Source organism: Chrysemys picta, chromosome 6 (genome assembly GCF_011386835.1).
Source record: "Chrysemys picta bellii isolate R12L10 chromosome 6, ASM1138683v2, whole genome shotgun sequence".
Taxonomy (NCBI): Eukaryota; Metazoa; Chordata; order Testudines; family Emydidae; genus Chrysemys; species Chrysemys picta.
In genome coordinates, this window is record NC_088796.1 from 2,824,809 (window position 1) to 2,948,898 (window position 124,090).

The 124,090-nt window shown below is 59.2% G+C and overlaps 1 protein-coding gene across 5 annotated transcripts; it reads right to left on the bottom strand.

Moving 5' to 3' along the window:
• Positions 1-41,021: 41,021 nt before the first annotated feature.
• PHF24 (PHD finger protein 24) lies at positions 41,022-82,697 on the bottom strand. Of its 5 annotated transcripts, none has more exons than XM_065598625.1 (8): positions 82,543-82,697; positions 62,719-63,115; positions 55,686-55,871; positions 53,783-53,861; positions 53,024-53,226; positions 49,625-49,791; positions 49,118-49,219; positions 41,022-46,092 (listed from the first exon to the last, which is right to left on the bottom strand). In XM_065598625.1, exons 2-8 carry the CDS (start codon positions 63,106-63,108, stop codon positions 45,993-45,995), a joined length of 1,227 nt encoding a protein of 408 aa, XP_065454697.1. In that variant the 5' UTR covers positions 63,109-63,115; positions 82,543-82,697; the 3' UTR covers positions 41,022-45,992. The 5 variants fall into 5 exon arrangements, with proteins under 5 accessions (XP_065454697.1, XP_023968089.2, XP_008174029.2 ...); XM_024112321.3 differs by lacking the exon at positions 82,543-82,697 and adding an exon at positions 80,352-80,489 and having other exon boundaries at positions 41,022-46,089; XM_008175807.4 differs by lacking the exon at positions 82,543-82,697 and adding an exon at positions 80,352-80,489.
• Positions 82,698-124,090: the final 41,393 nt, after the last annotated feature.

The following is a 124,090-nucleotide window of genomic DNA, read 5'->3' on the forward strand; positions in this document are numbered from 1 at the left end:
GCTAGGCTGGAGCTCCCCAGCACTGCTCCACCTCAGGTACCCGTCTCAGCTCCCAGGCAGCCAGGTCCTTCTCTCTCAGAAGCGAGAGAGACAGTGTGTGTTTTAGCTTCTGGCCCACAGCCCTCTTATAAGGGTCAGCTGGGCCCGGATTAAGCTGGCCACAGCTTCCCCCAATCAGCCCAGCCTTTCACAGCTGCAGCCCTCTCCATGACGCTTTTACCCCTGTTCTGCAGGAGTGGGGCAGCCGCTACACAGCTCCCGTACATTAGCCCCACAAATGTGTCACAGCTGCAGACCCCTTCCATGGACAAGGGTTGTGTTCATTCTTCACGGCCCATCCAGACCAGGCCCCTCTGAGAGCACAAACTCTAGACTGGGTGCTTGGACTGCAGATGGGGAGTCCCTGTAGGGGGTATATGGGGGTCTCATCCATGCAAGAGCCAGGTGCTGTCTGGCCTAGAGCTCAAGGGTGGTTCTCAGAGGTGGTTGCCCTCCCTGGGGAGAGCATCTGTCCCCCACAAGTGTGCAGCTTCTCCCCGTGTGGAGGTGGCTGTGTCTCGGTAGTGCTGTGCAGACGCTCTGTAGAGTCCACCGGGTCCTTTCGGGTGACCGGCGCGGTGGGCTGGAAGCTGTTATTTGCACTAATGATGGTGATTAGTTTGTACCGAGAAAGCCGGACAATCAGCATGGCTGGCTGAGGCGAGGACAGCACCCTGCGGCTCCGCTCCGGCTTGGTACAGTGCACCTGCGGGGGCGGAATTAATGAGCCGGATCCTCATTTCAACCCGAACGCTTCCTTCCCTGGCAGTGTCTGGGCTGCCAGCTGGTCTGTTTTTTTCTTTCTGCCTCTATTATACAACAGCTCCCAGACACTGGCAGCCGCACAAGCCTTTCTGCACTCCTCCCCAACTGGCCTTTCCCGCTCACTTTGATGAGCCGGTCGTGGCCTTTTCTTCTTTATCCTCATCTCACCAGGTGGGCGGAGAGGATGCAGCCTGCTCTGGGTGGCAGCAAGTGAAGTGTGTGTGTGTTCTGCTTCAGTACCAGTGCTGTAGATTTCTATAGACCCTTCAGCCAGTCATGCCTTGACACAGCTTAATCTGGACTGGACAAATCACTAGGGATTAAGCTACGGGAGAGAGTCCTGCCCTGGGGCGGGAGGTTAAATGGGCCCTAACAGGGCTTCACCAGCTCTCACTTGTAGGCTTGGTCACGCGCCCCGGGAGATGGGTGGATGAGGAATGAGAAGACTGTATTATTGTTTAGCTACTAAGATGCAAGACCGAGATGGCTTCAAATGAAAATCCTGGTTCTGAGCCCCGTCCCCTGATTTGGGGAAAGCTCTGATCCAGATCTGGATTTCTTATTCTTTGCATTCCAGTAGCACTTAGAAGCCCCAGCTTGGCTCGGGGTCCCATAGGCACTCGTAGTGAGAGATGGGGCCTGCAAATCTGCACTCTCAGCAGACAAGACAGACAAAGCGGGGGAGCCCAGGAAGTGTCAGTATCCCTATTTACAGATGTTAACACGTGGAGATTAAGAGACATGGGGAATTGGCAGCAGAGGCAGAATTAAACCCAAAGCTCCGAGATTTTAGTCCAGAGCCTGAACCATACGACTATGCCCCCTTGGCCCCATTTCCACCCATGGCGAGAGGGGATGGATTCCAGTCAGTTTTGGGGGTTGGCAGTAGGGTGACCAGACAGCAAGTGTGAAAAACCAGAACAGGGGATGTGGGGAGGGTGGGGGGTAATAGGAGCCTATATAAGACAAAGCCCCAGATATCGGGACTGTCCCTATAAAATCGGGACATCTGGTCACCCTAGGGTCAGAGGTGGTTACCATGGAGGCAGCACACCATGGACCATCCCACACGTGAGGGTGAAGTTCACCTTGGGCTGCGGAGGCCAGCACAGGGTTCTTAGAGCCATTCTCTCGCGTCACGAGCGTCTCTAGCCCGTGAAGAACACAGAGTTCTCCCAGGGATCAGAAGAGCATCAGGAGGTAGGTTTGAGTGGGCTGGGCTGCCTGGGACTGCAGGCCACGGCTAGGAACGAGCGCTCGGAGCTGAGTCACTGATGCATTATTTATAGGCCTTTCTAAGGCTCCTCATCGGAGTGTTTCGATGCTCTACAAAATCCAGCTGCCCAGCCAGGTTTGAGCCGCAAATATGGAGCGTGGCATTAACCAGCCGCAGCTTGGCCGAGCTTCCGGGGCCTTCTCAGAGCCCAGCGCTGCTTGCAAGGCTGCCGAAGTGAGAGCGAGGCGAATAGTTTGCCCTGCGCTAGCTGACTGCGGTGCAGGTGCCAGTGCATGGGAAGGAAGGGCCTCACCAGGAGACGGAGGGCCATGAGCATCTTGGGCTGCACATCCATCGCCTGGGTTCATTTCACTTTGAATACTGGTGCTTGAGCTCTTGGGTTTGGCCCCGAGGCCCCGTGCCAGTCTGGGATCAGTGGCACGTTCCCTGCGTCTCGGTGGCTGCTCTGGGTCCATCCCAGGCTGCTTTCTCAGGAGCCGATGCCAACACCCATCTCCCCGGGACTGGCACAGCCTGAAGGCGACGTCACAGCTCAGGGAAGCACCAGCCGGCAGCGAGAGCAATTATCCCAAGGGATACACAGCGAGGTTTCCAGCTCCCCCCCACCCCCGCTGCGGGGGAGAACGGATGAGTTCGGCTCCCCGCTAGTGGAAGTGAGTCACCCACCCACGCAGGATCCTTTCTGCGCCTGTTGCCTGAGGGGCCCCGTGGCGCTGGGGTTTTGTTGCCTCCCTTGTCACACAGCCTCAGCGGCTCGGAAGGGGTATAATTAAGGAGGATCTTATTTAGTTCTAGCACAAACTCCCCTGAACCTTCTTTGGGCCCCTGCCTGTCAGCAGGGCCATGGCCAGAGAGAGCAGCTGGGTGTCTCTCTGTGCTGCTCTATTCAGAGACCCATTTGTCCAGAGGCAGTGGCCAACTGCTCGGCATGCGCTTTGAGGGCTGTCATCCAGCGTCAGGCTCAAACCACAGAGTCAACCTGTGGAGGAAGCAGAAGGAGGAGATGCAACAAGAAAACGGATACTGACTCGGCGCTAGATCTTGGGAGCCTCTGGGATACAGGAGGCTTTAATTAATCAAGAATTAAAAAGGGGTAATATAATCCTAACGAAGCAGGGGGTTTTCTTGTTGTTTTCAATGGTTTGCATGCAGCAGGCATGGGACTCAGTTTCCCTGGGTGTTACTGGTTTAACGAGGTGGTGGGACAGGGAGTTTGTTGTTAGAGGGCCAGCGAATGGCCGGGAGAATGGATAGCCCAGTGACTGGTGACCTGGTAACTGGGAGGCCCAGCTCGGGAGTCACAACCGGTTCTGGCCAGTGGGAGGACAATGGGCTGTGGAGAGAGGGCCCTAGTGACCTGACCAGCCCATTCCAGCCAAACAAAGGATGGATGAGAGGTGAGGCTGGGAGGAGAGGAGGCCCAGGTGACTTGTTTACCTGGGACAGAAGACAAAGGACAGAGGTGGGACTTGGGGGAGGTGACATTAGATGCCTAGCTGGAAGGGGGAGGTTCTGGGCTGGCAGGGGTGGGCAGCTGGAGCCCACCTGGAGGCTGGAGAGACCTAGCTGAACTGTGCCGAGGGAGGCCAGGCCTGAGGCCCAGAGAGTTTCCTGTGCTGGGTTCAGTCGCTCAATAAACCTCCTGTTTTACGCTGGCTGAGAGTCACTCCGGTCTAGAGATCAGGGGGCCCACGGCAGAGACAGATGTGCTCAGGCTCAGAGAGGTGCGGCTCCAGCAGGTGGAGGGGCTTAAACCCCAAGAAAGAGTGGACCCCTGAGAAGGGCTGTTGCACTGAAGGGGGTTCCCCCCAGGGACCATACAGAGCCAAGAGAGAGCACGAGTCCTGTGAGTCCGTGACAATAATTAATGCCAATCAACATGAGTTTATGGAAAATAGATCCTGTCAAACTAATGTGATACATTTTTTTGATGCAATTACAAGTTTTGGTTGACAAAGGTAATAGTGCTGACATAATGTACTTCAATTTCTGTAAGTCCTTTGACTTCATACCACAGGGCGTTTTGATTAAAAAACTAGAATGATACAAAGTTAATATGACACTCATTACATGGATTAAAAACTGGCTAAGTGATAGGTCTCAAAATATAACTCTCCCTGGGGAATCATTACTGAGCAGGGGTGGTTCTAATAAGGTCTCACAGGGAACAGTTCTTGGCCCTTTGCTATTTAACATTTTTATCAATGACCCGGAAAAAAACATAAAATCATCACTGATCAAGTTTGCAGACATCACAGAAATTGCGGGGGAGGGGAAATCATTAAGAGGACAGGTCTCTGATACAGAGCGGAGAGGATTATTTCAGAAAAGCAGACTGTGACTCCCGCAGGGAACTGATGGGCAGGATCCCCTGGGAGGTTAATAAAAGGGGGAAAGGAGTCCAGGAGAGTTGGCTGCATTTTAAAGAAGCCTTATTGAGAGCGCAGGAACAAACCATCTCGATGTGCAGAAAGAATAGCAAATATGGCAGGCGACCAGCTTGGCTCAACAGTGAAATCTTCGGTGAGCTTAAACACAAAAAGGAAGCTTACAAGAAGTGGAAACTTGGACACATGACGAGGGAGGAGTATAAAAATATTGCTAGAGCATGCAGGGGTGTAATCAGGAAGGCCAAATCACCACTGGAGCTGCAGCTAGCAAGGGATGTGAACGGTAACAAGAAAGGTTTCTACAGCAATGTTAGCAACAAGAAACAGGTCAGGGAAAGTGTGGGACCCTTACTGAAGGGAGGCAACCTAGTGACAGATGATGTGGAAAAAGGTGAAGTACTCAATGCTTTTTTTGCCTCGGTCATCACAGACAAAGTCAACTCCCAGACTGGGCAACACAGTATGGGGAGGAGGTGAGCAGCCCTCAGTGGTGAAAGAACAGGTTAAGGACTATTTAGAAAAGCTGGACGTGCACAAGTCCATGGGTCCAGATCTAATGCATCCAAGAGTGCTGAGGGAATTAGCTGGTGTGATTGCAGAGCCATTGGCCATAATCTATGAAAACTCATGGCAATCGGGGGAGGCCCTGGATGATTGGATAAAGAGGTCCTGGACGATTGCCCGTCTTTAAAAAAGAGAAGAAGGAGAATCCGGGGAATTACAGACCGGTCAGCCTCACCTCAGTCCCTGGAAAAATCATGGAGCAGGTCCTCAAGGAATCAATTCTGAAGCACTTAGAGGAGAGGAAAGTGATCAGGAACACTCAGCATGGATTCACCAAGGGCAAGTCATGCCTGACTAACCTGATTGCCTTCTATGAGGAGATAACTGGCTCTGTGGATGAGGGGAAAGCAGTGGATGTGTTATTCCTTGACTTGAGCAAAGTTTTTGATACAATCTTCCACAGTATTCTTGCCGCCAAGTTAAAGAAGTATGGGCTGGATGAATGGACTGTAAGATGGATACAAAGCTGGTTAGATCATCGGGCTCAACAGGTAGTGATCAATGGCTTGATGTCTAGTTGGCAGCCGGTATCAAGTCGAGTGCCCCACGGGTCAGTCCTGGGGCAGGTTTTGTTCAACATCTTTATTAATGATCTGGATGATGGGATGAATTGCACCCTCAGCAAGTTCGCAGATGACACTAAGCTGGGGGGAGAGGTAGATACGCTGGAGGGCAGGGATTGGGTCCAGAGTGACTAGAGAAATTGGAGGATTGGGCCAAAAGAAATCTGATGAGGTTCAACAGGGACAAGTGCCGAGTCCTGCACTTAGGACAGAAGAATCCCATGCACTGCTACAGACTGGGGATTGACTGGCTAAGCGGCAGTTCTGCAGAAAAGGACCTGGGGTTACAGTGGACGAGAAGCTGGATATGAGTCGGCAGTGTGCCCTTGTTGCCAAGAAGGCCAACGGCATATTGTACTGCATTAGTAGGAGCATTGCCAGCAGATCGAGGGAAGTGATTATTCCCCTCTATTCGGCACTGGTGAGGCCACATCTGGAGTACTGTGTCCAGTTTTGGGGCCCCCCACTACAGAGGGGATGTGGACAAATTGGAGAGAGTCCAGCAGAGGGCAATGAAAATGATTAGGTGGCTGGGGCACATGACTTATGAGGAGAGGCTGAGGGAACTGGGATTGTTTAGTCTGCAGAAGAGAAGAATGAGGGGGGATTTGATAGCTGCTTTCAACTACCTGAAGGGGGGTTCCAAAGAGGATGGAGCTCGGCTGTTCTCAGTGGTACCAGATGACAGAACAAGGAGCAATGGTCTCAAGTTGCAGTGAGGGAGGTCTAGGTTGGATATTAGGAAACACTATTTCACTAGGAGGGTGGTGAAGCACTGGAAGGGGTTACCTAGGGAGGTGGTGGAGTCTCCTTCCTTAGAGGTTTTTAAGGCCCGGCTTGACAAAGCCCTGGCTGGGATGATTTAGTTGGGGATTGGTCCTGCTTTGAGCAGGGGGTTGGACTAGATACCTCCTGAGTCTCTTCCAACCCTAATCTTCCATGATTCTATGATTTGGTCGGCCGGGTGCTAGCAAACAATATACGTTGTAATACAGCTACATGTAAACGTAGACCTCTAGGAAGCTGGGGGACTCTCTCCAGGGAAGCAGTGATTCTGAAAAATAGTTGGGACTCTTGGCAGATAATCAGCTGAACATAAGCTCCCCGTGTGACACTGGCCAACAGGACTGATGCAGTTCTTCGATGCACGAACGAGCGGGACTGGAGCTAGCGCGCTAAACGAAGCAGTGTGGAGGTTGTGGCTTGGGCGCAGACTCGGTCTAGCCACCAGAGCCCAGACCCAGGGGTGGGGTGAGCTTGGGAACCTGAGTCGCCACGTCGACGCTACTATTCTTACCGTGCCAGCAGGAGCCCCGCTAGCCTGGGCTTGCAGGCAAGCTCCCTGCTGCAGTGTAGACGTGGCTGAAGGGCCAGCTCTGATTTGTAATTGGTGAGGGCGGGATCCAACTCCTGTTCAGTCACTTTTGTCAAATGGCTTTTATCCAAAACAGAGCGGGACTCAGGCTGCACAACCGGGATCCCGATCTGGATCAACCCAAAGCTCTGCTGCAATGTTTGCACCTGGTGTTTGGTTGGGGCCCCTTCTCGCTCAGCCCCTGGGTCCCAAAGCACCTTGCAAACTTAACAGGATAAGAGCACTTAGCAGGTCTCACCTTCTGTGACGACGTGGGGGATTTTCTTGTTTTTTCCTTGTTTTTCCAATGGTTTGCATGCGGGCGGGGTGGGACTCAGTGTCCCTGGGTGTTACTGGTTTAACGAGGTGAGGGGAGAGGGCGTTTGTTGTTGCAGAGGACCAACAACACAACTTGGGACCCCAGCCAATGGCCTAGAGGATGGACAGCCCAGCGACTGGTGACCGGGAGGCCCAGCTCAGGAGTTGCAGCCGGTTCTGGCCAGTGGGAGGACAATGGGCAGTAAAGAGAGGACCCTGGTGACCTGACCAGCTGGTTCCAGCCAGAGGGGCCAGAGGACAGAAGCGAGGAGAGGAGGTCCAGGCGACCGGGTTTACGACCCTGTTTACCTGGAGAGAAGCCAATGGACAGAGGTGGGGCTTGGGGCCGGTGATCTCAGATGCCGAGCTGGGAAGCAGGGGGGCTCTGGGCTGGAGAGAGGGAGCAGGATGCAGGGAGACTGGGATGTGCTGTGCTGAGGGAGGCCAGGCCTGAGAATTCCTGTGCTGTGTTCAACACTCAATAACCCTCCTGTTTTATGCTGGCTGAGAGTCGCTCCGATCTAGAGAACAGGGTTGCATCCACCCCTTCAGGGGTGGAGGCCCGGGGGGTCCAGAGCAAGTGGACTCCCTGAGGGGGCCCATGGCAGAGACAGACGTGCTAAGGCTCAGAGAGGTGCGGCTCCAGGAGGTGGAGGGGCCTGACCCCGGGAGAGAGTGGACCCCCGAGAAGGGCTGTCTCACTGAAAGGGGCACCCCCCACAGACTGCACGGGGCCAAGAGTGGGCACGATCTGTGAGTCCGTGACACCTTCAAAGCACTTACTGGGAAACTGAGGCACGGAGAGAGCAAGTGGCTAGGTCAGGGCCGCAAAGCATGTCACTGGCAGAGCCAGAAATCGCTCAGGAGTTCCTAGACCCTGTCCCATACTAGTCCACTAGGCCAAACTGCCTCCTGTATAACTGTAGAGGATTTGGGGGAGGCAGTTAGCAAGTGAGAAGGCTCTGGAGACACAGGAGGAGAGGTGAATGACCTAGACTGGCACAGAAAGGTTGCTGAGGACAGAGAAGCCTATTAGCATGAACAAAAGGCTAATGGCTGGGTTTGGAACAGTAGCTGCTGCTGCTATGAACTGAATAGCGAATTCTGCCTGAATTATTCTTGAACAAAAGGCCAACCCCATTCCTCAACTCAATCATGCTCATTACAGAAGCATTCACTTGCTTTGGGGGTGAAAATGCAGCTATCAGCCCCGTTCTGTTTGCCAGCTGCGGGGTCACATCTGCAGGGGCTCCGGGAGCTAATCACCATAATCAGGCTCCATCACATGGGGAATCTAACTGGGAATGTTCAGAGCTGAACTCTTCCCAGGCCAGCAGAAAGGGAGGGTTGAGCCATTGTCACTCCGAAGCTAGTTTTCCTAAGAAGTGAAATAAGGTCTCAGGTTTGACCTCGGATGATATCAAAGTGCAGAGTTATTGCTGGTCTCCGTCCAGATAAGACACCCGCAAGGTGGCGTCAGCTGGCGGATGGTCCAGTCCCTTCCTAGCATAGTTGGACAGCAGCAGGCTGGCCACGGTGTCTGAGCAGGACTTTGTTTAATAGCTGAGTCTGCCTTGGTGTCTGCTGCGCAGTTGGGAGATGCAAGCACAGGGCTAAAGAGGGCCATTGAGTAGTGAGGACACAGATAGCCAAGGGCCGTGAGAGCGGTTAGTGACAACTACGGATGGAGACAATTCTGAGGGCTTTCAGCGAGAGAAGCTCAAGCCGCTTCCCCCGAACAGGACAATCTCTCAGTGGATGTGCCCTGGCCCAGCCAGACCCCCAGCTCCGGGATGCTGTCAACACCTGGGCTGAGATTGGGCAGGAGTGGGACACAAAGGGTTTGCCTGCACGCCGATGTCTCTCCTACGGAGCCCATGGAGTTCTACAGCGTGGTGTGTGGAAGAGAGCAGTTCACGGCGGCTGCACAGACCTACAGGCCCCTGGTGCTCCAGAGGAAGATGGAAAACCTCCCTAAGGCAGCTGGCCAATTGTGCAGTGCTGCCCATGGGGGAAGAGGGATCCCTTCCTAACCCCTGCGCTGCGCCCACTAGCGGAGCCCTTAAAACCACTTCAGAACTTTTCTCCTACTGCAGCACTAGAGACCACAGAAGTGTGTCCCCACCCGCCACATGCCTGCGGGGGAGACCATCTACGATAGTAAAGAGCAGTTTCTGCAGCATGGCAGGATAACAATCCACAGCCATCTTCCCCCATCACCCACCCATCCAGGGAGCAGGCAGGAAGTAGACTCCGCCCGTTTAGTATGTGTGATCCCGCCTCCCTCCAGCGGCTGGCTTCAGAGGGGATAAAAGCCTGCTACTTAGCGTGGAAGAAGTTACTCTTGTAGCTCAAGTGGTAGAGGCCTGTGCTTTGGTGCGGAAGAGCTCAAGTGTTGGCAACGCCGGTGTTTGTGTGTCTGCAGCCATAGGGCGGTGGGCACGCTGGTACTCACTGCCGGGGGCGGGGCTGAGGCTGGATAAAGTAGTGGCTGCAGAGTGAGCTCTGCTCCTCTGCTTTGCTTGGCTCTCGCCCAGGCGGGAGGGCTGAGTGCCAACTGCAAAAGCTCCCATTGGGGCCGGACAGCAGCAGTTGCAACAGTGAGATGAAAGTGCACTTTGTCTGCAGAGTAGCTTGGTCAGGTGACCCCACGTTTGTCCCTGTCTTTCTGGACGAGGGAGGGTGCCCTCCGGAGGAGCTATCCTGGCTCAGGGTACTGCTAACGGAGGGGCACCTTCCGCTGCCTGTCTGCTCAGCCAGGGGAAGGGGAAACGAGCGGCCAGTATCCCTCGGATGCGTGTGCGCGAGAATGCTTTGCACATGGCCTGCCAGCTGTCATGCCTGTAAGGGGGGGAGGCTGCCAGCTGAGGGGGCGGTGGGAGGAGATGGGATGTTTTCACAGGCACCTCATGGCGGCTTAAAAAAAGAAATTGTTCTAGGAAAAGAAATTAGCTGAATGTGCTTGTTCCCCAGCCTCTGCTGAACCCAAACAGAGTTATTTAAGGGCACTCTAACACGGCCTCGATGCTTCAAAGAGCGTGAAAGGGGAAGGGGATTGTGTGTAGGGCTTTTCTTTCCTGCTTTCTTTCGTCCATTCCTTCATTCACTTGTTCGTTTGAGCTTTGCTTCAGTGTTACGTGTGGGCTATGATTGTGTGTTGTGTATATGTGTGTCGGCCTAGAGTCGATGTGTGTGCCCTGTATGCATGTGTGTCTCAAGGCCGTGTGTGTTCAGTTCTCGTGTATCACTTGTGGGTGTGTTTTTGGGCTCTGTCTCGCGAGTGGGTGGGAAGGGAGAAGAAGGGAGCAGCAGGCCAGGTCTTACTCATACGAAATGCAGGTGTCTCTTTTCAGGCCACAATCTCCTGAGCAGCTGCACTAGGTGGAACCAATATCTACATGAGCCGATCTAATTCTAGCCAGTAGCGGGCAGCAGTGCACACACGTAGTCACCCCCTCGACATACACACCTGCAGGAACTTCCCCCGCACACCTGTACTATACATATACATACATACATGTGCGCACACATGCCAGAGAGGGAAAGGAACTGATGCACGTGAGATTGTGACTGATCCATTCTGGCTTGTGAAGGGCAGTGGGCCACATACTTACAATTCCAAGGGCATCCTCCTCTTTTAACTGCAAGACCAGGGAAGGGGCCAGTCTTTTCCCAGTCCAGATCTCCCTTCCAGTAGCTGGACCAGCGAGGGAGGCAGCCTGTAGCCCATTTCATCCTTCTCTGGCTTGAGGTCCTAAACTAATGTAACCCACACACTTCCTGGGTGTGGTGCTCTGTCCTATCTAGTGGTGCCCCCCCCCTCGAGGGGAGGGGGGGAGAAACATACACTCTATAGCCTTAGGTAAGGGCCAGTTGGCTTTTGGCTCATGCACTAGGCTCCCGAGAGCCCAGGTTCAATCCCACCCCCCGATGACCAGGATCTGTTGGTGTTACACTAATAAAGCCAGTCCCAGGAGGCTGTCAGCGAAGGGTGTAAGAGTCCAACCCTCCGCAGCATCTTCATGAGGGCTATGGGTTTAGGAGGGAGCCAGAGCCGGTGCCTTTGAATCTGTGGCCTGCTGTCTGGCCCCAGGCTGCCCCGTTTTTGCCCAGCCAGGACAGACACCACCACATCACCCTGTAGGGTCTGCAAACACCTCAACTCGTCGCTGAAGGCTGCTCTAAGCGGGCATCCAGCCAGCAACCTACCCCGGCTAGATTCCTGCAGCCAGTTCTGACCCCAGCTCCAGGACCCCGATCACCACCTCAGACACCACTGGGGGGAGGTGGAGGTATGCCGGGGGGGGGGGATTCACTGAAGGGGGTGGAGGGATACCTGGGGGGGGATTCACTGAGGGGGGTGGAGGGATACCTGGGAGGGGGATTCACTGAGGGGGGTGGAGGGATACCTGGGAGGGGGATTCACTGAGGGGGGCGGAGGGATACCTGGGGGGGGATTCACTGAGGGGGGTGAAGGGATACCTGGGAGGGGGATTCACTGAGGGGGGTGGAGGGATACCTGGGGGGATTCGCTGAGGGGAGGTGGAGGGACACCTGGGAGCCGTGTCATGGACTCACAGGTCGTGCCCACTCTTGGCCCCGTACAGGCCTGGGGGGAACCCCCTTCAGTGTGACAGCCCTTTGGTGGGCATCCACCCAGTTGACACCCCGCAGGTTCTGCTTGGCTGCCATTTCCTTCATCTTCAGGCACTGGGCCACCTTGTGCCCCTTTTGGCCACAGTAATTACATTTCAGGTCCCTCAAGTCCCACGATGGGGGTCGGCCCGCCCCGGCATTCCTGGGAACCCCTGAGTTGGGCTTCCTGGAATCCCACCTTGGAGAGGTCTCGGGGTGATTCCCCTTCTGAGTCCCCGATGTGGGTCTCCCTCCTGCCCCCAATCTGCTGTCCACGAACTCATCTGCCAGTGCCCCTGCACTGCGGAGATCCTTGGGCTTCCGATCTACTAGCCACATCTTAAGGTCAGGAGGGCAGATGTCATACAGCTGTTCCAACCCCACCAGGTTATACACGTCCTCTGCGGTAGTGGCCCCTGCGCCCTTCCCCCATTTGCAGAGATATTCCCCCAGCAAGTTGGTGACCTCCTTGTAAGAGACACCTGAGGCCTTGCGTACACCCCGGAATTGTTTCCTGTACGCCTCGGGGGTCAGTTCAAACTTCAGCAGCAAAGTCCTCCATCTCAATACCATCCATTTGACTGAACGCCTGTATGGCTTTGGGACCCAGCAGGGGGGTCAGACAGTGAAGCCTGTCTGCGGGGTCAATCTGGTTCAGTTCACAGGTCTTCTCAAAGGCTGTGAGATAGGCATCAATATCCCCCCCCTCCTTGAACTGGGGCAGCAGTTTGGTGTCTAGATTCCCCACAACACTGGTGTCTCAGGGCCCTTCCCCACTTACCCCCCGGCAGGCCCTTTTGGCCCGCCACTCCTCCAACTCATGCTTCTGCTGTTCTGCACAGTCCACCAGCCTCTACTTCTCCAGCTCCTTCGCTTTCAGCTCCTGCTCCAGTCTCTGCAGCTCCTCCAGGGAGAAACCTGACTGGGGTCCCCCTGTGCCGACTGGGGAGTTGGGTCTGATGGACTCCCAGACGCTACACGGATTGCCCCCATGGCTACACCCCGGCTCTCCGCCGGGCACCCCGGGAGCCCCCCTGGGGTCTGGAGCCTGTTCCTCAGACTGGTCATTCTCTACAAGCTGAGAAATCAGCCGCTCCTTAGTGAGCGTCCCCACGCTCAGCCCCCTCCCCCTGCAGAGACGTGCCAGGTCGCTCTGACGGAGCTGGTTCTAGGCCTTCTCCAGGCTGGTTCCGTTCAATACCCTCGTTCTATCGCTGGCAGCCACTCACTGCAAAGCGCTGGCGCTCGCAGCCCACGTCTACAGGGTGCATCCGCCAACCATCCTCTGCTACCACGTTGTCACGGACTCACAGATCGTGCCCACTCTTGGCCCCGTGCAGTCCCTGGGGGGAACCCCCTTCAGTGAGACAACCCTTCTCGGGGATCCACTCTTTCTCGGGGTCAGGCCCCTCCACCTCCTGGAGCTGCACCTCTCTGAGCCTTAGCACATCTGTTTCTTGCCGTGGGCCCCTTCAGGGAGTCCCCTCGCTCTGGACCCCCAGGCCCTCCACTCCCAGAAGGAATAATGCCCCCTGTTCTCTAGCCTAGAGTGACTCTCAGCCAGCGTAAAACAGGAGGGTTTATTGAGCGTCTGAACACAGCACAGGAAACTCTCAGGGCCCTCAGGCCTGGCCTCCCACAGCACAACACACCCCAGTCTTCCTGCGTCCAGGTGGGCTCTGCCTGCTCCCCCTCTTCAGCCCAGAGCCCCCCTGCTTCCAGCTGGGCATCTGAGATCACCGGCCCCAAGCCCCACCTCTGTCCATTGGCTTCTCTCCAGGTAAACAGGGTCGCCTGGGCCTCCTCTCCCCTTTTCTGTCCTCTGGCACCTCTGGCTGGAACCAGCTGGTCAGGACACCGGGGTCCTCTCCCCGCAGCCCATTGTCCTCCCACTGGCCAGAACCGGCTGCGACTCCTGAGCTGGGCTTCTCGGTCCCCAGGTCACCAGTCGCTGGGGTCTCCATTCTCCAGGCCATTGGCTGGGGTCCCACGTTCCCTCGCTGGTCCTCTGCAACAACTCCCTCTCCCATCCCCTCGTGAAACCATGAAACCAGTAACACTCAGGGAAACTGAGGCCCACCCCCTCTGCATGCAAACCATTGGAAAAACCAAGAGAACCCCCCACTTCGTCACCAGCGGATTCACAGAGAGGAGGCAGAGGGATACCTTGGGGGAGTCGCTGAGGGGAGGTGGGGGGATACCTGGGGCGGGGATTCGCTGAGGGGAGGTGGAGGGACACCTGGGGGGTGGGAGTCGCTGAGGGGAGATGGAGGGACACCTGGGGGGGGAGTTGCTGAGGGGAGGTGGAGGGACACCGGGGGGGGGGAGTCACTGAGGGGAGATGGAGGGACACCTGGAGGGGGGGAGTCACTGAGGGGAGGTGGAGGGACACCGGGGGCGGGGAGTCACTGAGGGGAGATGGGGGGATACCTGGGGAGATTCACTGAGGGGAGGTGGAGGGACACCGCGGGGGAGGAGTCACTGAGGGAAGATGGGGGATACCTGGGGAGATTCACTGAGGGGAGGTGGAGGGACACTTGGCAGAAATCGCTGAGGGGAAGGAGACGTGGGATTCCCCGAGGGCCTAGCTGTGCTGAGGGCATGTTGATGGTGCAGAGGCTGTGGTGGGCCCGTGACCCCTGCTGGAGATGCTAGACTCGGCCTCAGGGCTGCCAGTCCCTCCTGCCCAGGCACGCTGCCGTGCGGCTACACTAATTTTAGCTCGGTACGTGCTCGTGTGGGGATGTCACAGCCACACCCCACTTATACAGCCGACATCCGCACAGGCAGAGTGATGCCCCGGCTGGGCCAGCCCCGTGGATTGTGCTCCCCAGGAGAGCTGGTGCCAGTTCTTGTGCTCAGTTCCCTCCCTCCTACTAGGGCTGATGGGGCCTGGGAGCGCTGGGGAGGCGGCTGCACTAAGGAGTAGCACTGTAGAATTCACGCCGCACCCCTCCATTTTTTAGGTGAGGAAGCACAGTGTGACACAGGAGCGTGGGGCAGGACACTCGTTGGTGAGCTGGGGAGACACAAGCCACTGAGCAGGGACATGGAAATATCAGGCCGGGGCTAGTGCTTTTCAGGCCAGCTTCCACCTTGTACTTCAGGGCAACTCGCTTATGGGTCTGATGGCCCCAGCCCCAAACAACCCCCTCAGCAAGCAAAGGAGCAGAAAGACAGGTCCCTGGACAGCCACGGCCCTTCTCTTCCAGGCACCCCTGGGTGAAGGGAAAACAATCCCTTTCTTGACACGTTTTCAGGACATGACGTGTTTTCTTGCCTCCTTTTGTGCCGTAAGCTCCCGTGGAGCCCGCTCCCGCACCGTGGGCTGCGGTTTGGATATTATACAAGGCACCCCCGCGTTGGAACCGGGTCTCCGCTCTGCGTCTGCACTGGATTCCCAGCTCAGTCTGCTTTTGTGGGCAGGAGGAGGTGGCTGAACAGATGGTGGGAGAATCCGTGAAAAGCATCGTGGCTGTTGAGAGAACTCGGAGGGCTGGAGGTGGGGGTCCTGTAGCTAACAACAGGAGTGGGTTTCATGGATGGGTGCGTGTCTGTATGTGTGTGTATGTGTATGTGCATGTTTGCATGTGCACATCCATGGAGAGGTGTTTCTGCGTGAACGCGTGCAGAGGGGTGGCCAAAGGAATTTTGCTGTGTCCAGCGATTTGTTACAGGGATGTTCTCTATGGCAGCGTTTTCCCCACTGGCGGAACGGGGGTATGTGTGGGAGTGTGAACATGTCTGATGGTGTGTGCCTGGTTAGAGAGGGCCTTTCTGAACAGGTCACTGCACGAGGGAATTAACTGCAGAGGCACTGGCCTGAACACAGTTTTTCTCACTAGAAGAATGAGTGTGCAGGCGTGAGTGCATGGACATGTGATGAAGTGGGAATTTTACATAATATGTTGTGTTAATAGTGTCCATGCCTCAGTTTCCCCTATGTGCTGCCTGGGTAACTAGGGCTCTGGGATCTGGGCCTGACCCAAATGGACCATGCTGTAACTTTCTGTTTTCTAGCTTAACTAAGGACTTTCTACTGTGTGTCCCAGACAGCTAATACCCCTCCTGCTGTTACCCCACTGGCTGGGAGTCACTGCAGAGTCAGGAGGTGTGTGTGTGGGGGCACTGCTCCCTTTGGGGGTGCAAGTCTCCCTCCAGTGTCCAGCTCAGGTGGACGTGCAGCCTGGAGCTCACGGCGTGAAGCAGGGGGGCTGGAGGCCCCAAGGTTTGGTTCCAGGAGGCCGTGAAGGCGGGTGGCTTATACTAGTGAGAGTGTGACCCTATGGATGCTGAAGGGGTCCTTCCAGGGACTGTTACATGTGATACTTGTGTGTGAGGGTGTGGGTTTCTGTGAGTGTATGCGGGGAGAGGGGATTTTGCATTTGGGGCATCAGGAGAAGGTCACAAAGTCAGAGAATTCACCACAATGAAATGGTGTTTTTCTATCAGAGGAATGGGTGAGTGTGTGTGTGTCAACACGTGTGTACATGCATCTGAGGGAATGTGTGTGTGTGTGTGTGTGTGTGCCTGTGTCGAGGGGCTTCCGGAGAAGATTAGTGAATGAGGAGATTCAGCAATAGCTGTATCCCAGTTGCTCCATTGGAGGAAGGTGTTTTTCTGAGCGCGTGGGTGCTCGTGTGCGTATGTGAGTGGGCGCGTGTTTGCGTGTGCATGTGGGTGGGGAGGGGGCTTCGGGAGATATCTGCCACGTCAGGGAATTCACTGCAGAGTCTGCCTCGCCTCCACAACGCTCGCTCCCTCGTCTAGTTGGTGCATTGTACAGAGCTGTGTTCTGTAATTTCCGGCTCCCCCGCCCGGATCTCCTCCCCCGGGGAGAAAAGCTGGACAGCAGCAAACCCTGCCGGATGGATGAAGGACATTCCATCTGCAAGGTGGGGAGCAGGGCAGACTGAAAACGCTCCCCCTCCCCAGGAATAGTCGTGGCTTGCTTCTTCCCCATCAGAAACGCACCCTGCCAGGCGCTGTCAGTGGTGAAGGGTACAGTATGTCCCAGCATCCCTGCCTCTCACAGACTGTACAGTCAACAGCTCAGTGAATTATTATAGGCACCGCTGTGAGATCGTGACTGCCGGATGCATAGCCAGGCTTGGGCACTTAAATTGAATAAAAATTAAATTAATGGAGATATCCTATCTCCTAGAACTGGAAGGGACCTTGAAAGGTCATCAAGTCCAGCCTCCTGCCTTCACTAGCAGGACCAAGTACTGATTTTGCCCCAGATCCCTAAGTGGCCCCCTCCAGGATTGAACTCCCAACTCTGGGTTTAGCAGGCCAATGCTCAAACCACTGAGCTATCCCTCCACACTTCAACCAGGCCCCACGAGACCTGGGGAAGTGGCTGAACAGGCAGCGGCCGCAGAATAAAGTGCAGTTTGCAGGCAGAAGAGTGCCCCCGTGATTGACATTTTGGGGCTTTCTAACAGATTCTTCGCATCAGCAAAGAGCTGGTTGGGAATTTCCCTTGGGGATGATTTCACAACAGAAAACGCCCGTTTCACACAATCACATTTTTCTGGGAGACAAAGTCGATTTTGCTGAAAATATTTGTCTGTTGGGGAAACCAAATGCTGGTGTCCTGGAAGGCGCTTGCCAAGCTCATGCTGCGTCCACAAGCGGGCAGGTCGAAACGTCCTGTTTCGCGTCTCCTGAGAGAGCGTTTTGCTGGCAACCCCTTCCTGGGAAAAAGTCACATTTTTGACTTTTCGTCCTAATTCAAGAGGCACATCCCCTCCCCCAAGCCACAAAATTTTCCCAGGATGGGATTTCCATTTTCTGGCCAGCTCTAGTGGCTTGATGAGGCCAGCGTACCCCGGCAACCAGGCCGTGTTATTCCTGCCTCGTGCGCTCACCCCCCTCACAAAGCTCTGGCCTGCAATCAGAAGTGGCAATCGTGGAGGGGACGGACAAGGCAGAGGAGACGCTGGCTCTCGTGTCCGACGGTACAGGAGCAGGACGTGCCTTAGAATCATAGAATATCAGGGTTGGAAGGGACCTCAAGAGGTATCTAGTCCAACCCCCTGCTCAAAGCAGGACCAATTCCCAGCTAAATCAGCCCAGCCAGGGCTTTGTCAAGCCGGGCCTTCAAAACCTCCAAGGAAGGAGACTCCACCACCTCCCTAGGGAACCCATTCCAGTGCTTCACCACCCTTCTAGTGAAATAGTGTTTCCTAATATCCAACCTAGACCTCCCCCACTGCAACTTGAGACCATTGCTCCTTGTTCTGTCATCTGCCACCACTGAGAACAGCCGAGCTCCATCCTCTTTGGAACCCCCCTTCAGGTAGTTGAAAGCAGCTATCAAATCCCCCCCTCACTCTTCTCTTCTGGAGACTAAACAATCCCAGTTCCCTCAGCCTCTCCTCATAAGTCATGTGCTCCAGACCCCTCATCATTTTTGTTGCCCTCCGCTGGACTCTTTCCAATTTTCCCACATCCTTCTTGTAGTGTGGGGCCCAGAACTGGACACAGTACTCCAGATGAGGCCTCACCAATGTCGAATAAAGGGGAACGATCACGTTCCTCGATCTTGATTACTGAACTCAGCTGAGCTGACTCTGAAGACACTCCCAGGGGAGCTGGGGAGAAGGGTCCCAGGCTGGCCAGGAGTCTTGATCAGAGGAGATTTTCTACCCTCTTACGTGACATTTGGCATCTGTAGGCGCAATGGTCTCAAGTTGCAGTGGGGGAGGTCTAGGTTGGATATTAGGAAACACTATTTCACTAGGAGGGTGGTGAAGCACTGGAATGGGTTCCCTAGGGAGGTGGTGGAATCTCCATCCTTGGAGGTTTTTAAGGCCCGGCTTGACAAAGCCCTGGCTGGGATGATTTAGTTGGGGATTGGTCCTGCTTTGAGCAGGGGGTTGGACTAGATACCTCCTGAGGTCCCGTCCAACCCTGATATTCTATGATACGGTAGGCTGATTCTATGACCTGCTCATTTTCTGAATGGGTAGGTTTGAATCTCGGAGTTGGAAGGGTTGTAGGTGTGTGAGCTTTAGGAGATGAGGCTGAGCTGGCAGTTTTAAAGCGATGGGGTCCAGCACAAGCCACCTGCTGGGCCTGAAATTCACAGAGGCCCCCGCCATGCTGGGCCCAGCACTTGTTCCGGCCAGGGTGGTCCCCGACAATGCAACACCTGCTGCATTAGTCGTGTCCTGCACAGCACCCGCACATCTCAACATTCCCAGCGTGCCAACCCACCCGGCACGTGCATTTCTTCCACCACTGTAAGGTACAACACTTACACTACCCATGTCCTGGGCCAAACCAACCCCGTCACCACCAGCTACCTGTACCCACCCCTGCTGACACGGACTGCATGGCCATCTCTTCTCTAGATCCCCTTCCAGAGGGGCAAGCGGGAGGGGTGAAAGGAACTCCGATGGAGTGTAGGCCCGAGGCGGGTGGTATACAGGGAAAGCCTGATTGCAAGCTGCCTGGACTTCCCTGAGGATATATAGGGTAAGAAAAGGGACCAGGCCCTAGGGCTATTCTGAGGGGGCAGGTGCCAGGAGGGAGTTGGGGAGGCTGCATCCCCAGCTGTGTGGGCAACCTCAGCACCGGGTCACCAGACTTTTGGGAGCCTGGGCTGAGGGTTTGCAGATCCGCATGGGTAGTTTGCACAGCTCTTGTGCTGGGCTCCGAGCGCGGCGTGTGGCTGAGATGCTGGAGAACAGTGCCTGTCACATGCATTCTCCTGGGGACATGGACTCCTACCCAGTAAGAGGTGACCCCGTAAGAGCTGGTTACACTGGGTGACCCCGGGTAGGTGGGGCCCCCCAGCTTGGCTACACGGTGCCCTGCCGCATCGAAAGGAGTTTTCACTAGTGAATTCAGTGCCAGGACGGAGACCCACCAACTCATCCGTGGATGCTTCACACAGCCTGTCCCTCCCAACCCAGGGCTGATTCCAGCCAACGAGGCTGAGGTGGATGTGTCTGCGTCCCATTCCCCATTCCATGAGCCGGGCCATCCACCCGCTTGCGGCAGCTCATGGATAGCCATGACTCTGCCACGCAGCAGCTGTAGAACGGGCCCAGGGCAAGGCAGTCAATAGGGATCCACCATAAAGGGCAATGGAAAAACCAGCGGTAGCCGGTGCCCAGAGGTGAGATAGGAGGGACCCAAGCTGGGGTATATGGGGAATCGTACTGGGAACTGCAACCATCTAGACTTGGAGCAACAGATGCCTGCAGGCGCATCTTAAAGTTTGAAGAGAATGTCTGGCATTTTCTCTCTCCATTAGCAGTAGCCGTTGCCATGCGATCGCAGCCGTTGCCATGGCACCGCAGCCGTTGCCATGGCATTGCAGCCGTTGCCATGCTACGCTGAGTGTGTCAGAACAGGATGTTAGGTTAATGTACTTTCTACTGGTTGAGACCTTCCTACATGTCACCTCATTGATCTGGACGGGTGGTCGCAGGCCGGGGGTGCTGCCTGGCAGTTGCTCCGAATGCTAGGCCTTGTGGCTCCCGGAGCCATGTGCTGATGACACCCAGGAAGGGAGAACTGAGCTGTTGGCAAAAGCATCCCAGGCAAGCCTGCTTGGAGGAGACAGCAGCTCCCCTGCTGCTGGTGATGCCCGGCCGGAGGTGCTGTCCTTGGCTGGCAAGATCAAAGGATCAAGGCCAGCTGTCGCCCCAGCTCCCTTCTTTTCAGACACATTTAACCTCACCTCCTTTGGCCTTTGATCCGCTTCACGTCCCTCGGGATTTCAGAGCTGCTCTCCTAAGCGGGGAGCACTTCATTCATACTGCAGAGGTGGGAGGCTGGGCAGTTATGAAGCTCTGGAGTGGGCTAGCCGCCTTCCCTTCAGGCTAGCGGAGGGAACCATTTAATGCCCCTTTGTTTAACTATAGCCGAAACAACGAAAAAACACCTCCAAGGAGGAGACCATGTGCAAGCCCAGGTAGGGTGACCAGATGTCCCGATTTTATAGGGACAGTCCTGATATTTGGGGCTTTGTCTTATATAGGCGCCTATGTAGATAAATTTCTGATAATTTTTATATAACTTTACATTGTGCCTTTTTATATAACATTGTGGTGGGTTTACCCACGTGTGACCTCTGTTTTCATGAAACTTTGTATTAAAGCCTCATTTAAAAACTTTGCATTGCCCTTGGTATAATATTATAGCCCCTAAGGATAGAATAAGATAGAAGAAAAATTTTTTTTTGCTAGCAGTAGAACAAGAGCTCTCTCCCCCCCCCCCCACTCTTAATCAATTGCCCTATTAAATTAATGAGGTGTAAATGAGCAAGGCATGGAAGGCAGCACCTCCAGACAGCCTCAACTGTTGGAGAGGGGCTGGGAGCCAGACCCAAGGACAATAAAACGTGTCAAGTGGGCTCATTAAAGACAAGCAGACATACTGACGGCCTCGGGGGTTAGAAGCAAGCACCTTCTTTTGGAAACACCCTCTTTGCAGCATTGGGACAACACTCAAAAAAAAGCAGCACAAAGAACCAATGAACACAAAAAATTTGCATAAGAGAAAAGCTGCTATAAAAGTGAGGTGTCTTGCAGAGGACCCCGGGTCTCGTCTTGTCAACATGGGAGCATCGATCCGGATCGGCAGAAGCCCGGCTCCACCCCCTCCTCCATCTAACTCACCTGGCCAGTGAAGTTAAGGGGAGCAACTAATTGGTAACAACAAGACGGAATGGGTTTGTGTGTGTGTGTGAGTGTAAGTGTAATATATTATATGCATATAATACAGTGTTAATGAATACATGTATTACTAATAAATGTGGCGTTTTGCCTTATTCCCCCTGAAAAGATCCTGTGCAGTACTTTAAGTACAACACCTATTACCCCCCACCCCCTGTCCCGATTTTTCATACCTACTGTCTGGTCATCCTAAGCCCAGGAAGTGGCTGGGCCATGCCGTCCAAGGGGTTCCCTGGAGGACTGAGAACAAATGCAAGGGCAGGGGATTGGTTAGATTGCGTGGGAGAAGTGGGCGAGAAGCAGCAGGAAGGCAGGCAGACGAGACGGGCAGAACAAGCTCTGGGCATGAAGCCCTGAGAAGAAGCCCAGAGAGAGTTTTTGGGCTGAGTGCTGGCTTAAAAGGGCTTGGAACTGCGAGTGAAGAAACTCTCTCTGGCTGTTTGGTTCCTGCTGTGTTCAGGGAAGGGGACTCTGCACAAAAAACCACCCCACTCCTGCAACAATGGTGCCCCCTAATGAAAACTGCCTCAGGACCCCCAAGACTGGCTAACCACTGGAGTCCAAAGGCGGTAACCATACCACCGGACAGCAGCTTGGCCTCCAGATTCCAAATCAGACAAAGCAACCACCTCTTTCTCTAGCCGTCTGAGATTTCAGACAGACACGGCCCCGGACGAGAGAACGAGAGGGGTCGAAAAGAGCCAAACCAGCTCCACAGATATCGTGTCTGTCGATGCGGCAGCCGGCTCCCAAGAAGGACGGACTCTCGGCGACTCGTCTCCAGGCCCAGGGCGGGGAAGGGGCCGAGTTAAATCAAACCTGTCGCTGGCAGTGATGTCCAGCAGCTCCCTCGCTGCACTGAGTCCTCCAGAGAAGTCACAGAAATCGGGGGCTGGGAGGCCAGACGGAGCACGAAGGGGAGGGTCTGGCCTTGCCCGCCCACAGATGGACTAGATGGAGCATCCGCGCATGGCTGGCTGGCTGCTAGCAGCTGCTGGAACCCTGAAGGTTGGAGTCAATTCACAGAAGTACCTGGAGATTTCCAAAGAAATCTCAGTGACCCCTGACACCCTGGTGCCCCGGCCACTGTCCGTGGGGTGCTGTGAGCACGACGAGGGGCTGTGCCGCCACACGGCAGGGCGCAGGCATCTGCTGTGATCCCCTCCTGGCGCCATTGTCTGCTCTGTGCACCAGGAAGGCAGGTGACAGCAAAGTCCGGCTCGTCAGCAGAGTCCGGAAATGGGGAGGGACTGGCAGGAAAGTGGATTCCAGTCGCTCTGGAATGATGATAATAGATCCCAGAGCCACAGGAGTGAAGTGGGCAGGGCTGTTTGCTCAGCCCGGGCCCGGGGCAGGGCCGAACCCTGGCCTATTGGTGCGATTCCCAATGTTCTGTCCAGCCCAGGCGCGAGGTCCCAGGCAGGGGGCTCCCAACAGCTCCCTTGCAGGGGACGGGAGTCCAGTCTCATGCACCTGCAGACGGGGAGGTTCGGGGCCCGATTCTCTCTTGCCTGGTACCTGGTGTCGTCATTTCACACCTGTGCCAAGGGAGTGCCAAGTGGGAGTGAAGTGCTGCCAAACGAGGCGTCTGGAGCTTCCAGTTTCCCTTTATCTGTTCCACCCCCACCCCACGCTCCAGCCTGCCGAATTCCTCCCCTGCCTCTCTGTTTACACACTCCATGGCTGCAGCCTGCTAGCATGTCCCCTTCCCCTTAGTCATCGCTTCGCCAGGCTAGACCGATATAGCTCTTTGCATCTGCTCACAGCTGCTGCTCATCTCGGAATCTCTTGGTGCAGGTGCCCGGAGCTGAACACAAAGGGCCTGATTCTGTTACACAAACGCCCCTTTACACTGCTCTGGCAACATAAAGGGTCTTCAAGGGCGGTGGAAACAGCCCCCTGCTCCCCACCCCTAGCTGGAGTGGGGTTGGCAGAAGGGGTGTTGCCAGAGCACACTAGGCTATAGCTGTTCTCCACTTTGCAGGGCCCACGGGGGGGCACAGTTAGCAGAATGTAAGTTAGAGCAGTCCGAAGGCTGCTCTAAGTTATGGGGGGGGGCCAGGCTGGCCCCTTCATTGCCCCAAATTATCGGGAGCATGAAGATGGCTTAAAGCCACCCCATCCCTGCCTCAAAGCCAGGGTGAGGATGAACTGACAATCAGGCTCCAGGTGCAGCTAGATCAGAGCCCTGTCCCCTGCCGGCTCTGGTCTGGGAGGCTTCTGTGTGCACAGGCCCAGCAGTGCACCGGCTTTTCCTGATGGCTACGATCAGACTCTCGAGCCAGCTTGTATGGTCACACGTGCTGGTCTCAGCTGTCCGGCAGAGGACACTGCCTGCTCACACCCGCTCCAGAGTTGGGGTCAGCAGCTGACACTGACAACATAATGCCCAGCTCTCCTGCCCAGCTCTCCACAGTCCTCGGGGGACGCTGTACTCCGATACTCTCCAGGAACGCTCGGGGTCAGTGACTGCAGGCGCAGCGGGCTAGGGACCCCGTTCTGCAGCAAGGGATGAGAAGGGCATCCTGCTAAAAGCGGCATTATCCGGGCACCGGGACTGGCAGGCTACGGAGACGTCTCTGCTGACGACACGACAGGCTGTAGCGTTTTGGGGTAGACGCTTGCGACGGCGCTGGAGGGGTTCTCCGGTCGGCATAGTTCATCCTGAGAAGGGGAGCTAGGCCGTCTCTTGGGATTTGTCACACCCTGAGCGATGTAGCCGTGCCCAGCTGGGACCCGCTCTCAGCAGTGCCACGTGCTGGGCACATGCCTGGGCACTCCCTCCTGGCCGCGGGGAGAAGGAGCGTCTCTGCCGCCTCCGCGCCAAGCAATAGTCAATGGAACAAGGGGAAAGCCCTTGGGCCCTGGCCTGGTGCAACCCAGCATGCAAAGGCGCTGCCTTGACAGCGCCGGCCCTGCGGCTGCCTGGCCACCAGCCCTGCCCTCAGCCTCAGGAATGATCTATGTTATGCCCCGTGCCCTCTTCCCTAATCTCCCCATCCCATTGGGCACCTTCCCCTCGCAATGCAGCCTGGCCCGGTCCCAGTCAAGGGGGCCGAGGAGATGGAGAGGGGGACAGCGAAGTCATGGACAGCGGAGATTCTGGAAAGCCCTGCCGGGATCACCCCCCTGGCTACATTGGCTGGGGGACGCAGTGGGGCTCCCCGCTGCGGAGAAGCTGGTGGGTGATTCCTAGGGCCTGTCCCTGCTGCAGGGTGAATGGCTGCGGTGTCCCGCTCTGCCCTGGGAGGTGAACACAGCACCAGGGAGTCTTTTATCTCCTCCTGGCGTCCCCACTGCCCTGTCTGGTAGCAGAGCGGCACAGCACAGCTCTCGGGGTCCCAGCACGCGGCGCGGGAGACAAGGAGACGAGCAGGAGCGGGCGCCGGGTACGGAACAGAAGGTGTCTGGCAGCGCAGCTCCATGTCAAGGCTGCGAGGACTGAAAGCGCGTGGGTGGGGGAAGCTGGCGACACACATAATACAGTGGGGAAGGGATACAGGACGCCCTGCGTGCCAGCTCCCACGGGGAGTCAAGGCACGGATTGCTCCTGCCTGCCCAGCGGGCACTGAATGGCCTTGCAGCGGCTAGGAGAACAGGGCGAAAGCTGAGGCCGGGGACCAGGAAAACTGGAATCGTGTCCCGAAGGAAGGGCTGGGAGCCCCATTGCATGGGACACGGGGGAACAATCCTGCACTGGCCATGGGGCTTTGCTCCACGTCAGCTCCAGCCCCAGGGCCCCCCCGCATGGCCCCAAGGAGAGGTCTGCGGAGCGCCTGGTGCCCAGAGCCCCGTTCCCTCCGCCTTTCTTCCCTTCCCAGCCCAGCTCTGTGGTCTCTGCTGCCAGCAGGGAGCCCCATTCCCCTCAGCTGGGCCCCTCGTCCCAGGGAAGAGTCTGTGAGGGGGCTAGAGGTGCCCGCGCCCCCCACCGCAGGGTCCTGCATGACAGCGCCCTGTGCTGCTGCTCCCGGGGAGGCCCCTGGCTCGCCCCGGTGCGGTTTGTGCTACTGATGGCTCCTCCGGGGCCTGCTGCGCCCACATGCCCGGGCCTCCCCGTCACCAGCAGCTGGGGTGGAGGAACGGCTCCCAGCCCATGCATGCCTGGGGCCAGGGCTTGGGTCCGCAGCAGACGGCTGTGACAGCACAGTCACCAGCTGGGTACTGTCCAGTACTAGGACCCCCCCGCTGTGGGGGTCCCGCCGGCCCCTCCTCTTCTCCCCCAGGCCTTTCGCTGGCTCCTTATTTGCACTGCTGTGGTGGTGAGGTGTCTCCCAGCCCAGTCCAGCTCCGCTTGCCCGGGGGTGGGGTCTGGGAGACCTGCTGCCTGCAGACCCTGAGGCTGGTGTCTGATCAGTACCATGTGGGACAGGAACCGGCCCAGGCTGGGGGCTCTGCAGGCTGGGGGAGCCCTGGCATCTGGCTGGCAGGAGGTTCTCTGACATGGCCACACTGCATCTAACCCTGCGGCTCACGGCTTTCCAGCTCTCATTGCCACGTGCCCTTAGCACAGCCTGGCCCACTCCCCAGCCCTGCAGGTGGGGCTCAGGGTGGGCAGGCCCCGTAGCTGCTGCCAGGGTGAGCACCGGGCATTAGCCGGCGGGGGGTGACTCAGAGAGGGGATCCTGCCCGCAGGGACCCAGGGAGAAAGCTCCCCCCTCGCCAGGCTGTTCCAGAATTGCCCACTCAGGGGCTCTTGCGCCCTCCCGGGAAGCAGCTGGTGCTGGGCACTGTCAGGGACGGGATACTGGGCAGGCCAGAGCCTGGGCCGAGCTGCAGGGGCAATGCCCGTGTTCCCACCTAGCATCGAGGGGCTGCATGCCAACGCGGCCCGAGCCTCCTTGCAACAGTGCGGACTCACCCCCGCGGCGCCTCCTGCTGGTCGGCTCAGGAATTAGCTCCTCCAGCCTCTGGAGCGCCCTCTGCAGGCCGGTGTCCCGCTACCCCCTGTGTCCCTCCCAGGACCCGGTGCCCCTTGTCTGGGGTGTTGCCCTGGCAGTAACCCCTGACAGCTCTAGGTCTCCCCATCCCAGGGGAACCCCCACCCACTATCCCCACTTCGCCTCAGTGTTGGCTACTGTCCAGTCTCCATCTAGCCCCCGTTCACTGGGGCAGACGGCAGTATCAGCCACTCCTCACAGGCAAAGGGGTTCGGACCTACTGCCTCTGCCTACCCATGGCCTGCCTCCTGCAATCCCAGTACCCAGCTGGCCTTACCCTAGGCCGCAGCCTGGAGGTTTCCAGGCCAGAGCTCCCCAGCTCCTCTGGCCTTCCCCCAGCCCTGCTCACCCAGGTGCACTCCCTAGCAGCCAGGCCCTTCTCCCTCTAAAGGCAGAGAGGGTCGGTCTGCTCGAGCCGCTGGCTCAAGTCTTTATAGGGCCAGCTGGGCGCTGATTGGGGCGTGGCCCCGCTCAGCCTGCTTCCCCCAATCAGCCCAGCTTTTCCCCTGCCACCGCCCTCCCCCCCGGGCTGTTTTAAGCCTTTCCAAGCAGGAGGGTGACCCCCCGCTACACTGCTCCATCCCCTTGACGGGGAACCAGGGTCAGACACCCTGGGCAGCCCCCCAGGGCTGTCCCACTCCGGAGAAGGGAGGGCATTGTCCATGGCTCCTGAGGGATGCTCATCTCGGGCTCTCTGGTCCCTACAGGCCCCATCTCCAACACCCCCCTTCCCTCGCCCTCCTGCTGCCCCGCCCCCTTCCCGGCTTCCCCCGGCCCCACAGGCTCTGCACAGACACCGCACACAGGGTCCCCTCGAAACAGGACCAAAAGCGCCTCGGATTTGGCTTCCTGCCTCCCACCTGGGGCTGCAGAGGAAGGTGAAGCTACCCACAATGCACCTGGCTCGTGGTGCAATACCTCGTGTGACCCCCCCTCAAATTGTCCCCGTTGCCCTTTTCGGGGTCTTTTCAGTCCCAGATCTTCCCGTGGGCCTCTGACATCCCATCCAAGCCCCTCCCGCTCTGACTTCCCAATCCCCCACCCCCCGGCCGTAGCCCCTGCTCCCCGCACCCGGGCTCCATCTTGCCCTCTGGTGCCAGCCAGACCCTCCCTGTCCTCACCCTTCCCAGCCCCACCCCGCCCTGTGCTGGGCCCCCAGCAACCGCCCCAACACACACTGCAGATGCCCTGGCCCAGGCCCCAGCCGGTTCTGCTCCCGGATGCTCGAGGTGCCAGCCGGCTGGCGCCGGGTCATCTCTGTGAGCCCCCAGCCGGCACAGCAGAGGGCAAGTCCCTCGCCGCGGGCTGCGGAGACGTTCCAGCAACGCTGCCTCTGCGGGGGGTGATGCTGAAAGGCCCTGGGGGAGCCTCGGAGCGGAGGGGAGAGCTGAAGTCAGGGCTGGGGTGTTCCAGACCCAACTGCCCCCGGCTCTAGAAACCAGGCCGCAGGACCCAGCCCTGGCGCTTGGCCTGGGACAGCTCCAGGCACAGGGGCAGCATGGGGGAGGGAGACACAGGAGCCTGGGAGTGGGACAGGGGTGAAAGTGGATGGCGGCCGAGCTGGCAGGGAGATGGGGGCAGAAGCCAGCGGCGCAGATATTGGCCTGAGCCCGGCAGCCAAGCCAGACAGGAGCCCAGCTGAGGTGACTAGTGCAGAGGTGGGCGTCTGGCGCGGGGGGTGGCCGATGCACCCCATGCATTAGGGACGAGGGGCTGGCCTAGGGGTTGCTCCCATGTGACAGCTGTTGGAGGACTCCTCTGCGATGGGTGTGGCAGCGTCAGGTGTCCCTGGCCCCCGCAGAGCTCGCCGGGCAGCACAGCGGCATGGGGCTGGCACCTGCCCAGGTTGTGTGCATGAGCAGAGCTGTCCTGGCGTGGGGTAGAAGCGCTGTGTGAGAGCAGCCTCCCTACCTGGGTGAGCGCCACCAGCCTGCCCCCCCCTCCTTCCCAGCTGCCCTGTCCCCCCGACAGGGCTCCGCTCCCCAACCTACCGCCCGCGCTGCTGTCTGTACTGACAGTGCCAGGCTGGCAGGTCTTTGGGCTCCCGGGCTGCTCGTGCCCCCCACCCCAAAGTCAGAGAGGGAAAAGCCCTATTGGGTCCCACCCACTTTGGGTCACAGCCGCATCCCAGGAGCCTGGGCCGGGCCAGGCCGGTCCCTGCAGCACATGCCATGGGGCTGTGTGACCTGGTGCTGTGCAGGAGGGCATATGCCATGGCTCATTCAGCACCGGGGCTCACTGGCAGCTAACGCCCCCCCAACATACACACATGCCGTGGGGGAGGGGGTAGCTGAGCTCTCCCTGGTGGGGGTCAGGGGGGTTCCCTTGGGTCCAAGAGCCGCAGGCTGCTGGCTGCTAGAGGGCGCCCCCTGCTGGGCAGATGGAGGGCGATTTCCACCCCCATCCCGCTAACGGGAGGGGTTCGAGTGAGTCGCTTTAGGCTGCTGCTGCTGTTCCCCTGGGCACTGCCCTGTCCCTGGGAAGCTGAGCTGAAATGCCCCTGAGGCCCCCGAAAGCTGCCTGATGGGTCTGAGCCAGTGACCCTCACTCCAGCCCTGCCACTGTTCAGCCCCTGTGGGAACAGTTCAGCCCAAGATACTGGATCTGCCCCAGGGACCAGGCCCTGAGCTCACGTGGCACCTGCTCTATGTGCCAGCTTGGGGCCCATTGGCGCGTGTGACCAGGAGAAGCTGCTGTGGGGCGGTGGGAGGAGTGGGGGGAGTCGTTACAGACCTGCAGTAGTCATCCAGGTGCTCTGCCATGGCCTGGCGTTCTCGGCTCCTGCCTGTCCACAGTTCCGGGCCTTGCTCAGACCATCCCCTGGTGACCCAGCCATGGCCTCCATTCTCCGGTGACCCAGGCGTGTCCTCCATCCCCTGGTGACCCAGCCGCGCCCTCCGTTCTCCGGTGACCCAGGCATGTCTTCCATTCCCTGGTGACCTAGCCATGGCCTCCATTCTCCAGTGACCCAGGCGTGTCTTCCATCCCCTGGTGACCCAGCCGCGGCCTCCATTTTCCGGTGACCCAGCCATGGCCTCCGTTCTCCGGTGACCCAGGCGTGTCCTCCATCCCCTGGTGATCCAGCCGCGCCCTCCGTTCTCTGGTGACCCAGGCGTGTCCTCCATTCCCTGGTGACCCAGCCGTGCCTTCCGTTCTCCGGTGACCCAGGCGTGTCCTCCATCCCCTGGTGATCCAGCCGTGCTCTCCGTTCTCCGATGACCCGGGCGTGTCCTCCATCCCCTGGTGACCTAGCCATGGCCTCCGTTCTCCGGTGACCCAGGCATGTCCTCCATCCCCTGGTGACCCAGCCGCGCCCTCCATTTTCCGGTGACCCAGCCATGGCCTCCGTTCTCTGGTGACCCAGGCGTGTCCTCCATCCCCTGGTGACCCAGGCATGCTCTCCATCCCCTGGTGACTCAGCCACGCCCTCCGTTCTCCGGTGACCCCGGTGTGCTCTCCATCCCGTGGTGACCCAGGCGTGCCCTCCGTTCTCCGGTGACCCAGGCGTGCTCTCCATCCGCTGGTGACCCAGCCACGCCCTCTGTTCTCTGGTGACCCAGGCGTGTCCTCCATCCCGTGGTGACCCAGCCGTGCCCTCCGTTCTCCGGTGACCCAGGCGTGCCCTCCGTTCTCCGGTGACCCAGGCGTGTCCTCCATCCCCTGGTGACCCAGCCGCGCCCTCTGTTCTCCGGTGACCCAGGCGTGCTCTCCATCCCCTGGTGACCCAGGCGTGCTCTCCTGGGGGCCGCGGGCATTCAGAGTCTGCGGGTGAGGAACATCCAGTGGGGCGGAGATGGAGCTGGCGAGGTGTGGCTCCCCAGACATGGCGCAGTAGTGACACTCTGTGGCCAGTTAGGGTCCAACATGTAGCTGGTGCCCCAGGCCCAAGGTGCAGAGCAGGGTGATGGTGAACGCAGGGCGAGTGAGGCCAGTGCAAGGAATAACCACGCTGGGCAGCCTCCCCTCTTCCTCCACACAGGGCAGTGGAGTCAATAGATCAGACCAGGCCAGGACTGGACCAGGCCAGGAGCGGGTGCTGCCCCGTCTCTGGTGCCCTGGCTCTGAGCACATCCCCAGCCCTGCTCCACGGCTGTTGGTGAGGCCCCCGCGTGCAGCAGGGCCAGGTGGCTGGCTGGGGAGTGTCCTCAGCCTGGGATGGGGGGCAATGGCTCATCACAGACCTTCTCCTAAACAGCTCTGCAGGCCAGCTGGGCATGGGGCAGTGCGTGGGAGACCCTGAGGGTCCCACCGGGACCAGCCTGGGGCACGGGGCCTGGACCATACAGCCTGGCTCTCCGGGCTGCTGCCACTGCCAGGGAACGTGGGCTGGGGGCAGGAGCTGTCACCATGGCACTGCCCGCTGTCACCATGGCACTGCCTGCGTTTCCCCCTGGCACTGCCCGCTGTCACCATGACACTGCCTGTGTTTCACCCTGGCACTGCCCGCTGTCACCCCGGCACTGCCCGCTGTCACCACGACACTGCCTGTGTTTCACCCTGGCACTGCCCGCTGTCACCCCGGCACTGCCTGCGTTTCACCCTGGCACTGCCCACTGTCACCACAGCACTGCCCACTGTCACCACGGCACTGCCTGTGTTTCCCCCTGGCACTGCCCGCTGTCACCACGGCACTGCCTGATTTTCACCCTGGCACTGCCCGCTGTCACCACGACACTGCCTGTGTTTCACCCTGGCACTGCTCGCTGTCACCCCGGCACTGCCCACTGTCACCACGACACTGCCTGTGTTTCCCCCTGGCACTGCCCGCTGTCACCACGGCACTGCCCGCCGTCACCATGACTCTGCCTGCGTTTCCCCCTGGCACTGCCCGCTGTCACCCTGGCACTGCCCGCTGTCACCATGACTCTGCCTGCGTTTCCCCCGCAACTGCCCACTGTCACCACAGCACTGCCCGCTGTCACCACGACTCTGCCTGTGTTTCCCCCTGGCACTGCCCACTGTCACCACAGCACTGCCCGCTGTCACCACGACTCTGCCTGTGTTTCCCCCTGGCACTGCCCACTGTCACCACGACACTGCCTGTGTTTCCCCCTGGCACTGCCCGCTGTCACCACGGCACTGCCCGCCGTCACCATGACTCTGCCTGCGTTTCCCCCTGGCACTGCCCGCAGTCACCATGGCACTGCCCGCTGTCACCATGACTCTGCCTGCGTTTCCCCCAGCACTGCCCACTGTCACCACAGCACTGCCCGCTGTCACCACGACTCTGCCTGTGTTTCCCCCTGGCACTGCCCACTGTCACCACAGCACTGCCCGCTGTCACCACGACTCTGCCTGTGTTTCACCCTGGCACTGCCCGCTGTCACCACAACACTGCCCGCTGTCACCACGACTCTGCCTGTGTTTCCCCCTGGCACTGCCCACTGTCACCCTGGCACTGCCCGCTGTCACCATGACTCTGCCTGCGTTTCCCCCTGGCACTGCCCGCTGTCACCACGGCACTGCCCGCCGTCACCATGACTCTGCCTGCGTTTCCCCCTGGCACTGCCCGCTGTCACCACGACTCTGCCTGCGTTTCCCCCTGGCACTGCCCGCTGTCACCACGACACTGCCTGCGTTTCCCCCTGGCACTGCCCACTGTCACCACAGCACTGCTCGCTGTCACCCCGGCACTCCCTGCTGTCACCATGACACTGCCCGCTGTCACCACGACACTGCCTGTGTTTCCCCCTGGCACTGCCCACTGTCACCATGGCACTCCCTGCTTTTCCCCCTGGCACTGCCCGCTGTCACCACGACACTGCCTGCATTTCCCCCTGGCACTCCCTGCTGTCACCCCGGCACTCCCTGCTGTCACCATGACACTGCCCGCTGTCACCACGACTCTGCCTGTGTTTCCCCCTGGCACTGCCCACTGTCACCACAGCACTGCCACTGTCACCACAGCACTGCCTGCTTTTCACCTGGCACTCCCTGCTGTCACCCTGGCACTGCCCGCTGTTACCACGACTCTGCCTGTGTTTCACCCTGGCACTGCCCACTGTCACCCTGGCACTGCCCGCTGTCACCATGACTCTGCCTGCGTTTCCCCCTGGCACTGCCCGCTGTCACCACGGCACTGCCCGCTGTCACCACGACTCTGCCTGCGTTTCCCCCTGGCACTGCCCGCTGTCACCATGGCACTGCCTGTGTTTCCCCCTGGCACTGCCCGCTGTCACCACGACTCTGCCCGCTGTCACCACGACACTGCCCGCTGTCACCACGACACTGCCTGCGTTTCCCCCTGGCACTGCCCACTGTCACCACGACACTGCCCGCTGTCACCACGACACTGCCTGCGTTTCCCCCTGGCACTGCCCGCTGTCACCACAGCACTGCCCGCTGTCACCACGACACTGCCTGTGTTTCCCCCTGGCACTGCCCACTGTCACCACAGCACTGCTCGCTGTCACCCCGGCACTCCCTGCTGTCACCATGACACTGCCCGCTGTCACCACGACACTGCCTGCGTTTCCCCCTGGCACTGCCCACTGTCACCACGACACTGCCTGTGTTTCCCCCTGGCACTGCCCACTGTCACCACGACACTGCCTGTGTTTCCCCCTGGCACTGCCCACTGTCACCATGGCACTCCCTGCTTTTCCCCCTGGCACTGCCCGCTGTCACCACGACACTGCCTGCATTTCCCCCTGGCACTCCCTGCTGTCACCCCGGCACTCCCTGCTGTCACCACAGCACTGCCCGCTGTCACCACAGCACTGCCTGCGTTTCACCCTGGCACTGCCCGCAGTCACCACAGCACTGCCCGCTGTCACCACGACTCTGCCTGCGTTTCACCCTGGCACTGCCCGCAGTCACCACAGCACTGCCTGCTTTTCACCTGGCACTCCCTGCTGTCACCCTGGCACTGCCCTCTGGCACCCCTGGCACTGTCTGCTTTTCACCCTGGCACTCCCTACTGTCACCCCCGGCACTGCCCGCTGTCACCACAGCACTGCCCACTGGCACCCTTGGCACTGCCCGCTGTCACCATGACACTGCCTGACCTTGGTGCTGCCCGTGGGTGTGAAGCTGTCAGTGGCCCTACGGAGCAGCTGGGATGCTCTAGGTCAGTGGTTCTCAACCAGGGATGTGGGGCAGCCTGGGGGGCCTTGATCAGGTTTCAGGGGGGCTGCCAAGCAGGGCCGGCATGAGCCATGCTGGGGCCCAGGGCAGAAAACTGAAGCCCAACCGCATGGGGCTGACGCCCAGGCAGGAACGCCGCCAGCTTTTCTGCTGCCCTAGGCGGCAGAAGGTCCTGCCCCGAAATGCCGCCCCCCACAGAAGCGCTGGAAGGTCCTGCCACCGAAATACCACCGCGGTTGCGGCCCCCCAAATTGAAGTGACCTAGGCGACCGCCTAGGTCACCTAATGGGTTGCGCAGGCCCTGCACCCAGGGCTCTGAGCCCTGCCCCCCGGGGCTGAAGCCGAAGCCTGAGCAACTTAGCTTCATGCGGCCCCCTGTGGTGTGGGGCCCAGGGCAATTGTCCTGCTTGCTACCCCCGAACGCTGGTCCTGGCTTTTATATGCAGAAAAACAGTTGTGGAACAAGCAGGCCGTGGCATTTTTATAGCCGGTTGGGGGGGCCTCAGAAAGAAAAAGGCTGCGACCCCCTGCTCTAGGTGGCCCAGGGGTGTCACTGCCATGCCCTGCTTGACTGGCCAGGGTGTGTAAATGCTCCAGTGCAGCGTGCGGGGTCTCCCTGGGGCACGGGGCTGCTGGGGCGAGGAGGATCTGCTGGGCCTAGAGAGCAGCGGGGCCTGAGCTCCTGCCCCGAGCGAGAAGCTGGTGCTCAGAGCTCAGGGACCATCCCATCCTCGCCAGCAGAGCGCCAGCCCATGCCAATCGCCGGCACCGGGCCCTGGCCTGCTGCCCTCTGACGGGCACTGGGGAGAGGATCGCGAGACCCTCACTAAAGAGCCATGGCCCGGCTGGTGCCCGAGGAGCCGCGGTCCGCCTGGGGTGGCAGGTGGGACGGTTCACAAGATGCCCAGCAGGTGGCACTCACAGACCACCTCAGCAGCGAGGGGGCCTGGAGGGGCGCAGCATAGCCCCCAAGTGGGAGGCTGCGGGGGGGCTAATGCAGATCCCTTCCCTGTGCCCCCCCAGGCGCTGCTGCCTCCTATGGTCCCACCCCCCAGCCCCACTCCAGCCCTTCCCACCAGCTCCCCATTCATTGCCTCCTATGGTCCCACCCCCCAGCCCCACCCCAGCCCTTCCCACCAGCTCCCCATTCATTGCAAGGGCCTGGCCGGCCCCTCCCTGTGCCCTCCGCCAGCACCGCCCGCCCCTCTGCCCCTCACGCATGGAGCAGCCTCCCGTACCTCGATCGCCCCCCTCCCGGCAGGACCCCACCTGAGACCCAGCCCGGAAGGACAGACAGAAACCAGGGACCGCCTGCCCCAGCCCGGGAGCTGGGAGTGCTGCAGGATCTGCCCACCTGTGGCAAGGGCCTGCTCTGCTTGGGGTCCCCACCCCAGCCCGCTCCCCTGGCCAGGTTCTGAGCACAATGCCTTTCCTGGGTGCCCTCTGGCGCAGCCCCGGCATGGCCCAGCTGTCTGGGCAGCCCTCCCCGAGACGTGCGGATGATGAGAAGCGTTTGGAGGACAGGAACGTTTCGCAGCTGTGGCCACAGGGCAGGTTTCAGCAGTGACGGTGCCCTGCTGGACTCTGCAGGGGGTCTGGACATGGGTTTGGGTCCCTCCTTCCCCTCTGGCAAAACACTGACTCCAGAGGGAATGAGCCAGGTGGGGCACTGGGCAGGCCAGTGGGGCCAATGGCCCTGACGCTCGTGGAAGCGCCATGGGGTCTTTCAGCCAGATGCAGGGAAGGCCGTAAAATCATAAAATATCAGGGTTGGAAGAGACCTCAGGAGGTATCTAGTCCAACCCCCTGCTCAAAGCAGGACCAATTCCCAACTAAATCATCCCAGCCAGGGCTTTGTCAGCCGGGCCTTAAAAACCTCCGAGGAAGGAGATTCCACCACCTCCCCTAGGTAACCCATTCCAGTGCCTCCCCACCCTCCTAGTGACATAGTGTTTCCTAATATCCAACCTAGACCTCCCCCACTGCAACCTGAGACCATTGCTCCTTGTTCTGTCATCTGGTACCACTGAGAACAGCCGAGCTCCATCCTCTTTGGCTTGATGTCTCATCCGAACGATGGTGCCTCCATGCTGGGGCATTGGGGAAAGGGCCCCTAGGAACTCCCACAATGATGCCGCTCCCTGCAGAGCAGTGCCCCGAGCACTGGGATCGGCATTGACCTGATTCCCAAGGAAGAATCTGCTGCCCCTGGGCGCCAGCAGGAGCCCGTTCAGGATTGGTCCTGGCGCCTCGTCTCCTGCCGGGGCGAACTGTTCACAGACCCCTCCGGGGCGACCCAGGCAGAGATGGGCCGGGACCAGAACCACTTGGGAAGTGTGCGGGGGAGGGACTGGGGGTCGCCCCAACGCAGTTCTGGGCCCGAGACACGCGCCAGCCAACCCGGTTGTTTTCTCATTCCGGAACAGCTGATCCCAGGAGCTCTCCCCACTTCGGCGTGCGTGGGGGGAGCAGCCGGCAGGCCCAGCTCGCCCGGACCCACCCGCAGCCCTGAGTCATTCTGTGAGCCAGACCCTGCCCTGGCTCCAGTCTGGGCCCAGCCACGGGTCCCCAGCCAGCTCGGTGGGACACCTCCTTGCTGCCCCACGTGCAGCTGGAAAGGGGGAGTGCTGGCAGTGCAGCCCGGGCCGGGAGGGGCCAGCCAGAGGCAGGAAGGGCAAACTTTGTCCCCCCCACCAGGCTGTTTGGTGGCCCCATGTGTGAGATGAGCTGGAGGGTCTCAGCCCCGGGCCCATGTCACAGCCACCCCCACCCCCATGGCAGGCACTGGCTGGCCTCTGGCTCGCAGCCTCCGCAGAGAGGCCGGGATCGGAGCCCACGCTGCCAGGGGTCTCAGGTACCAGCCGGCTGAGGCAGCTGCCAGAGCAGGGGGTGTGCGTTGGTCCTGCTGGGGAGGGGTTGTGTTCCTCAGTCCCCTCCTGAGCATGGGACAAGCCCTGGGCGTGGCTGTTCCCGGTGCCGGGCTGCGGCCCACGCTCTGTTTCATGAGGAGCACTGCGGCCGCCAGCTCCCCCCCAGGCCCCGGGGGCTGCCCGCGCCACGGAGAGTCCCCAGTGGAGCTGCTAAAAGCCTCCTTGCTCGCAGGGGCACAGCACGCGCTTGCTGCGGCGGAACAACGGGGCGGGGGGACGCCAGCCAGCCCCGGCCACCTGCTGTACTAATTAGCCAGCCCCCAGTCAGCGGAGGCAGGGACTTTCCCCTGGCAGGCAGGCAGGCAGGCGAAGCTGGCTGCAGCATGGGGGGTAGGGTGAGGGGGAGGAAGCAGGCAGATTATCCACACCACAGGCCCAGGGAGCATCTGGGAGCCTGGTGTGATGCTATGAGTGTAATAATATCTCATTGAAAGGGGCCAGGGCCAGAAAGAGTTAATTACCTCCCAGACTGACCCGACCCATGGCCGAACTTTAGAGATGGTTAGGATGATCTGTAAATGAACAGAGCTTTGAAATGCAGCCGGCATTGTTAGAGATGGAAGGGGAGCTGTTTGCTCAGGTCTTGTGATGTAAGCAAACAAGTCTTGTCTATTGCTATAGCTTTAATTCAAAGATCAAAAAAGGAATATAAACATTTCTGATGATACTTGAGTGAAATAGTATTATTGTCTCTATGTCTCTTTGAAGGTTGTGGTAACCTGTATCTGAACTGTTTAATGGACAAATTACCCTGTGCTAATTGCCAGGATGTTTGGAAGGAGAGTTAAGCCTATTGTTTTCTCAGGCCGAAAGGCTGCTGGAAATGTATAAAAACCCTGGGACACGATCCTGCTTCATCTCAGATCTGCTTTGGGTTTCAAGAGGGGGAAACCTTAAGCCATAAGGATTGAGATCCCCAGTCACTGACTGGAGTCACCCTGAATATGGACATTGGACTATAACCTCTGGACTATTTCTAAAAGGACTTTTGGCAACTACACGCTCATCTCTGCTGTGTCTGAACCTCAAGCATTGAATTCAAGTCTGTCTGTACATTGATCTTTTAACCAACACGCTCTCTCTTTTCTTTACTTTTGTAATAAATTTTAGTTTAGTTAATAAGAATTGGCTGTAGTGTGTATTTTGGGTAAGATCTAAGTTGTAATTGAACCTGGGTGTGTGGCTGATCCTTTGGGGTTGGAAGAACCTTTTCTTTTATATGATGAGATCAGATTTTCAGTAATTAACATCACATCTGACAGGTGTGTCTGGACGGAGGCCTGAGGCCGGGCACTTTAAGGGAACTGCGTTGTTTGGACTCTGAGTAACCAGTGAGGTAATACAGAAGCTGTTTTGGGCTGGTTGGTAAATCTAAGTATTGGAATAACCACCAGCGTTTGGGGTTTGTCTACCCTGTTCTGTTTGCAGTTCACTCTCATTGAGTGACCTCAGCTGGCTCCCGCAGGCAGCATCGTCACACTTGGCCTCTAGCGCTGGAGGATTTCAGGGCTGGGAACGTCCGGGCGCTCCTAGCGAGAGCTGAGGTTCCCCGGTAACGCCCAAGTTGCAGGAGCTGAGCTGTGTGGAAAACACCGAGTGCGGCGAGACTTGCGGTAAAACCGGGAGAGCTGGCAATGCAGCTTGGGCCCCTCCCGCCCTTCACACGGAGCCCCTCGCCCAGGCCCGCCAACAGCAATTCCGGGCCCCAGGGCAGAACCGTCAATGAGCCCCCTACCGCAAGCCGCGCCCGCGTGGTCCGCCTGACATTTGGGCCTACACTGGCTGGTGCTGCCCCCAGCACCCCTAGTTCCAGCGGGGCTCCTTCCCCCTCCCCCCAGCCGCCCCATCAGGGCGCGCCCCCTCTCCCCACAGCGTGGCCAGCGCAACGGGGCGCGATCGGTACCTTTCTTCTCCTCCACTGCGGCACTGAGGCAGACGTGGGTGAGGACAGCAGCTCTCCCGGTTCAGAGAGGTCCACTGGCTGCTGCCCAGGGCCGGCGGCTCCAGTCCCCCATCCTGGGCTGGGAAATAATCCCCAGGGCTCGGTGTGGGTCTCTCCTCATCCCCCCGGCAGCGCTCAGCTCCTCTCCCCGGGTCCGTGCCCTGCGGCTCTGCTGAACAGCTGCCCGGGCACTGGGCGGAGACGGTGGCACTGGGGCTAAGGAGTTCGGGCACTGTACCTGGTGCCTGGTGACGGCTCCCACCCCATGTGTGCGCTGGAGAAAGTGCCTGGGGTGTGTCTGGGAGCTGGTGGGCTGCACGCACCTAGGAGCCTTGCGCCCCTCCCCCCGGTGATTTAAAAGGGTCCGGGGCCTCTGGGCAATTGCCCCCTTTGCTCCCTCCCCCCCGTCGGTGGGCCTGCCCTCACTCCCTCTGCAGGCCTAGGGCTTCCCTCCCCGCTCACATCTGCAATTAGGGGGAGAGCGTGGCCCTTGTCCCCCCACGGGCAGCGGCTGACCGGGGTCTGGCTGGTCCTGGATGCACAAAGCAGCTCCCATTGCTGCTCGCTCCCCCACTGGACTGCTGCTCCTCCGCCCGGCGCAGCCCCAGGGATTTCCCCAGCACCCCCCCAGCTCCATGCAGTGGTGCCAGCGCAGTCGCTGGTTGGAAATTTGAATTGAAATGGAAACACTCCTGAAATGATGTGTAAGCGAGGTCTGGCTGAGCTCTCCCCTGACAGCGAGCAAGTGATCAGTGTTGTAACCCGGCACCAGCCCAAATGGATCCCTGGGGCAGCCCAGCTCTGTCTGATCCCGAAGCCGTTCCACCCACCGCTGGCTCATCACGAGCTGTTGGGGGCGAGCGCACTCAGAATCCGCTGCTAATCCCTGGCTGGAGCGCTCAGCCACAGGGAAAGCTGCTGGGTTGGGAGGGATCATTTGTCCTCGATCCTGAGCGTGTACGTCTAGCAGAGAACGGCCAGACTGGGTCAGACCAACGCCCCGTCTAGCCCAGTGTCCTGTCTTCCGAATTCCCGCTGGCCCCTCCCGCGGAGTCGTGTCTGGGCGGGAATTCCCGCTGCCCCCTCTGTCTGTCGAGATGTGGGGCGGTCAGGGAGGGGGCTGGGCGTGTGGTCTCCATTGTCAGCGGATTCATTTAATGTGCTGCTTCTTCATTTATGTCCCGTGCCCTTGTGCCAGGCTCCCAAACCGCCTGGCTGCATCAGCTCAGCATGCCAGACTCTGCTCCCAGTTACCCTGGGGGAAATCCAGAGACCTGTGCCCCATATAAACGCGCCAGGCCCTCTGCCTCAGAGCAGGCCGTGAGCCGTGAGCGGCTCTGAGCGAGGCTGGGGAGAGACGTCAGTGGCAGTGACTCAGCACATCACAAGCTCCATGATCCGAAATGCAGCCTCTGGTTTTTTTCCTCTGCAGAATAATCCTATATTCCAAGGCCAGTACGTCTCCTAGCCCCTCCCCACTGCATTCCCACCAGGTCCCCAAAGATCCGGGCTGCCCACGCCCACCTCCAGGGCGGGAACCAGCCGGGAGTCCCCGAGGGGCCCGTTAATGGGCCAGAGGGGTCGCTGCCTTGCCATGCCAGCTGTTCCCCACTGCCTGGCCGAGAGCACTGATCTGGGAAGCCAGACACAAGAGGGGTCATCATGGCTGGGGGTGTGGGGGCATTGCTGGTACAACTCCCAGTGCCCCAGGGAGCACGAGCCTGGGGCTGGAGAGAGCATCTCCCCTCTGCGCTTTCCTCAGCTCCCAGCCCCCCAAAGCTGCAGCCAGCGCGGCCCCTTTGCAAAGCCCAGCCCAAGGCGGGGAGCCTTGGTGTCACGGGCTGAGGCTCAGACAAGAAGGATGGCCCAATGGTTAGGGCACTAGCCTAGGACTTGGGAGACCAGGGTTCTAAGCCCCTGCACCACCACAGCCTCCCCGTGTGACCCTCGGCAAGTCCCTTTGCCTTGCTGTGCTGCGGTTCCCCTGCTGCGGCTAATGCTGGGGTGGCGCTCAGTTACTGCAGCGATGGGCACGAGGGCAGCTGAATGGCATCTCACAAGGCACAGCCCTGGAGGGGCCCTGGCAGCCTGTTCCCTTCTGATTTGGGTGGGGTGGACTGCCCAGAATGGATGCGCCCACTTCTGGAGTGTATTAGGCCTGAGCTGCACAGGCCCTAACACTGCTGAGGATGTTAAACAAAGGCCCGGGCGGGAACTGAGTTCAAGTTCACAGAGCTGGTGGAGGGAGCTCTGTCCAGGGGGCTGGTGCTGGAGAGGGGCTGCTCTCTGGAGCGAGGGAACCAGGAATCCTCACAAGCCACCGGCACTCGAGGGCAGCGGCCCAGGACAGAAGGGGCCACAGAGCGAAGTTCCCTGCCCCAGGGCTCTGGACTCACCAGGTGCTGCAGGCCCATGATGCACCAGACAGGGAGCCTGGACACCTGGTCACTGCAGCAGCCCCTCTGGGGCTAACCAGCAGGGGCTGGACCGGGGGGGGGGCACCTTAGGAACCCCCCAGAGCTGCTGGTGCCTGAGCGATACCGAAATCCAAAGACCAACAGATCTATTGAGGTTGGACACAGCTGTTTAATGGACACATCTCGCTGCACAGCCCTTCTCACGCCCCGCGGGCCGGCCCCAGCCGTTCCCCCGGTCCCGCCGACAGCAGGCGATGGTGCTGTCTCAGCAGCGCCGCCGGCAGGGTCAAACCTGGAGGGCTGATGCCCCCACTCCCGGTGCAGTCCTTGGCACCTGCGCAAAGCGGGGGTAAAATGCAGCCCAGGCAGAAGGGTGGGGCTCCGCGCAGGGGAACGGGCCCCTTTATCTGTACATTGCCCCCCAACCTCCTCATGGCGTGTGGGAATTTGGGTAACCCATTGGCTCCATGACCCTGGCCTCCACGCTGCCCTGCCTGGCTGGGTGAAACCCATGCGCTTGTTACACAGCCAGCGAGCCAAGTGCCCCAACCAGCCCGCGGGGCTCACCACCACAGCTCCAGTCACAAGACAGCGTGGCCCACGGAGACTACACATCCCAGCAGTGCACAGGCTGCAATGCATGTTGGGACGTGTAGTCTCTGCAGTTTATGCCTCTGTTAAAGCTCATGGAGGCTGCATGCAGCCCCATTTTCTGCAAACGAAGGGCAGCCTTCGGGGCCCAGAGTTTGAGCATCACCCTGGGTCACCAGCCAGAGACAAGCAGGCTGAGGGCTTCAGAGCAGCCAGAGGGTACAGAGGCAGGACTGCCCTCATTTCAATGGAGACTGTGTCTAGCTCCCCATTCGGTTACCTCCTGGGCTGAAGCAGAAAGATCCAGGAAGCTACCTGCCCCCGGGTCCCTGAGCTTTCCTTTGCCCATGTCTCCTCCATCCCATTAACTCAGCAGTGGGCCTCTGGGAGGGAGCCCCCCCATGTATTATCCCTGTCTTGTACGTGCGCCCTCCTGCCGCCCTCATTTCAACACTGAAGTGCCCTCGGCGATGCGCCAGCTCGGGAGCACGCTCGTCCCTGGCACACTGGCTGTTAGTGCTGCCTGAGCGCTCCGGACCCGCTGCGCGCGCTGCTCCCAACTCCCCGGGGAGGAAAGGTACCGCTGGGGAGCTGACGTGGGCTGGCTCGGACGTGCAGCTCATTCGGTAGCCCGGGTGGGTGGTGTCACTGCGGCTTCTCACCATGTCCCTGGTGGTGTCTGTTGGGGCAGCTCCATGTTCCTTCCCTCTCTGCCATCGTTCAACGGGCTGCCCCAGGGAGGGGAGGCTTTCACAAGCAGGACCTGTGGGTGACCGGCCTTGGCTCGGCATCGCGGTCCATGCCCTGGGACGCCCACGGGCCAAATGTGACCGAGGGTGCGTTGCCATGCTGCCCACGGCTCCACTCCTTTCTGACCGTGGGTCCCAGGATGTTGCGCTCCATCTTGATCTGGGGGGCATCGCGGGCTGTGGCCTGTCGTCTCCTCCGGGAACGCGAGGGTGGGCACAATCTGCTCCGGGTTAGGCACGGTCGGTGCAGCTTGGCAGCTGTTTGCAAGGTGTGAACGGAGTCATGTGGTGGCAAAGTTTGGGTGTGTTGCTCCACTCCGTGCCCACGTCCCAGGGCGAGAGGTGCCAGAGGAACCCCTTAGATAGACAGCATGGTTGGGCTCCCGTTTGGGTCACTCCTGTGCACTTGAATCTTCTTACGTTCAGCAGCAGCAATCCTTCATCCTCTCCCCATGCCGGGCCCACCCCACGCACATCATGTGTGGCCCCAGGCTACCTTCACCGTCCCGGTGGACATGAGGCAGGGCTGCTGAGACGGTGACGAGGAAGGTTATAGTCCAGACGACAACTGGGATGGAGCAGGAGGGGGCATTGCAGGCAGCAGGGCAGGCAGGCTTCCTTCTAAAAACAGGACAATGTTCTGGGCAGGTCCCTGAGAAACCAAGAGCTGCTGTGCTCCGAATATACTTGATACAAGGCGAATTGGCCAGTGAATCCCCAGGACTGGAGAGCTGCAGGATCTGGAGTGAGCAGTCATCCAGGAGACAGAGCGACCCCACTGGCCATCCAGTGACCATGGACTCGCTGATGCCGGGGTGGGTTGCATCTAGACCCTCCCATCACAACGGGACGGATTCCTCCAGCGCAGTCTCTGGCACCGTGTCCTCTCCTCTCAGCCTGCCCAAGCCAGGCCCATTGGCAGATCTAGCAAAGCGAAAGCGAAAGCATTTGCCACACTGGACCAGAGAGTTGGATCCTGCCTCTGGCAAGGGCGGCTATCGGGAGCTTCCGATGTAACCCCCCGAGACGTGCCAATGCCCCATGGGTGGCAATTCCCTCCTGAGTCCTGCGGTGCTCCAGGCAGAGCTGTCGGGAAGGACTTGGTTTCTGGCGGTAGCTGGGCACGGCTTTGAAGCAGGCCGTGCCTGATGTAACCGTTTTATCTCCGCTAGGTTGAACTGTGACCGATTTCCCTCTCCCATTAGCTGAGCCAGCATTTGCTGCAGCCGCTCAGCTCATATGCGGCTGGCTCTGGGGACGGCCAAGTACTTATTAATGAGAGGCAGAGCCTGCCAAGGGGGGGGGGGAGCGCGCTCTGATGTTGTTGGTGCAGCTCACGGAGCCTCACGCCTTCTGCATTCCCTCCCGTAAGAAACAGGACGAGAGCAAACCTCAGTTCTGCCCAGCACTGCTACCGGAGAGGCCCAAGCCCGCTGATTCTGAGCCCGTCCTTGCTGGAGCTGGAGGCTAAGGGGATTCAGTGACCTCTTGTTGCTCACCACGGATCTCCACTCTCAGGCATCTCTGCTTCTGTACCGGCTGTAGACGTCATGAACGCAGGCTGGTTCCTAGCTCCCCGATGATCCAGGCCCTGTTACAGGCTCCGGGGGCAGGGCACTGTGGGGTAAGTAGCCAGAGGAATCCATGGCCACCTTCCTAATGAATACGTAGGTGCGGAGACTACAGACCCCAGTGTGCACTGCTTTGTCTCTGGGACAAGGCACTGCATTCTCTGCCGGCTGCACCTTCGCGTTCAAGGGGAAGGTAGCTGGTTCTGTGGTGGTGAAGCTGGGTGGGGTGGAAATCTGGCCCCTCCTGATAGTGTCTCCGATGAGTTGCTGATCTTGCATCATGGTGCAATACTGACTTCTCTTTGTAGGGAACAGGAAGCACTATTGTGAATAGCTAGCAGGTACCGAGTGCCAGTGGGGGGGCTGCTAGCACTGTGCCTGTGAAAGGTGTGCAGAGCTAGGGCACATGTGTCACCATTGCCCCCAGGTGGGTGGAACTGGAACTGCTCCCTGTGTGTCATAGCTCCTGTACTGCTAACAATGAAAGAAGATTCTTCTTTGGCTCAGGGCAGTGGCCGGTGCTTTTGGAGCCGGAGGGCATGACTTCTATCCTGGCTTATGGCTGTGAAGTCACAGGTGGCTACGGATTCCATAAAGTCTGACGGAGGTCGCAGAATTTGCAGACATGCGATGCTGTGTAGTAAAGGCAGGTAGCTGGCGTCTGACAACTTTGAGAGGACTAAGAAATCACAAGAAACTCGCATCCCTTCTTCACACATGGCAAGGCCAGAAGACACCACTGTGACCCTCCTTCCTAACCCCGCCCCGTGACGCCTGCATCCAGCCCGGCACTGGGGGGTGAGCTAGCAAGTGTCTTCTAGAAAGACATCCTGGTGCGAGACCCAGGTTACGTTAGCGGCAACGCTTCTACAGCTCCTACCACGCCCTTGCTCCAGAAACACAGGAGGCCTGATCTCCCCCCCACAACCTCACCGCAGTGAACCAGGGTCACTTCCCTGGAGCTGACACTGGTGGGAGAGCGAGGGGAATCCGGCCCCGTGACAAGCAGCCGACACACCGCCCAACTCTCAGGATTGTCCTGATGGGCCCCCTGGTTGGCAGAGCAGCGCCTGGCGCCTGAGCCGGGAGGAGGCCGGGAGGTGGAGCTGCTCAAAGGGAGTTCTCTGTGGCTCGTTTCTGCAGCCGCAGCGGTGGGCCGGGGGTTCGCCAGCTTGAGGAAAGCAGCTCCCCACATGCCAGCTCCTGGGGACACTGAGCTGTTCTGCTTGGTGGCCCCGAATCCACCCTGTCCCCCACCCAGCCCTCCCGGCCAAGGCAGGACTGTCGCTCGGACAGAGACCAGGGCCTGCTCCGTGGTGGCGGTCACACTGCTGTCCTTTTGGTGGTGGTGAGAGGCGACCCAGGCCCGGTATGCCATGTCCTCGCTGGGGTCTCACAGCATTCGGCTCTTGCTCCGTGCCCAGCTCTCCCAGCCAGAGATCTGTTCACCCAGAGAGGCTGGAATATGGGCGTCGAGAGCCACCGTGCAGAGCAGAGAGGGGACCAGTCTGGGGGCGGGGATGGTCCCAGAGAGCAGGGGAGAGGCTGGCACGGTGCCCGGCCCAGCTTGCCAGCTGCAGGGCAGCCCCGCAGTGCTGGCCCCGGCCCAGCCAACACGCCTCCCTCTGCTCTCCAGCAGGCACGCCAGTGCCATTGCCAGGCCAGCAGGGGGCTCGTTAGTCCACAGCCACCGGGGTCACGCCCGGTCCGCCGACCCGCAGCCACGGTACAGGGCGACCTCGACGCTGGAAACCGTCCAGCCGCTACGTGGGGCTCGCATGGGCTTTCTCAGCCAGTCAGAAGCCAGAGCGCTGCTGGACTGTTTGCGTTCAGTCCTCTCTCCGCTAATCAGAAGTCTGCCGAATTGTGTGCGGGTTGGGGGGGCAGCTCCCTCTCAGCCAATCAGAAACCAGAACTCTACTGAGCTGGGGGTGTGGCCGGGCGTGGTGCGGGGTTTGGGGCCTCGCTCCGCCAATCAGAAGTCTGCTGGGACGTGGGTGAGGGCGGGGGAGCTGGGTGCGGCTACCTGCGGCCCATGGAGACGGGGCAGCCCCTCTAGCGGGTGAAGCAGTCTGTCAGCTCCTCCAGCTGCAAGCTCAGCGACTACAGAACACAATGGCTAGGACTGGGCTCCGTGCGCCCGGCCTCCCGCCCGCTCATGCATCGTCCAGGTTGGGAGCCCTCGCCCGGCCCCTGTCCCGGGCGGCGGCTACGCCAGCGGCTTCAGGTGGATGGCGGCGCTGTTGGGGCGGGCGGCGAGGATGTAGATGACGTTCTCCTTCAGGAAGGTCGGCCAGTCGACAGGCCTGCTGGGGAGAGCGGAGGGGGGTTAGCGTGGGGGCCACGCGGGCAGGGGCTCGGTCTCCAGCCCAGCCCATGTGTGCTGACCACGGGCCCTACGGATCCCAGCGTGCAGCGCTCCATCAGGGCTCTGCCTGTGTAGGGACCATTGGGGACACAGGGTCCCCTTGCCAGAGCCTGGCATGATGGATCTGCTAAGCAGGGGTCTACATTTCCCATCAGCCCCCTCCCCACTGCACATTCCCTTCCTCCTGGCCAGGTAAGGGGGCACAGAAGCCCTGTGAAAAGACCCTGAACCGGGATCTGACTGGGCACCTAGGGGAAGCAGCAGCCGCCTGGCGAGCCAGGAGAAGCCGGACGCGGAGGAACCCCCAGGAACTGGATGCAGAGCCCCGGGTGGAAGGCTGTGGGGCCGGACATCACAGCTGGGTGCAGGTCTGTGTGGGGCGTAGGGGGGGGGGCAGCAGCTGGGCAGGGAGCTAGGGCAGAGGGATCCTGATGAGACACACCGCTGAGTGATCCTGCAAGTGCCTATTTGCTGGAATAGAGCCCGGACTGGAGAGGGCAGCCCAGGCACGGAAGAGCCGTCCATGACCCTCGCGTGGGCTTCCCCCCAGACCCAAGAACCACTATTGCTCTTCAAGCCTCGGTACCTAGGGTATCGGCTACCTTCCCCTTTCCTGCCAGCCCCCGTAAAACAGCCTTCCCATAGCACATGTCTGAGCGGTGACGGGACCGCCAGCCTCGTGCCTGCAGGGCCTAGCAGTGAAGTGCTTTTCAGTGCTTGTCTCCCAGTCGCGGTGCAGCCGGCAGGCTCCTGGCCCGGGGCTTTGGGGCACTCCCGCCCTGAGCAGCTGCGATCACCACACTGGGACGCTGCACAAAGGAGCTCGTCCGTCGCGCTCTCGGGTCCCCCAGTGATTCCCGGCCTGCGTCGCAGCCGGGGCGGTGGAGCCGGCGATGAGGGGCCGGCAGATGGCAAGAACATGGAGCAGCACATTTTCCAGCCCAGCAGCTGGTTTCTGCAGTGCTTGGTGCAGCTCCAGTGTCTTCTGCCCGCCCCCCTGCTGCGTCAGGGCCCGACCTTTCAGGGCCCGACTCCTAAGTCCCGGGTTTCTCCGGCAGCAGCTGGGGAACTGCTTTAGGTGTCTGTGCCTGTGCCGTCATCGTGGAAATGTCGGATCCTGATCTTAAGTTACCAATACTTAGCATCTCTCAAACACGAACGAGTCGTCCCACACCCCCGGGAGACAGGCCAGCGCCATTAGTACAGGTGGGAAACTGAGGCACAGGGCGGGGAAAGGACTTGGGTCACACAGCGCGTCGGTGACAGAGCCAGGATTAGAAACCAGGAGTCCTGACGCGCAGTCCCCTGCTCTAACCACTAGCCCCGGCTCCCTCTTGCCTGGGCAGGAGAACGAAAAGGAAGAGCGGTTTTGCTGACTATTCCATTGTGAAATGTATTCACTTGCCAGCAGAAATCTGCCCCCCGGGAGGATTCTGCTAACGAGCCGGGTGCTTTTACCAGAGCAGAGCGCTCCCGCCCGCCTGGGAAAGGGACGCCATCACACCTGGGCGCAAGAGCACACAGAGAGCCCCGCTCAGCCCTCTGTCCCTGCAGCTTTGCACTGATGGACGCTGCTAACCTCAGTGATGAAGCTGGCCCTTTCTGCGTGGTCTGAACGCCATGAAATACATGGAGCTACGGCTTACCGAGGTTATTTCCCATCTGGTGAATTTCCTCAACCACCCAGTGATTTTAATAGGAGACAGAACATTTTCTCCAGACGCATGGACTGGGGTGGGATAATTATACTGTCTGCCTCATATATCTATAGTGTTTTTCATTACCCTGGAGACTCTCCGGCTGCTTTCCAGACTGCTTTCCCCTCACCACCACCCCACACTACAGAAATGCAGCCACCTCTGGGGTGTAGCAGGACATCTGTTTGCTGCTGGCTGTGACGGGAGCCCACCCGCATGGCTCTCCGGGCTGAGGGAGTGCAGTTCTGCTCTAGCTGTAGTAGAAGGCCATCTTGATTAAGCTGCTGAGTTCTGTGGATTCCAGGAAAGCTGCTGAAGACAAGTTTTCCTGGAAAATGTCACCACTCTTGCAAAAAGGCGCCCGAGGCGCTGCGTGGGCTTGTGTACGGCGCACTAGGGTGGGACGCTGGAGACCCGAGTTCTAGTCCTGGCTCTGCTACTCGCCTGCTGGGTGACTTTGGGCAAGTCACTCTACTGCCCTGTGCCTCGGTTTCCCCATGTGCAAAATGGGGGCAAGAACACTGGTCTACTGGTGAAAAGTGCTGTAGTTACTACTGACCCCAAGGAGGTACCAGCTCAGTCTCCTCTAGCAGCCCACACTGGTTTCTCGCCAGCACTAGGCTTAGGAAGGAAAACCCCAGTGCACGAGGAGACTCACCGCCTGGATCGCCCCTCAAGCACCAGTCAGCGGGGCGAGGTCGTTGTGAAACAGGCTAGTATTGTTTAGGCTGGAGGAAAAGCAGGCTGAGGGCGGAGCGGATCCCAGCCCTCGGCTGTGGCAAGGACTGGTCTAAAGGGGACAGAGATCAAGTGTTCTCCGCGGCCACAGAAGGCCGGACACGTGGGGGACATAATCTGCAGCAAGGGAGCTGTCGGTTGGCTCTTAGGAGAAGCTTTCTAATGCTCAGGTTGTTCAGCTCTGGAGCCGGCTCCCAAGGGAGGTGGGGGGCTCCCCGGCACTGGAGGCTTTTAAGGCCAGGCAGGACGGAGAGCCCAAATCCACTGGCCCTGCCTCAGCGCAGGGGGCTGGCCTAGGTGAGCTCTGCAGGACCCTGCCAGCCCCACACTGCTATGATACCCCCTTTAACACCACACCCCACAGCAGCCGGGAGGGGCCTGGCTTGTGCGGGAGCCCAGCTAGCCTGTGCCCAACAGAGCTGAACGGATGCTGCAGCCGTGGGCCTGGAGGCTCCTGCGGCAGAACCCGTCCCCCCCCCCCCCCCCCCCGCGCCCCTGTCCCCCCCCCATGCCCCGCCCCGCCCCGCTCACCTGGATTCCTCCTGCTCGGTGCCCAGCAGGGTCTTCTGCGGGCTCCTGTTGCTGCCGCTGCTGGCTGGGCTGCTCTCTGACATGGGCCCCACGTGGCTGATGCTGCGGAGGAGAAAGGGCGTTTCCCTCCTTTGCCCCTGGGCCGCAGGAGCCGGGCTGGGACTCCACCAGCGCCCTGGGGTACCGTGTGACGAACGCCGGCCGGGCTCCAGCTGTGCCTCACACGCTGGGCATGTGGCATCAGGGTGTGAGGGGAGATGGGGGGGCTCCCCAGGCCTCTCTCAGGCAGGTGGGAGGGAGATGGGGGGACGCAGAGGGAAGTGGGAGCTGTTGCTGGGGGGCGGTGCCGGGGGATCTGGCGGACGCTTTGGCCTGCGCTGGGAAGACACTGAGCAGGGGTTCTGGGTGGAATTGCTCTGCTAACTAACCAGGAGTTTGGGCCTCCTGGGGCTCCCCCGGCTCTGGCTGGGGAAGGGGTTCTCCCCCTGGGCAGCCCAGCCCTCTTACCTGACGTTGCAGGACGGGGCCTCCTTCTGGTGCTTCCGAAACCACGTGTGCTGGGCTTTCCGGCACTCGCTCTGGCTGATCAGCCCCTGGCTGTCCTGGTGGAGGGGCAGGAAGGCGGCTCGCGCCCGCTCCCGCTCCTTGGCTGTCAGTAGCCGCAGCAGGGAATTCTGTAGGAGGGAGGGAATGGAGGAGGGCAGGGGGGCTGGCTGGAGCTCCTGGGCATGGCTGGAGAGGGTGCAGGGGGGCAAAGCTCCCCTCAGGCACAGGGGTTGGGTTCATCACAGCCGTGCCAGTCCCAGGCAGCACTGAGGGATGTCCTGGACAGGTCCCTCACCAGCCATCCCAAGCTGGGGCGGTGGGAATACAACCCCATCCTGCTGATAGGTGTGAGGAGAGGAGACCACACCTCAGCTGGGACGGCCACTGTCTCAGCCTCACCAACAAAGGGGGAGGCTGACCTAGTGATGGGGACTCCATATAATCTACCCCTCTTGGGCTGACAGAGGGGTTCAAATCTGGGACTCTCTCTCAGCATAAGAAGGTATGAGCCTCTAGGGCTGGAGCAAAAGGAGAAGTTCCTTAGCTGGCTGCTGTAGTGGGCTCTTATCCTCTTTTGTGGACCAGCCGCTCGAGTGGGACAAAGACATAAGATCATAAGAACAACCAGACTGGGTCAGACCAATGGTCCATCTAGCCCTGTATACCGTCTGCCGACAGTGGATGGTGCTGGCCTCAGAGGGAATGAACAGAACAAGACAATTTTGAGTGATCCATCCCCTGTCTTCTGGCAGTCCCGAGGTTTACAGACATCCAGAGCATGGGGTTGTGTCCCTGACCATTTTGGCTAATAGCCATTGATAGACCTGTCTGCCATGAACTTATCTAGTTCTTTTATGAGCCCAGTTATACTTTTGTCCTTCACAAGATCCCCTGGCAACGAGTTCCACAGGTTGTTGTGTGAAGAAATACTTCCTTTGTTTGGTTTAAACCTGCTGCCTATTCATTTCATTGGGTGACCCCTAGTTCTTGTGTTATGAGAAGGAGTAAATAACACTTCCCTACTCACTTGCTCCACACCAGTCATGATTTTATAGACCTCTATCATATCTCTGCTTAGTCATCTCTTTTCCAGACTGTATAGTCCCAGTCATTTTAATCTTTCCTCATACGGAAGCCGTTCTATACCTTGAATCATTTTTGTTTTCTGAACCTTTCCAATTCCAATATATCTTTTTTGAGACGGGGCGACCACATCTGCACGCAGTATTCAAGATGTGGGCATACCATGGATTTATATAGAGACAACATGATATTTTCTGACTTTGATGACCTTTCAGGGTCCCTTCCAGTTCTATGAGATAGGTATATCTCCATATATTATTATCTCTCCCTTTCATAATGATTCTCAACATTCAGTTCGCTTTTTTGACTGGCGCTGCACATTGAGTGGATGTTTTCAGAGAACTATCCACAATGACGCCAAGATCTTTCTTGAGTGGTAACAGCTCATTTAGACCCCATCATTTTATATGTAGAGTTGGGATTTTGTTTCCAATGTGCAATACTTTGTATTTATCAACATTGAATTTCATCTGCCATTTTGTTACGCAGTCACCCAGTTTTGTGAGATCCCTTTGTAACTCCTCACAGTCTGCTTTGGTGTGTTGGGTATGGACTTTGGAGACAGGCGCTCTGAAATAACTAAGGTAGGTAGATAGATAGATAGATAGATAGATAGATAGATAGATAGATAGATAGATAGATAGATAGATAGGGGGTGTATGGGGATAGATAGATAGATGGGGGGGTGGATGGGGGTAGGTAGGTAGATAGATAGATAGATAGATAGATGGGGTGGATGGGGATAGATAGATAGATAGATAGATAGATGGGGTGGATGGGGATAGATAGATAGATAGATAGATAGATAGATAGATAGATAGATAGATGGGGTGGATGGGGATAGATAGATAGATAGATAGATGGGGTGGATGGGGATAGATAGATAGATAGATAGATAGATAGATAGATAGATAGATAGATAGATAGATAGATGGGGTGGATGGGGATAGATAGATAGATAGATAGATAGATGGGGTGGATGGGGATAGATAGATAGATAGATAGATAGATAGATGGGGTGGATGGGGATAGATAGATAGATAGATAGATAGATAGATAGATAGATGGGGTGGATGGGGATAGATAGATAGATAGATAGATAGATAGATAGATAGATAGATGGGGTGGATGGGGATAGATAGATAGATAGATAGATAGATAGATGGGGTGGATGGGGATAGATAGATAGATAGATAGATAGAGGGGGTGGATGGGGATAGATAGATAGATAGATAGATAGATAGATAGATAGAGGGGGTGGATGGGGATAGATAGATAGAGGGGGTGGATGAGGATGGATAGATAAATAGATAGAGGGGGTGGGTGGGGATAGATAGATAGATAGATAGATAGATAGATAGATAGAGGGGGTGGATGGGGATAGATAGATAGATAGATAGAGGGGATGTATGGGGATAGATAGATAGATAGAGGGGTGGATGGGGATAGATAGATAGAGGGGGTGGATGGGGATAGATAGATAGAGGGGGTGGATGGGGATAGATAGATAGATAGATAGAGGGGATGTATGGGGATAGATAGATAGATAGAGGGGTGGATGGGGATAGATAGATAGAGGGGGTGGATGGGGATAGATAGATAGAGGGGGTGGATGGGGATAGATATGGATGGGGATAGATAGATAGATAGATAGATAGATAGATAGATAGATAGATAGATAGATAGATGGGGTGGATGGGGATAGATAGATAGATAGATAGATAGATAGATAGATAGATGGGGTGGATGGGATAGATAGATAGATAGATAGATAGATAGATAGATAGATAGATAGATAGATAGATAGAGGGGGTGTATGGGGATAGATCGATAGATAGTTCGATAGATGGGGTGGATGGGGATAGATCGATAGATAGATCGATAGATAGATAGATGGGGTGGATGGGGATAGATCGATAGATAGATAGATAGAGGGGGTGGATGGGCATAGATAGATAGATAGAGGGGGTGGATGAGGATGGATAGATAGATAGATAGAGGGGGTGGATGGGGATAGATAGATAGATAGATGGGGTGCATGGCGATAGATAGACAGACAGAGTGACCCAGGGGATGTGTAGGGATAGATAGATGATAGATGATATGGGGCTGGACAGACACACAGACAGGAGGCGGGCAGAAAGAGAGATCTTGAGGAATGGGCAGCTCATTGGGATGGGGAGAGGGGCCTCCCGAACTCCCCGGGGTGCCCCCCCACCCCGTGGCATTGCCCCAGGGGGCCCGGCTCTGTGCGCTCGGGGGGGGGGGTCTCAGTACCTGTGGCCGGAGTTTCTGCAGCAGCACGATGGACTCGTGGGAGAGGAAATCAGGCCACTCGATGTGGCCCTTCTTATCGGGGTCCAGTGCGGAGAACTGCAGGGCAGCGCGCTCCTCCTGATCCTCGCTCAGCGGCCTCTCGAAGTGGCGCTTGTGGACCAGGTGCTTGTAGTGCAGGAAATTGTCCTGCGTCAGGCAGGTCTCTGCAAGGCCAAGCCGGGCGCACGTCAGCCCAGTGCTGCGCGGCGCTGCTGAGGGCGGCCGTGAAGCGCCCAGGGGAGAGCACTGACCCGCGGGTCCCCAGTCACGCAGCCCCTTGCACATGCCGGGACCTGCAGCCAGGCCTTCCGTGGTCCCCTGGCAACCACCAATGACATCACAGGCACACTCTGCATTGTGCACCTGTGATGTCATCGATGTGGCCAGGGAAACATGGAACCCGAGTGTAGGTCTTGACAGGTGAATAAACAAGAAGCAAACCGGGGCCCAAAATCTTGCTCACCTGCTGGCCCAGGGCTTTCAGGACTGGGGGTGCGCTGCTGGAATTCGGGGTGCCTGAGTGAGGCTGTAGGTATCCCACATGTGTGCAGCATGGGCCCAACTGCTGGACCTGCCAACCCAGTCTCTCTGAGTCTAAAGGAGAAACTCCACCCGCCGTCAGCAGTAGTAGAGCTTTTATTGTCTGTAGCCCCTAGGGGGCAGCAATATACACACCCAGGGGCCAGCATGTTGCAGGGTGAGGTGAAGGGCAGCACTCACCGGGGATGATCTTGCATTGCTGGAAGGTCTCCATCAGGCTGTACATCTCCTCCTCCGTCAGCAGGAGGTTGAGGTTATCCTGCCGCAGGGAGAGACGTTCAGAGAGAAACACCCAGGGGTTTAGTTAGTACCTTGGAGAATAGCCCCCGGGGCTCCACCCCAGCTGCCTGGCAGGATCCGTAATCCTGCCAGGGACTTTGCGGCGGCTCCATCGCCGCAGCATCTGGCGCCTCCCAAGCGTTTAGCCATGGAAATACGGAGAGCCACCTGTCTGTCTCTTTCTCCCTTCCCAGCGTGCAGTGGAAGGAGCTCCGTGCGTGTGGATGGGGGCGGGGTACTGTGTTTCTGTGTGTGCACACACATGTGAGCGTGGAGGGGTGTGCATGCAGCTGCGGTGTCCGCAGCAGGGGATCGAGAAAGGAATTTAGCAAGGCAAGAAAGCCGAAGTGACAAAACAGGTTTTGCACTTTGTTCTGAACTTGGCGAGGCCTGTTGTCAGGTTATTAGAGTGAAGTGCAGGGCCGCGGCACGCTGGTATGTTATTGTAGGGTTGTGTGCGGAGTGCGGGGACGGGGCACGCTGGTGTGTTATTGTAGGGCTGCTCGGGAGTGCAGGGACGGGGCACGCTGGTATGTTATTGTAGGGTTGTGTGAGAGTGCAGGTGAGGGGGGCACACCAGTGTATTGTTGTAAGGCTGTGTGGGAGTGACATTGTCTGTCTGGGCTTGGTGGAGGCTGACGCCGTCTATCTGGGCTGAGGGGGTGACGCCGTCTGTCTGGGCTGAGGGGGTGACGCCGTCGTAGCTGGGCTGAGGGGGTGACGCCGTCTAGCTGGGCTGGGGGGTGACGCCGTCTAGCTGGGCTGAGGGGGGTGACGCCGTCTAGCTGGGCTGGGGGGGTGACGCCGTCTGTCTGGGCTGGGGGCGGTGACGCCGTCTAGCTGGGCTGAGGGGGTGACGCCGTCTGTCTGGGCTGAGGGCGGTGACGCCGTCTGTCTCGGCTGGGGGGTGACGCCGACTGTCTGGGCTGAGGAGGTGACGCCGTCTAGCTGGGCTGGGGGGGTGACGCTGTCTGTCTGGGCTGAGGGGGTGACGCCGTCTGTCTGGGCTTGAGGGAGGCTGATGCCGTCTATCTGGGCTGAGCGGGGTGACGCCATCTGTCTGGGCTGAGGGGTGACGCCGTCTGTCTGGGCTGGGGGGTGACGCCGTCTAGCTGGGCTGAGGGGGTGACGCCGTCAGTCTGGGCTGAGGGTGGTGACGCCGTCTGTCTCGGCTGGGGGGTGACGCCGACTGTCTGGGCTGAGGAGGTGACGCCGTCTAGCTGGGCTGAGGAGGTGACGCCGTCTAGCTGGGCTGGGGGGGTGACGCTGTCTGTCTGGGCTGAGGGGGTGACGCCGTCTGTCTGGGCTTGAGGGAGGCTGACGCCGTCTATCTGGGCTGAGGGGGTGACGCCGTCTGTCTGGGCTGAGGGGGTGACGCCGTCTAGCTGGGCTGAGGGGGTGACGCCGGCTGTCTGGGCTTGGTGGGGGCTGACGCCGTTTCCTGGGGCTGAAGGGGTTGTGGGGGGGACACACAGGGTTTTGATTATGGGAAGCAGAGCCTCTGCCTTGTGGGTCTGGGCCCAGCCAGGTGCCTCCGTCAGACTCTGGCTCCTCTCCTGTGCCCCATGGGGCAGCGGGGGCCCCGGTGCAGGCCCGGCCCTCGGCCTCGGGGCAGGTCAGGGCGCAGTTTACAGCATGGGGCAGGTGTCAGGGACTTGCCTGCTGCTGCCCGGGTGGTGCCTGCTGTGGGTGTCCCCAGCTCGGAGCTCCCTGCCCACCATTTGCACGGTTCCCCGGGGAGCCATGGGGCCCGGTGCTGGCCCTAGTGCAGCGGCCAGGCCAGCCCCCCCGGGGCCACACTCACGCAGTAGTAACAGCTCCAGCCTGTCTCGGTGTGCGCTGTCTCCGTCACCTCCACGGCGCTGCTGTTGTGCAGGAAGCCCATGCGGCGCAGACAGCCGTCGTGGTAGACCCGGGTGCACACCCTGCAGGGGAACAGGCTCTCTGCCGTCCACACCTCGCAGATCTCGCACATCTCGTCACTGCTCACCTGGGCGTGGCAGGCGGGAGAGACGGGGGGAGTGAGCGGGGGGCGGGGTCGTCACACAGACCGCCTCGCCCCCCCCCCCCCATTCCCTTGGCCTGCAGCCCTTGGCCTGCCCGGGGCAGCAACGCAGGGTGCAAGGCCCCGAGGCCAGGATCGGTAACTAGCGAGGGGGCTGTGTGTGGGGAGAAGGGGACTCAGCTCCTGTGGGGATGGGGGCCACACGAGAGAGAGGGCAGGGGATGAATAGACTGAGGAGTACGTATGGGGATGGATGTAGGAGGTGTGTGTGTGGGGTGGGATAGACACAGGGGTGTGTGGGGTAGATGGAGAGAAGGGTGGATAGACAGGTGTGTATGGCAATGGATGGATGGATGGATGGCTGATTGGATGAAGGGGTGTGTAAGGGGAGGGATGGAGGGATGGAGGGGTATGTATGGGGAGGGATGGAGGGGTGTGTAGGGGGATGGATGGATGGAGGTGTGTGTAGGGGGATGGATGTGTAGGGGGATGGGGTGGGATGGAGGGATAGAGGGGGTGCGTATGGGGAGGGATGGATGGAGGGAGGGAGAGATGGGTGGAGGGAGCAATGGATGGGCATGGAGGGATGTGAGTGTGTGGAAGGGGATGGATGTGTAGGTTGATGGGCTGGGATGGATGGGGAGAGATGGAGGGATGGAAGGGTGTGTAGGGGGAGAGATGGATGGATGGAGGGAGGGAGCGATGGATGGGTATGGAGGATGTGTGTGTAAGGGGATGGATGTGTAGGTGGATGGGGTGGGATGGAGGGGTGTGTAAGGGGAGGGATGGATGGGGAGGGATGGAGGGAGGAGCGATGGATGGGGATGGAGGAATGTCTGTGTGTGTGTAAGGGGATGGATGGAGGGAGGGGTGTGTTGGGGGAGGGATGGAGGAATGGAGGGGTGTGACGTTGCACTCCATATGTTTTATGGAAGTATGCTAATGAGTGTGGATATGATGTATCTGGAATATGCTTTATGCAAAAGGTCTCTTGTAAGGTATCATTACAAAGCTTATAATCTACTGAGTGTGATCATCCGATTTGTATGAATGTACCACTCTTGTATCTAAAACTAGAAATATGAAGTATAACTCTGAGGTCCTATTGTAATTATGCAAAGTGTGGGCCATTAATGGTGGCTTAGGATCTTGATGGCTCCCATTGACTAGGACAATTGAATGGGTTTATTTACCTGCAAGTCTTCCTGTGTACCTGACATGGCTAATGAAGAATGAGGTCTCACAGGACATGTGACCATGTCACCTGATACTGGAATCCATCTTAAACCTGGTGCTTCTCCATTTAGAAGGAGGGATGGGGACCCAGAGAGACAAAGGATTCCCGCCTTGTGCCAAAGCTATAAAAGGGGGTGGAGCAGGACAAAGGGGGGCTGCCAGTCATGAGAAATCCCCTAGTTACCACCTGAGCTGGAACTAACAAGGGCTGTACCAGGGGAAAGGATTGGGCCCAGACTAGGAAGGAGTCTAGTCTGTGAAAGAAGCTTATTGGAACATCTCTGAGGGTGAGTGTGACGTTATTGATATAATCTGGGACCATATAGATCATTGTTGCAACCAAGGTCCTGTAGTGGCACGCAAATCTTGTATAAAGGGGGTCAAATGGGGTGTCTAAGACAAGGTTATGGTTTACTGGTTATGTTTATGCTGTCTATATGTGTGTATCAGTTTTGTAGTTGAAGTTATGAATATTGGCTCTATACTGTCTGTATTTCAAACTTATGCTATGCTGCTGGGTGACATCCCAGACAAACTGGTGTTAGCTCTGCCTAGCCTGCTTGATGGCCCATTAAGGACCATCAGCTATACAATGGACCCATTGAGAGAAGGCAGATACGCCTTGTAACTCAGCAAAGTATGCAGGGACTGGCCCATGTGACTCCAGACTCCATTTTGCTGTAATTTTCCACAGTAAGAACAAAGAGGTGTTCTTACACCTGGAAAAGACTATATAAGGCTGATGCCTCATCTCCATCTTGTCTTCAATCCTGCTTCATACTTCTGGAGGAACTTTGCTACAAGCTGAAGCTTTGAACAAAGGACTGAGGACCCATCCCAGCGGGGGATGTATTCCAGAGACTTGATTTGAACCTGCAGTTTATTCCATCGCTGCTGCAAGCCTGAACCAAGAACTTTGCCATTACTGTATGTAATTGATTCCATTTAACCAATTCTAACTCTCATCTCTATCTTTTTCCTTTTATGAATAAACCTTTAGATTTTAAATTCTAAAGGATTGGCAATAGCGTGATTTGTGGGTAAGATCTGATTTGTATATTGACCTGGGTCTGGGGCTTGGTCCTTTGGGATCAGGAGAACCTTTTTCTTTTACTGGGGTATTGGTTTTCATAACCATTTGTCCCCATAACGAGTGGTACTGGTGGTAATACTGGGAAACTGGAGTGTCTAAGGAGATTGCTTGTGAGACTTGCGGTTAGCCAGTGGGGTGAGACTGAAGTCCTCTTAGTCTGGCTGGTTTGGTTTGCCTTAGAGGTGGAAAAAACCCCAGCCTTGGGCTGTAACTGCCCTATTTGAGCAATTTGTCCTGAGTTGGCACTCTCAGTTGGGTTCCGCCAGAACCGCATTGTCACAGTGAGATTTACCTGTAATCAGTTTCTTAATGTATTAGCCTTAGACTTGCGTGTTTTGTTTTATTTTGCTTGGTAACTTATTTTGTTCTGTCTGTTATTACTTGGAACCACTTAAATCCTACTTTTTATGCTTAATAAAATCACTTGTGTTTATTAATTAAACGAGAATACGTGATTAATACCTGGGGGAGCAAACAGCTGTGCATATCTCTCTATCAGTGTTAGAGAGGGCAGACAATTTATGAGTTTACCCTGTATAAGCTTTATACAGAGTAAAACAGATTTATTTGAGGTTTGGATCCCATTGGGAACTGGGTGTCTGTGTACTGGAGATAGGTGACCTGCTGAGCTGTTTTCAGTTAAGTCTGCAGCTTTGGGGGGGTGGTCCAGACCCTGGGTCTTATTGCAGCTGGCTAGCATGTCTGGCTCAACAAGGCAGAGTTCTGGAGTCCCAAGTTGGCAGGGAAGACATGCTCAGAGGTACTTCCAGGTGACAGTCCCAAGGGGGTCTCTGTGACCGAAACCATCACAAGGGGTATGTAGAAGGAGGGATGGAAGGATGGATGGATGGAGGGGGATGGATGGAGATGGAGGGATGTGTAAGGGGATGGAGGGAGGGAGGGAGGGAGGGATGGAGGAATGGATGGATAAAGGAGTACAGATGGGGATGGATGGATGGAGGGATATGGATGGTGAGGGATGGAGGGGTGTGTATGGGGAGCGACGGAGGGGTGTGTAAGGGGAGGGATGGAGGGTTGGATGGAGGAGTGTGTAAGGGGGATGGATGGATGGATGGAGTCATGTGTCTGGGGAGGGAGAGATGGATGGATGGGGAGGGATGGATGGATGGGCAGGGATGGAGGGGTTTGTAGGGGGCTGGATGGATGGAGCGGTGTGTAGGGGGAGGAATGGATGGAGGGATGGATGGATGGATGGATGGAGGGAGGGGTACGGATGGGGATGGATGGATGGAGGGCTGTGTATGGGGAGGGATGGATGGCTGGAGGGGTGTGTAAGGGGATGGATGGACGGGTGTGTAGGGGGCTGGCTGGCTGGATGGATGGATGGAGGGGTGTGTAAGAGAAGGGATGGAAGGGTGTGTAGGGGGATGGATGGATGGAGGGGTGTGTAAGGGGAGGGATGGAGGGGTGTGTAGGGGGACGGAGGGATGGATGGATGGATGGAGGTGTGTGTAAGGGGAGGGATGGAGGGGTGTGTAGGAGGATGGATGGATGGAGGGGTGTGTGGAGGGATGGATGGAGGGGTATGTAGGGGGATTGTAGAACTGATGAATGAAATTGTTTTTAATTGTTCACTTTATTAATGTAACTTCATAAGTAAAGTTTTATGAATGAAACAATATTCATTCATAAAACCGGTTACACCAATAACTGGCTAATTAACAGTTAAGATGCTTGTTAAGAGCCATAACTGTTCAGTCAGCTGCCTTTGTAAGTTTCACTATCAATCCAATTCCTGCTTAAATCACTGAGACTTGCCCTGTTTCAGTATTGGAACTTCTGTTCACCATTTATTACACTTGCCTACAGTGTAACTTCTGTTCACTGTTTGCCATCCATTATACTTGTCTATATTGTAACTTCTGTTCACTGTTTGCCATATTGTAATTCACACCCCATTTTAAAACGCTGACTCCATTTTGTAAGGGCTTGCTGCAACCTTCATTTTTGCAAACCCTGCTGTAATCTTATTAGTTTAGTTTAGATGTGTGAATGAGGGATGTATGGATGATGGAATCAACCTCCAGCCCCAGCCTGTCCTGATTAAATAGAGTTCAAACACCAATGGCTGAAGATGCAGACAAGAGCCCTAACAAAGTAAAAAGAATCCACCCTAAAAAGAAAAGGTACAATAGAAGGAAGATCAAAGCCCGGTCCCAGGCTGAAAGTCATGTCTGCAATTGACGGGTGATCAATCACCAAACCCAGAGGCAGCGTGACACAGCAAGACCTATAGACTCTGGATTCAAACTAAAGCCTACAAAAAGGATGGGTGAGATGGAAAACTTTGGAGGAGGGTAACATTCTGCTGCCAACATGGAAGGGCATCGGTGCATGCCCAACAGAGACCCAGCTCGTCCTTGTGCCCGGCTTTCCTGGCCAGTTACCGCCACAAGCTACGAACCCAAGCTGCAAACTCAAGCCACAGACTCAAGCAGGACTGGTAACTATGCAGCAGCTGCAGAACATCTGATGGATGTGTGTGTGTGTGTGTGTGTGTGTGTGTATAAATCAAATTGTTATCATAATAAATGTGGCATCTTTATCTTGTCCCCTTTAATAAGATCCTGCTAGTTTTTTATTGGTATAACAGGATGGAGGGATGGATGGATGAATGGAGGGGTGTGTAAGGGGAGGGATGGAGGGGTGTGTAGGGGATGGATGGATGGAGGGGTGTGTAAGGGGAGGGATGGAGGGGTGTGTAGGGGATGGATGGATGGAGGGGTGTGTAAGAGGAGGGATGGAGGGGTGTGTATGAGGATGGATGGATGGATGGATGGATGGATGGAGGGGTATGTTGGGGGATGGCTGGACGGAGAGATGGCTGGAGGGGTGTGTAAGGGGATGGATGGATGGATCGAGGGGTGTGTAAGGGGAGGGATGGAGGGGTGTGTTGGGGGATGGATGGATGGATGGATGGAGGGGTGTGTAGAGGGATGGATGGATGGAGGGGTGTGTTGGGGGGTGGATGGCTGGAGGGATGGCTGGAGGGGTGTGTAGGGGATGGATGGGGATGGAGGGATGGCTGGAGGGGTGTGTAGGGGATGGATGGATGGATGGATGGATGGATGGAGGGGTGTGTTGGGGGATGGAGGGATGGCTGGAGGGGTGTGTAGGGATGGATGGATGGATGGATGGAGGGGTGTGTAGGGGATGGATGGGGATGGAGGGATGGATGGAGGGGTGTGTAAGGGGAGGGATGGATGGATGGAGGGATGGATGGAGGGGTGTGTATGAGGATGGAGGGATGGATGAATGGGTGTGTTGGGGGATGGTCGGATGGATGGAGCAGTGTGTAAGGGGAAGGATGGAGGGATGTCTAAGGGGAGGGATGGAAGGATAGAGGGTGTGTGTAAGGGGATGGAGGGGTGTGTAAGGGGAGGGGTGTGTACAGGAAGAATGGATAGATGGGGAGCTCCTTCTCCCTGTCCCCAAGCTGAGGTTGCCAGTGCTGTGGAATGACCACCCCCCACCCTCACCCAGGGGTCACCCTCCCTCCATGGCGTCCCTAGCACCTAGCAGGGGGCTGCAGGTCAGGACTGAGGGGTATGGTCCCTGGAGCGGTGGGGAGCGCTGCACGGTCAGTTTGAGGGCATCAGCAGACCAGCACGTGGGAGGCGAGTCGGGGAGCGCTGGAGCTGAGGGCCGACAGGTGCTAGACATACTGAGTGCGGAGCCCAGGGCCGGGAGAACAGGGGTCAGGACTGAGGTGCACTGACGGAGCCCAGGGCCGGGAGAACAGGGGTCAGGACTGAGGGGCACTGGGGGAGAGCAGGGGGTCAGGACTGAGGGGCACTGGGGGAGAGCAGGGGGTCAGGACTGAGGGGCACTGGCTCTCCGCTCGGCTTGGGCAGGCTGGCACGGCCGCCTGGGCTCCTCTCCTAGGGACCATAAAGGCCTTTCTGGGGCCAAGAGACCCGACTCCCCGTGCACGTGACCCTTCTCCAGCACCCACCGGCCAGTGGCTGAGCCTGGCCTCCAGAGCAGCACAAACACCCCCGGGCCACAGGGCTGGGCACAGGCTGGACCTATGGTTCCCCCACCCCCACGTGTGCTGCCAAGCTGACCCAGACTGCAGGCATGTGGCCGAGGGTCAAAGGTTAAGGCAGGAGGGGGCCAAGCCCCCCATGGCCTGTGATTTCTGCAGTGACTTGTGTCCTGGGCGTGGGGCCTGCAGCCCCCAGACGGTCTCCCCACGCCGAGGGGCAGCCAGGGGCTTTCAGCAGCACCAGCGGCATCGCCCACCTTGGCCTGGTCACCCGCTGGGCCCTGGCGCCCAGGACGAGGGGATGTGACCCGCCCTGGAGCAGCGGGTCCATCTGCCAGCCCCAAGCTCTGGGAGCCCCCTGCCCCTTCCCACTCGCGGGCTGCTGCGGCCTGCCCCAGCCTGGGGAGTGATGGGGAGAGCAGGTTACGCCGGTTCCTCTAAAGAGTCCACCTGAGCTGCCCCATCTCCATGCCCGGTGCCTCCCCAGCACTCACCTGCTCCCGTTGCTCCAGGCTGATCTCCAGTGGCTCGTCGTCGTGCAGCTCGCGCGTGGGCCGGACGAAGGCCGGTGGAGTGAAGCGGTTGGCACGGTTGAACTCCTCCGGCTCCACGCCCCGTCCGTCCCGCAGTCTTTCCCAGGCCGCCCGGTTGGCACGGCTCTCCTCCCGCTGCGTCTGCGAGGGGCCGGCGGCCTCCGGTCTCTCCTCCTCCTCCTCCTGCACCTCCTGCACCACGTGCTCCAGTGTCCCCCGCCGCCCGCCCCACGCATCCGTCTTGCGCTTGGTGGAAGGCCGCTCCCGCAGCCCGTCCTTGAAGGCGGAGACAGCCAGGCTGACCTTCTGCACCTGCTCCACCGTCTGGCGCCGGGACATCAGCACCCCCATGGCTCTCCTGGCAGGAAAGATGGGGTGGGGGGTTCAGAGGCAGCCTGCCTCACAGCTACCAGCTGACAGCTCCCAGCACTTCTCATCACCGAAAGCCAGCCTCTTCTGGGGTGCGCCATGGCAGCTGCCTCTGCAGGTCTCACCCACCACTGAAAGGCCACCGCCTCTGGGGCAGGGCACAGCAGCCGTTTAACAGCGCACAGTAACGCTGCACAAGACTCATGCATCTAGCTCTGACATGCAGCCACCTCTGGGGCAGGGCACAGCAGCTGTTTAACAGCATGCAGCAACATTGCACAAGAGTCACGCACCCAGCTCTGACATGCAGCCACCTCTGGGGCAGGGCACAGCAGCCGTTTAACAGCGCACAGCAACACTGCACAAGACTCACGCACCCAGCTCTGACATGCAGCCACTTCTGGGGCAGGGCACAGCAGCTGTTTAACAGCGCACAGCAACGCTGCACAAGAGTCACGCACCCAGCTCTGACATGCAGCCACCTCTGGGGCAGGGCACAGCAGCCGTTTAACTGCGCACAGCAACACCTCACAAGACTCACGCACCCAGCTCTGACATGCAGCCACCTCTGGGGCAGGGCACAGCAGCTGTTTAACAGCGCACAGCAACACTGCACAAGACTCATGTACCCAGCTCTGGAATGCAGCCACCTCTGGGGCAGGGCACAGCAGCTGTTTAACAGCATGCAGCAACACTGCACAAGAGTCACGCACCCAGCTCTGACATGCAGCCATCTCTGGGGCAGGGCACAGCAGCTGTTTAACAGCGCACAGCAACGCTGCACAAGACTCATGTACCCAGCTCTGGAATGCAGCCACCTCTGGGGCAGGGCACAGCAGCTGTTTAACAGCGCACAGCAACACTGCACAAGAGTCACGCACCCAGCTCTGACATGCAGCCACCTCTGGGGCAGGGCACAACAGCTGTTTAACAACATGCAGCAACACTGCACAAGAGTCACGCACCCAGCTCTGACATGCAGCCACCTCTGGGGCAGGGCCCAGCAGCTGTTTAACAGCGCACAGCAACGCTGCACCACAGAGTAGGACAGGAGGTGAAGAAGAATTCCTTGTCCAGGTGAAGCTCCGGGCAGGGCTACGGGAGAGTTGTGGGGAATCGACTGACCCATGTTAGGCTCTGACCAGAGTTTATACCCAGATTCTTGTAGAAAGTGCCCAGGTCCTGCCCTCGGTGTGCTTGTGGCTCTGGCCTGAAAGAGGCGCTCAGGGGAGGATGGGACAAACAGAGGTCAGCCATAGAGAAGCCCCTCAGCTCCCTCTGACCCTTCCCCGGGGCCTGGGCAGCCCCAGCCCTCACGCTGCTCCCCATCGGGTGGCGGCTGGCTCCGGTGACCTGCTCCCACCCCTCCCGGAGTGGCGTAGGTGGGGTCTGGGCCAGGCTGTGGCAGCCCCAGGCCCAGCTCAGACACTGGCTCCAGGGCCTTGAGCAAGTCCCTGCACCCATCTCCTGTCCGCCCCTGGAAAGCGGAGCCCATGGTGTTCTCCTGGCCCTGCCGCGGGGAAGGGGCGTCAGCCAGTGTGGGGAGCCAGCTTTGCAGATGCAAACCCTGCAGCGGGATTGTCTCTCCGGGAGCACATCGTGCCTAAGCTGGCGTGGAAATTGTGCGTTGCGCATCGTCTGTCCCATGAACAGTTCAGAGAGCCCTGGCCGGGTCAGGGAGTGTGAGCATGGGTCAGTCCCCGGCCTGCACCCCGTGCTGGCTGTCACCCGCAACATGCTCCGCATGCCAGTGCACACGCATCTCCCTCCTCCACACGCAGCCCCCTGTCACATGCAACACACTCACCCAAACACCGGCACGCACACGCGCACACACACCCCTCCCTCTCCCACGCACAGCCCCCTGTCACATGCAACACACTCACCCAAACACCGGCACGCATCCCCCCTCCCTCTCCCACCCACAGCCCCCTGTCACATGCAATACAAACACCCAAACATAGGCATGAGTGCTCACACACACACACACACACACACACACACACACCCCTCCCTCTCCCATACACATCCCCACAGTCCTGTCACATGGAACACACTCACCCAAACACCGGCACGCACACACACACAGACACAGACACACACCCCTCCCTCTCCCACCTCCACAGCCCTCTCTGTCACATGCAATACAAACACCCAAACACAGGTACGTGCACAGACCCCCCCACACACACACACATTCAAGTCCCCCCAATCCATGGTTTGCAGTTCAAGTTGAGGACACAAAACCCCTGTACATCCCAACCCTCGGTGCCCCATTGCACCCTCTGTTATTGGACCTGGGGTCACCCAGGCAACTCCGCACCCCCTGCCAGCCACGTGCTATCAGCGAGGCTTCCCAGCGGTCCCACTTGCCCCCACATCATGCGTGCACCCCCCGCGTTCCTGCTGTGCCAGCTGGCGGCCCCCACCCCAAAGCGCTGCCCATCTCCCTGTGCTCTGCAATAGAAATCAATCTATTGATTTCCTCCCCGGTTGCCAGGGCAACCCAGGCTCCCGAGGGCCGGGGCTGGCAGGTAAGTGATTTGCGGATGCTCTGCTGTGGGAATTGCCCCCCCACTACAGCGTGCCCGCGGAGTCCTAGTGCCCTGCAGGGCGGAGGGAGGGGAGAGGGGCCCAGACCTCCCTGTGGCACGGCCCATTGATGTGGGAGGGGAGCCAGGGGAGGCGCTGACATTGCAAACCAAACGCCCGGGGCCCTGGGAGAGCGACGCTGCCGGCGCAGCCGTGAGCATCGGCCCAGCGCCAGGAGAACCGTGCCAGCAAGGAGGCCCAGGGCGCGGGGCAGGCAGACAGCAGCTGCTGGGAGTGCCGTGGGCTGGGGGACAGGGCCATGGTGGGCTCTGCCGTGGGGGCACCATGGCACCGGGAGAGGACATGAGCACAGCTGGGGCAAGAGGGCATCGGCGGGCGGCGTGGGGCCCTGTGCAATGGGGCTGCTCGCTGGCCACGCTGTGCATGTGGGTCTCAGGCTCCTGCCACCCCTTTGGGACCCGTGGGCCTTGCCCCACATCCCCTCCCCCACCTTAGTGGCAAGGACTAAGAGCAGTGGAAGTACCGTCGGCTGCAATGGGAGAGGCTGGGCCGGCTGGCTGGCAGCCATGGGGCAGGGCCCATCTCCTTCCTTGAGAGCCTCCCCCAGCCACAGGGATGCAGCCCAAAAACCAGTGTCCTCGTTCCTTAGAGCCTGACATGCACACTGCCCTCACACCCACACACACACTGCCTTCACACACACTGCCTTCACACAAACACACACTGCCCTCACACACGCACTGCCTTCACACAGACTGCCCTCACACACACACACACTGCCCTCACACACACACACACACACACTGCCCTCACGCACACACACTGCCCTCACGCACACACACTGCCCTCACAAACACACACTGCCCTCACACACGCACTGCCTTCACACACACACACACTGCCCTCACACACACACTGCCCTCACACACACACACACACTGCCTTCACACACACACTGCCCTCACGCACACACTGCCTTCACACACACACACACACACACACACACACACACGCACTGCCCTCACACGCACACTGCCCTCACACACACACTGCCTTCACACACACACACACACACGCACTGCCCTCACACACACACTGCCCTCACACACACACTGCCTTCACACACACACACACACACGCACTGCCCTCACACACACACTGCCTTCACACAGACTGCCCTCACACACACACACACACACACACACTGCCCTCACACATACACACACTGCCCTCACGCACACACACACTGCCCTCACGCATACTGCCTTCACACACACACACACTGCCCTCACACACGCACTGCCTTCACGCACACACACACACACGCACTGCCCTCACACACACACTGCCCTCACACACACACTGCCTTCACACAGACTGCCCTCACACACACACACACACACTGCCTTCACACACATACACACACTGCCCTCACGCACACACACACTGCCCTCACGCACACTGCCTTCACACACACACACACTGCCTTCACGCACACACTGCCTTCACACACACACACACTGCCCTCACGCACACACACATTGAGAAACACACACACTTCCCTCACACACACACTGCCTTTACGCACACACACACTAAGAAACACACACACACTCCTGCACACACATACTGAGAAACACACACACACTCCCGCACACACACAGCAGGCACCCTCCCTCCCCCTGCCAGCGCCGCAGGAAGAGGTGCGTATGTGCACACAAACACAGAGCGGAACCGCCCTAATTCCCACACTGCTAATCTGCAGCCACAACCGTGTGGAGAGCCGCAGCCCGGGCCCGCCCTGCCGCAACACTGCAAGGGCTCAAGGACACGGATGTTCTGATTAAAAAGCGAGCGCTCGCTGTGCAGTATCACCGGAACCGGTTCAGGGCTGGCTACGGGAGGGGGAAGCCTCATCGAATGGGGTCCTGGCGGGATGCCGCCGGGCTTGGTCCTGGGCCTGACGCTTGTCAACATCGCCCCGTCCCCCCGCCCCCATCGGGCAGTAAATATAAAATCCCGGCTGGTTAAAGGTGCGGCTGGCACAAAGATTGGCGGAGTGGCATTGGTGGGACCAGGGCAGGACGTTGCATCCAATTCTGGCAGCCATCGTTTAAAAAGGATGCTGAAAAATTGCAGAGAGGGCAGAGAAGAGTCACCAAACTGATTTGAGGGCTGGTGAAAAATGCCTTAACGAGAGAGCCCTAACGAGTGCCATCTGCTTAGCTTATCAACGGAGCCTGTGAGGCGGCTTGACGCACCTCCCCGGGGAGAAAAGCCCAGTACCAACGGCTCTGTTGCCTAGCAGAGAAGGGCGGAACAAAAACCAAAGCCAGACAAGTTCCAATGAGGCACAAATGTTGAACAGTGCAGGTCACTAACCATTGGCACAACCTGCCCAGGGACGTGGCGGATTCCCCATCTCTTGGGGTCTTCGCCTCCAGCTGGAGGGTGCATCAGCCAAACCCGTTCCTGGGCTCAAGGCAGGGGGAACAGGGGGAATGTCCTGGCCTGTGAGCTGCAGGAGGGTCAGACTAGATGAGCTAATGGGCCCACAGGGCCTTGAGAATCATTATCACGGTTATAGGGCTGGGAAAGTCCCGAGGAGCAGGAGCCGTAGGGAGAGAACCTGCCTTGCTGTATAAAATACGCCCCGGTGCATTCGCCGTTGTGCTAGGAAGTATCATCTGAAATAATTACAGCTACACGGCGCTTGTCAAAGGAAATGAGCAGACGTGAGCGGCTTTGATCGTGTTTGTTCGCCTGCTCGCTAGGCTGTAAAATATGGTGCCCGGCAATGGCTCTCCCAGTCAGTGAGCGCTCGCCAGGGTCTGGTGTAGACACAATCAGAGACACCCACACACAGATACACACCTGCAAACACAAACACTCTACCGTGCTCGGATCCCCAAACATACTCAGCCAGGCGTATGGCCACCCCCAAACACGGACTACTGCACACACGTGCACAGAGGCATGATCATACACACCCAGGCAGAAAAACACACATACACACACTCACACGCCGCTCTCTAGTCACATGCACAGACATGCCTGTGGTAGAATTACAGAGGCACACATGCATCAGGATATGTTCATGGCCACTTGTGTGTTCAGGCAGACACACAGGCATATATTCATGCACACCCACACACAGCGGTCCGTTTTCTTGCACAACCACACACACAGAGGAGCATTTTCATGTGCACATACAAACACACAGCCAGGTGTGTCTTCATACACCCCCCACTCACACTCACACAGAGGCATGTATTCATGCAGCCACACATGCACACAGAAAGATGTGTATTCACACACGTGCACACACAGAGGTGTGTGTTCACACGCATGCACACACAGAGGTGAGTATTCACAGGCACACACGCACAGGTGTGTATTCATGCACACACAGAGATGTGTATTCACACACATGCACACACAGAGGCGAGTATTCACACATATGTGCACACAGAGGCGTGAATTCATGCACATGCATATAGAGGTGTACATTCACACACGTGCACACACAGAAGCATGTATTCACACACAGAGGCGAGTATTCACACATATGTGCACACAGAGGCGTGTATTCACACATACAGAGGTGTGTATTCACACACGCACACACAGAGGAGTGTATTCATGCACCCCCCAGCCCCGTCTGGAATCCAGCCCACCGTGTTGATACGTGATTTCCAGAGAGGCGTGAGTGGAGAGGGAAGGCAAGGCGGGTGTGTGAGTGGCAACGCAGCGTCTCCGTGTCTGCATCTGTGTGGGCAGCCAGCTCCGGGAATCCTTGGCTAATCTGCTCTCGCCAGCCTCACCTCCCCCACACGCTGCACTGCTCTGTCAGCAGGCGCTAGAGAGACGCAGGGACAGGTGCCCCCCCCACTGCCCCCCATGGGATGCTGCTCCATCCCCCACTCTGCCCAGCTGCCTGGCACGAGGCCAAACCTATTGCTGGGAGGGGCGCGGGGAAGGCCCCAGTTCCGAAGGGACAGAAACTGGCCCTGGCCCTGTGGCTACGCAGGGAGGGGAGGGGGCAACCAGAGACGGAGTTACACAGTGCCACCGGGCCAAAGGGGACGGGAGGGGAGAGGGCAGAGAGAACTGAGCAGCAGCTCCCTGAGTAACGGTACCCCAAGTAACACCCCTGTGAGAGCCAATACACTGAGAAACAGCCCTCAGAGTAACACCAGCAATACCCAGAGTAACAGCCCTCTGAGTGCCAGTACTCTGAGAAACAGCCCTCAGAGTAACACCAGCAATACCCCAAGTAACAGCCCTCTGAGCGCCAGTACCCTGAGAAACAGCCCTCAGAGTAACACCACCAATACCCCAAGTAACAGCCCTGTGAGAGCCAATACCCTGAGAAACAGCCCTCAGAGTAACACCAGCAATACCCCAAGTAACAGCCCTCTGAGTGCCAATACCCTGCGAAACAGCCCTCAGAGTAACACCAGCAATACCCAGAGTAACAGCCCTCTGAGTGCCAGTACTCTGAGAAACAGCCCTCAGAGTAACACCAGCAATACCCCAAGTAACAGCCCTCTGAGCGCCAGTACCCTGAGAAACAGCCCTCAGAGTAACACCACCAATACCCCAAGTAACAGCCCTCTGAGCGCCAGTACCCTGAGAAACAGCCCTCAGAGTAACACCAGCAATACCCAAGTAACAGCCCTCTGAGTGCCAGTACTCTGAGAAACAGCCCTCAGAGTAACTCCAGCAATACCCCAAGTAACAGCCCTCTGAGTGCCAGTACCCTGAGAAACAGCCCTCAGAGTAACACCAGCAATACCCAAGTAACAGCCCTCTGAGTGCCAGTACTCTGAGAAACAGCCCTCAGAGTAACACCAGCAATACCCAGAGTAACAGCCCTCTGAGTGCCAGTACTCTGAGAAACAGCCCTCAGAGTAACACCACAAATACCCTGAATAACAGTAATAGTGCCTCAAGTAACAGCAGACTGAGTACCAGTACTGGTACCCTCAACAACAGGAACAGTACCCAAATAACAGTCCTCTAAATACCAGTAGCAGTGCCCTTTACAACAGCAATGGTGCTAGAGGTGACAGTACCTGAAGAACAGTACTCCAAGTACAGTATCATATCCCATGTCAATATGTCTGGAGTAACCATACTGCAAATAACAGTACCCAAAACAACCCTATCCATACCCCAAGTAACAGTACTCCAAGTGCGGTAGCACCACTCAGGGTAACAGTACCACCAGTCCGAGTGCCAGGCCCCTGTCCCGCAGGGGCAGTGCCCGTCTGATGCCTGCCCGCTGTAGGCAGCTGGTGCTAAAGGAGCCATGTCCCTTGCCTGCCTCCATGGCTCCACCACGCTGATCTATTGCCAGAGGAATTACTGATTTTCCTTTGCTGAGGCCGAGACCAACATCTCCTCTTTGGGCCTCCCAATCACTCCTCATCCCCCACGCCGGCCTCCCGCAGGCCAGGCCTAGAATCTCCTTAGCGCTCCCTGTCTCCAGCCAACAGCAACGCGTCTCGGCTCCGCTGGCAGCCCTGCCCGGCCAGAACAGACGACTCCCCTGTATTTATTATCGGCCCCCCACCCACGCGGGCTCTTCCCACAGCCCTGGGACCCCTTTGCCAAGCCCTCCCTCCCCGCCAGGCAGAGCTGCCGCAGGGCACAGGGCCGGTTCCACTTCCACCCTCTCATGGTCTCAGAGCGTCGTGAGCTCTCTCTGTGCCTCCCTGCCTGGCCGAGGGATCTGGGCTCCCACCACCCCAGCCTCCCCCCCCTGCCACTACTACAGACTGGCGTGAGCTGGGCCTAGCATGCTCCAGGGCGTTGCCATGGCCCTGGGAACACCGAACAACATGGCTAGAACCTCAGGCTGCAGCATCCCTCTCCCAGGCTGCGCTCCCCATGCCCCAGGGTCAGCGCACAGGCCCTCGGGGCAGGCAAGCAAAGGCAGCTGGTGCAGCTGCCCCTGCCCTGGGCTCCGTCCCTGGACCCACGCTCCCTGTGTCACAGTCTCCCCGGCGCTCCCTGGGCTCCCCGTCATCGCAGGCCTCAGCTTGCACGGTTCTCCCGGGCGCTGGGTCCAGCCAACCTCCTGGGCCTGCGTCTCTCCCCGCTCCCTTCACGTGTTCAGCGCGTCCGCTCTGGGTGCGAGAGTCTTCCCCTCTGCAGCCCCCGCCCCGGCAGTCTTCAGACTCTGTAGCCTTCCTCTCTGCAGCCTCCCGTCTCCCTCCAGCCAGGGCACGTTAGCCCCTGACCCTTGCTTGGCTGTCTCCAGCTCTCCCGCCCCACAGCCATGACAGAGACACCGCGCATCAGTGGTGTTGACGTGCCAGCCATGCCTGGGACACGCTGAGCCCTGCCCCCGGGACACACTGAGCCCTGCCCCCCGGGACATGCAAAGAAAGCCCTGCCCCCTGGGACACGCGGAGCCCTGCCCCCCGAGACACGCCTGGGACATGCTGAGCCTGCCCCCCGGGACACGCTGAGCCCTGCCTGGGACACGCTGAGCCCTGCCCCCCAGGTCACGCTGAACCCTGCGTGGGACACACTGAGCCCTGCCCCCGGGACACGCCTGGGACACGCTGAGCCCTGCCTCCGGGACACGCCTGGGACACGCGAAGCCCTGCCCCCCGGGACACGCCTGGGACATGCTGAGCCCTGCCCCAGGGACACGCCTGGGACACATGAAGCCCTGCCCCCCGGGACACGCGGAGCCCTGCCCCCCGGGACACGCCTGGGACATGCTGAGCCCTGCCTGGGACACGCTGAGCCCTGCCCCAGGGACACGCCTGGGACATGCTGAGCCCTGCTGGCAGGCCCCTCAGCATGTGCTGACACTTTGGCATGGAGTATCCGGTGCTGCCGCTCACCTTGGCACGGGCTAGTGCCAGACTGACCTTGTCGCCTGGCACAGCCACGGGGTTATTTTTAGCTCTCCTCTCTGGAGACTCCAAATGTGGCCGCAGACAGCTGCAGTCTCCACACGCCGGCTGTCCTCAACCTTCGCATGGGAGTGCCAGGCCTCACGCAAGAGGCTGCAGCATCTCCCCACCCCCTTCACCAGCTCGCCACCCGTCCCTCCCCACTGAGGGCTGGGGGCAGAGGCCACCGCCCCGCTGGCAAAGAGGTCAGCCCTGGGGGTGATAGCGCTCAGCACATCAACCCAGGCTCGAACGAACGCATCCTCCCCTCCCCTGCGAGGGGGACCTGGAACTGCACCCCCACGTACGGAAGGGGAAACTGAGGCCCAAGGGTCACACTCCTTATGTGTCAGAGCTGGGCACAGCCCTCAGGAGGAGCTGGCTCCTAGACCTGTGTTCCCCCACTCCCTCCACAGCACAGAGCAATCACCCCTGGCCCTGGGAGCAGCACACGCCCAGGGGACAGCCAAGAGCAACTGAGGCAGGGGGCCTCTTCGCAGGGAGAGAAATAAAGTCCCAGCGACCGGAGGGGTCCATAGGAACGGGAAGGGCTTTCGGGTGGGGGGAATGAATCTTTGGAGGAGTGTATAGACAGGTGCCATCCCAGGGCTGCACCCCCTGGCCTGGGGAGCCCTGAAGACACTCTGCCTCAGTTTCCCTCAGGTTCCAAAAGTAACTCACTCACACCCAGCGCCTTTACAATAATAGCCCCCCTCTCCTGGGGCCTAATGGCTCCCCTTTTAGAGTCAGGGGTTTGCACCCTCCTTCTTGCCTCTCCCCACCAAGTCTAGGGGCTACCCCGACCGCCTTCCTGGGGCTGCATCTGCACTGACCTTTCCTCTCAGCAGCTCCCCCTTGGCTGTGTTTGGAGCCTCCTCTTTGAGCCACCTGCCCAGGCATTTGACCCCAGGTGGGTCTCATCACCCCACACCCCTGGCTGGCCCCACTGGGAGACAGGGGATCCCCGCCCTGCCCGCTCCTGGACCCTGCCGTCCCCCTCCCAGGCACTGACTGGTCGCAGGCCCAGCTTCCTCTCCCGCTCTGACCCCCGGCCCAGGTGAACGGGGAACTCACCATCTCCTCCGGCCGCCAGGGCCAGCCCTGCTCCAGCCACGGCATGACCCACGCACGGCTAGGGGGCCGAGCTGGCGGACGGGGCGGCTCAGGCCTGCAGCGGCAGGAAGCCGGCATGGTCTGCTGGCTGGCTGAGATCCCATGCCACGCGAGCTGGCGAGTCACAGCCTGGTTCCTAGGGGAGAAGTGCCCACCTCGGGGACACCCTCCCCCGCCCTGGTTGTGGGAACTGACCCCCCGTCCAGGGCAGGGCTCAGGCACTGGGGGGGTTCGGGGGTGGTGCCTGGGGGCGGGGGCATAGTGCTGGTACTGCCGGCTCTGTGCATGGGGCACGTCAGGCCTCGCCTCTTCCCTGGGCGAAGAACACGGTTCCCTAAACCCCGGGGGGTGGCCCCAGCTCTGTGCCCCCTTGCCCCGCCCAGTGCCCGGCAGCCCCATCAAACACACACTGGAGAGAGGAGCTGCCAGGGGGCCAGCTCAGAACCCCCCACGCCCTGCTCCCCTCCAGCAGATTTCCCCGCCGGGCGGCCTCCAGTGCAGATGGCATTAAAAACGCCTCTCGGCTCCCCCTGGGCTCAGCTCCAGCCCAGTGGGGGAGGGGGGGGGCGCACCTGTCTTGATCTTCCCTGGGAGAGGCACCTGCATGATGGCAGGTCTCTCCCGCTTTGTATCCCCCTAGTAAAAGCCCCTTTTCCCTTCCCCAGCCCCCCGCCCAGTGTCTGCACCTGGCTTCCCCCTACAGGGCAAGGCTGGGTGGAGATCCCCCCTTTAGATTTGTGAAACTGAGACATGGAGAGGGGCTGGGATCGGTGCTCAGGTGATAAGGTCCATGATGGGAAGGTGCCAGGGGCTGGGGGTGAGAGCTGGCTGGGGGGGGGGGGTCTGCAGGGCATGGAGCTGCTATGGGAACGGCTGGCGCAGTCAGTGTGGTGGTTGGGGGGGGGTGAGGGGCTGGGCTGAGGGAGGGAGGGATTGTTCCAGCGGAAGAACATAAGAACGGCCGTACCGGGTCAGACCAAAGGTCCATTTATCCCAGTATCCTGTCTACTGACAGTGGCCAATGCCAGGTGCCCCAGAGGGAGTGATCCTAACAGGCAATGATCAAGTGATCTCTCTCCTGCCATCCATCTCCACCCTCTGACAGACAGAGGCTAGGGACACCATTCCTTACCCGTCCTGGCTAATAGCCATTGATGGACTTCACCATCATGAATTTATCCAGTTCTCTTTTAAATGCTGTTATAGTCCTAGCCTTCACAACCTCCTCAGGCAAGGAGTTCCACAAGTTGACTGTGCGCTGCGTGAAGAAGAACTTCCTTTTATTTATTTTAAACCTGCTGCCCATTAATTTCATTCGGTGACCCCTAGTTCTTGTATTATGGGAATAAGTAAATAACTTTTCCCTATCCACTGTCTCCACATCACTCATGATTTTATATTTTATATAGGGAGGTAACAGACCCAGCCCTGGCACCACGGGCACCTTCCAATGCCAGCTCTGACCTGTAAATCAATTGCTCCCGGCTCTGCCACCTTCAGAGCTGCCCTTCCTGCCAGGTCCCACTCCTACCCCACCAGCCCCTGCACTGGGGGCAATGCCTGCAGGTCGCTGCCTTCTGGCAATGTGTGCACCACTTGGCACCTGGCCATCTCCCAGGCGGCGAGCGTCTTGGACCCGCCCCGGCCCGTCCGTCTGCACAGCACCTGGACAGCCCTGAGCCCACCCCAGGGTGCAACCAACTCTGCTCTCCTCAGCACCACCCGGGCTCCCCACGCTCTGCCCCAGCCTGGCCAGGGCTCCCTGGACCCTGGCATGGAGTCGCTGGGGCTGGCCCCTTGTCTGAAATCCCAGTCCGGAATCCGGAGGGGCCCTGCCCCGAGCGCCCCCCGCTGCCTAGAGAGGAGAGGGGGTGGGGTGCTGCGCTGAGACATCCTGCCTGCCTGTGCTCCGCTGCTGAAGGCAGGACAGTTTGGGGGGCTGGGGTCAGGCACCGTTTCCATCAGCAACTAGTCCAGGCCTGGGCCCCCCAAGCCCACCTGCCAAGGGCCCCTCAGCCCTGCCCTGCAGCCCCCTGCCCTCCCCAGCTCGTCCCCGCTCCGGCCCCTCTGCTCAGCCCTGACTGCGCCGGCCCTGCTGGAGCTGTGCTAACCAGGATTCGAGCCACCGCTCTCCAGCAAAGTGCACAGCCCCCCCACCCCCAGTGTCGCTCCCCAGCCACATACGCCCAAGAATCTCCCCCCTCCCCCTACAACTACAAACCACTGACCCAGCCCCCAACCCAAATCGATGGGTCCTGGGCCCCAGATCCCCCATCCCACCCTACTGCACCATTAAAGTCCATGTATCACCCCCGCCCCCTGAGCTACAATCCATTCACCCTTGGCCCCCTCCGCTCCCCAGGCCAGTCACCGCCCCGGCCCAGCTGAAATCCTGCTGACCCCCAAGCACCTGTCAGTGTGCTGTCCTAGGGTTGTGAGAAAGAGGGTTGGGTTGTTAATGTCAGGAGGAGAGCCCAGTGCTGGGTTGTCATGGTCAGGTTCTGAGCACACGGTTGGTTGTTATTGTCAGGCAGAGAGCCCAGCGCTTGGTTGTCATGGTCGGGTTGTGAGCACAGGGCTGGTTGTTATTGTCAGGCGGAGAGCCCAGTGCTGGGTTGTTATGGTAGGGTTGTGAGCACAGGGCTGGTTGTTATTGTCAGGTGGAGAGCCCAGTGCGGGGTTGTTATGGTCGGATTGTGAGCACAGGGCTGGTTGTTATTGTCAGGCGGAGAGCCCAGTGCTGGGTTGTTAAGGTTGGGCTGTGAGCACAGGGCTGGGTTGTTAAGGTCAGGTTGTGAGCACAGTGCTGGGTTGTTATGGTAGGGTTGTGAGCACAGGGCTGGTTGTTAATGTCGGGTTGTGAGCACAGGGCTGGGTTGTCATGGTCAGGTTGTGAGCACAGGGCTGGGTTGTTAAGGTCGGGTTGTGAGCACAGGGCTGGGTTGTCATGGTCAGGTTGTGAGCACAGGGCTGGGTTTTTAAGGTCGGGTTGTGAGCACAGGGCTGGGTTGTCATGGTCGGGCTGTGAGCACAGGGCTGGTTGTTATTGTCAGGCGGAGAGCCCAGCGCTGGGTTGTTATGGTCGGGTTGTGAGCACAGGGCTGGTTGTTATTGTCAGGCGGAGAGCCCAGTGCGGGGTTGTTATGGTCGGATTGTGAGCACAGGGCTGGTTGTTATTGTCAGGCGGAGAGCCCAGTGCTGGGTTGTTAAGGTTGGGCTGTGAGCACAGGGCTGGTTGTTTTTGTCAGGCGGAGAGCCCAGTGCTGGGTTGTTATGGTCGGGTTGTGAGCACAGGGCTGGTTGTTAAGGTCAGGTTGTGAGCACAGGGCTGGGTTGTCATGGTCGGGCTGTGAGCACAGGGCTGGTTGTTATTGTCAGGCGGAGAGCCCAGCGCTGGGTTGTTATGGTAGGGTTGTGAACACAGCGCTGGGTTGTTAAGGTTGAGTTGCTCCTGAGGTCTCAGGCTGCATCTGGTGAGCTAATGAGAACTCAGCGTGTGGCCTTTGTGTGGAGAAGGAAAGCACCGAGGGCGGCGAGAGCTAACGTGGAGCTGGGACCCCAGGGGGGAACCATCCACCCCAAGCTGCTGCAGTTCAGCATCAGCCCCTGCTCTGGAGATGGGGTCCTGGGGTTTGACCTCTCCTATCCAGCCCCCCAGGGTGGGCCTGCGCCCTCCAGCCCGTCTGGCTGGGCTTTGCCTGGGCTCCGTCGGTCTGTCCCCTGCAGTCTAGTGTTCAGCACGATGGATCCCCCCTGCGTTCCTCTCCCGCCCGCCCTGGAATGTGACCGGCCGGACCTGTGCTGATTACAGCCGGCTCCGCCCTCCTGCCCTCGGAGAGGCGCCTGTTCTCCGGGGTGCACCGGGCGCTGTGGGTTTGCACCCCGCCCCCTGCTCTGTCCCCACTCCAGTAACTGGGCCCGGCGCATACTTCTGTCACTAGTACAAATGACGGCTCAAAGCTGGCGTCTGCCTGGAGCCCTCAGGGCTTCCTGTGCCGCAGGCTCCCTGGAGCCGGGGAGGGAAGGAGCGCCAATCTCGCCCCCTCGGGGGAAAGCCCCTGGGAAGGAGGGAAGCCAGCCGCGGCTGCAGGTCTAGCTACCCGTATCTCTGTGCTGGGTCTGGGGTGGGGCTGCCGGGCTGCCCCTGGGGCTGGGGTCTTCTCCAGCCGCTCCGCCCGGTCTGGGTGCAGCTCCCCCTCCCTCCTTGGGTCTCCCCGCCCGCTGCAGCCTGTCGCAGGGTTACAGCCTTGCCGTGTATTGTGCCGGCTGGGCGCCACCATTGCCCGCTACGGGCTGCCATGTCAGGGCGGCTCCCCCGGCTGACGGACCACGGCTGGAGGAGATCCCCAGCTGGGCAGGCCTCCCTGACGGCGGGCATACGCTCTGCCCCTGCTGGTGGCCACCGTGCACAGCGCAGCGGCTCCCCTTATACTCGCTGAGGGGCGCACGGGGGGAGCACATGGCAGCCAGACGCCCAGGCCGGCACAAGGCGGAGAGGGAAAGACGCCTCCTGCTGCCTACCCCAAATCCCTGCCTTGGCAGCAGGGCCCTGGTGCCTGTGCTGGCCGGGGGAGAGTGCGGCTGGAGGCGGTGGCTGTGGGAGCCACGAGGATGCAGCTGGGTGCCCTGTCCGACGCGGTGCTGAGCCGGGTCGCTGTCACCAAGTGCCCCGGGGAGGAGGAGCAGGGCAACGGGACGGTCACTGCTCTGTTATACGGAGCCCGGGAGCTCGCCGGCTCCCTCCGCTCCAGGCATGCACCCGGCCCCTCTGTCGGCTCTGCCACCCGTCACTTCACCCCTTGCTTTCCCCCACCAGAGCCCGCGGCTGCCCGGCCTCCCAGCTCATGGGGCTGGCGTGTGTGCAGGGCGCTGGGGGTGCGGAGGGGAGGCTGCAGTCAGAGGCTGGGGAGGGCTGGGGCAGCCCAGGGGGGGTCACCGGGGGCGAGGGGAGCGCGAGAGAGAGCCAGGAAGAGCTGCTGAGTGCCAGGTGTGTCCAGCTGGGGAAGCAGGGAGCCGGGAGCACTGAGCGCCCGAGGCCTGACGGTCCTGTGGGAAGGAAGGGCTGGGAGCGAGTCACCGCGCTGTGCTCTCCGGATTCCAGCCGACGCTGGCTGGGCGAGGAAAGGGCTGAGGTGGGCACCTGGAGCCTGCGATGCTGCCCTGGGCCGAGGTGCCCGGCCCCAGTTGGGGCAGACGGACAGACAGACTTCAGGCCGGGAGAAGCTCCAGAAGTGACTCCGGGCGATGGCCCAGGAAGGTAGAAGCGTGGGGAGCCCGTGTCTGGGCATTGCTAAGGCAGGACAGACCTTGCGGGGGCGCTGCCCCGGGGCTCAGCGGTGAGCTGTGGGCTCACACTCCCCAGGAGGGCAGGAACGATCCTGGGACCTGGCCTCGTTGGGGTCCCTTTGTGGGGCATGACCCAGCAGGGGCTGATGGCCCCATCTATGCGCAGGGCAAGAAGGGACAATCTGGGCGGGCTGGGGGCACTGCGGGGGTCTGGAGAGGGGACAGGGTCTCAGGGCCCATTGTCCCCCCAGCTGGGCTCAGGGCGATTCCCCCACGGCTGGGTGGCTGGGAGAGGGCTACAGTCTCCTCTGAAGCATTCAGCGTCGGCCCCTTCTTGGAGATTGGGGAGCAGGCAGCGTGGGCCGGTTGGCAGTGGGTAGGAGGCTGGGCTAGCATTCCTGGGAAGCCAAAGAGGGGCGCTCCCCACACCCCCTGCTCCTGCTTCATTCGGGCAGGGCCCCCTGGCTCTGTTCACCCGGCGCGCTCGCGCCAGGGCCAGGGCACTGCAGGGTCGCCTGCAGGGGGAATGGAAAGGGGAAGAGGGATTGACCAGCAGCCATGCCTGGCCTGTGCAGTGCAGCTGGTCCCTTCGCTTGGCTTGGGCGTGGGCAGGGGCAGGCCTGCGCGGCTGAGCAAAGGCGGGTTCCAGAGACAGCACTGAGGGGCCCAGGACGCTCTTTCCACTGGCTCTGACTGCCCCCCGCCTTGGCACTGAGCTGCCCCGGTGCCCAAGCTGCCCCTGCTGTGTGGCTAGCCCCGGGGCTGCCAGCCAGCACCTTCCCCGGCACTCAGGTCACTCGGCCAAGATTCAAGCAGCAGCAGGAAGCGAAGGGCTGGAGCAGCTCGGATTGGGGCTTTTCCAGCCTGCTGAGCGTGCTTGCAGCAAAGCAGCGGATGGGGCTCAGGGCGGCCTGGCACCCCGGCCCTGGGGCAGGAGGCTGGGCTCTGCGGGCTCAGAGGGCAGGAGGTTTTGTTGTTCTGTCGCACGTCTCCATCTCCCAGAGGGCAGCAGAAATATCAAGACGGCACAGTCCCCTGCCCTACAGCACACTCAGCACCCCTCCGCCCCCCCCATTTGCACGGCGCTCCCACGCCCACCAGAGACCCCCTCCGGCCAGCACCCACATCGGGACCCTGCACCCAAGGGAGAGAGCCAACGTACTGGCCTGCCCCAAGGCAACACCAAGGCCAGGTCCCCCACCGGCTCCGAAGCCCTGCTCCCCGGGCCAGCGAGAGGGGGGCCTGTTCTGGAGAGGAGGGGGGCCAGCGGGGTGAAGTGCCCCACCCTGTCACTAACGTGTTCCCGAACGCTCTCTGCCGGGCATTCGCAGCGGGCTCGGCGGGCAACGCCTCACTTACCGGAGTGGGGATCCAGACGCGCCGCGGCGTGAACCCTAAGGAGCTGCCCGCACTGTGCCCATTCCGTCTGCTTCTCCCAATCGTCTCCTCCTTGCCCGCCTTCACTGCATCCCTGGCGGGACTCCCTCGGCCCCAGAGAGGGGGTGCTGGGACGTGGGCACCCAGAGAGGCGATGCCTGCGAGTGGAGCTGGGAGGCTGGTACCCGGAGCAGATGCTGCCGGAGGATGCGGGAGGAGGAAGATGCTGGCAGCTGGTGGCGCGCGCAGACGGCTGCGAGCAGGAAGCGGGGCTGAGCAGATGCCGCCTGGCTTGCTGGCCCTGTACCAGCTACTGCGTGAGCTGGGCTAGACTCCTCGCTGGGAGATGAAGCGGGTTTTTAACCATTCTGACGTTGGCTGGGACATACCAATAAAATCCTTCCCCACGTCTCTGTCTCCCAGGCTCAGCTGCTCTCATTAGTGACAACCTCAAGGACTGCAGCGCTGGGACCGCATCCATTCAGGAGAGAGAGGAGCAAGGTCAGGCCAGCCCCTCCCCACCCCGCCCAGCCCCAGCCCCGGAGAACCGGCAGCCTTTGGGTGCTTTAACCCTTCCCTGCCTAGCAGAGGTACCTTCACAGAGCCAGATCAGCAGAGACGGAAGGGGCTGGGGGCTCCCCAGCCCACGCCCCTGGCTCCCTACTGTAGGCCGGGTTCTCTCCTGGCCATCCAGCGCATGGAAGGTCAAGGTGAGCTGGGTGCAGTTGGCTGCAGGCCCTGCACGCCCTCGGCATGCGGCTCATACCGCCTGGCCCCTGCCGCACGTCAGTTGGTCTGGGGGGGTCTCTGGGAATTGGCCCGTCTCCCTTGCAGAGCTGGGATCAAATCCCAGGCTAGGTCACAAGTGAAATGAGTTTGGTGGATTCTCATCCTTCTGAATGGGGCCACGGGGTTGGCCACACGAGGGGGTAACTGGGAGAGGACTAGGACTGGAGGCTGGGATGGAAGGGCTCTGACAGAGATGGTGATGGGTGTCTGCGAGCCCAGGGCTGGGACAGCAGGGGGCAGGGGGGCAGGATGGAGGGACACTGGCAGAGCTGGGGGGTCAGCCCCATCCTGGGTCTGATCCATACCCCCCTGCCACCCCGCAGGGGAACCAGCAACCTCTCCCCTCTCCGCTCTGCACCAGAATCCAGCCCCTAGGACTCACGGGGCAGAACTACAGTGGGGCGGTGCGAACAGAGGGGCAGTGTCACGGAGTGGGGGGACGTCAGGGCCCTGCACCCCTCTTCCTGCGATTCACTGTGACTCTCAGCCAGCCAGTAAAGCAGAAGGTTTGTTGGATAACAGGAACACAGTCTACAGCAGAGCTTGTAGGTACAGCCAGGACCCCTCAATCAAGTCCTTCTGGGGGGCAGGGAGCTTAGACCCCAGCTTGGGGTTCCCTGCGTTGCACCACCCAGCCCAAACTGAAACTAAAAACCCTCCAGCAGCTCTCTCCCCCTCCCCTCTGCTCCTCCTCTCCTTTGTCCAGTCTCCCGGGCAGAAGGTGTCACCTCTCCCACCCCCCCTCCTGGCTCAGGTTACAGCTCAGGTAACTTCCTTCCCATCCCCAATGTAACTCCCCTGCAACATTCCCAGGTGAAATCCGCCCCGCTCCCTGCCCCGGCACCGGCAGCAGGACAGACCCACACGCCAACCCCCATAACGGCACCCGCCGCCTCTGCTGACCCCTCTGCGCCAGAGGAACCAGTTCGCGGCCAGGCAGGACCGGGCGCCCCCAGGAGAGCCGGACGGGGGGAGCCTGAAGGACACGGGGGAGACGGGGCAGTGGGTCCCAGCTGACCCCCGTGACTGTCCCGTAGAGGCAGAGGAGAGACGTGGCTGCTCCGGCCCATTGGCCGCCTCATCGCTCTCCCAGGCAATGCTAAAAGCACTATCAGCGCCCGGGGTGGGGCGAGGGAAATCCCCCCCCCCCGATGGGACCCATCGTCCCAACGCTTCCCACATCCTTCCCGCACTGCCCACCCAGGGCTCACTCGCCCACCTGCCGCGGAAATGCGCCCACCTCTGGGGTGGACGGCGGCGGCAGCGGACAGAGTTTGGGCAGGGAAGGGCAGAGGAGTCCCAGGGCTGAGTGAAGCTGAAGGGGGGACTGAGGGAGGCGGAAAGGAACTGCACACGGGGGAACCGGCCAGGGCGCCGCACTCACAGATTCCTCTCGGATCCCAGTGACAGCAGCGGGGCAGGAGCTGTGCTCGGCTCCGGCAGAGAGCGGGCACCGGGCACCGGGCACTGCCTGGGCACTGGACACAGTATTATTCAGCGGGTCGCACGTCCAGTGCTCGTCACCCCACTCCCTGCACCCCAGCGCCCCCTGCTGGCTCGCCCGCCCTGTTCCCTGCAGCCCAGCGCCCCCTGCTGGCTCGCCCGCCCTGTTCCCTGCAGCCCAGCGCCCCCTGCTGGCTCGCCCGCCCTGTTCCCTGCAGCCCAGCGCCCCCTGCTGGCTCGCCCGCCCTGTTCCCTGCAGCCCAGCGCCCCCTGCTGGCTCGCCCGCCCCACCCCCCACAGCCCAGCGCCCCCTGCTGAGTCGCCCGCCCAGTTCCCCGCAGCCCAGCGCCCCCTGCTGGCTCGCCCGCCCAGTTCCCCGCAGCCCAGCGCCCCCTGCTGGCTCGCCCGCCCCGCCCCCCGCAGCCCAGCGCCCCCTGCTGGCTCGCCCGCCCCCCCCCCCGCAGCCCAGCGCCCCCTGCTGAGTCGCCCGCCCCGCCCCCCGCAGCCCAGTGCCCCCTGCTGGCTCGCCCGCCCCGCCCCCCGCAGCCCAGCACCCCCTGCTGGCTCGCCCGCCCCGCCCCCCCGCAGCCCAGCGCCCCCTGCTGGCTCGCCCGCCCTGTTCCCTGCAGCTCAGCGCCCCCGCTGGCTCGCCCGCCCCGCCCCCCCGCAGCCCAGCGCCCCCTGCTGGCTCGCCCGCCCCGCCCCCCGCAGCCCAGCACCCCCTGCTGGCTCGCCCGCCCTGTTCCCCCGCAGCCCAGCGCCCCCTGCTGGCTCGCCCGCCCCGCCCCCCGCAGCCCAGCGTCCCCCGCTGGCTCGACCGCCCCGCCCCCCGCAGCCCAGCGCCCCCTGCTGGCTCGCCCGCCCTGTTCCCTGCAGCCCAGCGCCCCCTTCTGGCTCGCCCGCCCCGCCCCCCGCAGCCCAGCGCCCCCTGCTGGCTCGCCCGCCCTGTTCCCTGCAGCCCAGCGCCCCCTGCTGGCTCGCCCGCCCCACCCCCCGCAGCCCAGCGCCCCCTGCTGGCTCGCCCGCCCTGTTCCCTGCAGCCCAGCGCCCCCTGCTGGCTCGCCCACCCCGCCCGCCTGCAGCCCAGCGCCCCCTGCTGGCTCGCCCGCCCCGCCCCCCGCAGCCCAGCGCCCCCTGCTGGCTCGCCCGTCCTGTTCCCTGCAGCCCAGCACCCCCTGCTGGCTCGCCCGTCCTGTTCCCTGCAGCCCAGCGCCCCCTGCTGGGTCGCCCGCCCTGTTCCCCCGCAGCCCAGCGCCCCCTGCTGGCTCGCCCGCCCTGTTCCCTGCAGCTCAGCGCCCCCTGCTGGCTCGCCCACCCCGCCCCCCGCAGCCCAGCGCCCCCTGCTGGCTCGCCCGCCCCACTCCCTGCAGCCCAGCGCCCCCTGCTGGCTCGCCCGCCCCGCCCCCTGCAGCCCAGCGCCCCCTGCTGGCTCGCCCGCCCCACTCCCCGCAGCCCAGCGCCCCCTGCTGGCTCGCCCGCCCCGCTCCCCGCAGCCCAGCGCCCCCTGCTGGGTCGCCCGCCCTGTTCCCCCGCAGCCCAGCGCCCCCTGCTGGGTCGCCCGCCCTGTTCCCCCGCAGCCCAGCGCCCCCTGCTGGCTCGCCCGCCCCGCCCCCCCGCAGCCCAGCGTCCCCCGCTGGCTCGACCGCCCCGCCCCCCGCAGCCCAGCGCCCCCTGCTGGCTCGCCCGCCCTGTTCCCTGCAGCCCAGCGCCCCCTTCTGGCTCGCCCGCCCCGCCCCCCGCAGCCCAGCGCCCCCTGCTGGCTCGCCCGCCCTGTTCCCTGCAGCCCAGCGCCCCCTGCTGGCTCGCCCGCCCCACCCCCCGCAGCCCAGCGCCCCCTGCTGGCTCGCCCGCCCTGTTCCCTGCAGCCCAGCGCCCCCTGCTGGCTCGCCCACCCCGCCCGCCTGCAGCCCAGCGCCCCCTGCTGGCTCGCCCACCCCGCCCGCCCGCAGCCCAGCGCCCCCTGCTGGCTCGCCCGCCCCGCCCCCCGCAGCCCAGCGCCCCCTGCTGGCTCGCCCGTCCTGTTCCCTGCAGCCCAGCACCCCCTGCTGGCTCGCCCGTCCTGTTCCCTGCAGCCCAGCGCCCCCTGCTGGCTCGCCCGCCCTGCCCCCCGCAGCCCAACGCCCCCTGCTGGCTCGCCCGCCCTGTTCCCCCGCAGCCCAGCGCCCCCTGCTGGCTCGCCCGCCCTGTTCCCTGCAGCTCAGCGCCCCCTGCTGGCTCGCCCGCCCTGCCCCCCGCAGCCCAGCGCCCCCTGCTGGCTCGCCCGCCCCACCCCCTGCAGCCCAGCGCCCCCTGCTGGCTCGCCCGCCGCACTCCCTGCAGCCCAGCGCCCCCTGCTGGCTCGCCCGCCCCACCCCCCGCAGCCCAGCGCCCCCTGCTGGCTCGCCCGCCCCGTTCCCTGCAACCCAGCGCCCTCTGCTGTGTCGCCCGCCCCACCCCCTGCAGCCCAGCGCCCCCTGCTGGGTCGCCCGCCCTGTTCCCCCGCAGCCCAGCGCCCCCTGCTGGCTCACCCGCCCTGCCCCCGCAGCCCAGCGCCCCCTGCTGGCTCGCCTGCCCTGTTCCCTGCAGCCCAGCGCCCCCTGCTGGGTCGCCCGCCCCACGCCCCACAGCCCAGCGCCCCCTGCTGGCTTGCCCGCCCCACCCCCCACAGCCCAGCGCCCCCTGCTGAGTAGCCCGCCCCGCCCCCCACAGCCCAGCGCCCCCTGCTGGGTCACCCGCCCTGTTCCCCCGCAGCCCAGCGCCCCCTGCTGGCTCGCCCGCCCCGCCCCCCGCAGCCCAGCGCCCCCTGCTGGCTCGCCCGCCCCGCCCCCCGCAGCCCAGCGTCCCCCGCTGGCTCGCCCGCCCCGCCCCCCGCAGCCCAGCGCCCCCTGCTGGCTCGCCCGCCCTGTTCCCTGCAGCCCAGCGCCCCCTTCTGGCTCGCCCGCCCCGCCCCCCGCAGCCCAGCGCCCCCTGCTGGCTCGCCCGCCCTGTTCCCTGCAGCCCAGCGCCCCCTGCTGGCTCGCCCGACCCGCCCCCTGCAGCCCAGCGCCCCCTGCTGGCTCGCCCGCCCCACCCCCCGCAGCCCAGCGCCCCCTGCTGGCTCGCCCGCCCTGTTCCCTGCAGCCCAGCGCCCCCTGCTGGCTCGCCCGCCCCACCCCCCGCAGCCCAGCGCCCCCTGCTGGCTCGCCCGCCCTGTTCCCTGCAGCCCAGCGCCCCCTGCTGGCTCGCCCACCCCGCCCGCCTGCAGCCCAGCGCCCCCTGCTGGCTCGCCCACCCCGCCCGCCTGCAGCCCAGCGCCCCCTGCTGGCTCGCCCGCCCCGCCCCCCGCAGCCCAGCGCCCCCTGCTGGCTCGCCCGTCCTGTTCCCTGCAGCCCAGCACCCCCTGCTGGCTCGCCCGTCCTGTTCCCTGCAGCCCAGCGCCCCCTGCTGGCTCGCCCGCCCTGCCCCCCGCAGCCCAACGCCCCCTGCTGGCTCGCCCGCCCTGTTCCCCCGCAGCCCAGCGCCCCCTGCTGGCTCGCCCGCCCTGTTCCCTGCAGCTCAGCGCCCCCTGCTGGCTCGCCCGCCCTGCCCCCCGCAGCCCAGCGCCCCCTGCTGGCTCGCCCGCCCCACCCCCTGCAGCCCAGCACCCCCTGCTGGGTCGCCCACCCTGTTCCCCTGCAGCCCAGCGCCCCCTGCTGGCTCGCCCGCCGCACTCCCTGCAGCCCAGCGCCCCCTGCTGGCTCGCCCGCCCCACCCCCCGCAGCCCAGCGCCCCCTGCTGGCTCGCCCGCCCCGTTCCCTGCAACCCAGCGCCCTCTGCTGTGTCGCCCGCCCCACCCCCTGCAGCCCAGCGCCCCCTGCTGGGTCGCCCGCCCTGTTCCCCCGCAGCCCAGCGCCCCCTGCTGGCTCACCCGCCCTGCCCCCCGCAGCCCAGCGCCCCCTGCTGGCTCGCCTGCCCTGTTCCCTGCAGCCCAGCGCCCCCTGCTGGGTCGCCCGCCCCACGCCCCACAGCCCAGCGCCCCCTGCTGAGTAGCCCGCCCCGCCCCCCACAGCCCAGCGCCCCCTGCTGGCTCACCCGCCCCGCCCCCCGCAGCACAGCGCCAGTCTTGGGGGCATGGCTGGGAAAAGAGGGCGTGGCTGCAACCTGGGATTTTGTATTTCTCCGCACAGAAGGGAAGGTCTGGTCAAGCCGTGGGGGCTGGCAGAGCCATATCCACTCGGGGCTGCCTGCAGCCGAGGGGGGGCAGAGGGGGATGGGACTGTTTTAAATCCAAATTTAACCCCTCCCGGCTCCTCCCCCCTTCCAAAAGTTTCTTCCTGTCACATCTGTTTCTTCTCCTTTCCCTGCAGGGCGATCCCTGGCTTTGGGCCCCCTGGACACGGCACCCCCACATTTAAAGGGGTTCACACCACCTCCCCTTCTGGGGAGCTGCGGCTCATTCAGCCCCTCGCACTGGCAATGTGGCTGGGACGCAGATCCGGACAGCATCTCATGGGCTAATGAGCAGCCATTGGATCCCGGCTCGCCGGGGCTTCCGGGAAAAGCGCCGCATTGATTGTGCTCTCAGTGCACTGCAGGCCGGGCTGGATGTGCAACGATATCACTCAACAGCAATCAAATCATCCTCCTGGTTAATAACGCTCCCGGCCTTTCCCTGCACCTCCAGCCCCAGCCAGCGCCCGGCGGCTGCCCCCTCTGGGCTGCGGGCTGTGGAAAGCAATGGCCCGGAGGAGACAGCAGGAGCAGCGGAAGCAGCAGAGTGGAGCGTGAAGGGGCCGGGGAGCTGCCCGGGGCGGGAAACTGCGGAGCAGGAGGTTCTGGAGCGCGTTGGCCCAGGGCTGTTGGGATGGACGGAGACGGGGCCGTCACTAGGAGCGGGACCAGGGGGAGTCGCGCCGTTGTCTCCACTTTGGCTCAGGGCATGGATGAAGAGACAGACACAGAGTGAGAGGGGAAACTGAGGCACGGGGCAGGCCCAGGGTAACCCAACTCTCTGAGTCCCAGTCTGGTGCCATGTCCGTTTGATGACATTGCTTCTCCACAGGTCTATAGTGTCACCCACAGCCCATCACCCCCAAAACTACACCTAGAGCGTTGCCCAGAGCGTCACCCACAGCCCGTCACTCCCCAAACTACACCCATAGTGTCACCCACAGGCCATCACCTCCAAGCCTACACCCATAGTGTCACCCACAGGCCATCACCCCCCAAACCACACCCATAGTGTCACCCACAGCCCATCACCCCAAAACTACACCCAGAGCGTGGCCCAGAGGCATCACCCACAGCCCGTCACTCCCCAAACTACACCCATAGTGTCACCCACAGCCCATCAACCCCAACCTACACCCCATACCACCATCCACAGTCCTCCACCCCCAATCATACACCCCACATCACCCCAAACCTATACCCCCAACCTCTCAGACACGTACACGACACAGAAACACCCCACAACAAGGGCCGAATCCTGCCCTCATTCACCCCACGGCAGCCCCTGGCTGTAGTGGGGCTGAGGGGCAGCGCTGCAGGCAGCAGGTGGGTCCCCTCTGCTCCCTGGACTCTACGTGTGTGAGCTGCTCCCACGGGGAGAGCAGTGAGGGGCCAGCGGGTGCCGCTCACTTCACTTGCCTTTTAGGGCCCCGGCTGCTGAAGCCCCTTGGCTGTGAGCAGAGGGGAGCAGGGTGTGTGTGTGTGTGTGTGTGTGTGTGTGGGATGGGCCCAGATCACACCCTTCTCAGAGCTCGTCTGGCTGGTGCCGGGGGCTGGCGGGTCTCTTGGGCAGGTTCCAGACACTGGCAGGGGGGATACTCTGCCCCCGGGCAGGCTCCCCGTGCCCCCCGCACAGGCTGGGCCAGGGGCTGTTGGCGGGGGGAGCTATGTGGATACAGCCAGGCTGCCCCAGAGTGAGCCCACCAGGATCCCCCTGAGGACGCTCCCGAGCTGGGCTGGGCTGCTAGGGGCTAGTGACAGAGAGAGGTTAGCAGTGTCCAGGCCTCGCTCTGACCCAGGGCCCCTGCAGACTGGCCCCAGTGCTGAGCCCTGCCTCCTCCCAGCCCATCCAGAGGTCACTTAACTCCTTTCCTTCCTCCAGCATCAGCAGGGCTGAGTCTTCAGCCGCTATGGGATCTGCCACAGTAACAGCATGGCACCTCTTCCCCATTCCCCCCCGCTCCCCCCAGGCAGCTGGCCAGGCACGAGGAGCTCATGCCAATCTAAGCTCTCTAGCTAGCTACTCTTACTCACGGTGCCCAGCTGCAGACCACGTGGGTAAGTGTTGCCGAGTGCCCACTGTGACGTTATTGATATAATCTGGGACCATATAGATCATTGTTGCAACCAAGGTCCTGTAGTGGCACGCAAATCTTGTATAAAGGGGGTCAAATGGGGTGTCTAAGACAAGGTTATGGTTTACTGGTTATGATTATGCTGTCTATATGTGTGTATCACTTTTGTAGTTGAAGTTATGAATATTGGCTCTATACTGTCTGTATTTCAAACTTATGCTATGCTGCTGGGTGACATCCCAGACAAACTGGTGTTAGCTCTGCCTAGCCTGCTTGATGGCCCATTAAGGACCATCAGCTATACAATGGACCCATTGAGAGAAGGCAGATAGGCCTTGTAACTCAGCAAAGTATGCAGGGACTGGCCCATGTGACTCCAGACTCCATTTTGCTGTAATTTTCCACAGTAAGAACAAAGAGGTGGTCTTACACCTGGAAAAGACTATATAAGGCTGATGCCTCATCTCCATCTTGTCTTCAATCCTGCTTCATACCTCTGGAGGAACTTTGCTACAAGCTGAAGCTTTGAACAAAGGACTGAGGACCCATCCCAGCTGGGGATGTTCCAGAGACTTGATTTGAACCTGCAGTTTATTCCATCGCTGCTGCAAGCCTGAACCAAGAACTTTGCCATTACTGTATGGAATTGATTCCATTTAACCAATTCTAACTCTCATCTCTATCTTTTTCCTTTTATGAATAAACCTTTAGATTTTAGATTCTAAAGGATTGGCAACAGCGTGATTTGTGGGTAAGATCTGATTTGTATATTGACCTGGGTCTGGGGCTTGGTCCTTTGGGATCAGGAGAACCTTTTTCTTTTACTGGGGTATTGGTTTTCATAACCATTTGTCCCCATAACGAGTGGTACTGGTGGTAATACTGGGAAACTGGAGTGTCTAAGGAGATTGCTTGTGAGACTTGCGGTTAGCCAGTGGGGTGAGACTGGAGTCCTCTTAGTCTGGCTGGTTTGGTTTGCCTTAGAGGTGGAAAAACCCCAGCCTTGGGCTGTAACTGCCCTATTTGAGCAATTTATCCTGAGTTGGCACTCTCAGTTGGGTTCCGCCAGAACCGCATTGTCACACCCACCTCTCTAGTGAAGCGGCCGTTTGGTCTCCAGTGAAGATGCCTGGATCAGCTTATGGTCCGCAGGGTGATCCTCGCCTGGCAGAGAGTCGTGGCTGGGCTCCATTTCTAGAACACCCTAAACCTACAGCACCCACAGCCTGTAGTGTCACCCACAGCCCATCACCTCCAAGCCTACACCCATAGCATCACCCACAGCCCATCACCCCCCAAACCACACCCATAGCGTCACCCACAGGCCATCACATCCAAGCCTACACCCATAGTGTCACCCACAGGCCATCACCTCCAAGCCTACACCCATAGCATTTGGGGAGAGGGATAGCTCAGTGGTTTAAGCATTGGTTTGCTAAATCCAAGGTTGTGAGTTCAATCTTCGAAGGGGCCATTTAGGGATCTGGGACAAAAATCTATCTGGGGATTGGTCCTGCTTTGAGCAGGGGATGAGACTAGGTGACCTCCTGAGGTCCCTTTTAACCCTGATATTCTATGCTCTATATAGCGTCACCCACAAGCCATCGCCTCCAAGCCTTCACCCACAGTTGGCTAAGCACAAAACTGCGAGATGATCCTGCCTCTAACTCCATAGTTCTTTTCGGCAACTCACACCCCCTCTTTGTGCCTCAGTTTCCCCATGTACAAAATGAGAATAATACTTCGGGGGGGACTGCAGCAGATCTGGCTTTTGCACAGCTCCAGGGGCAGGGATCCAGCAGTAGCTCTCGCCTTTCTCCTCTCAAGGGGTGATACCAACAAATATCGGCTCTTTGACTTGCATGTGCTATTTGGGGTATCTGGGTCATCCATGTCATCAGTCGCTCACTCACCCCCATTGAGGGGACTTCTTAAAATGAACAGTAAGTGACTGTTGCTACGCAGGCGCTGCAATCCCTGGCAAACACATGACCGAACTAAACCCAAAGGGGAGCCGCTGGCGGTCTGCGCCGGATCAAAGCCGCGTCTGTCTCCTTGAACTCGTCCCATGGGCACCTCCAGGCAGCCGCCCTCATTAATAGGTTCAGACATTATCCCTCCTCCCATTGTACAGCCTGCCGGGGCCCGGCCCGCACCGCCCCAAAGGGAGCAGCCTCTGCTGTTCAGCCCGGCGCCCGACCCGCACCGCCCCAAAGGGAGCAGCCTCCGCTGTTCAGCCCGGCGCCCGGCCCCAAAGGGAGCAGCCCGGAGCCTGGGCCCTGCCGGCCAGGGGAGTGTGACAGGCACAGGGAGCTGGGAGAGCAGCTTCCCAGGCACCCGGCAAAGGGCACTGAGTCCCTGTGTGCGAACACATGGCACAGACACACAACTCCCCTTCACAGGGACACACACACACACCCTCCACACCAAACCAGACACACACCCCGGGACACCCCCCCCCCCGCACACCAACACAGGGACACCCCCCGTGACAACCCCCCTCCACACCGACGCAAACACACACCCCGGGACGCACACAGCCCCCCTCCACACTGACCCAGACACACACACACACACCCTCCACACTGATGCAGACACCCACTCCAGGACACACACACACCCTCCACACTGACGCAGACACACACCCCGGGACGGACACACACACACCTCTCCACACTGACACAGACACACACCGACACCCCAGAACACCCCCCCCTCCACACCGACACAGACAGACCCCCTGGGACACACACAGCCCCCCTCCACACTGACGCAGACACACACCCGGGACACACACACACACACCCCTCCACACCAACCCAGACACACACCCCGGGACACACACCCTCCACACCGACGCAGACACACACACAGGACACACACACACCCTCCACACCGACCCAGACACACACCCCGGGACACACACACACACCCCTCCACACCGACGCAGACACACATCCCAGGACACACACACACCCTCCACACCAACACAGACACACACCCCGGGGCACACACACACACCCTCCACACTGACGCAGACACACACCCCGGGACACACACACACACCCCCCCTCCATACCGACCCAGACACACACCCCGGGACACACACACACACCCTCCACACGGACACAGACACACACCCCGGGACACACACACACACCCTCCACACCGACACAGACACACACCCCGGGACACACACACACCCCCTTCACACTGACACAGACACACACCCCGGAACACACACACACACACACACACACACACACACACACACACACACACACACAGACATAGACACACACCCCAGGCAATCACACCTGCAGATAGATGCACGGGTGAGCGCCTCGCCCACAGCCCCCCCCGCACACAGGTGACACAAAGGGCTGCGTTCAGGCCCCAGCCGTTGGGCTCAGAGATTGGCCACTGACCGCGAGCGAGTGAGGGGAAATCTCTCGTCCCTGCTCAGCGCCCCGGGCCCAGTTCTGCTGGAGGCAGCAGGGCGGGAGAGGCGCCCATGGAGTGTTTCTTCCCTCCAGCCCCTTGATGTCTGGCTTTTAATTATGCTGGGGTCTCCAGAGCCGCAGCTGGGCTCCACCGAGACTTCCCCAGCCCGCCAGCAGCTTTGCCGCACCCTCCCCCGGCCAGCGCAGCCTGGGCCCCTTCACCCTTTGCTCCAAGGCAGGCTGGGTGCTGGAGCCGGCCCTGGCAGGAGCCGGCCTGCCTGGGGTAACGCCAACCCTGCCCCCCAGGTGGGAGGTCCAGGAACACCAGCCCCCTGCCAGCTTGTCAAGGGCTCCAACGCCACCACGCCCTTCCCATGTCCATCCGCCCACGGGGGATTTCGGGGAGTCTAGTCTAATCTCCCCCTGCTGCCTGGCCTTGCTCACGCTGACCCTCCCTGCACCTCGCCCTGGCCTCCACCCTCACATCCCCTTTCCGCTCCCTCAGGACCGTCCCTCGCCACCTCCTCTCCTCGTGGGACCCATCTGACATCCAGTCTGGTCTCCCACACAGCCCAGGCCAGGTCTCTGCCAGTGACCCCTGCAGGCAGTCCATCACCTCTGTTACAGCCACAGCGCCTCGCTGGGAAAGAGACCCCTCGGCCTGATTTAAAGGCGGGAGAGGGTTAGCTCAGGGGTTTGAGCATTGGCCTGCTCTACCCAGGGTTTGAGTTCAACCCCCTTGAGGGGGCCATTTAGGGATCTGGGGAAAAAATCTGGTCCTGCTTTGAGCAGGGGGTTGGACTAGATACCTCCTGAGGTCCCTTCCACCCCTGAGATTCTATGGTTCTAAGTGGCGGAGAAGCCGCCCTGCCCCAGCTCCTCAACCTGCCCTCAATCAGGCGCCAATCTGAGCCCCGGCAGGTCTCACTCCGTCTCCCTTGGCCTCTCGCCCCCCGTTCCGGGCTTGAGGAATTACTCGCTGCAGCTTGTGAAGTCCTTGGGACAGGGATAGTGTCTCGTTCCCGTTGTCCAGGGCTCGTCCGGGTGCTGGATGAATAAAGCATACTACGAAATAACGAGCCAGTGAAACTTGCCTTAAGTGGGGAACCAAGGGACTGGCAAAACGAGCGGCCTTTAAGTGGGGATCTTTATGCAGAGGTGGAACAAACATGCTAGAAACCTCGGGAACCCTTTAAGGAGGAGTGGGGCAGGGGGGCGGCAATGGCTGGGGCAAATGGCCATTCGGGCAGGTTTCACTGTAGAATGAAAATATTTGCTTACAAAGCACTTTGCTGAGGGTCACCCTGCAGTGGGGCCTTCTGCTCCGGACCCCCGTGCTCTCCCAGAACCCAGGGCTCTCCACCACCCCAAACCCAACCGCTGGGCTACCATGGAGTGTTGGAGAGAACAGGAGTGTAACAAGAAAAAGGAAACTTCAGACGCAGTAAACCTTTGGGCTGCCAGCACATGGAGCCCCACCATCTCTGTGCACCATGATGATACCTGGGAGGGCAGGGGGCCTAGAATAGGGCGGCTGGCCTCTTTAAGGGCCCTGTTCAATTAGTCCCAACCCGCTACACCTGTGCTGGGTGGTACAGAAGAGAAGAAAGGCCAGCAGTGGAGAGTGGGCTGCAGGGGAGGTAGACGGCTGTGGGGAGCCAGAGGAGGCCTAGGGGGCAGGCCAGGAATGGGGGGAACGACATAAGAACGGCCAGACTGGGTCAGACCAAAGGTCCATGTAGCCCAGTAACATGGATTTATATAGAGGCCACATGATATTTCCCATCCTATTATCTCTCCCTTTCTTAATGATTCCCAACATTCTGTTCGCTTTTTTGACTGCGCTGCACAGTGAGTGGATGTTTTCAGAGAACTCTCCACACTGACGCCAAGATCTTTCTTGAGTGGTAACAGCTCATTTAGACCCCATCATTTTATATGTAGAGTTGGGATTATGTTTCCAATGTGCATTACTTTGCATTTATCAACATTGAATTTCATCTGCCATTTTGTTGCTCAGTGAGATCCTTTTGTAGCTTCACAGTCTGCCTGGGACTTAACTATTTTGAGCAGTTTTGTATCATCTGCGAATTTTGCCACCTCACTGTTTATCCCTTTTCCCAGATCATTGATGAATATGTTGAATAGGACTGGGCCCAGTACAGACCCCTGGGGGACACCACTATTTACCTTTCTCCATTCTGAGAAATGACCATTTATTCCTACCCTTTGTTTCCTGTCTTTTAACCAGTTACCGATCCATGAGAGAACCTTCCCTCTTATCCCATGACAGCTTACTTTGCTTAAGAGCCTTTGGTGAGGGATCTTGTCAAAGGCTTTCTGAAAATCTAAGTACACTATATCCGCTGGATCCTCCTTAGCCACATGCTTGTTGACCCCCATCAAAGAATTCTAGTAGATTGGTGAGGCATGATTTCCCTTTACAAAAACCTGTTGACTCTTCCCCAACAAGTTATGTTCATCTCTGTGTTTGACAATTCTGTTCTTTACTATAGTTTCAACCAGTTTGCCAGGTACTGAAGTCAGGTTTACTGGCCTGTAATTGCCAGGATCACATCTGGAGCCCTTTTTAAAAATTGGCGTCACATTATCTATCCTCCAGTCGTTTGGTACAGAAGCTGATTTAAATGATAGGTTACAGATGACAGTTAGTAGTTCTGCAATTTCACATTTGAGTTCCTTCAGAACTCTTGGGTGATACCATCTGGTCCTGGTGACTTCTTACTGTTTAGTTTATCAGTTTGTTCTAAAACCTCCTCTAATGACACCTCAATCTGGGACAGTTCCTCACATTTGTCACCTAAAAAGACTGGCTCAGGTTTGGGAATCTCCCTCACATCCTCAGCCGTGAAGACTGATGCAAAGAATTCATTTAGTTTCTCTGCAATGGCCTTATGGGAGGTGGACAGGAGCCGGGGAAGGGTGAGAGTTGAGCCCAGGGGGGTGGGCTGGGCAGAAGTGAGTGTGAATAGGGGGGGGGGGGGGCAGAGCCCTCAGGAAGGAGGGGCTGGGCCCAGCGGGAGCCTGGGTCAGAGCCTCTGGGGCGTGTTTGCTTTGGACGGGGCTACCCTGGAAGTACTCAGACGTGGCAGGTGGGCGGGAGGGGGCCAGCAGTGCTGGGATCCCGCGGTAAGAGACTCTAGTGGTGGCACAACTTGCTATCTCTGGGGCCAGGTGGGGAGAGTGGGAGGGGTGAGCAAATAGGGGCAGGGGCTGGGAGGGGCAGGGGGCTCTGGGGAGATGTGGGGAAGGGACAGCTAGAGGCAGGCGGGTGAGATCAGTGGCAGGGTGGAGATTGGACCTGACAACCATTGGCAGACAGAAATGAATACACAGCCCGCTGACATCGCTGATGTGTGTGGGTTCTCCGGGGCGGGGCGGGGCGGGGCGGGGAGACCCCTGGGCTGGGAGCTCTGCTCGGTGGAGTTCAGAGAACCCCTCCTGGCCTGCTGCTGCTCCCTGGTGCGGCTGGCGGTCCCAGTGCTCCTAACGATTCTTCCTGCCTTCCTGCCCCAAACGGCTCTGTGGCACTATTGGGTGGCTGTTAAACAGCTGCCCCGCTCCACCCCAGAGGGGGTGCATTTCCACACGAGCTGAGGCAATCTGTCTCTGCCCATCCAGCGTGCCAACTGTCAGGCACCCAGGGCGGGGCTGGAAGCACTCTGCATAGCTGATGACAGGCACGCTGCGGATGCCAGTCATTATTGCTCATCATCATCTGTGTCTCCGGAGCACTCCAGCGTGTGAGTGCTGAGAACGCTGGCTCTGCCAGCTGGAGCCTGTGTGGGGAGCTGGGAATAGCTCTGAGCGGTGGCCGGTGGGGGATGGTGGCAGCTCGCACAGCCTCAGCTGGGCCCCCAACGCTGGGCCGTGTCAGCAGCAGCCCCGTGGCTCCTGCTCCCCCAGGTGACAGCTCTCAGACCCATCTAGACAGAGCTAGCTTATCTGCAAAGCACTTCCAGGCTCTAGCTACCTCACCCTCTGCCACTGCCCTTCGCTCGCTCCTCCAACATAAGGCCCCGCCCGGGCACTGCACCCCTGCCTAGGAAGGAGTGCTGCGGAAAGCGAGCTGCGGATCCTAGTGGATGACAAGCTACATATGAGTCAACAATATAATGCGGTTGCAAAACAACCCAAACATCGTTCTGGGCTGTATTAGCAGGAGTGTTGTAAGCAAGCAAGGGAAGTAATTCTGCTCCACTCGGCGCTGATACGGCCTCAACTGGAGTCTTGTGTCCAGTTCTGGGCGCCACATTTCAGGAAAGATGCGGAAAAATTGGAGAAAGTCCAGAGAAGAGCAACAAGAGTGATGAAAGGTCTAGAAAACATGAGCTAGGAGGGAAGAGTGAAAAAATTGGGTTTGTTTAGTCCGGAGAAGAGAAGACTGAGAGGGGACATGATACCAGTTTTCAAGTACGTAAAAGGTTGTTACAAGGAGGAGGGGATAAATTGTTCTCCTTAACCTCTGAGGCTAGGACAAGAAGCAATGGGCTTAAATTGCAGCAAGGCCGGATTAGGTTGGACATTAGGAAAAACTTCCTGTCAGGGTGGTTAAGCACTGGGATAAATTGCCCAGGGAGGCTGTGGAATCTCTGTCACTGTTGATGTTTAAGAGCAGGTTGGACAAACACCTGTCAGGAACCATCTAGATAATACTTAGTCCTGCCATGAGTGCGGGGGACTGGACTAGAGACCTCTCGAGGTCCCTTCCAGTTCTATGATTCTACGATTCTATGCAGCATCGGTGCTGGAGCACGACTTGGCCACGTGCCGGTAGAGGGGAGTCAGAACTGCTCCCTCCACCTGGACCTGGAGTCCTGGTGCCGGGGTGAGCAGGGAGGGGCACCTGGGCCTTGGCCAGCACAGCAGAGCTGGCACAGGGGGTGCTGACCGGACTGGCTGCTCGCCCCTCAGAGCAAAGGGGAGCGGGAGGAGACTGACTACAGTGGTATCTCCTAGGTCAGGGCCCTGGCCCCAGCCCTGCTCAGCTCCGTGGGGAGATCTGTTCTGACCAGCACCATCTGACTCATGAGTTTGTGCCGTCCCTGGGGTAGGAGCCCAATTTCTTCTAGGCACCATACCAGGCTGGCCACACCGGCAGCAATCTTATCCATTAACCAGCCAGTCGGTCACTCCATCAATCACTGCCCCGCTACGCAGCCAGCCAGCCCATCCACCACAATGCTAACAGCCCTCAGCACCGCGACTGATCTGGGGGAATGTCCCGCTGCTGGGAGACCGCTCCAGCTGGACAGCCCCAGGGATAGGGGTCCCAGGGGGGCTAAGAACAGCCACAGTCCCCAAGTAGGCTTCTTGCCTCGTCCTAGGGGATGCTGGCCCTCAACATCCACGTCACTGGCTGGCTACACAGTGACGGAGCGTGACACTTTTCGGGGGTGCCCAGGTGTCCGGGGCAAATGGCTACCCCCTGCTCGTGGCAGGAGGGACCCTTGTCTGGGGCCCGCAGGGGAAACGCTCCCCGGCCACTAGCAACACAGGTGCTCCGGGCTCCACGAACCCCGCTCTTTCCCAGTGCAGGCTAGCAACTGGCACACCCCACTTTGTTTCACTCGCACGCCCAGGCCCTTATCGTCAGGACACCCACGGTGCACACCGATCCGCTGCTGCCGTGGAGACAGCGCCCCCCAGCTCACTGCTCTCACCACGTCCAGGGCTCTCCTTACGTGTAGATGGGTTTGCAGTCAGCCCAGATGGAAGGTTATTTCACAGCGCCTGCGGTAACGACTCCACATCAGGGCGAGTCAAAGGATTCAGAAACACGAGGTTACAGGAAAAAGAACAACATGAAATGCCATCTAGAACCTGCGCTTATTAACAAGGACCTTCCCTGTGATATAAAATTATTCTGCTTAACTGCCAGAGGGCAAATTTGTCACATACACATGGGAGAAAGAAGAGGGACAAAATGCAGGGTTAGCTATAGGTAGTCAGGAAGTTCCTTCAAGAGGAAATGTAGCCAAACTCCAAACCTGGAGACAATGGACCTTTCTGTGCCTGCGTCCTGTAGATAGCTAACTGCTTAGTTTGCAAAATAAGCAAGAAGGAGGGGGCAAATAGATGAACAATAAGGGGTCACAAGAGGGGCAGATACATGTAGCTTGTTAATTATGTATGGTAATGATGGCAAATTTTGGCCAATCCTAGAGCGATAGATTATCATAAGCAACTGCATATAATGCTTTGGGGTAAATGTTTTCTTTGTTCTTGCTGACTTATGAGCTCGAACCCAATTGCAATTGAAATAAACGGATCGCCCCTCCCGAGGCTCCTTGTTTGGCGAGCTGTGTCGGTCTCTCCTTATTCCTCAGCTGGAACGGACAGAAATTTCTATGACACCTGTCTACGACGGGATTTCTCACCCATCTGTTTGTTCTTGCAGTTCAGAGATCTGGAGTTCATGAGTCTCTCCTCTGTGATGGGCCATTTCTCTCTCTGATACAGGGACAGGCTATTGTCTCTTAGGAGAGGGGCCCCCTCTCCTGGGAAATCTCCTGGGGTTCCCTTTGTCCCTGAGGCCTGAATCTTCCCCAGCCAGTAAACACAGGCTGTCTCCAGGGACGTCCATTGTTCTCATGTTGAGGTGAGAGGTCTCAGGTGAGCGTCTCACTCCCACCAGGTCTCAGAGCTCTGCAATTGTTTCCCAGACAAACATCTCAGAAGAACCATGATGACCGGCTAGTTCTTGGCTCTCGGCAGAGACCCCATGTCCCCGATCCACAGGCCCGGTGCTCTCGCACGGCTCTGGAACAGTCCCTGGGAGGATCCCTTCGGTGTGTCAGCCCCCTTAAGGTCACACTCTCACTGGGGTCAGCCCCGTAGCCTCACGGTCTCCTGGGACCGACCCTCGGTGCTTCCAGCCCCCCTGCTTCACGCCGTGAGCTCCGGGCTGCGAGTTCACCTGAGCTGGACACCGGAGGGAGACGTGCACCCCCAAAAGGAGCAGTGCCCCCCCCCCCGACCTCCTGGCTCTGCAGTGACTCCCAGCCAGCGGGGTAACAGCAGGAGGGGTATTAGCTGTCTGGGACACAGAGTAGAAAGTCCTTAGTTAACACCGAGAACGGAAAGTTACAGCAACGTCCAGCTGGGTCAGTCCCAGAGCCCTCTGACCCCCCTTAGTCCCAGTGCAGGAGCGTCTCCCACCACTTCCAACAGCCCACACTTAACAACCCCACCTGGCCCCTCCTGCGTCCTTTGTCCTTGTTCTTGGCAGCCATTGTCACCTGGCCTCCTCCTTAGCCCTTTGTTCTCCAGCTGGTCAGACCCCGCTGGCTTCCTGCCGAGGGTCGGCCATTCATGGTCGTTAGTTGCTAGGTGCGAAATGTCCGGGCAACTGGAGTGGCCATTGTCTTCTGGGACTCTCCATGGGCGTGGGGCTCAGGCCCCACACAGCCAGGTATCAATCACACCTGGATCGCTGAAAAGAGTAAACAACCTTTTCCACTCACCTAGTTAACCATGCAGCACATAGGGGAAACTGAGGCACGCACAAAATATTATGAAAAATTCCCACTCCGTCACACCCCACATGACTCCCTTCAATGTGATATTGAGCACATGGTCGGGCAGAGATGTAATCTACCTGCCAGGCATGTCTGGGCACGTCCGTGTCACACTGAGTATCCTAGGAGCTGCCAGATGGGATCAGACCGGCTAGCCCAGTATCCCGGCTCCGGCAGTGGCCAGGCCCAGATGATTTAGAGGAAGATGCAAGAACCCTGCAGGTGGCAGTGATGGGATAAGCTGCCCCTGGGGGAATTTCCCACAGATGCTGTCAGTCAGAGCTTGGCTTATGCACTGTAGCAGGAGGGTTCACAGCCTCTTCCCAATCTCCTGGTTAGTTTTCTTTCAATCCCGACTGCTGTAACTCTAGATAATCTTGCTCCCAATGAAATGCCCAGTCCTTTTCTCAGTCCTGCTAGGCTGTTGGCCTCAGTGCTATCTTGTGGCAGTGAGTTCCACTGGCTACTTGTGTGTTGTGTGTCAATAGGTTTCCTTTGATCCATTCTGAATTTGACACCTTCCATTGTCATTGACCAGCCTCTTGTTTGTAAGTTGGGAAGAAGGGTGACTAGCAGATGCACTCCAGCTCCCAGCCTTGCAGCACACTTGAGAGACACAGATTTGGTGTTTGAGGTAACGTAACACAACTTTATTTCTTAGAATCCATGATCCTAACACACAACAACAAAACCAGAGAGAAACAAAGCAGGCTGCTCTCCAAGGCAGCGTGGCAGCTTTAAACTGGCTCTTTGTGGACTGACTGCTGAAGTCCTAGATCAGCGGCTCTCATCCTTTCCAGACTCCTGCATCCCTTTCAGGAGTCTGATTTGTCTTGCGTACCCCCCAACTTCCACCTCACTTAAAAACGACTTGTTACAAAATCAGACATAAAAATACAAGTGGCACAGCACCCTATTACTGAGAAATGGCTGACGTTCTCATTTTACCATATAATTATAAAATCAATCCATTGGAATATAAATATTGTACTTACATTTCAGAGTATAGTCTATAGAGCAGTACAAACCAGTCATTGTCTGTATGGAATTTTAGTTTGTACTGACTTCGCTGGTGCTTTTATGTAGCTTGTTGTAAAACTAGGCAAATCTCTAGATGAGTTGACGTACCCCCTGGACAACCTCTGCATACCTCCAAAGATACACATACCCCTGAGTGAGAACCACTGACCTAGATCACACCCTTCCCTACAGAGCCCCCTAGCCTGCAAATAGGACCAGGAAACCCCTAACACTTAGGCTACATCTACACTACAAGCTTGGCTCTGCTGCATTTACCCTGCATGTGCCAAGCCCTACTGCAGTTACCTGCCCCAGGCCTGGCTCTGCTGTAGGTGCTTTTCATGTATGTGGCTGTGACATTATTGACATAAACGGGGACCATATAGATCATTGTTGCAACCAAGGTCCCGTAGTGGCACCCAAATCGTGTATAAAGGGGGTCAAATGGGGTGTCTAAGACAAGGTTATGGTTTGCTGGTTATGATTATGCTGTCTATATGTGTGTATCAGTTTTGGTAATTGAAGTTATGAATATTGGCTCTATACTGTCTGTATGGCAAACTTATGCTATGCTGCTGGGTGACATCCCAGACAAACTGAGATTAGCTCTGCCTAGCCTGCTTGATGGCCCATTAAGGACCATCAGCTATACAATGGACTCGTTGAGAGAAGGCAAATATGCCTTCAGACTCAGCAAAGTATGCAGGGACTGGCCCATGTGACTCCAGACTCCATTTTGCTGTAATTTTCCACAGTAAGAACAAAGAGGTGATCTTACACCTGGAAAAGACTATATAAGGCTGATGCCTCATCTCCATCTTGTCTTCAATCCTGCTTCTTACCTCTGGAGGAACTTTGCTACAAACTGAAGCTCTGAACAAAGGACTGAGGACCCATCCCAGCGGGGGATGTATTCCAGAGACTTGATTTGAACCTGCAGTTTACTCCATCGCTGCTGCAAGCCTGAACCAAGAACTTTGCCATTACTGTATGTCATTGATTCCATTTAACCAATTCTAACTCTCATCTCTATCTTTTTCCTTTTATGAATAAACCTTTAGATTTTAGATTCTGAAGGATTGGCAACAGCGTGATTTGTGGGTAAGATCTGATTTGTATATTGACCTGGGTCTGGGGCTTGGTCCTTTGGGATCAGGAGAACCTTTTTCTTTTACTGGGGTATTGGTTTTCATAACCATTTGTACCCATAACGAGAGGCACTGGTGGTAATACTGGGAAACTGGAGTGTCTAAGGAGATTGCTTGTGAGACTTGCGGTTAGCCAGGGGGTGAGACCAAAGTCCTCCTAGTCTGGCTGGTTTGGTTTGCCTTAGAGGTGGAAAAAACCCCAGCCTTGGGCTGTAACTGCCCTATTTGAGCAATTTGTCCTGAGTTGGCGCTCTCAGTTGGGTTCCGCCAGAACCGCATTGTCACAGCCCCCTAGCCTGCAAATAGGACCAGGAAACCCCTAACACTTAGGCTACATCTACACTACAAGCTTGGTTCTGCTGCATTTACCCTGCATGTGCCAAGCCCTACTGCAGTTACCTGCCCCAGGCCTGGCTCTGCTGTAGGTGTTTTCATGTATGTGGCTCTGATGCATTTGCCTACCTGTGTTTGAATGCCCTGGTCTCCTCCCCCGAGCCCTCTGGATGCCGGGCTGGTGCGGTCTCAGCGTGGTGATGGGACGTCGGAGATCACCAGTGTTCAAAGTTGGGCCTGGGCCATGTATGTAGCGCGTGTCAGTGCAGACATGCTCAATCCCCGTCATCCCTGGACTCCGACCTGGGCTGCTGTAGAACAAGAGGATGGGTCCCGGCCCCCCGGGCTCACTTCGGTCCGGCGAGGTTTCCCAAACCTAGTGACTTTCACATGAGACGGGGGGCGGAGGGGGTAAGACGCTGGGAACGCCTGCCTAGGGAAAGGGCAGGAGACATGGGGTGCAAGCCAGGGATGGACGGCAGGGCTGTGCTGGGAAGCGCTCCAGAAACTCCCTCAATCAGGGATGCTGCAAAATGCCCCAGCAATGCCCATGAAACTCCCGCCCCCAGCAGGAGCCTGGCAGACGCCATGCGTCTCGGGGAGGAGTGGGCACCAGGAGCTAGATTCGCAGGGTGCTGAATGGCAGGGCGTCAAGGTGACAGCTGGCCCGACCTCCTTCACGGGACAGCAGCAGCTTTGTGTAGTGTGGGTGTTAGACCCACGTTAGCAATGCAGGTAGGGCTGGGGCCAGGGCGAGGTCACGCAGGCCGGCGTGAGACCACCAGCCTCTTGGAACAAGCCGTAGCTTAGCGATATCATTTCCCAAGGCCTCCGCAGCTCTTGCCGTCAGCCTCCTCTCCTGGGTCTTAAGGGGCGCGGGGGAGAACATAGACAACATCCACCTACCTCTCTGCTCTTCCAGCCCGCCCTCCCTTCGCCCCTGGAGACCACAGCAGCACACGCTCGCTGCACTCCTTCCCCAGGCTGAGGGCGGGAGCAGTAATTGCATTGTTGATTAAGGAGCTCCTTAAATGAACCGAAAATTACAACCTAGAATTGCTGCTGTGATTATGAATCCATCCGTCACTCTCCTCTGGTACTGCATCAACAGCTGGTGCCGCCTGCCCGGAGCACTGTGAGCCAGCCGAAGAGGCTTACTAAGCCCCCACCTAGTCTAGCCTCCCTGGGGGCCAGTACAGGATGGTCCCAGTGCCTTCTCCAATCTAGTTTTAATAGCCTAAGGAATGAGGCTCCCAGCATCACCCCAGCTCTGACCAGTCTCCGTCCCAGGGCTCTGCTGCCAGCGATGATCACACGGACCAGACGCTCACCCGGGATTCCCATATCTGCCTGGATTCAATTGGGGTCAAAAATACCTTGGGAACAGACTTCCACCTGGCTGCCCCTGGGAAGTCCAGAGGCAGCTGGAATGAGAAGCATCAGCCAGAAAAAGGTCTGAGCTGGGCTTTGCAAACCCGAGGGAATTCCGGGCCAGTCGGAGTTCTGGACAGGCACAGTGTGAGTTAATGACGGCTTCTCGGAGCAGCTAGTCCTGAAACCCACAGGGCAGAGGCAATTCTTGATTTAGTCCTAAATGGCCCATAGGATCTGGTCCAAGAGGTGAATAGAGCTGGACCCTAATGTAATTAAATGTAACATCTTTTTTGGGGGGAGGAGGGGGAAATACCAAAGAAACCCACCGCAGTGACATTTAACTTCAAACACGGGAACTACACAAAAAGGAGGCAGCTGGTTAAATGGAAATGAAAAGGAACAATCACAAGAGTGAAATGCCTGCAAGCTGCATGGAAACTTTAAATATACCGTAATAGAGGCTCAAAGTAAACAACACAGAAAGAGGACCAAAAAATGCCACCATGGCTAAACAGCCGAGTAAAAGAGGCATTTAGAGGCAAAAACTGGAAGTTTTTACAAATTGGAAGTGAAATCCTACTGAGGAAAATAGAAAGGAGCATAAACTCTGCCAAGACCAATGTAACTGTGTAATGAGGGAGGCCAAAAAAAGAATTGGAAAAGTAAGTAGCAAAAGACACAAAAACGAACAGCAATTTCTTTTATGTCCATCAGAAGCAGGAAGCCAGTCAAGCAATCCGTGGGGCCAGTGGATGATGGGGGCGCTAAAGGAGCACTCAGAGAAAACTGTTGCAGAGAAGCTAAATGAATTCTTTGCATCCGTCTCCAGTGGAGAGGATGTGAGGGAGACTCCCACACCTGAGCCAGTCTTTTCAGGTGACAGATCTGAGAAACTGTCCCAGATTGAGGTATCAATAGAGGAGGTTTTGAACAAATTGATCAGTTAAACAGCAACAAGTCACCAGGCCCACATGGGATCGCCCAAGAGTTCTAAAGGAACTCCAATATGAATTTGCAGAACTACTAACTGAGGTGTGGAACCCATCGCTTTAATCAGCCTCTGGACCAGATGACTGGCAGCTAGATAATGTGATGCTGATTTTTTAAAAAGGCTCCAGAGGCCATCCCAGCAATTAGAGGCCGGTAAGCCTGACTTCAGTCCCAGGAAAATTGGTTGAAACTTTAGTAAAGAACAGAATTATCAGACACAGATGAACACGATATGTTGGGGAAGAGTCAACATGGCTTGTGTAAGAGGAAATCATGCCTCACCAATCTGTTAACGTTCTCTGGCGGTGTCAACAAACATGTGGACAAGGAGGATCTAGTGGATATAGTGGTCCCTCACCAAAGGCTCTTAAGCAAAGTAAGGAGTCATGGGATAAGAGGAAGGTTCTCTCATGGGTCGGTAACTGGTTAAAAGACAGGAAACAAAGGGTAGGAAGAAATGTTCAGTTTTCAGAATGGAGAGAGGTAAATAGTGGGGTCCCCCAAGGATCTGTACTGGGACCAGTCCTAGTCAACATATTCATCAATGATCTGGAAAACGGGGTAAACAGTGAGGTGGCAAAGTTTGCTGATGAACAAAATAATTCAAGTAGTTAAGCAGACTGTGGGGAGTTACAAAGGGATCTTACAAAACTGAATGACTTGGCAAGAAAATGGCAGATGAAATTCAATGTTGATAAATGTGAAGTAATGCACATTGGAAAGCACAATCTCAACTATGCATATAAAATGATGGATTTAAATGAGCTGTTACCACTCAAGAAAGAGATCTTGGAGTCATTGTGGAGAGTTCTCTGAAAACATCTGTTCAATGTGCAGCGGCAGTAAAAAAAGCTAACAGTATTAGGAACCATTAGGAAAGGGATAGATATTAAGGCAGAAAATATAATGCCACTATATTAATCCATGGTACACTCACATCTTGAATACTGCCTGCAGTTCTGGTTACCCCATCTCAAAAAAGATACAATAGAACTGGAAAAAGTTCCAAGAAGGGCAACAGAAATGATTAGGGGTGTGGAACAGCTTCCATAGGAGAAGCAAGAAAAAAGACTGAAACTGTTCATCTTAGAAAAGAGACAAGCAAGGGGGGATATGACAGAGGTCTATAAAATCATGAGTGGTGTGGAGAAAGTGAGTAGGGAAGTGTTATTTACTCCTTCACATAAAGAACCAGGGGTCACCCGATGAAATGAACAGGCAGCAGGTTTAAAACAAAGGGAAGTATTTCTTCACACAACGCGGTCAGTCTGTGGAACTCGTTGCCAGGGGATGTTGTGAAGGGCAAAAGTATAACTGGGTTCAAAAAAGAACGAGATAAATTCATGGAGGATAGATCTATCAGTGGCTATTAACCAAGAAGCTCAGGGAAACAACCCCATGCTCTGGGTGTCCCTAAACCTCTGACTGCCAGAAGCAGGGAATGGGCGACAGGGGATGGATCACTTGATGATTCCCTGTTCTGTTCATTCCCTACCTGGCAGTGCCCACAGTAGGAAGACGGGATACTGGGCTAGATGGACCTTTGGTCTGACCCCGTGTGGTGTTTCTTATGTGCTTATGTTTCCTCAGAAGGTTCACCCCAAAGCCCAGCGTGGAATCTCACCGGGATGCAGCGAGGAGCTCTTCCAGCAGCCGAAGCTCACATTGAACAGTGTGTTAGTGCGATGGCCATGCTTGGCCCCACTGCTGGCTTTGTTGGCAACGTACCAAGAGCCCAAGGGCTGCAGATAGCCTGCAAAAAATGTCACAGATTAGAGCTTCCCTTATCTTGAATGCATCTCAACGTGTTTTGTCAGCTGCTCCGTATTAAGTGGCAGGACAAGATCAGCAATGAGGATATTTGTAGCCAAATCTACCAGTTGCCTCAGTGAGCACTGATTTGGTTGTGGTGGCTTTCTTGGTAGGGACATTTTATTGGGATGGAAAACCAATGAATTATGAAGCGTGTTTTCCAAAGAATGCTGTTGGACGGCCGGCGAGCACGTGGTCACCAAACGCTTTGGTGGCGCAGTAGGACCTAGATGGAACATCCATCCAGCAGGTCTAAAGATTGAGCCGGGTGGTGTGTGACCTGCAAGGAGGCGATGTCCCTTTGGGATTTGCCTTGATGCTGCTGCTGCTGACTTGAATACAGAGGTGAGGGTCAATGGAGACTACAGGTGCCACCATGCTGTGCTCCAGCTGGGTGCACCGTGGCCTCACTACGGTTCATGCTGGGATCCATAGTCTCGGTGCCACAGGCCGGCCTACAGGAGTCTGCACTGGAGCGTGAGTCCTATCGCGTGTGCTGACAGCATATAGAACGGAGATCACTCAACCTCCAGCCTCCGTGCAGCGCAAAGCCCGAGGCGGTTTGGATCCCGCACGGTTTGGGGTCAGCACGGTTTGAAGGGAGGGGCGATTTGTAAAAGCCGGGTCTGGCCTGTGGTTTGGTTCCAACTTCCCTGGTACTGTGGGGAGGGCTGGGGCTGGAACTTTGCTTCTGGTCACTCTCTGGTTTATGGTTTCCACACCCAGACTCTTTACCCCACATCTCCTCCATGCTAATTGTGAATCACCCTCTCTCCCTTCCATCTTGCACACCCCGCTGCCCTGCGGCAGCTCCCCCCCCGCGGCAGCTCCCCCCCTCGCCCTGAGGCACTCCCCGCCCCCCCCGCGGCAGCTCCCCCCCCCACCAGGGGAGCCGTGCTGCAGCTCCCCACCCCAGCTCACCTCTGCTCCGCCTCCTCCCCGAGCACGCAGCCCCCGCTCTAATTCTCCTCCCAGGCTTGCGGCGCCAAACAGCTGATTGGCGCCGCAAGCCTGGGAGGCGGGAGAGGTGGAGCGGCGACCACGCATTCAGGGAGGAACGCTGTAAAAAAAAAATTGGGAGCACCGCTTTTTGGCGCCCCCAAATCTTGGCGCCCTAGGCAACCGCCTAGTTCGCCTTAATGGTAGCACCGGCCCTGCTCCCTTCCACGGTGCAGGCTCCTCGGGGTCCTACAGAGGTTGCAGCCTGGTGTTTGCCACTCCCCCTCCAGACACAGAGGGATGCAGGAATCTGAAGTTTCATTCACAGGGCCGGTTGGTGACCTCCTTCAGTCAGCAGGTACACTTATAAAGTGCGATTCGGCGAGCACTCACTGACGTCAGGGACAGCCCTTCTCCAGAGGGGAGTGCGAGCAGGCTAGTGTGCACACGGCAGCAGCCTTGAGACACACGGGGAAAGGCTAATGAATACTTTACATGCAAAGCTATTGTCATAGGGACAGAATCACAGGCATCAAACTCATCTGCTGTGACAAAGCCCGAGGAAACCAAGGCACTGGCACGTGAGCCCACACAGACACGCATGCTTCTGCAGATGCACAAGTACACACACCGACGTGTACAAGCTTCTGCAGATGCACAAGTGCACACAAACATACGTGCATGGCCATACACACATTCTGACTCATGCCTGCACATACACAAAACATATGTACACTAACATCCATTCATATGCCACCCACTTTGGAGCTAGTCCATAGAGGGGATAACAGCCTACTACTTCTGCCCCCTGATGGAGCTACTCCTTTGGCTCGAGAGGTAGAGGTCTGTGCTTTGGTGCTGAGGGTTGCAGGTGGGGGATTGTTACACACGTTTCCTACTCAAGTCCAGGGCCGGCTCCAGGCACCAGCGCAGCAAGCTGGTGCTTGGGGCGGCCCTTGGAAGGGGGCGGCACGTCCGGCTGTTCGGCGGCAATTCGGCGGCAGATCCCTCTCAGACAGGAGGACCTGCCGCCGAATTGCCGTTGATTGCAATCGCGGCTTTTTTTTTTTTCTTATTTTTTTCTCCGCTTGAGGCGGCAAAAACCCTGGAGCCGGCCCTGCTCAGGTCACATGAATTTTGTCCCGTTCAGGCTCCTCTCTGCTTTCTCATGGCCCTCCCCCTGCAACGCTTGCTGGCAGCGGCTGGGCCCAGGGTGCAGTGTGACCCCGGGTATACACAGTGCACCTGTCCCTGGAGCTGGGCTCTTTGCGGAGCATCTTCGGTGCCATCGCCCAGTGAAAATGAAGCGTCGCTGGGAGCCTGCGTCTCTGGTGACTGCTGCGGCCTCCATGCTGCCGGGTGGTGAGGAAATCACGGCTGTGCCGGGCCTAATTTGCTGTAGTCCCCTCCAGCTGGCCTGGGCTGCTCAATGGTGCGGACGCCGGGGCTGGTGCCCTGATGAATTCCTCAGTGTCCCGTCTCTCTCTCCCCATGTTAATCTGGGCCCAGGCGTCTTATTTTCCCCCAGCGTTTTCCTCACTCCTGCTTTTCCCTCGTGTACCACCAGGGCTGGATGACGCCCGTCCTACACCCCTGTGCTCTCCACCACTGCCTCTTGGGGATCTTACCAGGGACTGCACGGGGTGCTGCAGAGAGTGGTGACCCCGTAGGGGGCGCTCTCCCCTCATGGTCAGTGCTCCCCCCAATGGCCCAGCGCAGTGCTAGGGGGCGCTGCTGCGCTGCAGAGAGTGACACTGGTGACCCCGTAGGGGGCGCTCTCCCCTCACGGTCAGTGCTCCCCCCAATGGCCCAGCGCAGTGCTAGGGGGCGCCGCTGCACTGCAGAGAGTGACACTGGTGACCCCGTAGGGGGCGCTCTCCCCTCACGGTCAGTGCTCCCCCCAATGGCCCAGCGCAGTGCTAGGGGGCGCCGCTGCGCTGCAGAGAGTGACACTGGTGACCCCGCAGGGGGCGTTCTCCCCTCACGGTCAGTGCTGAGCCCTAGTGCAGTGACAGTCCGTGTCCCCGTGCAGGGCCCTGAGGCGGAGTGCGCTAGGCAGTGAGCTGTGGTGACAGGATACGTGCAGTAGAGCTGGCTGGCAGTGCCATGCTAGGAACCCCTTTCCCTTGTTCCTCAGCCCCAGCAGCATAAATTACTTGCCCGTCTCCCTTCTGGCTGTCTCGGGACCTGGCAGACGTGTCTCCCCTGGTCCCTGATGGGGCAGCGCTTCCCTGCTGGCTCCCCCGGATCCTGCAATGGGCTTTCTTGCGTCAGCCCTGCCCCCTGTGCCCATTCCCCACCAGCTCAGCGCCCAGCGTGGGTCGGAGAATGAAGGAGCATTCCAGCCCCCAGCTTTCCTGTCCCGGGCGGCAGCAAGATGCAGGCGGGGGAGAGCCGCACCCTGTGGTCGAGGGAGAAGCTGTCAGGGCTCCCTGTGAGCAGACCTCCAGCCCCGGTGACAACCCAGAGCCCGTGTGCGGGGCCCCAGGCAGATCTGGGAGCTCTGGGCAGGCCGAGCAGACCCCGCAAAGGGATCTGAGTGACTTCCGAGCTTGGCTCTGCCCTGCCTCGGGGGCTGTGGAGGGGCTCTCTGCTGAGTGACCCCGAGGGGGGCTCTGGAGAGGAGGGGCAGTCACCTGAGGGGGACACGCTGCTGAAATCCCAGTGACAAGAGTCTGTTGGAAATCACGGGGGGGCTGGTCCCTGACGGGGATCCCAGGCTCTGATCCCTTCCTCACTGCCGGGGGAGATTGCTGGCCACTGGGCACCACGCGTGACAGGCTGCAGCCCCCGCTGCCCTGCAGACAGACTGGCACGGACCCAGGCTGCCCACGGAGGGCAGGGGGCCGGAAGCCAGCTTGCTGCGCCCCGGGACGTGGGGGGGCTGGAGGGGGGCGGGGCTCATCTGAGATGGCTGGGGGTTGTGACAGCCCAACCGGACGGCTGCCTGGGTAAGGTGACCAGACAGCAAGTGTCAAAAATCGGGACGGGGGTGGGGAGTAATAGGTGCCTGTACAAGACAAAGCCCCACATATTGGGAAGTGTCCGTATAGAAACGGGACATCTGGTCACCCTGTGCCTGGACAGTGTGGAGATGGCAATGGGGCAGGCCTCTGGGCTGACGGCTTGGGGCAGGACCCCCACCCCCAGCAGCTTCCCTCTCTGACACCGGGCCCTGCCTCAGGGCACGTCCAGCCACAGGACATTTGGAAATCATCACAGATCATGGGGTGGAGACCGGGGTGGGCGGGTCTGAAGCATCGCCCTGTCCTGTTTTCTCTCTTGCAGACATAGTACAGCACAGGAGATGTTAAGAGCCTTGCCGACTGGATTGAACCTGACATTTGAGACAGGGAGGGAGCACCCCTTACGGCAGGCAAACCCCTCCCCACCCGGGGGGCCCGCGCACCGTTGTCTCCTAGCTGTGACGCTCTTGGCATGAGACTCATTCCTGGGAAGCTCTGGCCGCGCGTGGAGCTGCCTGGCACGTCTCCAAAGGAATGATTTACTGTAATTCCCCTGGAAAGGCACTTTGTCATCACTCGACTGGAGAGCTTGAGCCGGGCTTAAACAACAGGCTTCTGAGGAGCCTTGAATAATTCACTGTAATAAATATTAATCACTCAGATCCATTGTGGCGGGCGTGTAATTGCAAGGAGCGTTCTGGAAGCGCGGCTCTGGGCCCCCTGCAGAAGTACGTTAACTCTGCCATTGCCATGCTCCCACCGCAGGGAAACGGGGATGAGCGTTAGCAGCACGAGCGAATTCCTAGGGCGAGGAGAACCCTCCTGGTGTGCCACAGGCCTGCTGTGTGGTGCTGGGGCTGCTGGCACTGAAAGCGACAAAAGACAAACGTAGTTCAATTTCAACAAGCCCCCCGCAGCGCCTTGAGTCTGAGAGCGGGCGTGACACCGGGCGTGGGCTGGGGGCTGGGAGTTCTGCAGACGTAAAGCCCCCGCAGCGCCATGAGTCTGAAAGCGGGCGTGACACCGGGCGTGGGCTGGGGGCTGGGAGTTCTGCAGACGTAAAGCCCACGCAGTGCCTTGAGTCTGAAAGCGGGCGTGACACCGGGCGTGGGCTGGGGGCTGGGAGTTCTGCAGACGTAAAGCCCCCGCAGCGCCATGAGTCTGAAAGCGGGCGTGACACCGGGCGTGGGCTGGGGGCTGGGAGTTCTGCAGACGTAAAGCACCCGCAGCGCCTTGAGTCTGAAAGCGGGCGTGACACCGGGCGTGGGCTGGGGGCTGGGAGTTCTGCAGACGTAAAGCCCCCAGAGCGCCTTGAGTCTGAAAGCGGGCGTGACACCGGGCGTGGGCTGGGGGCTGGGAGTTCTGCAGACGTAAAGCCCCCGCAGCGCCTTGAGTCTGAAAGCGGGCGTGACACCGGGTGTGAGCTGGGGGCTGGGAGTTCTGCAGACGTAAAGCCCCCGCAGTGCCTTGAGTCTGAAAGCGGGCGTGACACCGGGCGTGGGCTGGGGGCTGGGAGTTCTGCAGACGTAAAGCCCCCGCAGCGCCTTGAGTCTGAAAGCGGGCGGGACACCGGGCGTGGGCTGGGGGCTGGGAGTTCTGCAGACGTAAAGCCCCTGCAGCGCCTTGAGTCTGAAAGCGGGCGTGACACCGGGCGTGGGCTGGGGGCTGGGGGCTGGGGGCTGGGAGTTCTGCAGACGTAAAGCCCCCGCAGCGCCTTGAGTCTGAAAGCGGGCGTGACACCGGGCGTGGGCTGGGGGCTGGGAGTTCTGCAGACGTAAAGCCCCCAGAGCGCCTTGAGTCTGAAAGCGGGCGGGACACCGGGCGTGGGCTGGGGGCTGGGAGTTCTGCAGACGTAAAGCCCCCGCAGCGCCATGAGTCTGAAAGCGGGCGTGACACCGGGCGTGGGCTGGGGGCTGGGAGTTCTGCAGACGTAAAGCCCCCGCAGCGCCTTGAGTCTGAAAGCGGGCGGGACACCGGGCGTGGGCTGGGAGTTCTGCAGACGTAAAGCCCCCGCAGCGCCTTGAGTCTGAGAGCGGGCGTGACACCGGGCGTGGGCTGGGGGCTGGGGGCTGGGGGCTGGGAGTTCTGCAGACGTAAAGCCCCCGCAGCGCCTTGAGTCTGAAAGCGGGCGTGACACCGGGCGTGGGCTGGGGGCTGGGAGTTCTGCAGACGTAAAGCCCCCGCAGCGCCTTGAGTCTGAAAGCGGGCGGGACACCGGGCGTGGGCTGGGGGCTGGGAGTTCTGCAGACGTAAAGCCCCCGCAGCGCCATGAGTCTGAAAGCGGGCGTGACACCGGGCGTGGGCTGGGGGCTGGGAGTTCTGCAGACGTAAAGCCCCCGCAGCGCCTTGAGTCTGAAAGCGGGCGTGACACCGGGCGTGGGCTGGGGGCTGGCAGTTCTGCAGACGTAAAGCCCCCGCAGCGCCTTGAGTCTGAGAGCGGGCGTGACACCGGGCATGGGCTGGGGGCTGGGAGTTCTGCAGACGTAAAGCCCCCGCAGCGCCTTGAGTCTGAGAGCGGGCGTGACACCGGGCATGGGCTGGGGGCTGGGAGTTCTGCAGACGTAAAGCCCCCGCAGCGCCTTGAGTCTGAAAGTGGGCGTGACACCGGGCGTGGGCTGGGGGCTGGGAGTTCTGCAGATGTAAAGCCCCCCGAGCGCCTTGAGTCTGAAAGCGGGCGTGACAGCGGGCGTGGGCTGGGGGCTGGGAGTTCTGCAGACGTAAAGCCCCCGCAGCGCCTTGAGTCTGAGAGCGGGCGTGACACCGGGCGTGGGCTGGGGGCTGGGAGTTCTGCAGACGTAAAGCCCCCGCAGCGCCTTGAGTCTGAGAGCGGGCGTGACACCGGGCGTGGGCTGGGGGCTGGGAGTTCGGCAGACGTAAAGCCCCCGCAGCGCCTTGAGTCTGAAAGCGGGCGGGACACCGGGCGTGGGCTGGGGGCTGGGAGTTCTGCAGACGTAAAGCCCCCGCAGCGCCTTGAGTCTGAAAGCGGGCGGGACACCGGGCGTGGGCTGGGGGCTGGGAGTTCTGCAGATGTAAAGCCCCCTGAGCGCCTTGAGTCTGAAAGCGGGCGGGACACCGGGCGTGGGCTGGGGGCTGGGAGTTCTGCAGACGTAAAGCCCCCGCAGCGCCTTGAGTCTGAAAGCGGGCGTGACACCGGGCGTGGGCTGGGAGTTCTGCAGACGTAAAGCCCCCGCAGCGCCTTGAGTCTGAGAGCGGGCGTGACACCGGGCGTGGGCTGGGGGCTGGGAGTTCTGCAGACGTAAAGCCCCCGCAGCGCCTTGAGTCTGAAAGCGGGCGTGACACCGGGCGTGGGCTGGGGGCTGGGAGTTCTGCAGACGTAAAGCCCCCGCAGCGCCATGAGTCTGAAAGCGGGCGTGACACTGGGCGTGGGCTGGGGGCTGGGAGTTCGGCAGACGTAAAGCCCCCGCAGCGCCTTGAGTCTGAAAGCGGGCGTGACACCGGGCGTGGGCTGGGGGCTGGGAGTTCTGCAGACGTAAAGCCCCCGCAGCGCCTTGAGTCTGAAAGCGGGCGTGACACCGGGCGTGGGCTGGGAGTTCTGCAGACGTAAAGCCCCCGCAGCGCCTTGAGTCTGAAAGCGGGCGTGACACCGGGCGTGGGCTGGGGGCTGGGAGTTCTGCAGACGTAAAGCCCCCGCACCGCCTTGAGTCTGAAAGCGGGCGTGACACCGGGCGTGGGCTGGGGGCTGGGAGTTCTGCAGACGTAAAGCCCCCGCAGCGCCTTGAGTCTGAAAGCGGGCGGGACACCGGGCGTGGGCTGGGGGCTGGGAGTTCTGCAGACGTAAAGCCCCCGCAGCGCCTTGAGTCTGAAAGCGGGCGGGACACCGGGCGTGGGCTGGGGGCTGGGAGTTCTGCAGACGTAAAGCCCCCGCAGCGCCATGAGTCTGAAAGCGGGCGTGACACCGGGCGTGGGCTGGGGGCTGGGGGCTGGGGGCTGGGAGTTCTGCAGACGTAAAGCCCCCGCAGCGCCATGAGTCTGAAAGCGGGCGGGACACCGGGCGTGGGCTGGGGGCTGGGAGTTCGGCAGACGTAAAGCCCCTGCAGTGGTATAAACTCCTCCGTGGGTCTCCTGTGCTGTGGGGAACCTTCTTGCTGATTTAAACAGGGCCCTGCCCCTCCCCCCCGCCAGCAGCAACTGATTGAGGTTGACAGTCCAGAAATCTGGAGAGCAAATGCCAATGACGTAATACCCTGATTTGCATAGCTCACGAATACACATTTTCTCATTTACATAAACAGCAGAAAGTAACCCAGTTCTAACACTCTCCGGTTCAGCACAAGCCACCCACTGTCTGTCTGTCCTCAGCTCCTTCTGTAGTCTCACTCTGGCTCTGCAATTGTTGTTTTGCCCAAGTGAGGGCCAGGGGAGGGGCTTGAAAGCTCCAAGGTGAAAGCCAGTGCCCGGGGGGTGAGGGGGCTCAGGCTTGGGTCCCCAATGCATCTGTCTGTCTCTGCTGGGGAACCCGGAGGCTCCGAGGCAGGGAACCGGGCTGGGCTGAGAGCAGTGTTGCCAACTGTGAGCCACTTTCAGGATGTCCGGGAGGATTTTTCTTACCCACCAGCTCCTGGAGTCATGGGATGACGTGAGAATCTCAGTTTCCATTTAAAAAAACAAGAAAGCCAGTTTCTGGCCCTCCTGGTTGTGGAGAAAAGCCTGAAACTGTGTCTCTGAAAGGCTCAAAGGCGAATCAAAAGACCTCCGCACCCCGCCATTTATTATTTTTAGACTGAAGATTTTGGGGACAAACACGTGAGTTGGGAGCCCTGCCATGGCTTTGGGTGCTGGCCCTGCTGTCCACAGAAGCTGCAGGCTGACAGTCCTGCCAGGCAGGGGGTGGACGGCAGCTGGCGCACCTTTGCAGATCTGCCGCCCACCCGAGAACTGCTGCTTTGCACCCAGCCAGCCCCTGCTCCATCCAGGACTGTGTGCAGTTCTGGTCTCCCATGTTTAAGAAGGATGAATTCAAACTGGAACAGGTACTGGGATGATCTGAGGAATGGAAAACCTGTCATATGAAAGACAACAAGGAGTCTGGTGGCACCTTAACAGATTTATTTGGGCATAAGCTTTCGTGGGTAAAAACCTCACTTCTTCGGATGCATAGAGTGAAAGTTCCAGATGCAGGCATTATATACTGACACATGTCATATGAAAGGAGACTCGAAGAGCGTGGCTTGTTTAGCCTAACCAAACGAAGGCTGAGGGGAGATATGATTGCTCTCTATAAATACATCAGAGGGATAAATACCAGGGAGGGAGAGGAATTATTTAAGCTCAGAACCAATGTGGACACAAGAACAAATGGATATAAACTGGACACTAGGAAGTTTAGACTTGAAATTAGACGAAGGTTTCTAACCATCAGAGGAGTGAAGTTCTGGAACAGCCTTCCCAGGGGAGCAGTGGGGGAAAAGACATATCTGGCTTCAAGACTAAGCTTGATAAGTTTATGGAGGGGATGGGATGATGGGATAGCCTCATTTTGGCAATTAATTGATCTTTGATTATTACCAGGTAAATATGCCCAATGGTCTGTGATAGGATGTTAGATGGGATGGGATCTGAGTTACTACAGAGAATTCTTTCCTGGGTGCTGGCTGGTGAGTCTTGCCCACACGCTCAGGGTTTAGCTGATTGCCATATTTGGGGTCAGGAAGGAATTTTCCTCCAGGGCAGATTGGCAGAAGCCCAGGGGAGTTTTCGCCTTCCTCTGCAGCGTGGGGCACGGGTCACTTGCTGGAGGATTCTCTGCCCCTTGAGGTCTTTAAACCACGATTTGAGGACTTCAATAGCTCAGACCTAGGTCAGGGGTTTGTTACAGGAGTGGGTGGGTGAGATTCTGTGGCCTGCGTTGTGCAGGGGGTCAGACTAGACGATCATAATGGTCCCTTCTGACCTGAAAGTCTCTGAGTCTACGAGACTCAGCAGCAGCCGGAAGCTGCCATGAAGTTGGAGAAGGGGGATGTGCGGGGAGTCAGGTGAGATCCCCCCACGTACTCAGGAGCTGGCTGGTTAGGAAGGGAATCCTGGGTGGAGTAGCCATCCCAGCCCTTCCCACTGTTTCCCCAGTGTGTCTGGCCTATCCCCCACAGGAGCCGCGGGTGGTACCTAGAATGGGCTGGGCTCAGGGCGAATCTCCTGCTCCAGACTCAGCCGCTGGCAGGTTTCGGGCCAGGGCAACCTCCACACCCAAACAACCCTAAAGGGTGAGGTTCACCCTCTGTACACAGGCCCAAGTGCCAATTCAGACTCATTTCCCTGGTACCTAGTGGCTGTGATGGCCTCTGGGCAGAGTGAATTTTGCCCCAGGGGATCCGTGATCTGCTCTGGTCGGGGTTCCCTAGCAGCTCCCGCCTTGGATGAAGTGATCAGTCATTTGAGGCTGGAGCACCCACGGGAAAAAAATAGTGGGTGTTCAGCACCCACCGGCAGCCCCGATCAGCTCCTCCCCCTCCCTCCCAGCAAGATCAGCTGTTCAGCGGCATGCAGGAGGCACTGGGGGGGGGGGAGGAAGAGGAGTGGGGGCAGGAAGAGGCGGGAGAGAGATGGGGTGGGGGTGGGGAGAGGTGGGGCGGGAAGAGGCGGGGTGGGGGTGGGGACTTGGGGGAAGGGGAGGAGTGGGGGCGGGGCCTGGAGCGGAGCAGGGATCGAGAACCCCCCAGGAACACCTAAAGTTGGTGCCTTTGTCTCACAGACAGCCTCCAATTAACACAGCGATTTAATAACGGCAGAGATGTGATAGACTCAGCTGAACGGCCGCACGACACGACGCTTTAATGAGTGTTAATGGGAGGTAAGAATGAAATCCTGCCGGCGCATTAGCATGAGAAAAGGCTGGCGGGCTGGCGGGAAGGTGCCATCTGTATTACTCCTGCCATGTTCCACTGCCTGAGCGGCAGGAATGACATTTCACGTTTGAATTCATTTGCCCATCTTGCCAATCAGCTGGAGATAAAAGGTGAGAGCCCTGGGAGGAGCCCGGTGTCTGGAATAAATGAAGCCCAGAGGAGAGACGCTGATTGAGAGAGACCACCTTGGAGCTGGACTGGATGGGACCCCTTTCGGAGCCCACCATTGCCTTGCTTAGATTGGCCACGGGGGCACCGCAGAGTGACATGAGCGGCCACCTCTTCCCCTGAGCTGAGCACGCTGCCTCCTCAGCTCTCGCCTTCCCCCCGCCTCAGTCCAGGATTGAGCCTGGGATGGCCTGCAGGTGGGTACACGGGAACTGCACACACCCCGCTCTCGCCTGGAGACTTGACGTTGGTTCTTTCTTGTTTCCCTTACTCTCGCATCAAAGGAGGGTGACCAGATGTCCCTATATAAGAAAAAGAAGGGTCCTTTTCTTATATAGGCTCCTATTACCCCCATCCCCTGTCCCGATTTTTCACACTTGCTGTCTGGTCACCCTACATCAAAGCCTGTTTCCACTGGAAGTTTGCATCTGCTCTGAGCGCATGGGAACGTAGCGAACAGGCCGCAAAGCAGTGAAGGCCCAGGACAGAGCGCCAGGTCTGACTGTAAGGGCTTGTTGGCATGGGAACGTGTTTTCAGTGGAACTTTAGATTTCTGGCAGGAGCTGCTGTGCGTCCCCACACACACAAGGCGTTTTCTCAACTTCTCTGGCGTCCTATCCCACTCTTGCTAAGCCACGTTGGAAGTGACAAACCCTGGTTTGGAATGAGTGATACTGGCATAAGGGGGGTGTGGCTGCATCCCAGATTCGCCAGAACGCTTCTGGCAGTCCTCCCCCTGCTATCCCACACTGCATTGCTTCCTGGCCTCGTGCCTTCTGCTGCTCTGGGCTTCTCTTGACCAGATGTCACCTCCCTTTGTCAATGCTGGCACATGGCCAGCGGTGTGGCGAGTTCACAAACACGGGCACGGACCCATTATTGCAGCCGGGCATCTGCGTGTCTGGTCCGGAGGTGCTGGACTCCCTTGGCCTCTGGGGACAGGAGCATGGCTTGTCCCATCGGAACAGAAGTCAGCAGCATGCGAAGCTATACGAGCAGTTGGCAGAGAAATGTGGGGGAAGGGGTTGAAGCCAGGGAGCTCTGGCAGAATCCCAATACAGAACAGGACCTGCGGTGATGCTCCCATTGCCTGCGCTTGCTCTGAGGAGCTGGACCGGATGTTTGCCGGCAGACCACCACTGGGTCCTCGCATGGGTTTCTGCACAGCTTGGCTGGGGCATCAGAAGGTGCCCAAGTGACCAGGGATCCCGGCCTGGAGGAAATTGCCCCGGATGCTCTTTGCAAGACCTAACCCCGCCCCAGAGATTCAGGCGGAGTCGGAGCCAGAGATGCCCCCGAGACCCAGGCAGAAGGCCAGCCGGCCAGAGCTGGGGAGGAGAGCTCTGCCAGGCTGTGTCCTGTGCCCTGTTGCAATACAAGGGGCTATAAGGGGATTTCAGCCACCTTGTGCTGGGTGCCGTCAGGGTGTCGCCATGTCGGATGGACGTGAACTAGTCGTTTCTCGACCCCGCTCAACTTTTCTCCTCCCTGCCCAGCGTGCACTAAATGGTGTCCGCACCAGAGACTTCAAAGGGTTTATATCCCTGAAGTATCAACTCCCCCAACCAGCGCCCCAACATGCCCCCTGTGACGGAGCCACAGGATCGGTGCTACGCCCCCAGCTTCGGAACGGTCTCTGGGAGGGACCTCGTAGATGTGCCAGACCCCCGAGGGGTCTCACTCTTCAGGGTAGGCCACCGGCCTCACCGCCTCTGGGGACTGAGCCCCGGGCCGCAGCCCCCCGTGAGCTCTGGCCTGCGCATCCCACAGACAGTATTTGCAGTGACACTCAGGCAGCATTTTGCAAACCGTCGGGTTTATTAGTCAGCTGGGCACAGCCTGGGAAGTCCTTATGTAAGGGGTCTGTTGCCCCCGTACTAACAGCCAGTGGGGGGGTTTGGTTGCTAGCTCCCAGCACTAAAAGGGGAGGGGTCGATGGGAAACCAGGACCCTGAGACTGACAGTCCCCAGGGGCAATGGGGAGAGGCCAATGCTCCAGATCAGCCTGATTGACAGGGCGGTCAGGCTAATCAGAGAGTCAGGAGGCCGGGGGGGGTCCCATCCTCCCTGTGAACTGGAATGGCCTGGGTCAGACAGAGTGGGGCAGAGCTAAGGAGAGAGCAGGGCCCGAACAGAGCTGCTGGGAGCAGAGCTGCAGCCCAGAGCCAGAGGGGCCAGACAAGCAGCCCAGGGAGCTGGAGGTGGAGCAGCAGCAGCAGCCGGGCTGAGGCTGAGTGGGTCTGAGGCCGAGTGGGGCTGGGGCTGGGGCTGGGGCTGGAGCCGGGGCTGGGGCCGGAGCTGGGGCTGGAGCCGTCTGGAGCCGGGTGCGGGGAGCAGCTGGGGAGAGTGAGGGGGACCCTGGGCAGTGGGCCCAGCACAGGGAGATGCCTCAGCCAAGAGGCTCTGCAGGCCAGACTTGCGGGGGATCGTAACCCCGACCGGGCAGGGGCGACGCTGGGAAGAAGGGTCCTGCCCCCCAGAGCCTGAGCGCGTGTGGCCACCACCAGAGCAAGTGTCCAACCCACAGCGTCTCTGCAGCACAGCCAGGGCCTGAGAAGGAGCCTGGGACCTACAAGGAACAGACTGTGACCTGCCTTGACGTTCCAGAGACACTGGTTGTGATGTTCCCGGCCACAGAGCAGGGTGATGTGTTTCCTTTAACCTTTCCCATTTTTCCTTATTCTTTTTTAAAATTAATTGTTAATTAAACAACTTGTATTTGCTTTAAATTGTATGAAATGATCAGTGGGTCAGGGAGGTGCCCAGTGCAGAGAGAGTACCCCGGAGTGGGGACACCCTAGCCCCTGTCCTGGGTGACCACAGCAGGGTTGGGGGTCGAGCCCCCCAGGAATCCTGGGCCCAGCCTTGTCGGAGTTTACGAGGACTCTGCCAGACAGGAGAGTGGAAGGGGAGTCCTCAAGGGCAGGGAGGCCTCTGGGTAAAGGAAGTGGGAGCGAGGACAAAGATCCTTTCGCTAGCCCACTTCACCGGGGTGGTGCAGAAGCCAGGAAAGTTCCCCACAATAGCGGGACCATTCCCCCGCTTACACTTAGGTTGGCATTGGGAGTTGCAGGTTACAGCGACGGGAGGGGTTCTACCATCGCCGGTAATCCACCCCCCCAAGAGGCAGGAGCTAGGCTGACAGAAGAAATCTTTCGTCCTCCCGGCGCTGCCATTGCTCAGGGGGTGGATTTTCCATGCCCCAAGCCACAGAGCAGGGTCGACCTAACTTTTTAGCATAGACCTGGCCTCGTATTGAACTCAGCTCGGCACCCACGGGTGCAGCGCTGTTAGAAGGGAGAGGTCAAGCCAAGGCTCTGACTGCGGGCCGCTCGGCATGTCCTGCAGGGTTACGGGGGTGTCGGGTCTGCGAGTGCCCGCAGCTGTGGATGGGATCCGCCTCCCGCTTCCGTACATTGCTTCCCATCAGCTGCCAGGCCCAGGGGAGGGAGCGATGACTCCTCTCCGTGCAGGACGGGCGGCGCTGGGAGGAAAGGCACCAGCCCCACGCATGAGGCTCCTGCTACAGGGAGCGCCCAGCTCCGACTCACATCAGTACTGGCCCCTTTGGAATGAGGCCGCTGTGCACGGAGAGTGGCGGCTGCCGCCTGCGAGCGCTGATAAGATCGCCCCTGGGCTGGCACCACTGCCCCAGTTTTTCAGATGAAACGGCTGTTGCCGGGCTGCGTGTTTTATTTCAATGCAAAGAAATCTCCCGGGCCGGGGCCGTTCTGCTGGGGGACACTGAGACGCAGAGTGAGGGGAGGTGATGGGAGCCGGGCAGCCGCCCGGGAGCATCGCAGACGCTCCAGTCCAGCCGCGCTCGCCAAGGCTTTCTGGGCTGTCGAGTGCAGGTAGAACCTGCCAGCTGCCACGGGCACGGAACCAGGACAGTCCCCTGCCTCTGCCCCCCCTCCAGCGGCCCAACATTGCCCTCTCTGTACCCAGCACTACCGCAGGCCCGCGGCCCTAGCCCAGCCCGGGGCAGCGTCCGGGGCCCTCGCTGTAGGATGCTGCAGGGTTTTGGGGTCAGGGCTCGAGGAGGGGGCTTGTGAGTCCCTGAAGAAAGCTCTGAGTGGTGCTGGGCGGTGGGGGAGTCACTCCAGGTGCGGGGCAGCGTTCGGGTTCAGCCCCTGAGTTCAGTGACCCTGACCTGATGTGCACTGTGGTGAGCTGAGGTCACCGCGCCAGCCCTGGGCTGTGGAAGCAGCAGGCGCCTCCTTCTCCGCAGGGGGCAGCTGGCCGAGCCATCCGTCTTCTGCTCCCCACCCTCGTGTCTGTGCCCGCTCTCTCGGGGTGTGCACCACTGCCCGCTGGGGAGCAGAGTCCTGGGACCGGGCTGGGGCCAGCTGGGCCTCAGGGTTGGAGCGGGAGTCAGGCCTAGTGGTTAGAACAGGAGACGGGCGCCAGGAATCAGAGCCCCGGCAGCAGAGCCAAGGGCCAGTTGTGCTCGCTGACGTTAGGAGATCTGGCGCTGGCTCGGGTGCGGGCCCAGATTCCTGACACACAGACTGAGCTGCTCAGGGACATGTGGCTTCGTTCTAGGGGTGTGGGGGTGTGGGGGTGTCACTGACGCACCCCTGTTAGTGACTGTGCCCTGTTACCGGCTAGTCCCTGTCCTGAGTGTTAGCCGGCACCTTCACCGGAGTCCTTCCCTGCAGGTCTGTGCAGACAGCACCCAGCCAGCTGCCCCTCGGCTCCTGGGCATCAGGGGGTGCTGGGTGTGGTACCCACGCGATGGGTTCAGCGTGCCCTGGGCACTTAGCAACCTTTGGGAACGAGGGTTAGTTTCTGGAGGCCCTGCACTAACTCTAGAGCTGTTTGCATGAGGGCAGCTCCACCAGCCTCGGCTGCAGGGCAAATGCCACTCCGAGTCCTGCCCGCCCTCTGTGCTTGGAGCGGCGCCCGTTTGGAGGGGCAGGGTCCACGTGTGGGTGCAGCCCTTAGGTTGGCCTGGCGGGTTGGGATGTAGCAGCTGTGAGTTGTGAGCCTCCCCCAGCCCCTCGCTGGCACTGCTCTGCCAGGGCTGCCAGCGTTACCCCGCCGGTCGCCCAGCACGGCCTCCTCCAGGAACGCAGGCTGCTGGCACCGGCACCCCACAGGGCAGCACGCTGAATGTCCTGGGCTTGACATTTCTTATGGCAACAGGCAGCCCAGCGTGTTCTCTCGCTAACACCTGGCCAGCTCCGGAGGTCTACGCGCCGTTAGCGAGCGTAGCGAGGGCATTGGGTGCGCCCCCCGGGGTGGGGACTGGCTTGCTGCCGCCAGGCTGGGCGTGGGGGTGGGCAGGGGTTGACTAGTGTGCTGACACTTGCTAGCTCCATCCCTCCCGCCCCGGGTGGAGCAGCCGTGCTTCATCCCCGACGTGCCCGACTCCTGGGCTGCAGGACCAAGCGGCTGGGCGCGGGGTGACGCCTCTGGAGCTGGCAGTAGGCCCAGCCCGCGGCTGAGAGAGTCACTGTGCAAACTCTGCTGCCATCTAGCGTTGGCACAGCCGTGCACCCTCACGGCCCTGCGCCCTGAGGCAGCATTTCCCAAACGCGGGCTGCGATCCTGGCCCCGCTCCGTGGGCCAAAGGGGAGGGGGAGGGGCACTCCGTGCCAAAAATAGCATCGCCTGTTTCCCAGTCACCCACTACGCGCAAGGAAATGATCCTGGGTGCGTCTGGCTCAGGGTCCGAGCAGAGGGGGTGTTAGTTGGTGTCTGCTCCAGACCAGCACAGCACACTGGGGAACAGGACGACCGGCTCCTTACGCACCAGTTATAACATGTGGGGAAAATGCTGCGTGAGCACTGGGGACTTCAATTTGCCTGACAGATGCTGGGGTCTCCTTCTGCCAGGGCTAAAACATCCTGGGAATGTATTAACATTACAGAGGAGAGTTTCCTAACACAAACTGTGTTGCATCCAACACGGAGATTTCTAGATCGGAGCTCGTCTGAGGCTGGTGCGACGGCTGCTGGCATACTGCCCGGTTCTGTGCCCACCTTTCCAGAAGGCTGTTCTAAATTACAGAGAATTCACAAGGGAGCCTCAAGAATGCTTCAAAGGTTAGAAAACCTGCCTCCTGGTGAGAGACTCATGGAGCACAATCTATTGAGCCTAACACAGAGAAGGTTAAGGGGTGACTTGCTCACAGTCAATAAATACCTACACGGGGAATCGATATTGGATAGTGGGCTCTTCCACAAAGACCTAACACGATCCAATGGCTGGCAGTTGAAGCCAGATGAACTCCGGTTGGAAATAAGGCGTACAGGTCTTAACAGGGAAGGACAAAGAGTCCTGTGGCACGTTATAGACTAAGACTATAAGATGCCACAGGACTCTTTGTTGCTTTTTACAGATCCAGACTAACACGGCTACCCCTCTGATACTTAACAGGGAGGGTAATGAACCATTAGATCAACTTCCCAAGGGGCGTGGTGGATTCTCCATCGCCGACAATTTTTAATCAGGATTGGCTGTTTGTCTAAAAGCTCTGCTCTGGGAATTAGTGTGGGGCAGGTCTCTGGCCTGAGCTGTGCAGGAGGGCAGACCAGATCACAGCCTGGAACCTGTGTATCTAGAAATCAATGGGAGTTTGGCCATTAATGTCAACAGAATCAGGATTTCCCCCGAGATACCTCAAGCCAGACCCCTAAATCCA

Coding starts and splice junctions, on each gene's coding strand:
- PHF24 (XM_065598625.1), bottom strand. CDS start 63,108: ATGGGGGTGCTGATGTCCCGGCGCCAGACGGTGGAGCAGGTGCAGAAG. Junction 53,227..53,782: donor GCAATGCAAGATCATCCCCG/GTGAGTGCTGCC, acceptor TTGGCCTTGCAG/AGACCTGCCTGACGCAGGAC. Junction 49,220..49,624: donor GCCCCGTCCTGCAACGTCAG/GTAAGAGGGCTG, acceptor TCTCCTCCGCAG/CATCAGCCACGTGGGGCCCA.